Source organism: Heloderma suspectum, chromosome 12 (assembly GCF_057233095.1).
Source record: "Heloderma suspectum isolate Gila_16-S chromosome 12, 16-S_ref, whole genome shotgun sequence".
NCBI lineage: Eukaryota > Metazoa > Chordata > Lepidosauria > Squamata > Helodermatidae > Heloderma > Heloderma suspectum.
The window spans coordinates 27,506,410-27,650,588 of record NC_139469.1 but is presented as its reverse complement, the minus strand read 5'-3'; positions in this window follow the sequence as shown (position 1 = coordinate 27,650,588).

The window sequence follows — 144,179 nt, the reverse complement described above, 5'->3', positions numbered from 1 at the left end:
CATCCCTGCCCTGCCCATCGTCTGCTCTCACCTCTGACATGGTCACATCAGGACACATGGGATTAAAGGACAATGCAGACATATAATGCTGCTTCACGACATGTGGGGAAAGACAAGTCTAGGGAGAATCACACAGCTTCTCTTTCTCCAGCAATATATCCGGGCAACTGCCTCAAAAGCATATCCGACCACGCAACCTGCAAGCATAACTCAGATGTTTTTTTTTTCTCCATTTTTTAAATAGCAAATGCAATGAACTGCTTGTGAATAATGTACACACCTCAAATTATTCAGAGCAGATTTGAATAATGAATGTGTTTGAGAAAATTGTACATTGTTCATAGACAATTCATGGAGAGAAAGACAAGCAAACATCCATCACTTTCTCAATGCTGCCCGCTCACTCATTACACTCTGCACATCACAGCGGGCTGAGTCTATGGGAGGGTCTGATGCATATGTTCTGGTAGAAAGAGAGCATTAAGCCCATGATTAGATTGCCAATTTTTCTTTAAAAAACACAGCCCCAGACATGCAGACAGAAGGAAGAGGATGGGGAGAGAAAGAAAGAGATCTTCACAGAACCAGGGGAAACTTAGAGAAGGCTGGCTCCTTAGCTGCTCAAACCAAAGAAGTAGGCATGATCCGAGCGCTGTGATATGAGTCGCTGTGCCTGGTCACATGACCTTCTCTGACCTATTAGTACTCAGGCTGTTGCGGGTCTGACCGTTCTTTTTGCAGGTTCTTCCTTTGAGCAGAACTCTTGACTCAATTCTCATTTATTTCTTTAAAGCATTTTTACCTATACCTTTTCCAAATGTGCACATGCTGTCAAACGCTTTCTTTTTCATTTTGCAGAATACATCTCAAGCTCAGAAATGTACACATTTACAACCACAAAACTACATTCAGTTCTGTGTTCAGTTCCAAGAGGTACAGACCAGGTTGTTGTTGTTGTTCAGTCGTTCAGTCGTGTCCTGTACAGAAATGTACAGACCAGGTACATTTATACAAAACAAACAAACCCTCAACAGAGTGAATTCCTCACCCATCTGTAATCAACAGTGGTGTTGCTGCCACTGTCTATTCTTGTAATGCTTGCAATCATGGAGGAACAGAGCTCCAGGGAATTATTCAGGGACAGTACCAAAGGAAAGATTAGTACGTTGCCCAAAGTCAGGGAGTTCCAGAGAAAAGCTAGCTTATGGAAATACAAGGCTGGAGGGAGCTAGGGATGTTAGAGAATTCCGCCACGGATCCCAGGGAGGCCGAATTCCAGTGAATTCTGCCCCCCAGAATCCATGGCGGAACAGAACAACCCGCCCCACCACCCTGCGAAAGCCCCGCGAAACGGAACCTACCTGGCAGCGGCTCCAGTGGCGGCTCCGGCGGCAGCAGCAGCAGCAGCTCTAGCGGCTCCAGCCACTGCCGGCCGCCATTTGCATCCCTGGCAAGCTGTAATAGGCTACATAAGTATCTACATAGCCTATCACGGCTCAGAGCAGGGATGCAAATGGCATAGCAGCCGCCATTTGCGTCCCCACTTTTGCCGTGATAGGCTACGTAAATATTTACATTGCCTATCATGGCTCAGTGAAGGGATTATTATTTCATTTCTACACTACCCAATATCCGAAGCTCTCTGGGCAGTTCAGAACCATTCACAAGATAAAATACAGCTTAAAAATTTAAATATACCAAATGTAAAAACAATTTAAACAGCTATGAACAATTTCAATCATTATTGGTCTACTTTTACTCATGAGGAGTCTTCATTCTTCAGGTGGACCCTTCAGCATCTGGCAACCCTGTGATGTTTGGCTTGGGGGACTCCTGGTCATCATCTGAGCAGGAGTCCTCCAGAGGGGGCATGACATCTCTCAACATCTGTGCTGTACATAGGGAAGAAGGCCCAAAACCTATGGTGGGGGAGACTTTGGATAGCACCACACTAAGAGCAAACAAAACCTAGAATTGACCTTGCTTTTGCTCTGAAAGCCACATGAAAGCAGCAAGCACATAATTTCCTTAAGAATAGCATCTCCATGGTACCACACAAGCTGTGGAATACCAGCCTGACACATTTCAGTTCTGAACTTGCTGCAGGTTTGTGTTCTGACTCTGAAGAGTTCCGTTACTTTACTATTTTAGTTTTTTGGGAGGTAGGTGGTAGGGAGGTAGAGAAGTTGACGAATGTAGCAACCGAGTGCCTTATGCCAATGATGTATCTCATCAATGCATTAACCAAACCAGGTGTTGTTCTAACAATACGTTAGAAGCTTGTCAGGCTTTAATGATGGATTATTCAATCTTGGTGTCACATCAGGGAACACTGTCAGATTTTCATAAAAGATAACTCAGTAAGCACGGACAGAGTCCTACCATATATCGATCTCTTATGAGCATTACTCGAAAGCAACAGGAAAGCAGGCTGCATGCTACTGTTAGAATTCATCAGTGTAATTATGCTTCATGATTTATTAAGAGTGTAAATAGGGAAACAAATAGTCTGGTGCTTCTATGTTTCCAGATTAACTCTGGGTTGAATGTTGAATCACACATCCAATTATTGCATGGACAGCTGGCGTCAGGCCGTATAGCTAGGCTGGAGACAGATGAGAGGTTTGGCAGAAAGTTGAAGGTTAGCAGTTGGGAACTTTTGGCCTTCCAGATGTTTTGGCTTACAACTCCTATCATCCCTCACCATTGGCTATGCTGGCTATGGATTATTGGAGTAGGAAGTGGGCTGTCCCTGCTGAAGGTGATACAATAGAGGTATCATTGTTTGTGCTGTGAATGCTCATCCCATCACTGTTGCTGTTTTAAGAGAGATGACAGTGGAACAAGGCCGGACTAAAACATTTTGGGGCCCGATGCTAGCACCCTGTCTCATTCCATGTACAAAAGTTGACTAGACTGGCAGTTTGATCTTTTTTCAGCACTGGCAACGCAATGGGATACCAGTCCCCACTGCACTTGAAGGCAGAAGGCCAACTTAGGGGGCTCAGGGAAGGTTGAGTGGCATGCAACTCTCTCCTCCAGCACCTTGCTGCTGCCTCCCAGTATCTGCTACCTGAGGCAGCTGCCTCACTCTGCCTAACGGTGGGGCCAGCCCCTGCAATGGAACAAAAGAAGGGGCAGAATTACTGTCTTTCTTTTCGTTTGGACATTCTATGTAGGACAAACCCCCAGCTTGCTTGATTTATTGCTGTCTGGACAACTGGATGAGCCTTGTCCACCAGAGGGCACCATCAGTAGGAACAGAGAAATCAATTTGGAGTCTTAGTCCTTGTCTATTTTGTATGTGTTCATTTGAAAGTGCATTCCATCCTGTTTCCACATCAATCCCAATTTTTAATTAAAAAAGAACCCGTACAAAATATACATTATTTAATGTATTTTCCACAAAATACACATTTACCTCACAATATGCAGTTTTTATGCATTGTATCCTAAAATACACATTGTGTATGCATTTTTATCCATGCATGTTTTGATACATTTTTTGAGCTGAGAAGCGTATTGCAAAATCTGGAGTAGTGATAAAACTGAAGGATCACGGCGTTCTGATCCAGGTATTAGTCTGGGAAGTGCCAATCAGATTAGTTGCATTAGTTCACTGAAAATTGCAGATGGAATAGAGTCCTCAAGCATCCCCACCCAGGCGGTCACTCAGCCACCACTGCCATCACCCTGATCTTGGGATCAGTTCATACTACCTTTGAGGGGGACTGTTTTGAACTGGGTTGACCTCTTCTTCTATTCAGTAACTGACCACGCAAATCCATTTCCAGGCACTCAGAACTCATATGCAAGAGCGCTCTATCACTGGTGATTAATTTGCTGGTGATCCAGATGGGAAGCTAACCTGTTCAAATGATGAGCCACTGTGTGGCAAGAACATTTAGAGAGTTAATATGTCTTGAAATGATCTTTAAAAACAGACCTGCACAGCTTGTGACGCACCAAGCCAAATGTATCCCATTAGCCATGTATGGTGGCCTACTAGAGACACAGTAAACCTCCGGTTTTGTTTCTTTCCCCAGGAGGGCTGACAAAGTGCCTAGCAGACTGTGATTCTTGACTGGTGATGGCTGCATTTAGCTTGGTAGGTCACATCATTTTCAGGTCTTCTGGAAAGGGTGCATTGACCTATCTAGCAGGTCAGCAATGTGCACATTTTGGGATGAGAGTTTAAAGTTGGGAAGTTAATCTTGCCATTTTCACAGACTACACAGGATTTTCATCTTCAGGCTTCGAAAATGGAATGGTGCCATCCGGTACGTTGTGGGGGATTTGGCATTACTCAGCAATTACATCCCAGGCTCAGCTGACATTAAATACCCCCACACTTGCCAAAGATGCTGTGTGCTGTAATTAAATATCTAACATGGAGTTTGCCTAGCATCTGCAAAGGTGCCTGCCTTTGATGACTTAATCTTTTCCTGCAGCTGAAGCCTGCAAAAGTAGAAATTCCTCCAATAGTTTCCTTCTTTGAGCTCAATTACTTGGCCACAAGATAAATCTAAGTTCTTCTAAGCACATCCCTGTAGATATCAGTTCCAAATGTTTGGTAAGCTGCAGAACAAATTCAAAGCAGTCTTCTCTCCCTCTCCCTCCCCCGCCCCTCTGTGTGTTTGTGTGTGTTTTGAGGAATGAATTTTATATAAGAAGACAATCTTTCAACTTAGGGGGGGGAAACCCAAGTCCTAAGAGAGCCAGTGTGGTGTAGTGGCTAGGGCACTGGACTGGGAGTTGGGAGATACGGGTTCTAGTCCCCACTCAGCCAGGAAAGCAAACTAGGTGACTTTGGGCCAGTCACAGACTCTCTCAGCCCAACCCATCTTGCAGGGTCGTTGTTGTGAGGATAAAATGGAGAGGTGGATGATTATGTATGCTGCTGCCTTGGGTTGCTGAAAGGTGGCACATAAATGTAACAAAATAAATAAATAAATAACAGTCATCTGAATGGTGGGACTACTAATGGAAATGAATGGGTATTGTCAGGAATGGAGCAACAGGATGATGCTTAGCAGTGATGTAGGAGTACCACTGTATCCTATCAGCTTCTAAAGTTCTTTTTTTTAGCCCAACAACACCCAGTGTGTGTGTGTCGGGGGGTGCATTATATGAATTCAGTCAAGGGAGTTTGGGGAAGTGCTTCATTTCTAAAGAGGGACAAGGAATCAGGACTGGGGATTGAGGAGCATTTTTTTTTTCAGTTCAAATTTTAATGTAAACTTATTTTGCACCTTGACACCAATGCATGAACTGAAACTCAGCTATCCTTTCAAATTCACCCTTCTCCAAATGTTGCAATGGAGTTCTCCCATCAAGAAATGTATAGCAAAATGTGCATATGAGGGTGCACACAGAAACATGTATATTGGTGAAAATAACATTCAAATGTGTTAAATTAGGAAACTGTCTTGCAACAATGTGTATATTAGGCAAAACTCCATTCAGAATGCATGTATTGAAAGAAATGCACACAAAAATGCGTACAAATGTTAATGCAAACTTTATTTACTTTCTTGAAAAAGGTCTCAAAGTTTGCAACGAACCAAACTGAAGACTGGAAGAATGAGAAACTGGGACAAACAAAAATTGACAGGTTCATCATCCCCATGCAAAGAGAGATGGGAATTTTGTTTCAGTTTGTTTTTGATAAGAATTTACCTGAATTTGCAAATTTAATCATATTTGTGATCTAAAGATTTTTTTAAAAAAGGAATGTGGTAGAAGGACCTGATACACAACATTTGTCCATCCAGGCAAAAGGTGTAGAATACTCAGCTCCCCAAAGTGTAGGTTTGAATCCCTATATATTCAGCCTAGGGATGTGTGAATCTGAAAAACACAAACTTGCCAAAGAGCTCCAGATTCTGTCTCAAAGCTCATTCTGACTGGAGTGAGTCTGTATCAGATTGAAAGCTTCTCTTTTTTTGCATGAAAATCTGTGCATACTTCTGTGTATATTTTTCCAAATGTGTGCATCCATTGTGCGCACCTTCGAAATGTCCACATTCTTCTACCATCGATTAAAGTGTATTTGTGTGCATTTTTCAAAAGTACTCATTTTTTCATGCATGTTTCTCAAATGTACGCATACTGTCAAACACTTCTTATTTTGGTCTGTAAATCACATTGCAAGTTTGGAAATATATAGACTTTGATTGCAGATCGCATCCAAGTTGGTATTCAGTCTGGAAGGTGTGAACAGGGTTAATCCAGATCAAAAATGAACTGAAACAAATTTCTCATACATCCCTAATTCAGCCATGTTTGTGGTGCTGAATAAGGGTTGTCAATTTTTTTTTTCCCAGACAGGCTATTCATCTTAACAGGTACATGGAAGGCAGATACAACAAGGTCCTCTCTATGCTGGGAATCACTCTACCCATTCAATTTGTCCAGTGCAAATGGATAATTGAATGTTGGTTAATTTTTTATAAGAATTTATCAAATTCACAAATTTCTTCAAATTCAGAATGGAAAGGATGGAACTTGAAATTTTTTTAAGAAATGAAATGCAGAAGAAAGTGAAACTGACAGTTTTATTGATTCCTAGTTGAATGTGGAATACCTCTTTCAGAGACGCACATATTGCAACAACTTGTTCAGACAAAAACTATCTTATTTTCCTGAGTTTTTGATAAACAATTATTTTATTGCTTCTGAATGTTCCATTTTAATTGGTGTGTGCGCGCGCGTGTGCGCACACAATGATTTAATTTGCACATATGCTATTTGCTTCATCTTTTTGGAAACAACCTTCATGATCAAATAGAAGGGTGGGTGGGGCATAACTGTTTAAAAGAAACAAATACATCAGTACCCTGGATCAGCCTCCCCCAACTGGGTGCTCTTCCAGTGTTTTGGACTTCAATTTCCATCATCCTAAGCCAGCATGGCCACTTGTCAGAAATGCTGCAAATCCAAAACATCTGGAGTGTTCCAACTTGAAGATAACTGCCCCAGAATACTACGTGTGTGTGTGTGTGTGCGCGCGCGCGCGCGGGGTGTGTGTGTCAGGCTACAAATGCTCAATGGATTGTTCCCTCACATGATCTAAAATTGTACCTCTGCTAGTTAGGGTCTAGTTAGCTTAGAAAACTGGGAAGAATAATTAGGAGAGGGAACTTGGAAAACATGAGAGAGTTTTATTAAATTAAAAGCAGTACAGAAAGAGTGGACAGAGACAAATTATTCTTTTCCAAAATACCAGAATTTAGGAAGACTCTGTAAAATAGATTGGCACTAGTCCACTGTGGTCAAAAGGGTGGATTTCTTCATGCAGTGTTTGTGGTCAGGATAATTCATTTGTGGAATTCATTGTGATGGGATATTGTGGGGATGCCTCTGCTAAAAAGCTGTAAAGAAGGTTTAAGATCATTTCTGGATGATACATTAATCACTGCAATAGCTAGGAATAAAATCTCCATGGTGAGAGGTGTTTATCGCTCCATCCTAGATCTTGGGGACAAGTAACAGGAGATGACTGTCAACAAGGGATGGACGGGAGCTCCCCCAGGTTCTCTGGGTGCCTGCCCTGTCCCTGCTTGCATTCCCCTGGACCTGCACCCAAGCTCCCTGCCACTTGCTTTGCTGCCCTCACTTACCTGGGCTGGGCCCCATTCTCAAGCTCTGCAGTTTACATTTTTGGGGGGGAAATGGTGATCATGAAAATGTGCATTTTTAGATATATGCAAAATGGGACTGTGAATATCTCATATACACAAGATTACAGACATTTACGCCTGTAATCTTGCGTATATGGGCTATCCATGGCCCCATTTTGTGTATATTTAAATATCCGCATTTTCTCAAACACCATTTGTTCCTCAAAATGGTGAACATGGAGCTTGAGAATGGGGCCCAGGTGAATGTGGGAGGCTCGCTGAGCAGCGGGGGGCAGGTTGCTGAGCAGAGGCAGGGGCTCAACAAGTGTGGCTTAGGGGTGTGGGCAGCAGTGGTGGTGGGGTGTCCCCAGATTCCTGGATGGAATCAGGTGCCCACAACATCCCTACTATCAACAACATGATTTCTTTGTGTGTGAACTCTTCCCTGGAAATATGTGGCTGGACACTTTAGGAGAGGGAACACTGGGCTAGATGTACCCTTATCCTGACTCAGTGTGGCAGTTCTTTGCTTCTTTACATGATGATTACTGGGCACTCTAAATAGGGAAGGGCCATAGGACTGTGGAAGTTCACCTCTTTTCATGTAGCAGGTACTCGGCTCAATCCCCAGCAGCTTCCAATTTCTGTGTTTCCAATGAAGTCCCATTGTATTGTAACTAATGGGCCTTAGGTGCAGGGAAGGGTGGGAAAATAGGGGGTATTCAAATCAGCAAAACTTGAGCTTGCTGAATTTCTCCGAATTCCATCTTGAAGGTCATTCCAACTCAAGTCCATATCAGATTGAGAGCTTCTTTCTTTTTTTTCACATGAAAATTGGGTTTATTTCCACATACATTTTTCAAATGTATACATGCTGTCCAATTTATTGTTTTTCGTCTGTGAACCATATTGCAAGCTCAGAAATGTATGGACTTCAACTGCAGATTGCATCTGAGTCTGTTTTCAGTCCAGAATATGTGAACTGGGTAAAACCTGGTAAAAAAACCCAATGTCTCATGCATCCCTAGGGGAGAATCAGCAAAGCTTGAGCTCATTTTAGTTGTTCAAGTTCCAGCCTCACCGCTCATTCTTCCTCATCATTCCCATTCCCAAATGCAAGCTTTTTTTTCTTGCTATTCAGATGGGGAAAGTGCACATTTAGGTGCAGAATTTTTAAAGCATGTACTCAAATGCATACTTCCCCCATTGATTAAAGCATGAAAATGTCTCCCCACCCCCAACGCACATTTTTAAAGTGCATGTCTCTAATCAATGCATTTTACAAACACAATTGACAGCTCAGGAACATATGAGCTTTGTCTGCAAAATGGACTCACATTCTGCGGTGCAAATCGGGCAAATTCTGATGTTTAACCAACTGCAACTAAATTCTCGTACATTCCTAGTTGCAGGTAACTATGCATAGGGATGCCAGTTCAATGATCATTGAGTTGTCTCTTCTGCGTATCATCTCTCTGATATGAATTCTTCTTACATGATACTTCTGCACAACTGCTTGGTCTTCTAGCTAGTAAATTGTGTTCCATGCAAGAGGCAGTGGTGGTGGCTTCTATGACATTTAAGCAGCTGGCGTGCTGAAGAATTGCAGCTATAAACTTTACAAGAAGCAAACAGACAATATCATAGCTATACCTATTCAAATATGAAAGCAATCTATTTTTTATTTCATGGGGTTGAGAAATCCCATACCCACAAAAACATAGCAATGTTTCAGAACAAGAGAGGCTGGCTTATGGACCAATGATCAGATTGTTGGTCCATCTAGCTCAGTATTGTCTACACTGATTGGCAGCAGCTCTCCAGGGTTTCAGTCCTATCTGGAGATGTTGGGGATTGATCCTGGGGCCTTCTGCATGCAAAGCTGTACCGCTATGTTATGTTCCTTGTCCATGTAATGGAGCCCAAGCCATAATCTTGAGAATTATTTACCAGGCTGTCGTGGTTCCCCTTATGACCTGGACCCCCTGAGCAACTCCTTAAGGCTCTCTTGCCTCCTTAAGAGTCCCGTTGTTGTTCATTCATTCAGTCGCTTCCGACTCTTCATGACTTCATGGACCAGCCCATGCCAGAGCTTCCTGTCGGCCGTTGCCACCCCCAGCTCCCCCAAGCTTGAGTCCATCACCTCCAGAGTTCCACCTTCCTTTGAAAAAAACCTCCCCCTTCCCAATAACACAGGCTTTAGGCTGTAGACATGGGGGGATTGGCATTTCAGACACTTGGGTGTTAACCAAAACTGTTTACTGGTAAATTAAAGCAAAAAAAAATTGCAACTAAGAGTATTTACAGAAAAGAGCTGAGTGATACAAAAGGCATTAAAAGAAAATAAAGGTTGCAAAAATGCAAGTTCCCCTACCTTAGCTGCACTTAGACTTCTCCAGGTTGCTTCTTCCTGCTCTCTCTTCCCACTCTGGTCTTCCTCTCTCTGGTCTGGTCTCTCTCTCACTTGCTCTCTTTCTCTTTATATCCCCTACTTCCCCTGAACTGAAAGTACTGTTTCAAACTTGGAGAAATGAAACCTAACTCAGGAAAATGAAACTACTCCTCTCAAGGATACACCCTCTCAACAACCCCCCTCCCCAGGCCTCTAGGCCTGACCTTTTTATTGTGCCTCTGTAGGCCTCAAACCTTCACACAAGCATTATGTTCATTTCCATTTCTTACAATAATTCTGCAAGGCAGATTCCTATTATTCTCCAGTTCTGCAGATGGAGAACAGGGTGTTGAGCCTGAGAAAAGAATAGCTTGCCTAAGGCTACATTAGTGTATGGCAGAGGCAAGACTTGAACTCTGGACTATCTGCCTTGCAGCTAGGGATTTCAGAGAATTCTGCCCAAATTTTAAATGGGATCGAATTCTGACAAATCCGGTCTGCGGAATCCTCCTCAGAACGGAACGGCCCGGTCGACCCGGACTGGAGCTCATGTGGACCCATTTTTTGTTTGTCCGCCGAATGGCGGATTTTACAAAAATAATTATGAAAAGAAATCCGTGAATCGGAAATGGAGGACGAAGAATGCAAATGGCTTTACCCTTTTTACAAGGCATTTTCCCTGTGACCAGAGGCTTTCTTTTGCTGGGGCTGAGTCTTGAAGTCCACGGAAATCCTCCATCTTTTCTCTTTATTGTCTGTGGAGGTGAGGTCAGGTGAGGTCAGGTCAGGTGGGGTGAGGTCAGGTTACTGGAAGTTACGTGGGGAATCCCCGTGAAGGGCTTTACCCTTTTTACAAAAATAAATAGGCTTATGGAGACCGACGGCAGGCGCGTGACAAGGATTTTTTGGCGGTACTTACAGAATTATTTACATAAGTTTGGGGAGCCAGAAAAAAACTGGGGGAATCCGGGGCATGTGGACGGCGGAATGGGGTGGCCCTCGGCTCTGTGGAATCCTCGTGGAGTGGAGCTGCTCTGTGAGGATCCCGGGAGGCAGAATGGATCACCCCCCCGCAGATTCCCCACCGGAACGGACAGTGGGAATCCGTACATCCCTACATAATGTTCAAATATATGATACAGTAGCTCATGATATAGCAAAACATCCTCTTTGCATACTCATTCAGTTACATAAGCCAGATCCTTGGGGATGAGGATGCTAGTGTGAAATTGGTTAGTGATTACACACAAGTCATCTCCCATCTTCCATCATTTTTGTACTGACAATTTCTAAATAGTCATACTAATTTTGTTTGTGTTAGCATTATGATCATATTTGCTCTTGGCCATTTAGTGTGTATCACTTTATAAATTATGCATGGAGTTTAGTATTTCTCACTCCTCCCCCCACCGTGCCCAATTTTTTATTTGTGTCAATATAGTTATGGTGGATGTTGATAACATGCAAAGTAGTTTTCATTTTATGAGCCTGGGGAGTGGTCATTGATGTTTCTCCGCTACTATGAACAGAACTCAGCATGTGTCTTAAGATCTTTCTCTTTCAGGATTAAACGAATAAGTAAGTAAATGAAACTCTCAAAACATAAGGTAAGTAAATGCAGAATTAATACATGCAAATCCATGCATTTAGAGAATGCCTCCTATTCTCCCGCACTAAGATATTTCTAACAAATGTATTTCAATGATGCTCAAAAGCAGGGACAGTTAATAGGTTCTCAGCACTTGGCATCTTTGGGTGACTGCCAGGGCCCCAGCACTCCAGAAAGGGCCACTGGCACTGGTAACTACTGAATGCCCAGGTGTCAAGCCCAACTTTCTGACATACTCCATCAACCCAACATAGGACACCAATAACAGCAAACTCTTTATTGCAACAGATCAGATTACACAGACCAGCTTTCCAGAGCTTGCAACAAAGCTTAGTGTTTATAGACCCCAATAAATCAAATAGCCTAGGCAGAAGTTATTGGTACATTGCTTGGTTCAAGAGAGAGTTCCAAGGCTAGAATCCACACAGTAAAATTCAGAGTTTTAATGATACAAGATTCAAGGCAGACAAGAGTTCATGATAAGTCCAGGCAAGAAAGTTTGGGCAATTAAGATGTTGTCCCCAGCAAAGGCTCTTCAGTGTCTGAACTGCCTTAAATACAGGAGAGGGGCAGTTAAAGCTCCCCTTCTGGTGATCTATCCTGACAGGGGAATCTGCCCCGTAAGCAACCACTATGTCTAAGAAGGCAGCTCTGTTCTACCATCCTTAGTTGATGCCTTAACCTAGGAGACACCCCCTCCCCTGCAGAATCTTCCTCCTGCTTGGTTCTCACAATCCCAGGCCATAAATCTGAGCCCTCACTCAAGGCTGAATCTTGTAGCTGTGGCTGATAGGGAGTATCACCCTTCTTCGGCCTGCAATCAGGTGGGAAGCTAGGCAGAGCCGAGCTCCAAGGACCCGAGCTTCCCACAACTGGACTGAGTTCTAAATCATCCAGATCTAACTGTGAATCAGACTCTAGCTCCAAAGCCGTAGGGCACCCAGCACTTGGCTCAACACCAGGATTGATTCTATGCCAGGCACTCCAGGACATTGTGGGCAATGTCATATGGGAGTTCATATCCACCACCTCAGTATAAGGCAACTTGTTACAACAGGGCAAAGGGTGTTTTCAGCAGTGGTGTCCCAGCTATGGAATGCCCTCCTGAAGGATATATGCCTAGGGATGTCAGAGAATTCCGCCACGGATCTCGGTGAGGCCGAATGCCAGTGCATTCGGCCCCCCAAAATCTGTGGCGGAATGGCCTGCCCCCCCGCCCCCCACGGATCCCCCCCGGGACGAGACTTACCTGGGGCAGATGTTCCAGGCAGTGGTGGCTCCGGCGGCAGCGGCGGCGGCTGGTCTTCCGACCGGCTGCCACTACCGCCATTTGCAGTCTTGTCTTTTTTTTTTCTTTTTTTTTACAAGATGTGATAGGCTACATAAAGATTTACATAGCCTATCACTGCTGGGTTAAAAAAAAAAATGCGTACGGAAATGGCAGCGGCTACAGCCACTGCCATTTGCGTTCCTTCTTTTTCGCTGTCTTAGTCTATGTAAATATTTACGTAGACTATTACAGCGAAAATAAAGGGGAATGCAAATAGCGTAGCGGGCACTATTTGCGTCTCTTTCTGATTCGCCGTTTTAGCCTACGTAAATATTGAAAATGTAGCCACTGCCATTTGCGTACGCGGTGTTTTTTTGTTTTTGTTTTTATCCAGAGCCCTCCGCGGCCGGATATCCGGCTGCAGACGGCTCTGGCCTGGGCCTGGCCGGCTGCTCTGCGGAGCTGCCGCGGAGCACAGCTGGCCGTCGAGGATTCCGGTGGGGAGGAACGGATCGCCTCCCCCCCCGTCAAGGATTCCGGGGGAAGGGACGGAATGCCTCCCCCCCCCATGAACATAATCCGCGGAAAGGTAAGTGACTTTTGTACATCCCTATATATGCCTGGTGCCAGTTTTGCTGCCTTTGAGGTGCCAGGCAAAATTTTAAAAGAAAATTTTCCCCAGTTGGTTGATAACACTTCTTACTATTTTTTTTACTATCTTCAACTCTCTAATTGTATTTTTACATGCTGGTGGTTATTGTAGCCTTACTTGTTCTTTTAATCTTTGAAAACTGTCTTGGAATGATTGATAGTAGGAATGGGAGAGTCAGTGAGGTTCAAGCTCAGCGACAGTCTCTGAATTCCACCTTGAAGCTTGGTCTCATTCCCAGTTGCAAGCCCCCCCCCCGCCTTTAAGCAGGAAAAGTGAGCATTTTGGGTGCACATTTTTTTTAAAGTGTGTACCCAAATGTATATTTTCCCCCATTGACAAAAGTGTGAAAATGCATATCTGTTCCCCAAATGCACATTTTTAACATGCACATTTTCCTAACAAATCCAAGTCAAGTCTATTCGAGGAGAAGTGTGAATGAAACAAATACTGTTTCAAAACAGCTGGACAACATTTCCTTGTTGGCATCCATGTCTGGCAGTGGATAGTTAAGGGTGGGAGGGAACCAGATTGCATATGAATTACACATTAAGCTGGATGGCAGTAAAAGAAAGGCCAAAGTTATATATCTGATGATGGAACAGATGACTGCATTAAAAGTATATCAGATAATCAAATGCTGGAGCCTTTTGATTATCAGCTACTCCTTGAAAGGATTTTTGCAAATCACAATGAAAAACCTGCAATACCATGGAGATCCCTCCAAGCCTGGGCAGTGTTTAGCAAAGAGAAAGAAGAGTTGCCCGCTAATCCAAAGACAGGATTAAGAAGGAGGCTCTGTGGCATGTACATTACGGATGTATGAGAATTTCATATCTGTTCCCAATCATCAGAATTTGTCCCGTTGTCAACCCTAAACATGAGCAGGTTTTCTGAAAATGCTTATACATTCCTGAGCTTGGCATCACATTTGGAAAATGTGTATTTGTTTTTAAATGGTTGGTTACCTAAAACATACATAAATCACAGGTTGATGCAGAAATGGGATGGAATGGACTGAATACCTACAAAGCTAATAAGGACTGGGAACAGATTGATCCATCCATCCATCCATCCATCCATCCATCCATCCAGATAATCGACTACATAACTATGGATACTGAACTCCAGGTTGTTCTTATGGTGAAACTGACTTCTGTAGCACCCCACTCTCACATCTTCCCCCAATCCATTTACTGTAAACCAGGGGTGTTGAACCTCAGGCCTTTGGGCCAAATGTGGCCCAAATTTTGCCTCGCCCGGCTGCGAAATAAGAAGTTAAAACAACAACAACAACGCCCCCGTGATAGGCTACGTGACGATTAACGTAGCCTATCACGGCTAGATCTCCAAAGTCAGCCGTGATAGGCTACGTAAATCGTCACGTAGCCTATCACGGGTGACTTAAAAAAAAAAAAAAAAGCGCGTACGTAATGGCGGCGCCCATAGGGAGCCGCCATTCGCGTTCCTTATTTGGTCCCTGTAGTCTACGTAAAGATTTACGTAGACTGCGGCGAAAATAAGGGCAATGCAAATAGCCTCCCCCACGGCCTGAATTTCGGCTGGGCGAGGCGGGAAGACCCCCCCCCCTTGCATGAACTTCGGGGGGAGAAGCGAAGCGCCTCCCCCCCACCGTGAAAAAAGCTGCGGGACAAGGTAAGTCCCTTTCGTACATCCCTATTGAGAAGAGAAGATTGAGGGGAGATAGGATAGTGCTGTTCAGGTACTTGAAAGGTTGTCACAGAGAGGAAGGCCAGGATCTCTTCTCCATCATCCCAGAATGCAAGACACAGAATAGTGGGCTCAAGTGACAGGAAGCCAGATTCCAGCTGGACATCAGGAAAAACTTCCTGACTGTCAGAGTAATACGACAATGGAACCAATTATCCAGGGAGGTGGTGGGCTCTCCCACACTGGAAGCGTTCAAGACGAGGCTGGACAGCCATCTGTCAGGGATGCTCTGACTCGGATTCCTGCACTGAGCAGGGGGTTGGACTCGATGGCCTTGTAGGCCCCTTCCCACCCTACTATTCTATGATTCTATGGTTCTATGGTTCTATGGTTCTATGGTTCTATGGTTCTATGATTCTATGGCTATGTGCTACCTCCAGGACCAGAAGCAGTGAGCCTATGTACACCAGTTGCTGGGGAACACGGGTGGGAGGATGCTGTTGCACTTGTGTCCTGCTTGGGGCTTCCTGGTCCACAGCTGGTTGGCCACTGTGTGAACAGAATGCTGGACTAGATGGATCCTTGGTCTGATCCAGCAGGGCTCTTCTTATGTTCTTAGGTTCTTAACTACCAAAATGGTGTATTCTGTTAATAGAGGACAGTTTATATCAGCATGGAACAGTAGCTCCCCAATCATGCTTTGCTGTTTTTTTGCATGGGTGGTGCTGTCACTAGCAGTGGGGCTGGCATTCTGTTTCAAGCTTTCCTCTATTTGCTTAGTCCCAAAATGGGCTAAGCTATACATGGGAATAATTACGGTGCTAAATAAAGGATGTAGGGGAAACTGTGTTTTGGAGCACTGTACTGCTATGACCCATATACCACATTTCCCATTTGGCACACTTGCTTCCCATTTTTACTATGTCTAAAATTTTAAGCCTCTACTAGGATAGTTTCCTGAAATGGAACAGAGGTGAATCTTGGGGGGATGAAAACATAACTTTGCAGTTAATTGCTTTTTAGTTGTGATGCTGGGTTTTGTTTTTAACATCCTTGGTGTCACAGATATCAGAGTTTTGTTTTGTTTTTTCGCTGCGAAGATAATTCCATGCATTACTAATGTGTTCAAACAACTGGAACAATACACTCTAACCAAATGGCTGCCAACAGACAATTAAAACAACATTTTGAGTTGACCAATCTCGCAACTTAAAATTCATTTCAGGGGATTCCCTCTGCATGCTCCAAGGCAATTAAAGACTGCTGCAGATGCTCTTTGGACGTCAACAGGCACTTCCTTTGCCCTAAAATTATGGCTGGCTGGTTGATGGCATTATAATAATGCTTTTAAAGCAGGAAAAATTGATCTTCCAGCCCCATCGTTCTGACTTTGCAACCACTAAATGAGTGGGAAGATAGCAGTCGCAACATTAAAAAAGGATCAAGGTAGAATCAACATTTAGCACACCTCTTGTTTATTTATACCTTATTTACTTTAATTAATCAAAAATATTTCTCATACAGCTGATCATCCGAGCGTTTTATCCTCTCCATTTAGTTTCCCAGCCTCTCCTTCCCTTCAACGTTGCCCTTAAAATGTCAAATTTCCTTCCATAAAAGTTTTTAACTATCCACATCTTTGTAACTTGTCGTGAGTCTTTTATGCTGTCGGCCCCACACATCCTTGCATTCACAGAAGAAAAGCTTCTTTAATGTTCCAGCAGAAGAAATCTAATTCACTTCATAGAGGCCACAGCGCCACCTCCTGCCCCACGCTTTGGTGGGGAGCCCGACTTCATGCCTGGGTGTGGGAAGGAGGATTGCAAGGAACAGCATGAGTGGCAGCCTGGCACTGATGTGCCAATCAGCGGAGGAGGATGGCATTCAGGGGCTGGGTTTCAGGGCAGACCAGAGGAAGAACTCCCTCCTTCTGGTCTGCTCCCTGGCCTTAAATAGAGAACTGGCCCCAGCTCTGGCCATGCAGTCACTGGCTAACTCTCCCATCTTCTAATAGAAGGTTTTCCTTGCTAGGGGAAGGGGGTCACCCAATGGTTAATGGGGCTGTGAAGGAATTTTACCTGCATGTGTAACTGGCTCAGCAGTGCTAGGTTTTCCGTTCCTTACAGCGAGGGACACAGGGTTTATGGTTTGGGGGAAGAGTATTGTATGTGCATTCAGTTCTTGTTACTCTCTGCAGTCCTTTGTTTTTGTCACAGCTTTGCTGGATGGCATTGGAGGCATTTAAAACCCTAAGAGGCTTGGGACCTCAACGTTTGAGGGAGCACCTCCCCCTATATATGCCTGCCTGAGGACTGAGATCTGTTGGAGGGGCCCTCCTCTGCATCCCACCAGTGTGAGACATATACAACAGTGGGACGTGGGAGAGGGCCTTCTCTGCTGTGGCACCCTGGTTGTGGAATGCCCTCCCCTTGGAGGCCCAATTGGCACAGACATTGGTTTTATTCCGCACCAAGTAAAAACATGGCTTTTTACCAAAGCCTTTGAGGGCTAAATCCATTCCCTAAAGTAGCACACAGTTTTAACTGTTTTATTGTTTTAGATTTTAATTGCCATTAGCTTGTTTTATGGTTTATTATGTTTTAGCTGTTTAAATTATTTATTGTTTCATACTGTCTAAATTGATTTTATCTGTATGCTGCCCTGAAATCTGAATATAGTATGCTGCTCTGAGATCTTAATGATATATGGCAGGATGCAAATGTTTTAAATAAATACAAAATAAAATTATACGTTTGGCTGGATCCAGGAAAGCAGGGATGGGCTCCCCACACCACACAAGGGGATCCCCATGAGGCAGGGGTGGGGGACATCTTTCAGCCAAGGGCTGGATTCAATTCGGGAGAGGTTGTTGGAGGCCTCATCCCAGTGGTGGGCAGGACTGAAGGCAAAAGGGGCAGGGCCAAAGACAAATGGGGTGGAGCCAAACATACAAAAAAAGATACCAGCATATTTTAAATTAAAGCTCTGACTGCCAGTAACTCAGGCTTAGGAGAGGCATTTCAACCTTTTAGAATGGGGGATAACTGCACAAAAGTCAGTGGGAAATCACCACTTGATCCATGGTTGGGGGGGAGGGGCAGTGGAAGGGGGATGACTGTTTGGAGAACCCTGGAGGGATGGATTTGGCTGCTAGGCCTGAGGTTGCCCAATCAATCAATCACCCTCCCACCCCGAGCAGTTGCTGCTCTTGTTTCTCTGGATTACTCACACAAACAAAGATCATGTAGTCCAGGGGGAGGCAGGAGGTAGATTGGAATCTACTGGTAGATATTGGGGTGATTTGTAGTAGATCAGCAAGGGAGTCCAACTTGCAAATGGTTGAACAGCAAAACAAGTCCTACAACGGGCTGCTGATATAGGGATGTGTCAGTTTTGGTTTCTTCCACATTCAATATTTGAGATATCTCAAGTTTCTTGCCTCCCAAATATGAAGTATGTTGCAAATTTTGGCAATTTCTTATGAAAAATGAACAGAAATGAAATTTTCACCTATATGCACCAGCCAAATTCAATTGGTACAACTATTATCAGCATGGAGGGGGGGGGGCATGTTGTAACTGCCTGCCATATAGCTGTTAAATATGAGGAGCCTGTCAGAAGAAAGAAGTAACCCCAGTTGAGCACTAACATCATTGAATATACAAGGATTCAAGCCCAGACTTTTAAAAGCTTGGACTGGAAGGTTGGCAATTTTATTTTTCTCTCCCTTCTCCTCATCCCTGACACCTGGAATGCTACTGCAGCAGTGTCCTAGGTGCCAGTGACCCTGGGAAATGTAGGTCCCCCACTGTGCCAGGTGTCCTGGGTATGGACAACTGGTGCCCTGGGACAATTACTTCCCCTGGATCCCTGGCACCGGGGGCACTGCTGTAGCAGCATTCCAGGTGCCAGAGAAAGAGGCTTTGTGCTGGACATCTAACGTTTCCTTTGGAACACATTATTTTTTTGGGGGAAGGGCTAAATTTCATCTATCAATTAGCCTGTATCATTCTCTACACAGCTAAATTTAGGTTTAAAGAATCTCTTACCTAGCAATATGTTTACTTTTTTTCAATAGTATTAGGACAGGGGTTCTTTTTATTGTAAGATAAACAATCTGTTCACAGGGATCATATTAATTTTATGTGGGGTGCTGGTGAATTTTTTAAAGTATTTATACAAGTGTCAGAAATTTATTGACACTGGATGAAACAAAGGAAAGACCTTCTATGTGATAAGGTCCCTTCCTCTTTGGTGGCAAATGTGGCAATTTCCTGATAAAAGTGATTGATCGTGTCTGAGTGTGTTTGCTCTGGACATAGTCTTGAGTGAGACTCAATCAATCATTTTGAATAGGAAATCAGGACTAATGCGCTACAACAATATCTGTGATGCCCTCTGATCATCCATCACAATCTACCATGCAGCAGGAGGGACATTCTTGAGTGTTATGGGATGACAAGATATGTCGGGGTGCAGTCCAAGAGTTGGTTGCGTTTATTTTTTAAAGTTTAAGTTTGAGGGGGCTTTGCATTTTTTACAAGCAAGGCATGAGGTTCTTGGGTCTGGTGGGTCAGACACTGGTTCTGTGCTTGCTGTGCTACCAGGGAACTGCAGGCAGCTGAAGCTGGACACTACGATCTAGTGCTGTGCTGAGAATGTCTCCCACATCTTTTTCAACCATTCTCATTCAATTTGAAATAAATTGCTTTCAGAAAAAAAAAATAATAATTCAGTGGTGAAGAAAACTTTGGAGAAATTATTATGGGTTGGGTTTGGAATACTTGTGCTCACCTTATTGGTCTCTGAGGAATGTGTCCAATGGTTTTTGTTTTTTTGTTTTCATTGTACAATAATCTTTCCAGCAGCCTGTAGACTCCTTGGCCCCCCAGACTTCAGTTAAAGCCATCATGAGGAAGACATCATGAGGTCATTCCTCCCATAGGTCTTTTTCAGATCAGGAAGTGCAGGCAGCCTGGGAGACTGCAGAGCAATGGAGAGATATGTAATTAGGGATGTTGTAGGCACCTGACTGTGTCTGGGAGTCCATCGGCCCTGCCCCGCCCACAACCCCCGGACTGCACCCACATAGCTGCTGTCCTCACCCCTGCTCGTGCCTCGCGCCCCCTGTTTGAGCCGCTGGTGCCCACTGGCACCCTCCCAGACTCACTGTGATCCCAATGTCCAGTGAGTGCCCACCATTTTCCTGCCTTTTTATTCTGGGCAAAAAAAGGGGTTTTGAAAATGCACATATTTAAATTTGTGCAGTTTGGGGCTGGGAAAGCTTAGGAGGGAAAATGGCAGATGCTCACCGGAAGGGATCACGGTGAGTTCAGGAGGGTGCGAGCGGGTGCGAGCATGGGGTGGGGGGGCACTTCAGCGCCTGGCTGTGAAATGCTGGGACTTGTAGGACTTTTTTCTGTCAAAACAGGCATAGGATTGCGCCCTAAACCTTCTTGAAACCACCCCATTGAGCAGGGGGTTGGACTCAATGGCCTTGTAGGCCCCTTCCAACCCTACTGTTCTATGATTCTATGAAAGTCAGCCCCACACAGAGCACATTACAGTAACCCAGCCTGGATCACTGAAGCAAGGTCCGTCCTCTCCAGAGAAGGTCACTTAAGCTAGTAAAAAGCACTCCTGTCCACCACCACCACCAATCTGATCTTTCCCAGTTAGCCCTGAATCTGGGAGAACTCCCAAACTTCAGCAGATGAGGCTCTGGACTCGGAAGACACGTCAGAATGGGAGAGGAATTGCCCTCAGTTCTGATTCATGGTAATCCCATATTCAAAGAAGACCTCCTGCATCAGAAGCCGGTCTCACTACCACCTCCCCTGCTAGAGAAAGTCATGCTGCCATTCTCTGGATCTGAGGACTATGGGCCAGAAGCTCCAATAGAGGCCTAGTTTCCTCTACGCTGTTGGAGTGTCTGCTGAAGCAACCAAGGCCCTTTAAGTGGAAGAGGCTGCTGATTCCAGTGGAAGAGGTTGATTCCAGGACCAACCAGCCAGACGCAGAGCTAACCGCTGGAGTCGAGTGACATTTCAACCTGCTTATATGAATCTCCATCCTGAGCGCCACATGGACCTATCCAGGGTACTACCTGGAACTTGAACTTGGCCTTGCTTGCTTTGCTTGGCATCACTGGAAGCTGAACTTTGCCTTGCTTTGTTTGTCTGGCTTGCCTTGCTTTGTTTGTCTGTCTTGCCTTGCTGGAATCAGAACTCATGCCTTAGGCTGGAAACCCATCTGGCTAAGACCACCACCTTAGACAGAGCAATTAACTGCAGACAAACTTGAAGCACAGGTCTCCCAGGAACTGGGCTGTAGCCACTTCCCCTTGAGCTACTGCATCACTGCTGAAAACTATCTGGGACTCCTGGAGCCCAAATAATGTTGCCAGCTCTCCTCTACGCCTACCAGCGGTGATTGGTTACTGCCTTTCCGCACCTCTCTCTCTATTTCCCCTTTTGTGCAACAAAATACTTATTGTATTTTGTGGTTTTAGTTACTTATTTTATTTATTAAAACATATTACACCTTTCCGTATTCAATGCACAAGGCACCTAAGAAACAGAAAGTCACAGTAAAATTACACTTAAAACTGCAATGAAATAATATATGTCAACAATATAACAATAGCAGGCAGCTAAAACTAAGGATCATCAGCCAATCAAATGATGCATCAAGGCAGAAGAATAGACAACCTGCAGGCCCAAGTCCTGTTGGAAGTATGGAGATCTTCACCAATCAGCAGAAAGACAATGATGTGGGGAGTGGGGACTAGACAGGCTTCCTGGGCACAGGTGGGATAGCCTCACCATCCAATGGCCTACAAAGCCTCTCCAACTCTATGACACCATGAGGACTAGTATCTAGGAAGCCATCTAATCATGTCGATGGCATAAATTAACTTTGGGAACCTTCCTTATACTGAGACAGACCCTGGTCCATCTAGCCCAGTATTGTCAACACTGACTGGCGCAGGCTCTCCAGGGTTTCAGGTAGGATTCTTTCTTAGCCCTACTTAGAGATGCTGGAGATTGAACCTGGGGTCAACTTCATGCAAAGCAGGTGCACTACTCTACCACTGAGCTACAGACCTCCCCCATGAAGTGTACCTGTTTCTCCTCATGAGGAAAGAATAAGACAACCTGTTCAACAGGGGTACACAGCCTCCTGCCATTCATGGCCATACACCTTAAAGTGTGAGTCAGCCTGGTGTCCTCATTCCTAGGAATGATGGGAGTTGCAGTCCAACACATATGGAGGGCAGTAGGTAAGGTATATAACCATGGTGGGCAGGAGGCTGTGTACCCCTGTTGAGCAGTTCATCTTATTCATTCCTCATGAGTAGGGATGTACGAATCCCTTACCTGGCTCCGTGCAGGGGCATCTGCGGTGGGGGGGAGGCGCTCCGTCCCTTCCCCCGGAATCCTCGATGTGGGGGGGAGGCGCTCCGTCCCTCCCCCTGGAATCCTGCCCGGCCGGCTCCGCTCTGCAGCCAAGCTGTGGAGCCGCCGGCCGGCTCCGGCCACCCGCAGCCAGACATCCAGCCGCTGGGCAGCCCTGCAGGGACACAAATGGCGGCTGTCATAGCCGCCGCCATTTGTGTCCCTGTATTGAGCCATGATAGGCTACGTAAATACTTATGTAAATATGTAAAGACGAAGTCCCCGCCACCCCCACCCCATGAAAGGCACGCGAAACGGAGCACTTACCTGCTCCTGTCCGCGCTGCTTTGCGAATGGCAGCCGTCCTGCAGCTGCCATTCGCTTCCTCCTCTTCATAGCTGTGATAGGCTATGTAAATACTTACGTAGACTATCACAGCCTCTGCAAGGATGCAAATGGCATCCCTGCATTAGCCGTGATAGGCTACGTAAGTATTTACATAGCCTATCATGCCTATGAAGAGGAGGAAGCGAATGGCGGCCGCAGGACAGCCGCCATTCGCAGAGCAGCACAGACGGGAGCAGGTAAGTGCTCCGTGTTGCATGCCTTTCGTGGGGTGGGGGGCGGGGGCTTCATTCTGCGATGGATTTCAGGGGGGCGAATGCACCATTCGGCCTCACTGAGATCCGTCGCAGAATTCTCTGACATCCCTACTCATGAGGAGATACAGAGACACTTCATGCCATCACTCAACCTTCCACATTGGAGTGGAAAAAATAATAATTCTGAAATCAGAATTTGATTCTTGATGGAAATGACTCTTTAATTATTATTTGTTTGTTGCCATCTCCATGCAGTTGTCTTACCTTTGACACTTTCTAAGCAGCATGTGAAGTTCATTGATTCAAGGAAATAAATTTGCTTTTGTGAGTAGACTTGGCTATTGCTTTGCATAAAATGGATTGATAAAGCAATATTAATCCACTTTAAAGCTTATGAGCAGCGACAAGGATGAAATAGGAGAATCCATTGGGAGCTGAGAAACTTGCCTTGGTGTGTTTTCCAGTTATCTCTGAAACATGATGCCAAATTCCCATTATTAATTTGACACATCCATGATGGTAGGATCTGAACTTCTCCGCTGATCAGCTGAGGAGACACAGCATGAGCAAAGGCAGGTAAAATAACCTTGCAGTGCATTGCCAACATGCTGTTCTATTTTACTGAAATTTGCACTAGCATCATCCATTTTGTATGGTGCATTCAGCCTTAGATTTGTGCAAAGCAATAAGCTTTCTCTCTTTGCTGAAATCTGCCGTGTTGATTGCCTATAACCTTTGAGATCCTTTCCCCACTCCCCAGTGAATATTTACATAGGACTATCAACTAGAATTGCCACCAAATTTTGCCTAAAATGAAATTTTGTGTTGAATTTGGAGATTCTTGGTTGGCAAAGCCTCCAAAAGAAATACATCACATAATATTCCCAGTAGGGTTTGACTGTGTAATAGCAATTGGCTTTGTATTGTATCTCTACATTCCAAGCAAATTCCTATAAGTTAATTGCTGTTATAAAGCAATGGAATAAGATTGTGTATGATTCTCTTGTCCCTGAAGAAGACATCTAGACAAAATACACTGGGTATAGATTACATACCAGAATAAATTTCTTTCTTCTTTTTCTTTTTTTAGGGTATTGGTAAGGCTTTTGTGTTCTTAGTTTTGTTTTTCTCGTTGTGCAAAACATCTGAGGAAATTTGAGTGGAGCAAGAAAGAAAAGTGGATTGATAAATGAAATATCTCAGTGGAGTTCCAGTTCTGCACCCCCCCCCCAATTTAATTATTAAGCATTAAACATCCTACTGTAATACAAAGAATACAATAGCCAGGTCCTTGCTAAAATGGTTCACAATCTGACATCAGACCAAAGGAAGAAGGGATAATCAAACAAAAGGGAAGTAGAATAGAAGCCAATCCACATAATTCCGGTAAGAACGTAAGAAGAGCCCTGCTGGATCAGACCAAGGTCCGTCTAGTTCAGCATTCTGTTCACACAGTGGCCAACCAGCTGCCACATGCAATAGCACGCTCCCACTCATGTTCCCAGCAACGGGTGTACATAGGCATTTTGTTTCCAATACTGGAGGTAGCATATAGCCATCATATACTCTTGTACTGTAATCTGTATAGAAACTGCAGAGGGAAGCTGATTCTGTCCTTATTAAGTACTCTCCCAGGGCAATTGTCTGAAGACCTGGTGATGTTTGTTTGAAGGATGATTCTTCCTATATCACTGAGAAGGTTGCAAGGTGTGTTTTTTCTTATTTCAGTGCAAATTAGGAGGGAAATTATGTTGGCCCCATTTTAAAATGTATTGTTTTTATCTAACTACTCTTAATCAGTTGTATCTGTCTAGGGAAGGACAAATTGCCCCATGCCCACCCCATGCACTGCTCACTGGACCCCCACCATTTATCTGTCCCTTTTCGGCATGCTGGGCAAGCTGCTGGATGGTGTTCCAGCATGTATCGAGTGACATACAGCATCCCCCCATCCCACGAGCCACCTTTTTGCATAAAAATGGCAGCTTGGCTTACATAAATCATCATTTACATAAAATGGTGGCTGAAAATAGCACCATTTACACAAAATCACAGGTATAAATGGTCTTATTAGACCATTTATGCCTCTAATTTTGTGTAAATGGTGCTGTTTAAGGCCGCCATTTTACATAAATGACAATTTACGTAAACAACCAAGCCACCATTTTCATGCAAAATGGTGGCTCATGGGATGGGGCTGAGCTGGTGAGAAATTGTCGTGCTTGAGCCCCAATTGGGACTCCTGTGACATCCCTATAACTGCATTTTGCCTAAAAAAAACCAAAACCCCACCCTGTATTGCTCTGTGCCTCAGATGAACCACTCATTTGTTCAGCTACCAGGACCAGTAGCTGTTGATAGCCATATCTTCCATGAATTTGTCTAATCCTCTGTTAAAGCCATCCCAAGAGACAGGGGAAAGGGGCTGCCCTGTTGTCCCAGCTGCCAATGTCACATGCACCACCTAACCCCACCCCCAGTGTCAAAACATAGCATGTGGACATTGTAAGAGGGAGAGGAAGTTCCTCCCCTGGGCTCTGATCTAGCTGTTCCAACTCTGATTCAGAACTGGAGCTGTCAGACATATCAAAGGGCTTGGACTCATCCCTGACAGGATGGTAAAATGAATGGTGTCTGACAGTCGATGAACTACACAGATTCCACACACACAAAAACATTAGACGTTCCTAGCAGGTAGTCCCATGGGAAGCCAGTCCGTGGCACTTGCGGTGGAGTGGATCCAGGAAGTGGTAGATTTTATCATCTTCTACTCTCTCATCGTGTTCTGGAATGCCAAAATGATGTCTGCATGACATCCATATTCATTTTCATGCACATTTCTCTTAATATAAGCATTTTGGTACACATTTTTGCCTAACATACACATATTTCCCCAAGCTATTTCCCTGAATATAGTGCATTGTTGTACATTATTTTTAAGAGTCTATGCATTTTTTGTGTTTGCATTTCATAATCATAATATACACATTTTTGTACACATCTCATAATCCAAGAACTGCATTGGAAAAAAAATGGAGATGTGTTGTGAATGCCGAAAGATAACTGTGTTTCAGCTGGTGTTGGTTTAAGTGGTGCAAATTAGGTAAATTCACATTAAAATGTGAAGCAAACAAATTTCTTCCCCATAAATAGCACCACGGCAAGAAGGCAGAGGCGCAAAACCACATCTCTTGGTTTCCTCATAAGGTGTTCCTTTATTTATTTCCATATAACGAGGAGGCACATAGAGGCTGGGGAAACTAGGGCCCCAGTTTTATTAAGGGTGCAATCCTTGGAAGTTTAGACAGAAAGACACCCTACTCCCATCATACTCCAGCCATGTTGGGAGTTGTAGGACTTCTTTCTGTCTAAGCATCCATAGGATTGCACCCTCAATTAACAACAAGACCTAGAATGGAAACAAAGATGATAATTATTATTTATTTCATTTTTTTTACCACCCAATAGCTGAAGCTCTCTGAGTGGCTCACAACAATAACGGTGCAGGCGCTACCCATTCACAAAGAAGGGCAAGTGTGTGACCCAGCCGTGAGCCCGGAGTCAGCCTGTTGACTGTCCCTGCTCACTGGCCACACCTTCAAGTGCTGAAGGGTCACATTTCCTTGATCACATCTTTCTTGATCACATCTCCCCAAGTCCTGAGAGTCTCAGTGTGTGACCCATTCCTGTCCCCAAAGGGGTCCCTTCCCCATCACGGGTAGGCAACCTTTGTGAGCGCATGGCCACATTTGGTAGTCTGAGAGACTGCCATGGGCACCACCACAAAATGGCTGCCATGGGTAGCCAGTTAGTTACAAAGGGCATGACACCTGCCCAAAAGACTGAGTGCAAGGCAGAGGTGGGGTGAGCCCCAATTCACGAAATAACTCATTTGAACCCACACTTTTCAGTACAAACAGAACACTGTTTCATGAGAGGCAAACTCTTTTTCTCCCTGCTGCCCCTGCACATCAACCCTCTGTCACCATTGCCTACCTCGGCCCTAGATAGCCCTCCTTTTTGCCTTAAAAGAACCTCTGATTGCTCACCAATCCCTTGTTTCCTGGGTCCCTGGGACCCATGCTCTTGAATTAACCCATTTAATGGATGACCAGTGGAGGCTGGCGGCTCCAATTTGGGTGGGGCTGTAATTCCATTCTGGGTCTTAGTCAGAACCAGCCAGGACTCCAAAGAAGCTCTCCAAGGTGTTGAACCCTACCCCCAAAATGGATTCAGTACCTTGGATATCTCTTTAGAGTTCTGGACCCAGAATGGAATCCTAGAATGGAATCCTACCCCCACCCATTCCTCCCCCGGAATGGAATCGCAGCCCCACCAAAATGGGAGCCATCAGCCTCCAATTCAGAGCACCATCACCCCTAATAGCCAATAGCATCCCCTGTGAACTCAGTGCAAAGGAGACGACCGCCGCCCCGCTCCTGCTTAAGCTAGCCTGGCAAAAGTGGTAATAAAAACAAGCAACCAGCATTGCTCACGCTGAGCACCAAACAGGGCAGGGGGATGGGTGCCAGCAAACTAGCAAGTGGAGCTGGGCACAGGACAGGATGGCTTATTTGGCCTGGGGCCCCACGCCCACGCTGCATGATGCATGTACACATGTCGATTTACATGGCAGGCTCCCTCTGGGGCCAAAATCCCACCTCCCATTGCAGTTGAAAAGCACAGAGGGACAGCGGAGGCTGGTGGCTCCTATTTCAGTGGGGCAGTGAATCTGCTCTGGGTTTCAGTCAGAACCAGTCAGAACTCTAAAGGAGCTCTCCAAAGGGCTGAACCCTATCCCCAAGGTGGGATCAGCATCTTGGATAGCTCCTTTACAGTTCTGACTGAAACCCTACTGAAATAGGAGCTACCAGCCTCCACTGCAGAGGGAGGAGCTTCCAGAGTGAGGATGGAACCTCCAGATTGGGTATGGAGCTTCCAGAATGGTTATGGAGCTTCCAGAGTGGGTATGGAGCTTCCAGAGTGGGTATGGAACATCCAGACTGGGTATGGAGCCTCCAGAGTGGCTATGGAACCTCCAGAGTGGCTATGGAGCCTCCAGAGTGGATATGGAACCTCCAAAATGGGTATGGAGCCTCCAGAGTGGCTATGGAGCCTCCAGAGTGGCTATGGAATCTCAAGAGTGGCTATGGAGCCTCCAGAGTGGGTATGGAACCTCCAAAATGGGTATGGAGCCTCCAGAGTGGCTATGGAGCCTCCAGAGTGGGTATGGAACCTCCAAAATGGGTATGGAGCCTCCAGAGTGGCTATGGAGCCTCCAGAGTGGGTATGGAACCTCCAAAATGGGTATGGAGCCTCCAGAGTGGGTATGGAGCCTCCAGAGTGGGTATGGAGCTTCCAGACTGGGTATGGAACCTGTCAAAAACTAGCAGGTCTGGTTAGAATGCTCCATAAATGCTTCCAGCCCTGGCAGAAGCCATGGTTCCATCTTAGATTGCAGTGGGGCAGAACTCTCCTCCATGCCTATCATCCATTCTGAGCTCAGGGGCTTTGACAAGCTAAAACTCTGAACGAGTGTCACGGATGGGTTAGTGAATGAACAAACAAAATGAAATCAGTGGGGCATTGGTCCATGTACACATTATAGGATCAGGTGGTAATTCTCCATAAATGCCTCTCCTAAATGGCACCTGCCCTGCCCTGTAATTTAAGTACAACCAATTGGGGGTTTCCTGGGTGTGCGTTTTAGATTGCACAGTAAAACTCTACTGAATGTTCATTGTGCATCAGGTAAATGCACAAATGCTCCGCTGTAAATTCACCAAACAGCATTAGAAGACCAAGAAGATGAAAGGCATTGTTCAACAAATGTCAGCCTATAATTATTAAATGCAACACAGCATTAAAGCAGCCATGGTCCTGTAATCAAGGCAAATATAGTCCAAAATGAGGGAGATGCCTTTATAAAACAAAGAGTGCTGGTGAGCAAGAGCTTAAAATCAATGATGACAGTAAATTATATGAATCTTAATGCCGAAACCGGTATTTTTCTGCCAGTGAGGACAATTGATGTAGCAATATTTCTCTTACCACTTCTGAAATCAGAATTATATAAATGAAGAAAATACCCTGGTTGATTACCTGTTATTAGAGCTTCTCTTACAGCCTTATAGGTCACACAGACAAACAAACAGAAGCATGTGCTTTCTGCCCCTTTTATTTCCATGGATTTTTCTGCTTCCTTGCATGCTGGCATCCCCTATTCCAGACACGTGTCTGCCAAAGTAGGAAGACAATGAATGAAATGGATGCAATGTTTTGGACACTGCATGTGTGTGATTATCCACAATTGGGTTAACAGCATATCATGTTCCCCATTCACAATATAATAGTGTTATGTCATTTATGAAACTAAATTCTGGTGAAAAAAAAATGCTTGGATGGTTGCAGTTACTTAAGGCAAATTTACAGGAACCGTGACCTTGGTGGTTAATATTGCAAATTTTACACTTATGTACAGCAGTTCACCAAACAGCAATAATCATAAGCATCATACCAATCTGAAAATGCATTGTGCATTAAATACAAGAATCAACTGAACTGTACATCATTTTGCACATGCGACAAAGTGATGTGCAGTGGGATGACCCACCCAGGGAGAAAAGACAATAAGGTTTTCAAATCTGTTGCCCATTTGGGAAATTCATCCATAACAGCAAATCTGCAGTTTTTTCACATTCCAAGAAGAAAATCATGTTATCCCTCATAGAAAGACAGGGTCCACCTCAGGTAATTTAGCACTAGTATTGCTTTACTGCTGCCTGTCATTTAGATGATATAGCTAGGGGTTAGGAGGATAGAGAAAGAAAAAGGGCTCACAAGTACCAGACATGAATTGGTGTCCAGGAAGAAGAAGAAAAGCTGAAGCTCCAATATTTTGGCCACCTAATGCGAAGAGAAAACTCCCTGGAAAAGACCCTGATGCTGGGAAAGACTGAAGGCAAAAGGAGAAGGGGACGGCAGAGGATGAGATGGCTAGATAGCATCACGGATGCAACGAATATGAACTTGAGCACGCTCTGGGAGAGAGCGCAGGACAGGAAGGCCTGGCGTGCTATGGTCCATGGGGTCACGAAGAGTCGGACACGACTGAACGACTGAACAACAACAAGAAGAAGAAAAGAGTTTTAAAATATGAATGATTGCATGTTTATTACTAAAATAGGGTCAACATTTATTTGCTAATGCACCTGTGGAAGAGCTGTTATTTTTCTGTGCTTCTTCAGAAATGAGCTGGTTTGTCTGATAAAATATAGATTTTCCTTCCATCCACCAGGTTTGTAGTCATGAATTGCTCTAGAAAACTAGAAGCAAGCAACACACTTAGTATCACTCTGTTAATATTATTTACTCCAAACATTAGCATGCAGTAACTTTGCCCATTCAGCACTTGGAACAAGGCTTCCCCCTGTCCCTCAGATTAATTTGAGCATTATGTCCCTCATCTCCATAACTTTTCCTGCCTTCAAGAACCTGGGGGGGGGGCTTTTTGCATTCATAGATAGCTTCTTCCATTTAATCTACTTGGGGCTATTCATTTCAGAGTGAATTCATTTGCATTTAACCTGTGCTGAAATGGTTGGAGCTACATTGAGAACTCATGGGGCCACCCTCATTTATTCCCTGATCAAAAAATGGACTCGATTTCGATTCCTGTGTGTCTGTCCCTATGTAATTCATCATCCATCTGCAATATGAAGCGGCATCCTATCAGTTTGGCAGCATTTGGCTGAATCTGAGCAGAAAGTATAGCCCTATACACTTCAGAATTCATCCTGCTGCTTTGATCAGCAGTCAGGTCATCAATAAACACCAGTGACCCGGCTCCATTGGCAGCCATGCATGTCCATGCCATAACACTGCCTCCACCATGCTTGACAGATGATGTGGTATGCTTTGGATCATGAGCTGTTCCTTCCCTTCTCCATACTTTTCTCTTCCCATCATTCTGGTACAAGGTAATCTTGGTTTCATCAGTCCAAAGAATCTTATTCCAGAACTGGGCAGGCTTTTTTAGGTGTTTGTTGGCAAAGGCTAATCTGGCCTGTCTGTCCTTGAGCATTACCAGTGGTTTGCACCTTGTTGTGAAGCCTCTATATTTACATTCATCAAGCCATCTCTTGACTGTAGATGTTGACAATGACATGCCTACCTCTGCAAGAGCGTTCTTGACCTGGCTAGATGTTGTGAAAGGGTTCCTCTTCACCATGAGCAGAATTCTGCAGTCATCCACTTTAGTTGTCTTCCACGATCTTCCAGGCCATTTGCTGTTGCTGAGCTTGTCAGTTAATTCCTTCTTTTTCATTGTTCCAAACTGTTGTGTTGGCCACTCCTAATGTTTTTGCTCTCTCTCTGATGGGTTTATGTTGTTTCCTCAGCCTAATGATGGCCTCCTTCACTCTCATGGACACCTCTTTGGACCTCATGTTGGGAGTTCCAGTGAACAGCTACCAAATGAAATGTAACACTCAGAACTCCCTCCAGGCCTTTTATCTGCTTCATTGGTCATGGGGTACCCAGGAAACAGGCCACACCTGGCCATGCCGCTGCTTGTCAGCCATTCATTCCATTACTTATGAGCCCCCAACGATGGGTGTGTGTGCATGCCACTGGCTGTCCTTCCTGAATGGTTAGTGCCCCACTTTTGTCAAGCCCCTTGAATTACAGCTGGAAGTCCTGACTTCACCCCCATCTGGGTGTGTCTCCTTTCAACTTCAATGTGGTGGTGTACAGAGGCCAACTGCCAAAACAGTCATCCTTGTTCCAATATTTCTGGCCCTGACTGTATTTCATGGATTAAGCCAGGCTATGTGGCAATATCTAGCTATTCACTGAAATTGTGGTCAGAAATAGCTGTGCTTTTTGTACCTAGGTGCTGAAGTAGGGAGTTTCCAGTAGACTTGCAGAGCCCATGTAAGTCACATACCAGATAACTATGAAATGATGATGGAAGAAATACATTATCTGAAGTGTGCCTCTTTTGACACTGGAGCACTTGTGCAATCTGTACCTCATCCTGTCCCCTGTACCCAAGAGTGTCTTCTCCAAATATCATTACAGATCTTATCACTGCATTTAATAGGAACTACATGTTCCTAGGGATGTTGGAAGAATCATTCTGGGGGGGTGAAGTTCACTGAGCGTTCGGCAGCTCAGCCCCCCCAGACTCTCTCTCGCTCATCAACCAGCAGGTCAGCTTGCAGATTTTCAGGTTTTGCACAAATTAAGTATATTACTGCTGCAACTTGAAGAAATGGCAGTCCCCCCCCCCCAAAAAAAAAACCTAGAGAAAGTTCCTGGATTTCGGGAAAAAGCCCACAGCTTGACTTTCAAAGCCAAGCCAAGCCAGGGGCTTCGGGGAAATCTGGCATGCCCCCAAATGGCCAGATTTCCCCAAGACAGCCATCTGTACGTGTTCCTTATGTTAGTTTGGAACAAAGTCTTGTAATGTCCCTCGTGTTGGGATGCCTACATACCCATGCATTTCAGTATTATTACTTGGTTTAATCTTCACTCATCAGCACATGCTTCCCAAACAGTGATTATCAGCCATTTTTCCGCACTTTGTCCTAAGAACTCTTGTCCCAGACATTCACTGGACAAATTAGTTTTTGCTGAACAATGAAAAGGGGGAACAAAGGAAATACAGAAAAGTACACACAGACTACATAGGTATGGGCCCTCTTCTGCCTGAACTGTACTTGGGCCAGTAATTATGATCTTCCTTCATGCATGACTGAAAAACTACCGTTCTTTTACTTTCTTTTTAGAACTGTAAATGGGATCTTAATGTTTTGAGGCATGCATGTTCTCACAATGCTCCATAGGAATTAGGAATGAACAAATCTGTCAGTTTCACTTTCTCACACATTTGGTCTTTTTTAAAATCTCAAGTTATTTCTTCCCCGAATATGGAGAACTTGGTGAACTTTGGTAAATGCATGTCAAAAATGTACTGGAACAACACTACAAACTATCCCTGGTGGAATTGCAGTGTAGGGACCAGCAAGCAGCAGCACCTTTCTGAAGGTCCAACACGTTGTTTATTGCTAGTCGCTATGTCTTGGGCCCTTATTGGCTGTGGGATCATGGAAGAGGAAGAGGAGGCATCAGTGATTGTTGTGTCAGCAATGGCAGTCACAGCTTCCAGGCAGTGGGTGACCGCTCCCCTACAGGAGGTGAGTGCCCCAGTGGTGTGCATCTTCCACTCCCAACAAGTTATTTTTGCCCATGTGGAAGTTGGTCCTGATGCTGGTAAGTGACTGGATATGTTTCCTGGTAGAAATGAATACTGTAGAGGGGGCAGTGGGAATGGCATTGGAAAGCCTTCTTTCCCCTTCAGTAATGGGGATACTAAGCCTCGACTCAAATGGAGCTATCATGAAGAAAGGGTTTCAGTCCAAATCAGGGAGAACTCTCAGTGAGCTATCCAAGGTGCTGAACCCTACCCCCAAAATACATTCAGAGCCTTGGATAGCTCCTTTAGACTTCTGTCTGGTTCAGATTGAAACCCAGAATAGATCTTTAGCCCCACCGAAATCTAAGCCACCAGCCTCCACTGGAAGTTGTATTTGGGGCTGAGTAAGAGGTTAAAGTAATCCAGTTTTTGACATAGGGGTCAGTCAATCTGTCAATTTCAGTTTTTCTCAGGTTCTCATTTTCCAGACTTTGAGAATTTTTTCAGTCTTAAAGTTGGTTAATCCAGACCTCTGAGATCTTTTTTAATGTTTGCATGAAAATATGTATACATTTTTGTGTGTGTTTCTTCTAATACATGTATCTTTGTATGCAATTTTGCCTAAAACAATTTTTGGCAAGCCAATCTTCCTACCATCATGCATTTTAACATTATTTTCAGGAATATAGGCATCTTTGTGTACCCTTTCCTCTTATATACCCATTCTTCCAGTTTTTAGAACTCTATTGTTGTAAAACAATATTACAAAACTCTATTACAAAACTTGTAAAAGTGCAAATTTTGAAGGATGTGAAATTAGTTAAATCAAACAAATTAGACAAATGCATACTCTCAGGTATTTGACAGCGTATGGTAATCCCAGGTCCTGGGATTCTTATTGGAGCTATGACAAACAGCCTCTCAGAATTCTCCACCCTGTTTGTGGGCAGAGGACTGTCTGGGGGGGGGGGGATTTCACCAAATTTCTCCAGGGGGAGGAGAAATTCTCCAACAGTTTCTCACAGATAGGGCTCAGCATTGGTAGTGTTTATAGCACAGCTTCTTTATTTTTTCATAAGGTTTTTGGGGGGTGGGGGTGGGGTGAAGTTGCACTGCCACTGCAGGTCTCAACAGTGTCAACTGTGTTGGCAGGATGGCCCCCATTTTGCATCCACCACATTGCAGGTGTGTGTGTGGGGGGGCAATCTTGTGTCCCTCTCCAGGGAAGAGGAGGAGCTAGCACTCTGCCAAAATCCATCCTCCAATTTCCTGGAAGTTTTCTTCCCGCATGGAAGTGGCTTCTATTGTTCTACCTCATTCTCAGTGTTTAATTTTTTTGTGATATTTTTAAGCTTACCTAACCACTCAAGGTGGCCAAAGGTGCTGTGTGTGTGTTTTCTTTCTATTGCACATTTCTCCATTGCTCTGCAGCCTCCCAGGCTGCCTGCACTTCCTGATCTGAAAAGGCCCTAGGGGAGGAATGACCTTGTGCTGTCTTCCTCTGGGCATTAAGTTTGGGAAGCTGAGGAGGCTACAGGCTGCTGGAGAGATGAGTGTACAGTGAAAAACAAGGCACTCATACACACTCCTTGGCCACCTCCTAAGCAAGATAAGCACAAGAAACTCAACCCAACACATGATAATTTCTCCAAAAGTCTCTTCAGAGTTGAGTTTCTTCTCAAAAGCAATTTATTTTCTATCGAACTGAATGAGAATGATTGCAAAAATGTGGGAGAAATGTTCAGTGCAGCACAAGTTTTTATTTATTTATTTATTTATTTATTTATTTATTTATTTATTTATTTTCTTAATCCTCCATCTGGCCTGTCACCTGGCCACTCTGAGCGATGTACAATAATACAACAGTTCAAAACAATAAAATTCCACATTAAAACATCATATTTCTAAAAATACCCTAACCCACCCCAAATGCCTGCCTGAACAACCACGTTTTCAATGCTTGGCAGAAGCTCATTAAAGAGGGTGCATGGCGGAGTTCCCTAGGGAGGGAGTTCCACAGAGTGGGGGCCACCACAGAGAAGGGCCTCTCCCTCATCCTCACCAGCCTATCTGTCCTGGCTGATGGGACAGAGAGAAGGCCATCCGGGGCTGATCTTGTTGAGTGGCCCGTCTGGTGTTGCTGGATGCTCTCCTTGGGATAGTTATGCTGTCATATTGTAGTTTTAGGGTTTTAATCTTTGTAAACTGCCCAGAGAGCTTTGGCTACTGAGTGGCATAGAAATGTAAGAAGCCCTCTTCCCCCACAGATCTTGAGCCACCACCGCCTGAGTCTGGTTGCTGTTGGGGGAAAGACACATGCCTGACTTGGAAGCATCTATAGCCAGGCCAGGTGATGAGGAAGCAATGGAAGGGGAATGGGATTGACAATCATAACTCTTCTTCTACTTTGTAGCCCATGGCTGGGCAACTTTGAGCAGTCCCGGGCCAATTTGCCCTCATTGGACTTCCCATGGGCATGCCTAACCACGATGACATTGAATATCATTAAAAAGCACAGGGTGGGGGAGAGGGAGAGGGAGAGAGAGAGAGAGTTAAAAAAAACCCAAGCTAAATTTGTCCATCCTAAGCCTCCATAGCCACAACAGAGACTTAGAATGGGTAAATTCAGCTTGCTTTCAAACTAAATTTGTCCATTATAATCCTCTGTAGCAGTTTTCTGCCAAATTTCACTGGCATACTGTGACTCCTTCCCAGTTGTTTTTTAAATAGGCAGAGTGGGGGCAACAGGGGTGGCAGGCAGCTCATGTCATGTGGCCTGCAGGCAACCTGTTGTCCACCCCTGTTGTAGCCTGTAGGGGCTCCCTGTGTATTGCGATACAACCTCCATTTTGTTTAGGGACAAAAATGGAAGAATCCAAAGAATATAAGCAAGAAGGTTTTGCACTTTTGACTGTTGTTGTTCTGTTTCCCAAAGATGGAATAGAAACTTTCATGGTATGTCAGTATACATCATTTAGATGAGAAGCAGAGATATGCGTTTCATTCTGGATTTAAAGTAATTAATTATGTACCTAGCTGAACAGGGTTCAGAATCTTTCCTACTTATGCCATAAATCAGTTTCCTTTCTTCCTTTCTCTCTCTCTTTTAAAAAATAAAATAAAAACAGGGAAGTGTGATGAATCATTTCACTTGAACTGGTAGTAAGGGCTCATAACTTTTTTTTATTATGGTCGAATTAATTATTCTCCAGAAACATAACTTGTATATCACAGAATTATTCATATGAGACCTACATCATGCTTATTAAAACTGATAATTCTCAAAGGAGGGAGGGGCATATATATAGGAAATGTTATTTGAGGATGCTTGGTGCCTTATAGGAGTGGGAGGGAGGGCAGAAGAGCTCACTCTGTGAACAGCACTGCATGGGTGGTGGGCCCTTGCTTCTAGGCAAGGTCTTCGTATGGGTGTGCAGCCCCCATTCCTCTCGGACTTCCACGATTCAGTAAGGAAGCAGGCAGGCCGTGACACACTTGCACAAAGGCGTCTGTGACTTAAGGGAATATTTGATTGTCAATCCACTGGCATCCGAAGCCTAGAATAGCTGTGTGGTCACTTGTGGTGAGTTAAGGATGGCATCCAAGTGGCCCGAGGAAGAAAAAGTTTGCCAGGTTATGTTTTTGTTTTACGACCCAGTATAAATGTGTGGGGACATTAGGGCATAACCTTAGGGCTGTTTGTAATTTTATTATTGGCTCCATAATGGGAAAATCAGTAATGGTGGACAAGATCCCCTAGTGATCTTGCCTGCAATGCATAGCTTCAGGGCAGTGTTACATGTGTACTAGGGTGCAATCCTATGGGGTGGGGGGAACAGGCTGCAGAATTGTCTTCAACGTGCAGGCCTTCCGTGTCAGCCATGCAAATCTAGAAAGACGTCCCTAGAAGTAGAAAAATGAAAACTGTTGTCTTAGAATATTTAAAGATATATAGCATGATCACCAGGCCATGATTCGAGCTGCCAGTGAAACTCATTAGGGATATTGCGAGAGTCCATGGGAAGGGGAGGGGAAGTCTGACAGGCTCCCCCCTGCCCGCCCTCCTGGACTCCACGCACGGACCCACTCGGCGAGCACCTGGCAGCTGCCTGTCCACCCTAGCAAGCCGCCATGGTGCGCAACAGTGGCAGCTCGGGTGCTAGGTAACGTTGCATACTTGACAGCCGTTAAGGACCCATTTGCTCAACATTACAGATGTGAATGGAGCATTCACACCTCCAGTGTTGCTAAGATGGCCCCTTTGCAGCCACAGTGTATACAACATTAGTTTTCTGGACAGACCCACGAAGCCACTTTGCATAACAGCTCAGGAAAGGAGCGGGCGGCCCTGCAGTGCTTGCCAGTCACTTGCCAAGCCATCTAGGGGCTCAGGTGATGAGTGGGCAGTGGCTTGGTGAGCGACCAGTGTCCCCGGATGGATGTGAGTTCATCCATCCCTACCTCAGAGTGAGGCAATACGGGGTGGGAGCAAGGGACCCAGCAGGAAGGAGGCAATGGTGGGGGGGAGGGGGGTGTTGGCATATGTCCTCCCTACTTAGGCAGCAGGAGTCTTGTGCTGGCTCTGGAAAGGAAGGAAGTTCCTGGCACACTAGACAACAGGCTGGCAGCCCTTGGGAAATGTAGTTTTTCTAAGAGCTGCTGCAATGTCAAAATCATCACGAGCTTCACAGGGGCTGGGAGCTTTGGCTTATAAATAACCTAAGCTACTTCCCAGTGCTCTTCCTACTGAGGCCCTCCTGGCACCAACACTGCCATCTTTTTGGTGCCAGGTTAGGACTGTCTTCTATGTCCAGGCAGTTAATGGCATATAATTGAGCATTTATCACCAGCTACTATTGTATTGAATTTGTTTTAGCTGTTTAAATAGTTTTTAAATTTTGTATGTTTAATTTTTATGCTGTATTTTATTTTGGAAATTGTTGTGAACCACCCAGAGACCTTCAGCTATTGGGGGGTAGGGATGCTGGAAAAATATGGGATTGACTAAGATGAGTTCAGATTTCTAAGAATCTGACTTGTGGAATCCTCTGCAGACTGGCCTCCTCAACCCATGTGGAGTCCTTGGACTTCTGGATCTCTTAAAAAAAAAAAAAAAACTTTCCCCAAATTTACGCAAATTTATTCATAGGCAAATATGCAAGTTTTTGCTGAGACATATGCCATGCTGGAAAATATACACAGGGAAAAGTCGAATGGAATGCACTAACATAAATTATGTAAATGGTTGAGAACCCTCTTACAGAATTATTTGCATATTTCTCCACAAACCGGGGGAAAAATAATTGAATCTGTCTTTGAACAGACACTGGAATGAATGATACCACACAACCCAAGAAACACATGGATTTCACAAAATCTGGACATCCCTATTGGATGGTAAAGAAATGAAAGACATGAAATGAAATGCTTATTTCTGAGCCAAAGCCAACATGAGCAACGGGTGACTCACCCATCTCTAGACAATAGTTGACAGCTCTTCCTTAGGATACACAACCTCTGTCTTGGAACTGGTTGCCAAGAAGAATTCATGCATAGTCTCTCTCACACACTCATAGAATAGTAGGGTTGGAAGGGGCCTACAAGGCCATCGAGTCCGACCCCCTGCTCAATGCAGGAATCCAAGTCAGAGCAACCCTGACAGATGGCTGTCCAGCCTCACCTTGAATGCCTCCAGTGTGGGAGAGCCCACCACCTCCCTAGGTAATGGGTTCCACTGTTGTATTGCTCTACCAGTCAGGATTTTTTTCCTGATGTTCAGCCGGAATCTGGCTTCCTGTAACTTGAGCCCATTATTCCATGTCCTGCACTCTGGGACGATCGAGAAGAGACCCTGGCCTTCCTCTCTGTGACAACCATATGTTACTGAACACTGAATGAGCAGTTCAGGGACAAATATCACCTGACCAAGTTTCTCCCCCTAAATAGATAGGTTTTGTGCAGCTCTCTCTTCCAATCTCTCTCTAATTATTATTTCTTCTGTTTTTAATGATTAAATATAAAGCTTGGCTAGGGGCAGAAGCAGCTTCAAACTAATACTGAGAGGAGAGCAGACCTTTGCAGTCATATTGAGAAATCAGTGATATATTAAAAGACTTTTTAATTAGACCACTGTGGTCCTGAACTAGCTCTGGGTTACAAAGATTAAATAATTGCTTGTGGCATTCTCATACTGGGACTTCCTCATAGAGGGAGCTTATCGACTCCTCAGTGGAGTTATGAGAGCCGATGAGGGCTTCACTGAAAGAATGTGTGTGAGGGGAAAAATAAAATTCTGAGGCTCTCTAACCTATCTCAAGTAAAAAGAATGGGCATTCTAATTAAGTGCTTCAACAATTATCAAAAAAGACAGATTCTCCTCCAATTGAGAGTCAGTGTGACATAATGTAGTATTTGGGGAGGTTCAGAATCAAATCTCCACTTAGCCACAAAGCTTTCTGGGCCAGCCCCTATACCTTAGTCTGATCTACCCCAGCAGTTTGTTGTGAGCATAAATAGGGTTGATAGACAGTAGTGGGAAAATAAGAGGTATTCAGCTGGTGCAGAGGGCAATAACAGATCTAATGGGCTTTAAAAACCTAGGAGGGTAAATTTTAGTTTAACATCAGGAGAAATGTCTGAGCAGAGCATTGCCGAAGAGCAGTTTGGCAATGGACTTTGAGAATGGAGCCATCTAATTACCTTGAGAGGTGTCGGGCAAGCTTTCTCTTGGTGGAGGTCTTCAAACAGAAGCTCGACAGAGATGTCCTAGCTCTGAATTTTGGGTATGGAGCAGTGTTTTGGACTAGATAGCCTAGAAAGCACGCCTCCAACTCTGGGTTTCTTCACACGGAGCTTTTATCCTGCTATTGAGATTGCTCACTCATGGAGGTTTGCCAGCCCTTTAGATGATGTCATCAACCTCCAGGGCATCTCCTGCACTCAATGACCTTTATTCCATTTTTTAATAGGTTGAAGATAATGAGCTATCAAATTACCCCACTTGGGTTCCACTTGGGTTCCCTCTGTGAAAAAGGAAAAACTGCAAGAAGACTAGCTAGACCAACGAAACATATGGAAATCTCAGATAAGGGGGAGAACGAGTGGGAAAGGGGAGGGGGGAAAGGAAGCACATGTAAAGGGAGTCTGTTGTGATCCATTTAAAATGTGGGATTTTAGGCTGGAGTAGAGATGCTCTCAATCATTCTATGACTCTATGGCAATCTGGATTTGCTCCAAGTAGGATGAAGCTGTAAAATCGGGCTCTGACCTTTCCTAACGATTGATGATACTTTAAACAGTAGCTTAGGTTTCCCCCCGCTCCTGTTCCTTTCCTTGTTCTTACCAGCAAAGATTTGTGAACAGCTAATGCTATGATTCAGTGATTGCCAGAAAATAAAGAAATAAAGAAATGCATTCTTGACAGTTTCATCCATATACGCACCTTTTTCAGAGCCGTGGTTTCAGATTAAGCGTGTAGTACACAATAAGGCTGGCTGAGAGTGGAACATAATGCCTGGAAAGGTTTTTAAAGATACCTCAAGCAGCCAACTCCGCATTTCAAGCCCAGGAAAGCTACATCATTAACTAGAATGCATGGCTCTATGGGTTAATGCATCACCCACCACCTGAGAATCCACGGGCATTCACCTCGCTCTCCAAATTATAGATAAATCTATGTCTACGAATGTGTCTTGATGAAAACCCTGGCTTCCTAGCCCCACACAGCAGGAATGCCTCTCTGCAGTGTTAAAATCTTGTCAGAAAGCAGAAACACAGAGTTAGCGTATGATGCTAACAGTCCGCTTGCTGTTTGGAGATATCAGATGGGTATGGCAGAGACAATTTTTCCTAAATTAAGATTAATAAACTGAACCCACATACAATCTACAAGCTATAATGTCCAGCATACCATGCTGTCTCCAGTGCAATGCTGTTGAGGGGTTTTGTTTCCCATGCAATGTGCTGTTGTAGTGCAAAGGGGCATCTGCAAGGGAACTCCCTCCATATCTACCTTAATTTCATTGTCCCATTAGGGGAAGGAATGGTATAGTGTGGGAGAACCAGCACCACCACCATTCTTGCCCCTATGCAAACTATTTCCCAAGGAAGGAAACAGATTTAAACACCAGAGTTTGTCACCCCCCCCCCACTTTTGCCTGCCGAAACAATTGACTTATAGCAGATGACACAGCTTCTTTTCTTCAAGGGGAAACATTTCTATCTGACATTCATATGATTATGGGTAAAGATGATCCTAAAGAGACAGAAGAGGCCAGTTCAAAGACTTTGTACATAAATACTGTTTAACAAGAGGGAGAGGGAAATTAGTAGAAAGGAGAATGGATGAAAATATAACTGGATGGGGCTGGTAAGCGTTGGACCATCTTGAGGTAGTCAAGTCCAAGTGACAGGGAGTGAGTGATAAAACAGCAAGGGTGAAAACTGAAATGTCATGTCAGGATCAGGGGTTGGGGTGAAGTTCATTTTAAAGCAAACTTACCTAGTTTCACAAACCCCTGTGCAAACCTTACTCCTTCTCTTTTGCCTTTTAACAGCCAGGTAAGTAGAACTTGATAGAGGTTCCTCTGGCACAGAAATAAGTGCTGGGAAAAGCATTGGCTGCTTATTTTTAGGGGTGTATGAAACCCCCTTACCTGGACTCCACAGGGGTCCGCGGGGGGGAGGTGATCCGTCCCTCCCCCCTGGAATCCTCACTGGCCGGCTCCACTCTGCGGTAAGTCTGCTGAGCCGCTGGCTGGCTCTGAAGTGTCAGCGATACGGCCGCCATTGCCATATTGCTGGTGGGCCGGATTGACTGCGGCCACAAATGGTGTCCAAGACGTCATTTGCGGCTGCAGTCAATCCGGCCCACCAGCGATCCAGCAATGGCAGCCGTATCACTGGCACTTCGGAGCCGGCCGGCAGGGAGGATCCTGCTGGCGAGGATTCCTCGTGGAGGCGGAGGTAAGTCTTCTGATCCTCCACGGACTCCAGGGGGCCAGATTCTTTTGAATCCAGCCTCACTGGGGTCTGTGGAGGATTTCTGCCCCATCCCTACTTACTTTTGAATAAGAACAACAGCAAGGCCAGAAATGATTATGATGATGGCATCCTTAGACGTTCATTTCTGTCCTCCCTTTCCTGCATCCCTGGTGTGATGTTAAGGGAAGACAGCACAGCTTTTTTCACATTGCTTTTGCTATACCTACACAAGCATGATTCATTCTTGACGATCATAGGCTTGCTACGACCGGCAGTAAAGGCAATATTTAATGGATTCCATAAATGCAAGCTAGAAGGTGATTATTCCCCAATTATCAGCTGCTTCCTCTACAAATATGGAGATTTGGGCCTTAAGTGGCAGATTAGTCTAGCACCTCATAAACAATTTAACAGCCCTTTGGGGGCTATTTGAGATTCTCCCCTACTATTCAATTTACAGGAAGCCAGATTCCAGCTGGACATCAGGAAAAACTTCCTGACTGTTAGAGCAATACGACAATGGAACCAACTACCTAGGGAGGTGGTGGGCTCTCCCACACTGGAGGCATTCAAGACGAGGCTGGACAGCCATCTGTCAGGGATGCTCTGACTTGGACTCCTGCATTGAGCAGGGGGTTGGACTCGGTGGTCTTGTAGGCCCCTTCCAACCCTACTATTCTATGATTCTATGATTCTGTTCAAGCCATGCAATTTGATAGAATGATGGGGCAGCATAAGAACATATGAAGAGCTGTGCTGGATCGGACCAAAGGCCGATCTAGCTCAGGATTCTGTTTGAATGGTAGAACAACAGATGCCTCTGGAATGCCTAGAATGGGATATGAATACAATAGTACCATCCTGCTTATGTTCCCCAGCAACTGGTATTCAGAGGCATACTGTCTCTGATGTATGTATGCATGTATTTATTTTTAGATGTATATCCCACCTTCCTTCCACTGTGGAACTCTAGGTGGCTACATGTGGTTCCCAGGTGGTCTCCCCTCCCCTCCCAGCACTGACCAGACCCAGACCTGCTTAGCTTCAGCAAGGTGGCTGCCTCACGTGCCTTCAGACTATGCCCTGGGAAGGCAGTATATAGCCATCATGACTAGGAGCCACTTGTAGCCTTATCCACCATGAATTCATGTAATCCCCTTTTAAAGCCATCCCAGTTGGTGGCCATCACTACATCTTGTGGTAGTGAATGCCATAGTTTAATGGCATTAGGGATGTTGGAGAATTCCCCCACGGACTCCAGGATTCTTTAGAATCCGCCCCCCCCCACAGTCCGTGGCAGAATGGGGCAATCCCCCCCGCCACCCTGTGGAATCCCCCTGGGATGGTGCCTACCTGGTGGTGGTGGTGGCTCCAGCAGTGGCGGCGGCAGCTCCGGGTGGTCCCCTGGCCACTGCTGGGCTGCGGCTGCAAATGGCAGCCGCTACGCCGGCCACCATTTGCATCCCTGCCAAGCTGTGATAGGCTACGTGAGTATCTACGTAGCCTATCACAGCTAATACAGGGACGCCATTTGCATCCCTGTCTTTTGCCGTGATAGGCTACATAAATATATACGTAGCCTATCACAGCTAACGCAGGGACACAAATGGCAGCCGCTGTAGCAGACAGAGGTCCGGCTGCGGGTGGCCCCGGCCAGTGGCTCTGCAGAGTCGCTGCGGAGCGGAACCAGCCGGGGAGGATTCCGGGGATTCCCCCCACCGTGGATGGCCCCAGTGGAACCAGGTAAGTGTTTTGTACACCCCTAAATGGCATATTTTGCGAAGAGGCCATTCCTTTTATTTGTCCTGAATCTACACCATGCAGCTTCTTAGGATGACCCCAGATTCTGTTGTTTTGAGAGAGCAACAACAGGCAGGGGCAGTGCTATCGTTAGGCAGAGTGAGGCAATCACCTGAGACAGCCGATGCTGGGATGCAGGGATGTCCATCGCCGAGAAACTCATTTCCTTTCTGGCTCGATGGAGTTCTGTGGCATGCCTGACACACTTTATTTCTGCGAGCTGAGCTGCTGGCTGTTCCCCAAACGCTGGGAACTTTTTGCACTTCTTTTTGTGGAAAGTTCTGCGGTTTGTGCAAATGTCTGAGTGAGTTTCACAAATGGCCAAATTTGCGCAAATTGGTCAGAAATTTGCACAAATTGTGGAACCTACCCCTCCTAAATGCGCAAAAGCCCCAGAAAATCAATGAACAGGCCTGACTCACTGCAGATGGAGTCGGGCACCACAGCGGGAACCAAAATGAAGTCTGGGTAGCCAAGCTTAGGAAAACGCATCAAACTGCACCCCCAAACAGATTTCTCTAACATCCCTACTGGGATGGCAGCAGTAGCAGTCTCCTGGCTGTTCCTCCAGAACCCCTCAGCTGTTCCTGTCTGTTGGAGGGTAGAGCTACGTGTGCCACACAGCTTGTCTTCATCCTCTAAACTGATCTACTGGCCTCAGGTGTGGTGGAGGATGCTATCCCATCATCAGTACTGAAGTAAGGTTTAAGTGGCAGTTATCATGGGCCAGGACCCCAAACTCTCATCCTCAGAAGATCCCAACTCTTGTCCTCAGAAGAAGGGGCTCCTGAGTTAATTGTTCATGGAGAAGACTCATTTACAGAAAGTCAACACAAGAGTTCCACTCTTCAGAACCCAGTTGTTTAGGAAGACCCCCAACTCTGCAATTCTAGAGGAATAAGGCAAATAAGGGCAGATGTGATAAGAGGTGTACAAAATTATGCATGGTGTGGAGAAAGTGGATAAGGAGGCATTTTTCTCCCTCTCTCATAATGCTAGAACCCGGGGTCATCCCATTAAGTTGATTGGTGGGGGATTCAGGACAGATAAAAGGAAGGACTTCTCCACACAACATGTGGTTAAACTATGCAATTCACTTCCACAAGATGTAGTGATGGACATGATTTGGATGGCTGTAAAAGGGGATTGAGGCATATTCATGGAGGATAAGGCTATCAATGACTATGTGCTATGTCCAGTATCAGAGGCAGTATGCTTATGTAAACCAATTGCTGGGGAATTTGGGAAGGATGGTGGTAGTACACTCATGCTCTCTCATGGGTTGACCACTGTGGTAACAGAATGCTGGACTACATGGATCCTTGATCTGATCCAGCATGGCTCTTCTTATGTTCTTAAGTTTCATTGCCATCCTAGGACACTGAGGACTCCAGCCATGAAGACATCAGCATAGCACAGCCACCGTTGAATTGTTGCAGCCTGGAGTTGCTAAAACAAACCAGGCTCCTTGAAGAGAAAAGGCCTTAGGAAGTGGGGTGGAGTTAGCCAGCCTAAAGGAAGCCATACTTAAGGCTCAGTCATGATCTGTTGCATGCTGGAGCAAGATACTAACAAGCTTGTCTAGCTTCCAGCCCCAGCATCACTGAGGGCTCTCCTTTTTCCATTCCTGGGAAACCTGACCTGCTCACAATCCTGTATAGACATGATCCAGAGTGGAGTCCTGTAACCCAATCCTCACCAGCACCTAATGATGCTCACTCTTCACCATGACAGGAGCAGAACAGAACAGAACAGCAGTCCAGTCAGCTTGTATAAGTGGAAGGGGGAGCAGGTGCTTTATTGGGCACCTCAGGCAGTAAAATGTCTTGGACTGGACCTGACAAGAGTCCACTGATCAGTCCCCTTGCACATATCCACAGATACGCTTGCCCCACTGTAACCCATCTGCAGTGTTTCAAGGTTTCTGTTCTATGCCTCCAGTCTTTGGTCATTGTCTACCCTTCTTCGCCTGCCTTAGTGTTTAAGGTTGCTCTTGCTCCCTTTTGTCTGGCTCAGCACCTGTGTTTCCAGCAGTTATGTGAAGGCTGAAATTCAACAGGTGATTTTTGTCACCCTAGCATGGAAGTGTTTGGGGGAAGATAATGGAGGAGTTCAAATGAGTTTATGAATTATGAATAATAGGTGATGACAGCACAAGTCCTTCCACCTACCCCTACCATTTTTTGTCATATTATTCTACCCTCTGTAGCTTTCTAAGAACAGTAGGTAATTTCTCCTCCCCCCTTTAATTTGACCACTGACTGCTTTTGTCTGTTGAAGTAAAATAACTGAGCATTTGTAGAAAGCAAGTGTGATCACACTTGCTTTAAGAGTAAGACCCTATGGCTGCAATCCTAAACACACGTAGGTCCTATTCAGGCATTCAAAAAGGGTTAAAACCAAAAGGTGTTTGCCACCTTCAACATATGGGGAGGGGGGGTGACGGTCTGAAGACAAGTGCCTCCTGCATCCATGGAGCCTCTTCATTCATTCATTCATTCATTCATTCATTCATTTCATTTATAGCCCGCCTTTTTTCCTCCTTAAGGAACCCAAGGCAGCACACATAATCCTCCTCCTCTCCATTTTATCCTCACAACAACAACCCTGTGAGGTGGGTTGGGCTGACAGTCTGGCCCAAAGTCACCCAATGAGCTTCCATGACCTAGTGGGGACTAGAACCCGGATCTCCAGACTCCCTAGCCACTACACCACACTGGCTTATCTTCACACAAGCCAGAACATAGATTCTTCAGATTTGGGGGTTGTGTGGCTATCCCCCACAGATATAGGAGGCTTTTATCTTCAGACCTTCACTCTCCACAGGTTAAGGGCAACAAATGTAACAAGGGATGGGGCACTCCTCATCACACAATGGTTTTTGCATGCCTGAATGGGGCTTTACTGAAGTCTCTTGGACTTAGTCCTGAGCAAATATGCTTCGGATTGCCCTGCAATTGGAATGCCATTAAAGCTAAAATTCTATGCATGCCTATCTGACAGTAAGTCCCCATAATACCTGACCATTGGCCATGCTGGCTGGGGCTCATGGGAGGTACCATCAATTCATCTTAAGAACACCAGACTGATGGATCTCTGGTCTGATCCATCAGGTATCTTCTGTGTTCCTAGGAAGGAACCACAATAAGAAACTAGCTGTCAATATTAGAACTTCAGGAATGGAACAATGTGCACTTCTGGCTTGACATTTATTTATTCCTTCACCCCTTTGAAAAGCTTCACACTAACATCTCTGCAGAATTCATTGGGAATATTGCAACCTATTAGCCATCTTGAATTAAATCGTACAATAATTTAATGTACTGGATAGTACATTTCCTTTCGTGAGTGTCCTGCTTCATCTAGTTTCAGTTCTGTGCTATGGAAAACACAGAGTTGATTACAATAGAGAAGTCAAAAAGCAAAATTCAAGCACAGTTTTAGCAGGGAACCACGGTTTTTCCAGGAAGAAGTCCAAGGAATGGCCAAACATTCAGGATATCAGTCAAGCAGAATCAAAGTGCAGAAGGCAGTGCCAGAAAGAAGAGCCCCACCCAAAGCTCAGCTGCAGAAAATTACACGCCTTGCTCCTGAAGAGTTCCCTCCTCTTCAGGAGTCCTTCTTTGGTGTTGGGTAGTTCTTCTTAAAGGAGCCCTGCTGATTTGCCTCTGAAGGTGACAATACTCTCTGGGATTGGGGGGTTGCTCAGCCTCTCTCTCTGAAGCAGAGCTTCCCTTTTCCTTCCCCTGAGGGCCCAGGGTCTCCTGATATGGGTGGTTCCATGGCATCATCCATCTGCAGAAGCTCTAGCCCCTTGGAGGAGGAGGAGGAATCCTTCAGCAGGGGCATGACGATAAGAGTGGAATCCTAAAGAATTGACTTCCTCCTCCAACTTTTACAATTTCCAGTCCTTTCTCTCCCAGTACCTATTGTGAATTAAATAGGTACAGCTCTTCCCAGCATGGAGGGGACTGTGTTGTACTTGCCTGATGTGTAGCTGTTAAAGATGGCGGGCCTGTCAGAAAAAAAGAGGTAGCAATCCTAACTAAGCACTAACATGTATGAATACTCAGGGATTAAAACTGAGACTTTTAAGAACTAAGCGCTCAAAGTCTTCTGCCTGGATGGATGAATTGGTCAGTTTCAGTTTCTCCCTCTGTGAAGATTTGTGGCCTTCAGAGGCAAGCAAAATGAAAACTGTCAGGCCTGGAGGCCTGGATTGTTTGGGGGGGGGGCAGGTATCTCTGAGAAGAATAGTTTCATTTCCCCAGTTAACTTCAGTTTCATTTCTCCAGCTAAGTTTCATTTCTCCAGTTTGAAACAGTATTTTTGGTTTTGAGGGAAGAGGGTGTAAAAAGAGTCAGAAAAAAGAGCAGTAAGAGCAGGGTCAGGAAGAGCAGAGCCTGAAGAGAGAACAGGAAGAAGCAGCCTGGAAAAGTCTAAGTACAGCTAGGGTAAAGGAACTTGCATGTGTGCAACTTTTATTTTGTCTTAAGGCCTTTTGTATCACTCAGCTATATTGTGTAAATACCTTTATTTCTGGTTTGTTTGCTTGAATTTAGCAGTAAATCGTTGTGGATAAACCCTGTGTCTAGAGTGTCAATCACCCCATGCCTACAGCTTAAACCCCACGTTATTGGAAAGGGTAAGGTAAAAGAAGGAAGGAGGGACTCTTAGGGCGCAATCCTATGCATGTTTAGACAGAGCAAAGGCCGACAACTCCCAGCATTCCTCAGCTGGCATGGCTGACTGGGGAATGCTGGGAGTTGTCGGCCTTTGCTCTGTCTAAACATGCATAGGATTGTGCCTTTAATGACACAAGAGATCCATAAGGGGTTGCTCAGGGGCTCATGGTCATAAGGGGAACCCTGATACCCACCTTCTTTTTTTCTTTTCTTTTTAAAATCTCAAGTTCTTTTTGTCCTGAAAATGGAGAACTTTGAGAATTTTGGTAAATCCTTATCAAAAGAACTGAACTTTGCACCAATCCCTAAGCTGGATAGTCTGCCTCTAAAAATGCCCCCTCAAAGTTTTAGGACTACTCTCATACCCACTCTGAACATAATGTAATGAAACTTTGGGCAGCTTTGGATAGCACAAATCACTGGGAAACATTAAAATATACATGTCATCCTCAGTGGTCAAAAGGGAAAAAGATCTAGGATCTGACTGTGTGTTTTTGCAGATTAAAAATTCATACTATAATGAGCAAAGTATTTTAAAATAATAATTACATGAATTCCAATTAAGTGTTACACAGTAATTATGATGAGTGCGATTAGCAAATTTAAAATGCTGCTTCAGTCTAAATTACTATCATGGAACAGTGCAGTGAGCAGGTGTGTGTAGCCCTCAACAGGTGGAAGAGCAATTACAGGTGCTTACATATTTGATGGGGGAAGAAAAAGAAATAAACAGACTCCATTATTCTGGATGCTAATGGCTGTCTCCAAGCAGGTTGCTCTGCCCTGTGGTAGTTTGTCAAGCCTGAAATGTCCTTGCCTCGCTGCCTGATAGGTACTGTTTATGGGAAAAAGAAGACCCTTTCACAATAAATAGGGCCAGGAGGATAAGCTATAGAACATATATATATATATATATATATATATATATATATATATATATATATGCAGAAACCTGTAGAGCACTAGAACAACACAAAAGCTACGTACAATTTTTGAAAATATTTCAGCAGTGCTGACAAATCCCTTGCCTTTTTGATATTTTTCCCCCCACTTCTTGCATCCCAAATGTCCATTTCCTCATTTACATTGCCTTCACTTACTCTCACTCACCCTTTCCTCATTTACATTGCCTTCACTTACTCTCACTCACCCTTTCCTCATTTACATTGCCTTCACTTACTCTCACTCACCCTTTCCTCATTTACATTGCCTTCACTTACTCTCGCTCACCCTTGCCTCATTTACATTGCCTTCACTTACTCTCGCTCACCCTTGCCTCATTTACATTGCCTTCACTTACTCTCACTCACCCTTTCCTCATTTACATTGCCTTCACTTACTCTCGCTCACCCTTTCCTCATTTACATTGCCTTCACTTACTCTCGCTCACCCTTGCCTCATTTACATTGCCTTCACTTACTCTCGCTCACCCTTTCCTCATTTACATTGCCTTCACTTACTCTCGCTCACCCTTTCCTCATTTACATTGCCTTCACTTACTCTCGCTCACCCTTTCCTCATTTACATTGCCTTCACTTACTCTCACTCACCCTTCGGAATGTCATGATGTAGATGAATCTGATTGACTATGGAGCACTGTGATTAGGACTGCAACTGAGTTAAAGAAATATATGTTACTGTGTATACATTTGTCTATGACTCTTTTGATTAAATTTACATAAATTTGCTTATAAGTAAAAAAACCTTTCTGAAGCAAGAAGCACCTTTTCTTTGCTTTTACATGATGTGCACGTAGGTCATATTAGCCAGGCCTGGAGTCAGCAGGCTGCACGGGTGGACAGTTGCCTTGGACTCAAAGGCTGCCCCTTAGCTGACACCATCCTCTTCCTCGCCCTCCCAGCTGGCCACACTGGAATTGCCACAAGCCCATGCCACCCTATTTTAAAAGGAGAAGAAAACACCTTATAGTTTGAATAGCAGCAATCCGAGCCAACTAGATACTGCCTTTGGGGAGGGACATGGCCAACGAGGAATATCATATGCAATACGTTCGAAAAACTACAATGGACCTAAGAACAAGATTCCAGTTCCATAACCACAAATCTGTGATTCTTCCCCAAAAACTTAGAGTCGCCTGAGGGAAGACATTTTAACTCACCCGCACAAAGGACACTGACATGCTTGACAGAAAGGGAAACGTCTGGATCTACAGACTCAGATTTCTTAGTCCATATGGCCTTAATCTGGAGGACAATTTGTGAGCTTTACACCACTCATACCTCTGTTTTTTCTCCTTAGGAATGTTCATTTCCCAGCATTCCAAACTGCCACTCTTGGTTTCCATTTAACATCATAGCTACTGATGAGGATAGAAGCCAAAATGTTTTGCTCTATTTTTCTTTTTTAAATTACTCTGTTGGTGGCCTATCTCACTCACTCACTCATTTATTCCATTTACATCCCACCTTTTTTCCTCTTGCAAGGAACCCAAGGTGGCTTACATTATCCTCCTCCTGTCTCTCTCTCTCTCACACACACACACACACACACACATTCAATTGAGTCTGCAATCCTAAACTCCTTACCTGGAAAAAAAAATTCAGTCGAATTCAGTGGGACTGACTTTATAGTAGACCCATATAGAATTGCACTACGTGGCTGCAATCCTATGCACACTTATTGTGGAAGTAAGTCTCACTGACATGCATGCACAAGATTATGGTGTACAGGGTTGTTGTTTTTTTAATTGATTCATTTGATCCATTAATTAAATGTTGCAGCCTTAATTCTGATGTAATCTAGTTCACTGCATGGAATTTGTTGGGGTGGGATTACTCATGTGATTTATCCAGGGAGGACGAAAATGGAAAGTCTAGGGGAAAAACTTAAATCATTTTATCCCTCTTTACTTTCCCCTCCTTGTCTTTTTGGGTATTTCGGCCTGAATTTGGTAATTAAAAATTATGTTGTCTCCCCACTTACCCTAACCCTAGACAAGTGATTTGAGAGACCGCTCTACAAAAAGGTAAGTATGCTTAAATGATGACTCTAGAAACATGGCCTTTTTTTCTGTAGATGAGCTACACGCATTTACAAAGTAAACCAGCTTTTCCTGCAAACATTTTGCAGAAAAGTGATCCCATGTTCTCTTTTGTTGCTAACGGCCCTAGGCTATCAGGTTCCTACAATGCTTTGAGTGCAAATCACAAGTCCACAGAGGAGATTATAGCATGACTAAAGTACAGCTAGGAGGGAATCTATAATAGCATGAGTAGTGGTGATACATTTGTGGGATAAGAACTCTACCCGTAGCGCATATATATCCTTCATTTGGTACATATTACCTCCTCCCCAATGCCCACACCTCCACCCCAAGGCTTAAGGACATTGCAGAATATTCCAGTTGAAATGCCCTTGTTAATTCCCTGTGTGTTCAGATTGTTGTTGTTGTTGTTGTTTTAATGAACCTAGAGAGCATTCCTGCCATCCGTGTTTCTTTGGTAGAAGTCTGTGTTAGCTAGTGTCCTTAAACATGCAACTAGTATTGACTGAATTCTGAAAACCCCAAAACCAAAATATCTATGGAATTTTGAAGGAAGCAAAAGATAAAAGGTCAGATTTAGTCTGAATGAAAAGGATTCATAGGAAGATAGAGAGTTGCCTGATACTGCTCAAACCATCTAGCCCAGGGTTGTCTACAGTGCACTGACTGACAGCAGCTCTCCGGGGTTCCAAAATCCAGATGGTCTTCTTTCCTAGCCCTACATGAAGATATTGGAACAGAACCCAGGATCTTCTGCATGAAACACATATGCTCCACCACTGAGCTATGGCCTTCTCCCCATAAATATTCTTGCAAGCTTTGAAAAATGCTCCCCGTTTCTGTTTTTTTTGGGGGGTCACTCCTTGTGTCATCATCATATAACAGGGGAGTAAAAAGTGCATGCCACATGCTGCATGTGGCCCACCACCATTTCTGATGGCCCGCTAGACCCCACTGCATATGCCCGTGTAGCGGCACTTCCTGCCCCTTATCTCTGATCCCTGAGATAATCAGAGATAACCCGCAACCGTGCCAGAGCACTGAGCCACAGAAGGCCACAGCCTTCTCCCTTCCCCAGCAACCCTGGAGTAGGGATGTATGAGAAATGCATTTCAGTTCATTTTTGATCAGGATTTGCCCAGTTTATACCTTCAGAGTCAGACGCAATCTGCAGTCGGAGTCCGTACAGTTGAGCGCTTGCAAAGATATCTGCGGACTCTCCCCCGCCCTGCCCAAATGTGTTCGACAGCATGCATACCTTTGAAAAAGGTACGTGAAAAAAGTGTACATTTCAAAGGCATGCATACATTCGGAAAAATACAGATGAAAATATGGATGGATTTTCGTGCAAAAGGGGGAAAAACAAAACTTGCACTCTGATATAGGCTCGAGTCAGAATGAGCTTCAAGATGGAATTCAGAGAACTTCAGCAAGCTTGCGTTTCGCTGATTCGCACATCCCTACCTTGAAGCACGTGTGTGCATGTTTGTGTGTGTGTCCCTCTTCCCCTGTACATGTGTCTGCCCCCACCCCAGTACATGTGTGTGTGTCTCTCACACTTACTCTGGTACAAGTGTGTGTGTGTGTCTGTGTGTGCCCACACCCCAGTGTGTGAGCATGCACAGACATATGGCCCCTGGAACCACCCCCCAGCAAAATTGGATTTGGCCCTCTGGGCCAAAAACATTCTTCAGCCCTTTCATATAGCATCACAGAGCCAAATCTGATTGGTTATGTCTGTGACAGTGTTGCTTATACCATGGCAGTGAGGGCATCATGGAGGCAATGGGAAGGAGGACCCCCAATGTCAAGTGGTCAATATTCACTTAGGTTCTATTAGATTTCAATGAGTCTCCTCTAAGTATGATGACATCTGGATCCAACCCAGTATCTCTGACATAAATCAAACAACAGAAAAAAAATTGAAAATCACTGTATAGACACTGTTGCTGTAATCTTTAACCTGAGCAGAACATTTGGCAGGGGAATTGCCAAAAATAAGTTATTTGGAAGAAACAAAGGCTGTATCCTAGAGGAGCGGCTTCTAGCTTATAAAGCATGCATAATTTTTTTCCCCTTGACCTTGCCTGGAGCCTGGGACTTTTGCTTGACTCCACATTCCCAAATCTACCCATGCACTTTCCCCACCTCCAAAAGCTCAGGCTAGGAACTTTGCACATGCTCTGAGGCATCTGTTCACAAATGTCAGCATTTTTATAATTCAAAGGTCTGTTGATCCTATCCCCCTGTGGTGTCTTTGTGCCATTCCTGGGTTCTGTACAGCACCTAGCAATGTGATTGGCTCTAAATATGAAGTAGGTAATAGTAGTAGCAATAGTAGTTGGAATTGCAAAGGGGCAAAGGATCCAACTCCTTTCTGTTTCTTTATTGTTTCTCTTATTCACTCTACTCTGTGTTCCACTGATCCTGGATTCTGGCATAACTAGATGAAGTTCTAACATTAATCCTGTAATTGGAGAATATGCATTTCAGGTGTCATATCCTTCAGTTAATTTGCATCCCCCCTCTCTGTTTCTGTCTCTCTGTCTCTCTCTCACATGAAAGGCAAATCCCCCATAGATGCTACTCCAATCCATAGCTCTTCTCCCCACCCCTAATACAAGGCTGTTCTTCCTACACAGCTCTCCTCTTTCATAGCCTCAACCTCTGGGAAATGGCTGACTTCCTGAAGCAGCATGGCATCAGGGTTCCCCCTCTGACCGTAAGCCCCTGAACAACCCCTTAAGGGTCTCTTGTGTCATTAAGGGTGCAATCCTATGCATGTTTAGACAGAGAAAAGGCCTACAACCCTCTCTCTCTCTCTCTCTCTCTCTCTCACACACACACACACACACACACACACACACACAGGGCAAATCCCCCATCGGTGCTACTGCAATCCCTAGCTCTGCTCCCCACCCCCAGTACAAGGCTGTTCTTCCTACATGTCTCTCCTCTTTCATTGCATAGCCTCAACCTCTGGGAAATGGCTGACTTCCTGAAGGAGCATGGTATCAGGGTTCCCCTTCTGACCGTGAGCCCCTGAACAACCCCTTATGGATCTCTTGTGTCATTAAGGGCACAATCCTATGCATGTTTAGACAGAGAAAAGGCCTACAATTCTCTCTCTCTCTCTCTCTCTCTCACACACACACACACACACGCACACACACACTGCTGCCCAAACCAGGCAAGTGAACAAATGAACAGACAAAACAAGCTTGATGTGACTGAATGGAGAGTTGCATCGAGATTGTTTAGTGTGCCATTTTACTGATGCACACATGCACTCTTTAGTGCATAGCTTGGTGACCTTCAGGCTAGATTACCCCAATGTTATCTTTGTGGTGCTGCCCGTAAAGATGGACCTGAAACATCAGTTGGTGCCCAATGTGGCCGCAGCAAGAATGCATGTAGGACTTAGGCATTCCAGTCACATTATACTTTTTCTTCCCTGGTTCAATTAAGGATGTCCAGCATGGGGGAAATCTGGCCCTCTTGGGGCCTGACGCTCGACGGGTTTCCCCAGAGCCCCCAGCTCAGCTTGCATTCATGAGCTGAGCTGGGGCTTCCGGTTAGAACTCATGGATTCTCTAGTCATTGTGCCAAGTCTCCCTTCTCCCTCCTGGGGTGCTGGCAGGGAGAAAGGAGTCTTTTGTGCACAATGACCAGTGCCAGAATTGCCCACCACCTATCATTGTGCACAAGCCTCCTTTCTTCCTCTGGCACTCCAGCACAGAGAAGGGAGACCTTTGCACACAACAACAGGTGGTGGGAAATTTGAGCACCCGTCACTGTGAGCAAAAGTCTCCCTTCTCCCTGCCAGCACTCCACTGTGGGAGGGAGACTTTTGAGCACAATGACTATGTTAGAATTGCCACCACCACTGCTAACGCCCACCAGCCACCCTGCACAACTCTGTTGAGCAAGAGAGTTCTGCAGAGCGGCTGGAAATGGCGATGGAAGCCCATGAGGTGGCCCAACTCGGCGCGGGTCGAGTCGGGCCAGCTCGGAGACAAGTGAGCTGGCATCTGGAGGGCGGAGCAGCCAAATCTTTGATGGGCTTGACTTGCCAGATGAAGTTGCCTCCAATATCCCGAAGTTAAATTGGCTGCATATCTATTTCCCGGCCCACTTTAGGGTGCTGGTTTTAGCCTTTACAGCCCTAAACCAGGAGAAGGGAACCCTTTTGGGGCAGTTTAGTCATATTTGGCCATTTGAGAAACTGTCCTAGGCACCACCACAAAATGGCTGTCATGTAAGGATAGACAAACTCATCTTTGTCTGGGGTGTGGGGCAGGTCAATGAGCCCCCCCCATGTGGCCCGGACTCCCTCGGTGAGCCTCCCTGCTCACCTTGCCCGCCCACCGAGTCACCCTAACCATCCCTCCTCTGTGCACCAAGGACTCCGGCAGCCAAGACCTTGTGCTTCATGTGTCCTCGGCCCTGCATGTGCCCCAAGCACTCTAGCCTGGGGCACCAAGGCCTGTCCTGCTCCCACTGGTTGTCAAGGGCATCCTTGACAGCTGGCGGAGGCAGGATGAGTCCTCAGTGCCACTCCCAGCTGCTTGCCCAGCTCCAAGGCACTCAGTGGCTGGGTCTGTCAGCACCCCACGGCTTGGCGAATGACGTCTGGGAGGCCGGATGGGGGGGGAGTCCATTGGACTACACCCCCTCCTCAGACTCCCCCGCCATCCCTACTCTCATGGGAGGCATAGCAAAGGACAAGTCACCTGCCCCAAAGACTGGGCATAAGGTAGGTATGACCATTGCTGGGAAATCTGGTACTTTTTTTTTTACTTGATGTAAGAACATAGGAAGAGCACTGCTGGATCAGACCAAGGGTCCATCTAGTCCAGCATTCTGTTCACACAGTGGCCAACCAGCTGCCCACGGGAAACCCACGAGCAGGACAGGAGTGCAACAGCACCCTCCTGCCCATGTTTCCCAGCAACTGGTGTACATAAGTATACCACCTCAGATACTGGAAGCAGCATACAGCCATCAGGACTGGTAGCCATTGACAGCCTTCTCCTCCAGGAATTTGTCTAACCCCCTTTCAAAGCCACCCAAAATAGTGGCTGTCACTATGTCTTGTGGTAGGGAATTCCATAGTTTAAGGAATTGTTATTCCTTATACGTTGGTTCCACAACTTCCACTTTGACAATCAGGTAATTCAGAAGTCCAGAGCCTGCAGGGGAATGTGGATGAGGAGCATATACCATCTCTTATGCATTCACATTCTTGCTGATATTGTCTCCTTTAGTCCTGCGAAACAGGAATTGCAGCTGCTAATCAATTGATCTTGTTTATGAGGCTTCCCTCCCCCTGCTTTTTCTTTTTCCAAAATAACAAGTGACAAAGAAGAACAACATCAGAGGAGCACTAAAATCTTTATTAATGAAGCTGCTGAAAGATCCAGTCAATAGAGACACACGTGCTAGGAAAATTATTTCTATTAGCCCGAGCTAGTTGAAAGGAAATGAGAAAAAAAAAGACTCCCATTGGAAGAAAAGTATGTTTTTGCTGTGTGAGCTTCACTAGGGTTCATCTGCAATGCTGTAAGTCACAGATGCTTGTATTCCCTTGTTTGTTAAGCCATAGCTAAGCAACATCACATTGCAGAAATGATGTGCCATTTGAAGAAGAAAAAACCCAGCAGTACCATTATGTAATTATTTAGAGACAGCTTTATTGTCTATACCAGAATGAGAAAGAGACAGAGAGACAGAGAGAGTCAAGTAAGGATGCATGTGTTTGAGTCAAGTAAGGATGCATGTGTTTGAATTGCATATAAAGCAGCATGCCTAGCTCATCCTGACAGCGATATTCACATGGAGGAAGATAAATGCAGGAAGAGGAAATCAAGAACGATGATGAAAATGCTTAGACAGACAAATGCAACTCTGATTGTGCCGTTCCTCACATTTATTGAAATAAATATATATAACAAACTAGAAATATAACCTTTCACTCCTATTTGGAGATGTATATGCTGTCTTACTTGGAGATGTCAGCTTCATCAGCTCATCCAGCTGGCAATCAATTGCCCATGACTGTCAGTTATTTGCACACTGTTCCGATGCTCTTAGCCTTACCGTATCTCACCATTTCAACTGGAAAGAAAAACAATTTGATTCCATTTTGCAACATCGAAGAAAAGCTTCTCCCCTTCCCTCCCCCTTTTGTCTCTCTCAATGACGCTAGCTCTGGTAAGTGGTAATGAGCACTGTCTCTCAGGCCTTCAGCATCACAGGCATGTGAAACAGTCCTCAGAGCTACTTTGCGTTGGACGTTTTGGAATCAATAAACAAATGGAAAGGCAAGAGCATATCTATTCTTTTTTCTTTATATAATCTTGTAGCTATCTTGAGTGTGTGTGTGTAATTAACCTCCTCAAAGTCCAAGGGTATACCCAAGTCTCAATCTTTGGACCTTGAGAACAGGTGAGGAACCAGTGGCCCTCCAGATGTTGTTGGACTACATCTACCATCAACCCCTAACCATTGGGATGGGAGCCGGGGGCCCAGTGGTTCCTCACCTGTGCATTAGAATGTAAAGGGTCTCTGCTTGGTTAGAGTAAAGGTCCACCTAGTCTAGGGGTGATGAGCCTTTTCCATCTTGAGGGTCAAATCCTATTTTGGGGAAGCTCTCAAGGGCCAAATTCAAGTCATGGAAGGGGCCATAGTCAAAGTGGGTGGCGCTCCAGAAATCCCCTCAGTCCCATAGTTACTGATATGTAATAAGAAGCAATTTATAATATGAAGCTAAATGGAGAGGCACAACCAAAAGCCCAGCTCAGTGCTATGCATATCTCCTCAGAAATAAAGCACCACTGAGCCAGGCTATGAATGGAAGAAGTGTCAGCAAACTGGAGCATCTTAAAAAGTAGTTGTAAAATCCAACAGTTACCTCAGTACAGTGCATGCCTACTCCTCCTACGTAAGCATGTCTATCCAAAGGACACATTTTAAGGGACAAACACAGAAAGCAAAGCAGAGCACTTTTTCAAATGCCAGGCATCCAACAGAAGCTCCCCTTTGATCTCTCAATTAAGCAAAATGGAGCAGGTAAGAGTGGTGAAGAAGAGATATCCCACCAACAGAAATACTGTGAAAAAGCAAGGCATTTGTTGCCATCTGATTATCATTCCCCCCTCTCATTTTTCAGCATGTACAGAAGGGCAAACTTCTTTAATGCAGCTGGGATGGGAGAAGATGGAGGAGAGCTCTGTGTGAGCAGTGTAACAGTTCTGGGGAAATGAATGAATGTGCTTTGGAAAGACCTGAGTTCAGCTCAGTGACCTCCCCCCTGCCACCCCATGTTGTCCAGCTTGCTCCCAAGATTTTGAGAACTGTAGGAAGAGTCTGGATGCAGCAATCACGTGAAATGTGTGGCAGAAGGACAGATCACATTCTGCCAAGGTGAAGAAGGGTTTAAACAAATATTTTTAATGGACCAAAAAGAGAGAGGCAAAAATGGAGTATCCAGTGGTTGGTGATAATGACAGAGGATCAAATTGCAGATCAAAGACAAGTGTTGGTGATGTTGGAAAGGGGGCATGATGACTCAAGGATGTGGGCTGGAACCCCTGGAATGGAAATCCTGTTTGGCCAGATTAGGATCTTATGCCAGAGGTTCGCCATCCTTGATCTAGTCCAACATCCTGTTTCCCAATGGGTCCAACCTGATGGTTTGAGGAATCCCAGCATTCAGCACATGAAAGAAATACCTTTTTCTGGTGGCTGCTACTAGAAAATGATATTCTGCTACTAGAAAATGATATGTTACAAAGTGATAGCATGGTGGTCCTCAACCAAGTAGGGGAGCTCTAACTATTTGCCCCACCCTGCTTCATTTCTAATCCAGATCAGGCTGTGATGCCTGGAATTTGCCTTCCCCCCAGAACAATTCATTCTTTTCAATGGATCCTTTTTTGGCAGTGCAAATTGCAGGTGCACATCTGGTCTGGTGCACATTATAGGCAAAAGTTGAAGTAGGGATGGGCAAACTTGCCACAGCTCACCCCACGTGCTGCCCACCCACCCCTGTTCGCTACGTATGATGAGCTGCCAGATGGTCTGCAGGCACTCAGTGAGTGGTGTGAGGTGTCCCTCTGCTCCAGCAGCCACCATTTTGTGCAAAATAGTGGCCTCTGGAGTCCCCATCACCACCTGCTAACCATTCATTCTCTCCTCCATGCAAGGAAGGAGACTGCAAGAGGTTGAGAGGCAGTGTGGGTAGGAGTCCCATCACCGTGAGCCAACCCTTTGTTCTCTCCTAGCAAGGAGACCACGAGGGGTTGGTGGGCCATGGAAAACCTTGAAGTTGTCCAACTCAGTGCATGCAAAGTTGGGCAGGCTCACAGCTCCATGAGCTGGCATCCAGGGGGCTGAGCTGGCGGTGATCCACAGAGCTTTGTGCCCCAACCAGACACCTGTGCCAACCCTAGGTTAAAGACCCCCACCCCTTCTCCCATGTTAGGGCCCCTATCAAGACCAGTGCTCTTCCCTGTGCCGTCAATGTGTTAAAAACACAGATGTCCCACTCCTTACTCAAGGACAACATCATGGCAAGCATGCAGAAGAATTGCTTTTCAGTTTGCAAATCACCAGGACTTGCCCCGTTCTCAACCCTGAATGTGAACAGGAACACAGTTCTTTTCTGAAAAAAAGTTACACATTCCTGAACTCATGCTTGCATTTGAGAAATGCATATATATCTGTGCACTACAATTTGCATTTTTCATTTTTTTTCATTCATTCATATATTACATTGCTATACCTCCCGATGGCCAAAGCTCCATTTTTCAAAACAATATGCAATTTCATGCTTTAACCAAATGGGAGGGAAATGTGCACTTTTGAAAAATACACACAGAAATGTGCAGTGCACTTTCCCATTTGAATGAACTGAAAACAGGAGTGAGCTGCACCAAGTTTCGAAGTGGAGTTTGGAGAATCTCGGTGAACTCAAGCATCCCTGCTTCTACCATCTCTACACTACGCACCTAAGCTAATGTGTAGTTTGTCTTCAGAGACTTGCTGTTGTAAGGCCCCAGGCCTGAACCAAGCTATTAGTAGTTTGAGAGGGGCTTAGATGATTCATAATGCTCTCTGACTTTGGTTCAGAAGGCTGCTGTTTTCCCTAACAGGCCTCTTGATTTACCAGGATGAGTCAACGGGTGATAGGGCAGCTTCAAGCACATTCCATACTAACAAGTGGACTGTCTTATCAGGATGGGCCTGGGAAGTGAGGCTTGTTTACCTCAAAGCTGCAGGTGTCTGTAGTGGAAAGCTCTGACTGTTTCCCTTCTAACTAAGCCCTGCTATGCCTATGCTGAGAACAAATGCTAAAGAACGCTTGCTGTTGTCATGCTGCCTCACTGCTGACATGTATGGTATAAAACCCATTTTACCCCATGGCTTTGCGTTCAGAGAAGCTGTCTGATCCAACCATTGGGTACGCCAATGGTTGTACTCAATAAAGTATCTCCTTGTAAGTAAACCTGGATCTGATTTATCACTATCTTGGCACCTCTAAATTAAGAGTTCGAAGCCTACTGCAGGGGCAATACAATCGTTTACTGCCCCTGCATCTGGGAGTTCCATATATCTATCATGACTAAAATCTGACAGGCCTCTCCAGAAATTCAAGGACAGTGGTTATGCCATGTTGGTCCTGCAATGATATCATGTTGGTCCTGCAATGATATCTGCCAAGAGCTGTCCAGAGAATAATATCTGAACTTTTTACTTTTTGAAGTTACGTAACTCTCCCTCCCACCTTTTTTTTGCTTAAAATGATATCCTTCCATTATTTGGGAGGTATCCCCCCACCTTATAATGTTTAAATAGGCTTTTGAAATTGAAAATGGAGCTTTTAAACATTTTCAAAGGTGTCTTGGGACTCTCTTTGACTCACTATCTTGGATATGCTTCTAAGCAGCAAGTCCTTTCAATCACTTTGAAGCTTTGTTTTAATTTTTTAAAGCTCATTTGAACAGAGTCTACATTCCAATAGAATTTTTGTAATTGAAAAACAAAAAGATTATATAACCTCAAAACCCAGCTACGAAAATGTATTTCTCAAGAGTAAATCCAAAATGGCACCCGTGAGCTTCTGTGATGGGAATCTCAGATAATTAACAAGGCTCCATCAAGCCAAAGTAAGGAGCTTCCTTGTATTCAGTCCAAATTGGAGAGCTTTGTTTCATGGCATGATGTTCCCTGATGCACAAGCAAGAAGCCAATTAAGGTCTTGAACATAAGTTTTGCTTCATGGACAAGGGAAAGCATGCTGCAGACTGAAGATGCGATTAAAAAACCCACAGATGTACAACTGGTTCATTATCTTCCCATCTCACTCCATATATAATTAACTTCTCTTGAAACTTCCAAGTTGAAGCATTTCAGATATTAGTTACAAGCATCAAAAGCCAAGCTTGTTGAGGATCTCTGAATTCCACCTTGAAGCTTGTTCTGACTTGTGTCCTTATGAGACTGTGATATTTAAGTTTCTCATCTGAATATTCGCCCATATTTTTGTGTGCATTTATACACATCAAGTGTGCACATTTTTGAAACACTGCATTCCTCCCATTGATTAAAGTGTTTTTGTGTGCATTTTTCAAAAGTACATCTCTTTCATGCACATTTTTCAAATATTTGCATTTTTGGAAAAAAAAATTTCTGAGAATTGCATTGCAGTATTGGAAATTTATGGCCTCTGACTGCACCTTGTGTTTGGGTCTGAGTTTGGGTCTGGGAGGTGTGAATTGGGTGAATTCTGATCAAAAAACAAAGTGAAATGAATTTCTCATACATCCCTGAGCATGTATAATCAGCATTGATCACTTACATAATGATGTAAGTAGGAATGGGTAAGGATTTGATTGGGTTCACCTTTCAATGCAAACTTACTCAGTTCACACTCCCCAAACAAAATCATGAACCACTACACAGTTGGGACCTGAAATGAACACTTTCCCAAATGAGGACTGGCAATTTAAAATCTGTGCACAAAAATGTGATTATGAGGGAGAAATATGGTTGATGTTGGTTTATCCTATGGGAAAAGAAATGTGTAAGTTTGAAAAAGCACTCAAGAAACTAGCACAGTTGGAAAACACACACAGAATTGCATCTTTTTGCTTGCAGATTTTTTCTTGAATAGTTCACAGATCTATACAGAAATGAGATAGAATAATGTTTAGTGCAGAAATTCTACAATCTGGTTGGAAACACAGCAGAGCAAATTGTACATCCCTAGCTACCAGTGTGTATGGTGTTTTACAGAATAAAAGAGGAAAGATCCTTCTCCCAAGGAGCCTATGGGGTCAGGAAGAGTCAGAACACCATAGTAGGAACCCAAGAATCCCTGGCCATATAGGATGCCCCCATAAGATGCCAATGAGCCTGAGTTGAAGCTAGGAAGCAGGTTGCCTGCCTTGCAAAATTAGGACTTTTGAAGTTTGAACTCCTCTTCTGACCCGCTCCTAGTCTCTGGTTTCCAGCTAGGGATGTATGGACTGTGTAAAATCTGCTCCATCTCTGTTTTGCGGATTGTCAGGTGCCTATTGTTCTGCCATCTGCGCGCAGACAGATGCAAATATCTATTGGGGGGGTCATTTGGAAAAATATGCAAATAATTATGTAAATGCTTATGTAAGTATTAACATAATTATTTACATAATTTACCTCAGTACGTAACATTTAGTGTATTGTCCCCCATTCCATTCAACGTTTCCTCAGCAGAAACATTTTTTTTTCTCTACAGATTTATATGCATCAATTTTGGGAAAGTAAAAAGATCATCCGAATGTCCACGGACTCCACATGGCCTGAGGATGGTGCTCCACAGTAGATTCCGCTGGTCAGATTCTTAGAAATCTAAGGTCATTTTAATCCGCCTTGAGTTTCTCCAGCATCCCTACTTCCAGCTGAACAGCTCCTCTGCTCTCCTGGGGGCAGGTGGGGAGGGAATCAGGATCCTGCTCTGGGTCTTGCTGGACAGTTCCTCTGCTGCATGGACAGGTGTTGAATCCAAGCCTTGCAGCTCTAGTATAAGTGGGAATGGGCACCATCCTAGAGTCCTCAGTTGCATGCACCTTGTGTGCTGCTGATCCCTGCATCTATCTACTTTTAGGACACCAGATCCACTACACCATGGGTGGGCAGAAGGTAGATTTCCAGATGTTTTGGACTTCAACTCCCCAAACCCCCTGCCAGCATGGCCAGTGGTCACGAATACTGGGAGCTGAAGTCCAAAACATCTGGACATCTACTTTCTGCCCTTCTCTTCTTTGCGCAGTCCTATCCCCACCACTGGGCAGTGCACTCTGGCCAGAACTGGGAGGTTTTGCAAGCTCTGCATCTAAGTTCCTCAGTAGCCTGTCACCATTGCCATGGGCATAGCCTTTTCTTTACATCTCACATTTTATTTTGTGTGCATGCTTTTGTGCAAGGCATTCCTATAGAAGTAACAACCATGAGCAGAGATGATGGCCATTGGAGGCAACAGCAGGGAGAAAGAAAGGCCTGGGGTTCATCCACAGTGGAACACATATCTTCCAATATGTTTTAAAGGATAGCAACCAGTTTGCATTTTGGAAAGTCACCTTCACAGTAAAACGTTTTAGCAAGATACTTTTAAGTACATGTAGAACCTCTGCTTAGCCTCGAGACAGCATTTCTGAGTCATGAAACCTGCAGTGTGCTCAGCAGATGGTAAACCTTTTGGCCCTTATAGAACAGAGGTGGAGAAAAGTCATGTCTTTTTCCCCCCTACTTTCAACAAAGCTGCTCCAACAGATGGCTTCTAAAAGGAGTATAATATGCCTGAGACAAAACAGATTTTTAAAAATGCATTTTAATGTGTTCCCAAAAACCAAGGGGAATAGTGTGGGGCTTTTTTCTGATGGCATGGTCTGTTTTACACTGAAGTCAGACCATTATTAGGACAGGAAGGCCTGGCGTGCTATGGTCCATGGGGTCACGAAGAGTCGGACACGACTGAACGACTGAACAACAACAACAACAACAACAACAGACCATTATTCCATCCAGCCTAGTATTGTTTACTCTGGCTTTCAGTGACTCCCCAAGATATCAAAGAAGGTCTGTCAAGATTTTCCTCAACTCCTGGGATTTGATGCCATATGATAGGGCTTCTTAATTTCGTTGCTTTACTGGATCTTGGCACTTTAAATTTTCAGCTGTTTGAAATTGTTCTAACCATCATCACCATCATCCCCCAGCTTTGCTACTGGAGATTTGTTTAACTGCTAATGTCAAAGGTGGAGACCAAGATCTTTTGCATCTTAAATGTGCATTCTACCACTGAGCTATGGCTAGGGATGTATGAGAAATGGGTTTTAGTTTGTTTTTGATCAGGATTTCACCCAGGTTGCACCTACTGGACATGACACAGACTCAGACACAATCTGTGTTCAAAGTCTGCACATTTCTGAGCTTGCCATGTGATACACAGGTAAAAATAAATGCATTCAACAGCATGTGTACCTTTGAAAAATGCACATGCAAAAATGTGTGCTTTTGAAAATTGTGCCAAAACATGCTTTAATCAATGGGAGAAGAATGCATACATTTAAAAAATGTGCACAATGGATGCATGCATTTGGGAAAAAATGGGTTAGATTATGGATGAATTTCCATGCAAAATGGAAAAAAAGAGGAAACATTGCAATCTGTAATGGACTCAAGTCAGAAGAATGAGCTTTGAGATGGAGTTTTGAGAACTTCAGAGAGTTTGACTTTTGCTGCTTCACACATGTAAGCTATGGCCCTTCTTGAAAGCAGAATTGTCCAAAGCTTGAACCCAGGCCCTCAGCATGTAGACCCATATGCTACGAAGTTGATATTTTAAAAGTGTGTATAACCAGTGCATGCAGATACCTGCACTAAGTGGGCATTTCTATATATTGAATTTATTGATTGTTAACATGTTTGTATTCAGCCTTTTGGCTGAAATGCTCCCCTCCACAGCAACATGGCTCCCAACCATAACACAGAAACAAAACAAAACAATAATTCATAAACAATAAAATAAAACAAAGAGATGAAATACATTTTTAAAAAATACAGAACCACATATTAAAAAGTACTCTTGGAATAGTGCAGCATGGGGAACTGACCAAACCAAAATAAAAGAGGTCCTTGCAGTACACCAAGATCACTATAAGCTCATCAGGCCTCCAAGGTAGGAAGTTTCACCACTGGAGTGACAGTCTTGGTACTGTTCCTGACTGGGCATGCTGGTGTTATCAGGGTGATGATAGCTTGCACTGGGATACTTAAGTTTCCTGCTAGGATGGTAACTATGGCAAGATGAAGGTGAAGACTTCTGGGAAATTCAGCAAGTTGAACCTATGGCAAGTTGAACCTATGGCAGGTTGAACCTATGACAAGTTGAACCTATGGCAGGTTGCACCTATGGCAGGTTGAACTTATGGCAGGTTGAACTTATGGCAAGTTGAACCTATGACAAGTTGAACCTATGGCAGGTTGAACTTATGGCAAGTTGAACCTGTGGCATGTTGAACCTATGACAAGTTGAACCTATGGCAGGTTGAACCTATGGCAGGTTGAACTTATGGCAGGTTGAACTTATGGCAAGTTGAATCTATGACAAGTTGAACCTATGACAAGTTGAACCTATGACAAATTGAACCTGTGGCAAGTTGAACCTGTGACAAGTTGAACCTATGGCAAGTTGAACCTATGGCAGGTTGAACCTATGGCAGGTTGAACCTATGGCAGGTTGAACCTATGGCAGGTTGCACCTATGGCAGGTTGAACTTATGGCAAGTTGAACCTGTGGCAAGTTGAACCTATGACAAGTTGAACCTATGGCAGGTTGCACCTATGGCAGGTTGAACTTATGGAAAGTTGAACCTGTGGCATGTTGAACCTATGACAAGTTGAACCTATGGCAGGTTGAACCTATGGCAGGTTGAACTTATGGCAAGTTGAACCTATGACAAGTTGAACCTATGATAAATTGAACCTGTGGCAAGTTGAACCTATGACAAGTTGAACCTATGGCAAGTTGAACCTATGGCAGGTTGAACCTATGACAAGTTGAACCTATGGCAGGTTGCACCTATGGCAGGTTGAACTTATGGAAAGTTGAACCTGTGGCATGTTGAACCTATGACAAGTTGAACCTATGGCAGGTTGAACCTATGGCAGGTTGAACTTATGGCAAGTTGAACCTATGACAAGTTGAACCTATGATAAATTGAACCTGTGGCAAGTTGAACCTATGACAAGTTGAACCTATGGCAAGTTGAACCTATGGCAGGTTGAACCTATGACAAGTTGAACCTATGGCAGGTTGCACCTATGGCAGGTTGAACTTATGGCAAGTTGAACCTGTGGCAAGTTGAACCTATGACAAGTTGAACCTATGGCAGGTTGAACCTATGGCAGGTTGAACTTATGGCAGGTTGAACTTATGGCAAGTTGAACCTATGACAAGTTGAACCTATGGCAGGTTGCACCTATGGCAGGTTGAACTTATGGCAAGTTGAACCTGTGGCAAGTTGAACCTATGACAAGTTGAACCTATGGCAGGTTGAACCTGTGGCAAGTTGAACCTATGACAAGTTGAACCTATGGCAGGTTGAACCTGTGGCAAGTTGAACCTATGACAAGTTGAACCTATGACAAGTTGAACCTATGACAAATTGAACCTGTGGCAAGTTGAACCTATGACAAGTTGAACCTATGGCAAGTTGAACCTATGGCAGGTTGAACCTATGGCAGGTTGAACCTATGACAAGTTGAACCTATGGCAGGTTGAAATTATGGCAGGTTGAACTTATGGCAAGTTGAACCTATGACAAGTTGAACCTATGACAAATTGAACCTGTGGCAAGTTGAACCTATGACAAGTTGAACCTATGGCAAGTTGAACCTATGGCAGGTTGAACCTATGACAAGTTGAACCTATGGCAGGTTGCACCTATGGCAGGTTGAACTTATGGCAAGTTGAACCTGTGGCAAGTTGAACCTATGACAAGTTGAACCTATGGCAGGTTGAACCTATGGCAGGTTGAACTTATGGCAGGTTGAACTTATGGCAAGTTGAACCTATGACAAGTTGAACCTATGGCAGGTTGCACCTATGGCAGGTTGAACTTATGGCAAGTTGAACCTGTGGCAAGTTGAACCTATGACAAGTTGAACCTATGGCAGGTTGAACCTGTGGCAAGTTGAACCTATGACAAGTTGAACCTATGACAAATTGAACCTGTGGCAAGTTGAACCTGTGGCAAGTTGAACCTGTGGCAAGTTGAACCTATGGCAAGTTGAACCTATGGCAGGTTGAACCTATGGCAGGTTGAACCTATGACAAGTTGAACCTATGGCAGGTTGCACCTATGGCAGGTTGAACTTATGGCAAGTTGAACCTGTGGCAAGTTGAACCTATGACAAGTTGAACCTATGGCAGGTTGAACCTATGGCAGGTTGAACCTATGACAAGTTGAACCTATGGCAGGTTGCACCTATGGCAGGTTGAACTTATGGCAAGTTGAACCTGTGGCAAGTTGAACCTATGACAAGTTGAACCTATGGCAGGTTGAACTTATGGCAAGTTGAACCTGTGGCATGTTGAACCTATGACAAGTTGAACCTATGGCAGGTTGAACCTATGGCAGGTTGAACTTATGGCAGGTTGAACTTATGGCAAGTTGAACCTATGACAAGTTGAACCTATGACAAATTGAACCTGTGGCAAGTTGAACCTATGACAAATTGAACCTGTGGCAAGTTGAACCTATGACAAGTTGAACCTATGACAAGTTGAACCTATGGCAGGTTGCACCTATGACAAGTTGAACTTATGGCAAGTTGAACCTGTGGCAAGTTGAACCTATGACAAGTTGAACCTATGGCAGGTTGAACCTATGGCAGGTTGAACTTATGGCAAGTTGAACCTATGACAAGTTGAACTTATGGCAAGTTGAACCTATGCCAAGTTGAACCTGTGGCAGGTTGCACCTATGGCAAGTTGAACCTGTGGCAAGTTGAACCTATGACAAGTTGAACCTATGGCAGGTTGAACCTGTGGCAAGTTGAACCTATGACAAGTTGAACCTATGGCAAGTTGAACCTATGGCAGGTTGAAGGTGCTTTTGGGGAGCACCAGGTTGGGAAGGGATGATCTAGACAGACAGTGCTACTCTCTACAGGAGCATTGGTTCCTTATTATCAAACAGCATCTACTTGGGGGCCTCCTATGTGCACGACATTCCCAACTACATTTTTTCCTCTGTGTGTGTGTGTATTTATGACGTGTGTCTTAGCTTAGTGGTCACCAGCCCATCAATGTTTGTGGAAGAAATAGCTCCTATCCATCAAAAGCCATTAAGCAAGTATATTCAGCTAGCTCACAAAACATTGAGTGACGATCAACCCTTCTAGGCAGGCAATCAAACCAAAGATGGCCATTTCCATTTGAAACAGCAGCTTTTTCAGTACAGTGTTTTTCACAGTGCTTGCAGATTTGCAGGTAAGAAAATCTATGTCTCCCCTACAATCCACAGATTACATTGTAAAGTTTATCCTTTACTTTGCTAAAATGCCACAGTATCTACATGCTGAAAAACAGTGTATCAGTTTTTGTAAAAGGTCAGGCTGATTTTTCATGCTTAAAGGTACATGCTTCTCGGTTTTCAGATAAATAGGGAACAATAGGAACAAGGCAGATCTTACAATGCAAACCTACGTAAGTTTACTCAGAATTAAGATGCAGTGAGTTCAATGGGCCTTACTCCCAGGTAAGTGCACATAGGATTCTCACCCTGATCCAATTGCCCAGGTTCCAGCTCTGAACTTCGCCTCAGTTGTGGGTGACTAGGGATGCTGGATAAATTTGACACAGGCTAACATGAGCTCAGATTTCTAAGAATATGATCTGTGGAATTCGCTGTAGAGTGAACCCCCTGCAGGCTGTGCAGAGTCCATGGACTTTCAGATTATTTTTAACTTTCCTGACATTTACACCTATTTATTTGCAGGAAGATATGCAAGTTTCTGCTGAAGAGAAGTTGAATGGAATGGGGGATAATAATACATTAAATGTTACACACTAAGGTAAATTATGTAAATTCTTATGAAAGTTCTTACATAATTATTTGCGTATTTTTCCGCATGACAGAAAAAAAATCACATCTGTATGTGAGTGGATGATGGGACAAAAGGCACCTGACAATCTGCGAAACAAAGATGGAGTGGATTATACACAGTCTGTATATCCATATGGGTGACAACGTTGATCTGCACTCAAGTTGTATTTGGGTTCCTGAGCTTTACTGGATTATTGTCCTCTTTTGAAGGCTGCCTGACCTATTGGGAACAAGTCACTCTCTGATGAAAGATTTCATCTGTATTTGCACCAAGACCAGTGTGGCACAGAGTGGTTGAGAGCTACTAGGGATGGGCAAATGAGCGACGTTTGAGCTCATGAAGATTGTCTGAACATCAGCTTGTCTTTCACTGATTTGACCTTGTCTTTGTAATCACTATTCATTTCATGTGAAGGGGGAAATTGCGCAAAACAAATGGCTATTTTACATCAAAGTTATTATTATTATTTATTAAATTTATTAATCGCCCATCTGGCTGGTCACCCAGCCACTCTGGGCGATGTACAACACACCATAAAACAATAAAATTCTACCATAATTTTTTTTTAAATACCCTAACCCACCCCAAATGCCTGCCTGAACAACCACATTTTTAATGCATGATGGAAGCTCATTAAAGAGGGGGCACAACGGAGTTCCCTAGGGAGGGAGTTCCACAGAGTGGGGGCCACCACAGAAAAGGCACTCTCCCTTGTCCCCACCAGTCTAGCTGTCCTGGCTGATGGGACAGAGAGAAGGCCATCCGAGGCTGATCTTGTTAAGCGGCCTGTCTGGTGTTGCTGGAGGCGCTCCTTAAGATAGGCTGGGCCGGAACCATATAGGGTTTTAAAGGTCAAAAACAACACCTTGAATTTGGCCCGGAAAACAACTGGTAACCAGTGCAACTCCTTCAGCACTGGAGTGATGTGATCTCGCCGGCGGCTGCCTTTAATCAGACGAGCCGCCGCGTTCTGTACCAGCTGCAGCTTCTGAACCGTCTTCAAGGGTAACCCCACATAGAGCGCATTACAGTAGTCTAAACGAGAGGAGACCAGGGCATGTACTACCGATGGGAGCAGATGGTCGGGAAGGAAGGGGCGCAGCGGCCGTATCAGATGGAGTTGATACAGCGCTGTCCAGCTCACAGCTGACACCTGAGCCTCCATGGACAGCTGGGAGTCCAAAATGACCCCCAGGCTGCGGACCTGGTCTTTCAAGGGTAGCCGTACCCCATTCAACACCAGGTCAACATCCCCCAGCCTCCTCTTGTCTCCCACCAAAAGTACCTCGGTCTTGTCAGGGTTCAGCTTCAGCTTATTCCTCCCCATCCAGCCACTCACCGTCTCCAGACATTTGGACAGGGATTCTACGGCCCACCTTGGTGAAGATTTGAACGAGAGGTAGAGCTGCGTGTCATCCGCATATTGATGACACTGCACCCCAAACCTCCTGATGATAGCCCCCAGTGGCTTCACATAGATGTTAAATAGCATCGGGGAGAGGATGGAACCCTGTGGCACCCCACAAGTAAGTGGCCACGGGTCCGAAACCTCCTCTCCCAGTGCTACCCTCTGGTACCTGCCGGAGAGGAAGGACCGGAACCACCACAATACAGTGTCTCCAATGCCCAACCCCTCCAGGCGGTCCAGGAGGATACCGTGGTCAACGGTATCAAAAGCCTCTGAGAGGTCGAGGAGAACAAGGAAGGAGCATTCACCCCTATCCAGAGCCCTCCTCATATCATCCACCAAGGCGACCAAGGCCGTTTCTGTCCCATGCCCAGGCCTGAAGCCCGACTGAAATGGGTCTAGATAATCAGTTTCTTCCAAGTGTGCCTTCAACTGCACCGCCACCACCCGCTCAATCATCTTGCCCAAAAATGGCAGATTTGAGACTGGGCGAAAGTTGTTCAGAACTTGAGGATCCAAGGAGGGCTTCTTTAAGAGCGGTCTTATCACTGCCTCCTTGAGGGCTGATGGCATCACTCCCTCCTCAAGGGAGGCGTTCACCACCGCCTTGATCCCCTCACCCAGTCTCTCTCTGCAGCTCATAATGAGCCAAGATGGGCAAGGATCAAGTAAGCAGGTGGTCGGCCTTACAGATGAAAGTACCTTGTCCACTTCATCAGGAGGAAGAAGCTGGAACTGATCCCACAAAACCGGTTTGCCACAGGCCGCCTCTTGCTCACTAACTGTATCCACAGTGTGCAGAGTAACACACCTAATCTGATCAATTTTATCTGCAAAGTGCCTTGCCAAAGCCTCACAGGAGGCCTTAGAATGCTCCAGTGGTTCCGGAGCCACAGGACCGACCAGGCTCCGGACCACTTGGAACAGCCTCCTGGGACAGCACTCTGCAGACGCGATGGAGGCAGCATAATATTCCTTTTTTGCTGCCTTCACCGCCACGTGATAGGCTGAAGATACAGCTCTAGCCTGTGTCTGATTGTCTTTGGAGCGAGACTTCCGCCACCGGCGCTCTAGCCGTCTCACCTCCTGTTTCAGAGCTCGTAACCGCAGATTGAACCATGGTGCAGTCCGAGCCCTGTTCAGGGGGAGAGGGTGTTTCAGAGCCACCCGATCTAATGCCCCAGTGATTGCGGCATTCCAGCCACCCACCAGGGTCTCGACCGAGTGGCCGTTGGCATGCCCCAGAGAATCCCCAAGCGCGTTCAGGAATCCATTTGGATCCATAAGACGCCTGGGGCGGACCATTTTAATGGGTCCTCCACCCCTGCGGAGGGGTTGTGGAACCGAGAAGTCCAACATCACCAGATAGTGATCTGACCATGACAAGGGGGTGGTGGATATACCCCCGACTTCCAGATCACTCCCCGCTTCTCCAGAAACAAACACAAGGTCTAGTGCATGACCGGCTACATGGGTGGGCCCAGTTAGAATATGGTGCAGCTCCCAGGAGGCCATGGTCTCCATGAAATCCCGAGGTGCTCCTGTGAGGATAGCCTCCGAATGTACGTTGAACTCCCCCAACACCAGTAAGTTAGGGGACTGTACATGCACATCAGAGACCACCTCAAGCACCTCGGCCAGGGAGTCAGTCATGCAGCGGGGTGGACGGTACACGAGCAGAATCCCCAGATTGCCCAACCTCCAGTACATGCACTCAGCAACCTTGGTCTCCCAGAGAGGGGGTCTGGTGAAGACCAAGGACTCTCGGTAGATAACAGCCACTCCCCCTCCCCGATCCCCAGCCCTCGGCTGCTGTGCATACGAAAAACCGGCTGGACACATGGCTGCAAGGGTTGGAGCAGCAGCCTCGGCCAGCCAGGTCTCCGTAATACATGCCAGGTCTGCACCCTCATCCAGGATCATGTCATGGACGAGGGAGGTTTTCTGGGTAACAGACCTGGCATTGCAGAGCAGCAAACGAAGGCCAGAAGATGGGGTCACGCCTCCCCCAGCCATCCTTTGGCTCTGGACAGGCCCGGAGCAGGGGACAGATACTACACATCTCTCCCTTGTTCCCCTTACCTGGCATGGCCTGCCCCTAGCGCTCCGCCAGCGCCTGCCGCCCAGCCTCGATATGTTCTGGCCCCCAACACTCCCCCCACTGCCTCCATCAGGTGGACACATGCCCCCTCGCTCCCACCTATCAGGCAGGCTACCCACCCCTAAAAACACAACAAAATCCCCCCCAACAAAATACAAAAAAGTTGTGCAAAAAAGCCCTTTTTTTTAAATTTCCCCCAAAGACTAATGAGTGGACGATTTAAAAGTTGCACATTTTGAGAAAGTTGCACATTTTTGAAGTACACATTTCACAAATGCAAGTTCAGGAATGTGCCAACATTTTCAGAGAAAATGCACTTTCATTTGTGTTCACATTTGGGATTGTGAATGGGCATTTTCGAGTAATTTGTGAACTCAAATGAAATTCTCATACATCACTACTGCTGTAGCATGAACTTTAATATATATATGGACCTACACTGACCCATCAAGACTAGGCCATAAGCACAAATACATATGGCACACCCCACCACCAGCAGGGCAAAACGCACATCACAAGTCACTTGTGAACAGTTGCAAAATATTATGTGATGTGGAAAAGAAATGAGTGAAAAGGAGCAAGATGCTGTTCTGAGGCCGCATTTGTAGATAATGATGTTAATGATGTTCCCCGTCTGTTATAATGTCTCATTGTCTGGCTGACTACATGAAGTCAATTTCAAAGGTTGTCAGCTTCCAAGAACATTGAACTCTATTATAAATGTTGTCTCTCTCCATCTCTCTCACAGAAAGAGAGAGCCTCGGGTACAGTCCCTGAAGATCCATCCATGATGAAACTGTGGCATACTTAAGAAAATGATTTATGACTACAGAGCCCATTTTTGGAAATAAGATAGCTTCCACTCGTAGCCTTATTAGAGGGACCTTCTGCTGATCTTTTCAAGGAGGAAAATAAGTTACTAGGCAAGTGCATGAAACGGCCTCACTCACTGCAGCTGCCATCTTTTTGTTATTCTGGAGAAGTGGAGCAACAGACTTTTATTTATTTGTCACATGCTAATAGAAAAAAATGCTACTGATCATAGGGATGTACAAATCCCTTACCTGGCTCCGCGCAGGGGCATCCGCGGTGGGGGGGAGGCGCTCCATCCCTCCCCCTGGAATCCTCGACGGGGGGGGGAACTCCGTCCCTTGCCCCGGAATCCTGCCCGGCCGGCTCCGCTCCACGACCAAGCCACGGAGCCGCCGGCCGGCTCCTGCCACCCGCAGCCCTGGGCAGCCCTGCAGGGATGCAAATGGCAGCTGTTGTAGCCGCCGCCATTTGCATCCCTGTAGTGAGCCGTGATAGGCTACGTAAATATTTACGTAGCCTATCACAGCAGGGGGAAAAACCCCAACGTACGCAAATGGCGGTAGCTGCTGCCATTTGCGTACACTGGGTTTTTTCCCCCCTGCCGTGATAAGCTACGTAAATAAGTATGTAGCCTATCACGGCAGGGGGGAAAACCCTAGCGTATGCAAATGGCGGTAGCCGCCGCCATTTGCGTATGCTGGGGTTCCCCCCCCCCGCCATGATAGGCTACGTAAATACTTATGTAGCCTATCATGGCCTCCGCAGGGACGCAAATGGCATCCTTGCATTAGCCATGATAGGCTACGTAAGTATTTATGTAGCCTATCATGGCTAGGAAGAGGAGGAAGCGAATGGCGGCCAGGACGGCCGCCATTCGCAAAGCAGTGTGGACGGGAGCAGGTAAGTGCTCCATTTCGTGCACCTTTCATGGGGTGGGGGTGACAGGGACTTCATCCCACGTGCCTTTTGTGGGGTGGGGGGCAGGGGCTTCATTCCGCGATGGATTTCGGGGGGCCGAATGCCCTGGCATTCGGCCTCACTGAGATCTGTCGCGGAATTCTCTGACATCCCTATCTGATCAAAGATCTGGGGTTCATGCAAGTTCAGTATACCTTTCCGTTTTGAAGGTAATCAGCTGTGTTTTTGTTGCATGTAATGACAGTGGCATGGTTCAGACCTAACACTAAACTGTAGGTAATCACTAGGGCTGTGCACCGCCTTGTTACAAAGCCCAAATAACGAGGTGAAGTGGGCTTATTTGGAGCAATATCCTTGTGATACGAGGCGGGTCAGGGCAGTACTGAGGCACCCCGGGGTGAAGCGCGCCCCCCGCCATGAAGCGCCTCCTCTGCCTCGTATATTCATAGCTCTCCTTACTTAATGCCTGAGCAGTCCAGACAGTCTGTCTCCAAAATAATGTATCAATTTCTGAACACTCATGTGGAGGGGCATGAGAAGGAGGAGGGTGAAGGCAAGTAGATGCGGGAAGGCGGGGGGAGGCGGGGAGGCGAGCACAGGAGGAGGAGGGAGTGTGCTTTGGCGAGTAGGAACTCATGGCCAGAACCAACACCAGCAGTCTCCAATCAAAGAGAGATGGAAGAAAGTGGTATATATACTTCGGTGAAAGGCTGCATTCAGTTATTGCACTAGCTGTGTCTTTGGGAGAGGGCTGGTGTGGGTAGATGATTGTGTGTGTGTGTGTGTACGTGGCGTGCATGTGTGTGCATTCCTAGGAGTTGCTCCTTCAGTTCATTTGATTTTGATCACCATTAGGCTTTCCTCAAAATTTAACTTAAAAAGAAACAGATTGCTCTGTCCAGGACTACCAGCAAACGAATCCGTCCCCTTTTTAATGTGGTGGTTTAATTTTTTTAAAAAAAGGCTGAGGAAAAGTTTAGAAATAATGGATAATTAATTAACTCCTTTCATGCTGTATTGTTCACTTACCTCTCTGATTGATTGGAGACTGTGAAAACTGAGGAGAGACTGACCCATGAATATCTGCCACTTCCTTTTAGAATTTCCGCTTTGTCATTCTCGTCACCTCATCTATGGTGAACTTTAAAACTCTCTACTGAAAATAACGATTTGGCAGGAGATTTGGAGTCCTGATTGAACATAAATGATTAGACCTGACCTTTTGAGTGTAATTCACTTGACACAAATATGATTTTCTCCCTCCTTCTCTCTGTCTCTCTTTCTGGAAACAATAATAACTATCTGCATAAATACGGACTGAACAGTGATGGTGTAATTTCCAAGGTTTCCTTAAACAAAATGAACCAGTTTATTTCAAGCCAGCTTGGGATGTTGCCTGAGTTGCTACAGAGCATTTGGAGAGTCATTTTACACAATGTTCTGCTATATCATAGTCCTGATTGCTTATTCCTGCGATCGTCTAGGAAAAGCGATGCAATCTCAGCTGTGCTTCTTTCTGGCTAATCTGGAAAATGACCCAGGTCAACTGTGTCCATTGAAGATGATGACTCAGAATTTGAAAAATTTCACAGCACTCTGTATTTGGAAACTTGGTCCTTTATCACTTCTTTGTCTCTAAAGCCAACTAATATTTAGGAGAGGGGATATTTTTAAATGAGCAAGGACTGGATGGCGAATGTGGATAGGGCTATTTTACCCCTACCTTTCCCATAATGCCAGAATTTGGGGGGTACCCTATGGAACTAAATGGCATTAGATTCAGGGAAGACAAAATAAAGTACTTCTTCACACAATAGCCATATTCAGCCCCCCCCCCTTCATAATTACCACTGCATGCAGGGAACAGCAGGGATGAACCATTGGTCCTGTCCCCTTCCACACATTCCCGTCACCATTCTTGCAGCCCCCCATACGTGGGAGGCTGAATTTTCTGCTGTGGAGTCTTTTCTTCATAAATGGGCCTTCCCTTATGGTTTGGAAGACTGATCTCTCAAGCTTTGAAGTGTGTGTGTGTGTGTGTGTGTGTGTATACAGATGGGAAGGCCTGGAAGAAGAAAAATGAGGGCAGCAGAAACATTCAGAATCCCACCCCTGGGTTGTTGTTTTTTCCCGCCTGGGATTTGGGACAATTTGAAAAACACACACACCATGTTTTCCATTTTCCCCCTTGTTTTTCCCCAAGCCTTCTCATCCCTAAGATACAAAATGCTCTGTCCTGCAGATGTTCAGTCCCAACACATGGAACAAATCAGGAATGGGGACATGATGGAGAAGGGGGACCAATGGCTTCATCCCAGCTTTCCCTTTCATGTGATAGTAATTGCAATTAATTTAAGGACTTTACTGCCATAAGATGTGGTAATGGATGGGGATGTATAAGAATTGTGTTTCTGCTCACAAAACATGCAAGCATGCCCTGTTTGAAGCCCTGAATGCAAGCACGGGCATGTGTCCACCAAACATGTTCGTAAATTGTCAGACATGTGTTTGCCATTTGTCTCGTTCCCAATTCCCAGTTTGATCATGCAAATTTCCTAATTTGCTCAAATTTCCTCAGTAGACTGAATCAGTCCTACTTTAGTCTGTGGAAGAAATTTGCGCAAATTTGGGGAGCTTTGTGCAAATCTCCCATTTCATCTCTGCTCAGTTTGCGCAAGTTCACTGTTTGCACAGAGCAAGCAGAAATCATAAACATGAAGACGAATTGGGCACAGGGTTAGCGGCAAGACAATGTTTGGAGAGCCCTAGTGATCTGAAACATTGCTCGTTTGCCCATTCCTATCAGGTTAGATGACTTTAAAAGGGGATTATAAAACTTATGGAGGAGGAGAGTTATATCAAGATGATTTATTTATTTATTACATTTATATCCCACCTTCCTTTCATTGTGGAACTCAAGGTGGCTACACGTGGTTCCCAGGTGGTCTCCCTTCCAAGCACTGACCAGACCTGGACCTGCTAGCTTCAGCAAGGTGGCTGCCTCACGTGCCTTCAGACTATGCCCCGGGACATTGTATTAGTCATCATGGCAATACAGAACCTCCACATTCAGAGGCAGTATGGTATTTGATATCAGTTGCTGGGGAACAATGATGGGAGCAGCCTGTTGCCTTCAAGCCCTGCTCATGGGTGTACTGGGGCATAAGTCCTGCTAACTGTGGGAAATAGAATGCTAGATCAGCTGAACCTTTGGTCTGGTCCACAAGGATTCTTCTTGCGTTCTGGAGCAATATTGGCCCGACCCACTGAGCCACTCCCAAGTCATAGGCCACCCAGTTCTGACAAAGAGGGAGAAAAACATTGTTGTCATTTGTTGATTTCCAGTGATAGTCAAAGGGAGGCATGAAGGTTCGGGTTTCCAAATCAAGATTTAGATTCAGACCTGTGCTGAAGCAGGCAAGAATTGAACTGGTCTGAGTCAAATCAAGGCATTTCCTGAATCACCAAATTAGAGTCTGAACCAAATCTTGTGATGGTTGCATGCCCCTACTGTCCATGCTCTTACCCAATTTTCAGCCTTTGTTTCTCATTCTATCTCATAATCACCACCACCCATTCCACCATTGTCAGTCAACCAAATCATATAATTTTAGGGTTGGAAGGAACCTTGGAAGCTCTGACGTTCCTTCTCAGGGTTATTCTCTCTCCAGTTCCCACCTGTTGTCGAAACTGAAAAAAACCAACCAACCCAGGATGTCTGCCTCAGCCTTGGCCAGCTGTCCTCACTGAATCCCAAAGCTTCAGCCCTTTTACTTTGTGTCAGGGAGAAACCCAACTGGTTTCCTTTAACCAATACAGGAGTAGTAACTGGAAAAATAGACTTTTCTATTTAGTAGCATTAATCCATCAAACCAACATGTGGGAATATAAAACAACTAAAATTTCATTAAATACAAGAAGAGTTATATAGGACATAGGATTTAATCACCCTATAGGACGATTAAATCCTATAAATTTATAGGATTTAATCACCCTATAATTATTCCTAATCTACCTACCTACCCCTTCTAAACCCTTCACCAAAAACCCCACTCACTAAACATACATTCACTGAATCCCTAAAAACTATCCAACCATTAAACTGTCAGATCCCTCCTTTTAAAATTCAGAATTCTCTCACTCACAAGCCCGTCCCACTTTTCACTCACACATCTGCATTCTATTAACTCTAATTGACCTGGAGAACTTTTTACAATTCAAACACAAACATCTACATTATCATGCATATGTTACAGAAGCCATCTAGTCAAAGCCCAGCTCAGTGCAGGAATGCTGTAGTTGTTGCAGCTACAGCATCCCTGACCAATAGCTTTCCAGCTTCCTCCAGGTAAGTGGACACCCACCCACCCCGACAGTCTGTACCACTGTCAAACACCTCTTTCCCTTAGGATGTTTCTCCTAATGGTCACCCAGAATATTTACTCCAAATCTGCTTGCCTTTCCAATCACTGGTTCTAGTCGCGTGCTCTCTGCAGCAACTAAGAACAGGTCCTTCTTCTGCCTGAAAGGCCTTTAGATGTTGGAAATCACTGGCCATTTCTCCCCTTAATCTTCTTTTCTCCAAGCTGAAGTTCTCCTTCTCCCCTAAACAACTCTGCCCACTCTCCATAGTCGCTTGCTTTGTGTGGGACTGTCTCCTGGACATGTGCACGGTGCCACCTCTCTTTCTTCCCTCAAATCCCTCATCAGTCCTCATCTCTACTGAGTAGGGTTGTCAAAGAAATCTGAAACAGATTCGAATGGCTTCTGTGAATCCAACTTGTGGATTCACTGACCGGCATCTTCCAAGTCACTCTGACTTGTGGACCATTTTTTAATTTCCAGAACTGTATGCAAATTTAGTCATAAAAAGGTAAAGGCAAAGGTGTCCCCAACCAGTCGTGTCCGACTCTAGGGTGCGGTGCTCATCCCCGTTTCTAAGCCGAAGAGCCAGCGCTGTCCGAAGACACTTCCGTGGTCATGTGGCCGGCATGACTGAACACCAAGGTGCACGGAACGCTGTTACCTTTCCCGCCAAAGCAGTACCTATTTCTCTACTTGCAATTTCTTGCTTTCGAACTGCTAGGTTGGCAGGAAAATTTAGTCATAAAAACCATTAAAACACACACATACACACACACACACACACACACAAAACTTTCTTTGTGCCTCTGATCTCTCTTTAGCCTCTGCTGTGTGACATTCTTTGCCTGTGCCCTCTGCTCATTGATTGTACACTGACTCTGAGCTAAGAAAAAGACGCGAAAAGTTACGTGCCAGTGAAAGTTATGTGAATTGTGGCAGACTCTTTTTGCTTACTTTTCTGGAGGTGGGGGGAATCACCTTCCGTCAGTGAAAACACGATGGAACGAAAGGGGCCTGACAATCCCCAAAACACAGACAGGGCGGGGGCAGATAACTTGACTTATTTCTGAGCCACTCCCACAGGTCTGGCCCTACCATTAGGCAGGGAGAGGTGATGGCATCAGGCAGCAGGTGGCAGCAGATGGAAATCAGAAACAAGAAGTTGGAGGACCAAGCTGTGTGCCAGCCTTCTCCCTTCACTAATGTTGAAGCTGGGGACGGAAGGATCCGTTTATTTCCAGTCCATGTCAGTTTTGCATGTGTTCAGTAATAAGTAATTCTCTGCCCCATTTTCTGCATTTTTTTAAAAAAAATAAAATGCATGTAAATTTGCACATAAATTTTATGTCTATTTAAATTATTTCTCAGTTGCCTTTAAACTAAAGGCGGAACCCTCTTAAGGCTGAGTACAAGATAATAACCACACAAACTGGGTGCAATTTAAAGAATATATAAAAACATGTTTCAATGAAATCCATAAACACAGAGATTGCCAATTAAATAAAAACAAAACTTACCAATAAAACTTACCAATAAAAAAAATCAGAGTTAAGGGAAGGCCAGCAAAAACAGGTGGCTCTTCAGAGCTTTCCTGAAGACCTGCAAAGAAGGGGCCTGTCAAACCCCTTCTGGAAGCTGATTCCAGAGGTGTGGCGCCACCACTGATAAGGCCCCCTCTGTTTTACTTGCCAGCCTAACCACCCTTGGTGGAGGGCAGGTGAGAAGGGCCTCTGGTGATGACCTCAGAGTGTGGGCAGGTTGTATTGGAGAAGGTGGTCATGGTCATTCAAGTAGCTTGGGGCCAAGCCATTTAAGGCTTTAAAGGTTAAATTGGGCTCAGAAATGTACTGGCAACTAAACCAAACTAGACATTTTTGCATGCATTTCCCCCTAAAATGTGCATGTTTGAACATATTTTTGAGGCAAGGACTTGATTGCAAAAATTGGGGAAAAAATAACTGTTCTGATCTGAATATTAGTTTGGGAGGTGCATATTAGGTTGGTTCACTTAAAAATGCAGACAAAGTGAAATTTTCCCACATCTGTAGTTGAAGTAACATTCATCGCCCAGTCCAGTTACTTTCTGAGCATGAAATGAGGGGCTGCCATCTGATGCCCAAGTCAGCTGCTTCACCCTGCTAATGATAGGGCTGGCCCTGCATCTGGATGCACTTTTTTAAAGTGCACACCCATATGCATACTTTCCCCCTGGACTGAAGCATGAGAATGTACATTCTCCCCAATGCACATTTTTCTAAACTATGCTTTTTGCAAATGAGCATCACAAACTTGGGAACGGATGAGCTTCGATGCTAAATGCACTTGCATTCACATTCATGTTTGGGTGTGTGAATGGGGCAAGTTGTTCTGGTCTCAAATGAATGAAAGCAAAAATCTTATACATCCTTATTGACTTAACCCACTCTAAACTAGGGATAGACCAACTCACCTCCATCTGTGAAGCCAGGTGCTTGCTGCCCCTGTTTGGCCCATTGGCCCTTTATGGATGCCACAACGTTATTTTTTTACAGAAAAACCTGAGCCACCATTTTTTCACAAAATGGTGACTTGGCGAGGGAATGGGCAGTCACTGGGTTGCTTGCTGACCATGCGGTGGCTTGGCAAATGGGGTCCAGGAGGTTGAGCAGGGGGTGGGGAGTCTGCCAGACTCCACCCCCCTCTCAGACTCCCTTGACATCCCTACTCTAAAGTTGCCAGAAAACCATTCCAAAATTCCCCTCTCCTCTATTTCAGAAGACATTAGGATGGTCCTTTTAAGACCCAACTGGTAATCATGCTCATTATCTACATTCTGCCCAGCAAGCACAAAATATCATTTTGACATGATATAAACTAGTAATAATAGCACTTGATATGATTAATACAAAGACATGTTCCATTTTCTGTTTAAGCAGCTTTTGACAAATATTAATAAATTACTTGCACTGAGCAAATAAGTTGCAATGAATAATTTAGCCCAGCTGTGTGTGGAATATCAGGAGAACAAGGTTTCCTTGAATATCTCTCTCTATCAATCTGTGTGTGTGTGTGTGTGTGTGTGTGTGTGTGTGTATGCGTGCATGCACACACATGTGTTATGCAAAAGTATCTAGTAGTTTCAATGCTTTCTGTCATAATGAACCTGTTTTCTAATTTCCAGGGAAACAAATGCAGAGAAATGGATTTGAGTTCTAATTTGCAAACATGAATGATACGATGTGAACATTTTGCAAAAAAACCCCCCATTTTTCATAGAGACATGAATTTCATGTCTACTAAAAAAAAACAGCTAAGAAAGATCAAGTAAATTGAGCTCTTACTAAGGATGCAATTCTATACTAATTTATCTGGAAGTAAATCCCACTGAAATCATTGGGGCTTACTTCTCAGTAGACCTGTACAGGATTGTACTGTTAGGCTGCATTCCTGAGCACACTTAGCAGGAGTCACTGAACAGAATGGGGCTTGATTCTGTATTAACATGGACAATGGATTGTAAGAGCAATGATGTAAGATTGTAAGAACAATGAAACAAGACATGTGGCCCAATCTATCTTACTCAGAAGTAGGGATGGAAGGATCCCCCCCCCATCCAGGTTCATTGGATGCCCACCCAGCCACTACCCCCACTGGCACACCCCTGTTCCTGTTCACTTGTCCCCCCGCCCTCTGTGCTGAGCTGCAGAAACTTACCCAGAGCTGTTCCTGAGCACCCGTTGTTCCTATGGTCACCATCTCCCCCCGCCACAAAATGGTGACTCCCAGGCTCAGCCGAGCGCCTGCACCATCTGCACCTACTCAGAAATAAGTCTCACTGTATTTGGACTTACTTTCTAGTAAATGTGTTGAGTCATGCCCAGCTGAGTCAGTTCATAGCCAGCAGGAAAAATCCCATCAATAGGCTTAAGTGCATTGAATCCTGTGCTGAATTGTGGTAGTATTTTTTATTTTATTTACCCAGAGATAACAACAACCACAATCACAACCACCACCACCACATTTCTTGTCCACAATCATCAGATGACTAAACATGTGGGATTGACGTTTTTTTCTACTGCTGCTACTACAAAATAACGACGATGACGATGACAACAACATAGTTAAGTTTACTCATAATTGTTCAAAAATTTCAACTTAGGCCATGCATCAATTCAGTCCCCACTGCTCCAATTTCACTCTTTCTAAAAGAAAAAACAACAACAACCCTGAATACTTTTAAAATAAAACTCCAAGGGATGTATTTAAATTGCTGCATTGACTTCAAATCCCTGCCAAGCAAATGAGACATAATGGCAATTTATCTATACTGATTTGGTTATCATGCTAGACACCTGTCCTCAGATGGTCTGAATATCCTCAGGTCTGTTACTCTGTGTACAACATCAGCAGGGTAAGGTGATTTTTGAGAGAGAGAAAAGTTTCTAAATGGATGTTTCCAATTTTCCATTCACAAACTGCTCCTCCTCTAAAAGTCCTATTCTCTCCAAACCAGCTAGGAGTATATGCATGGGGATGATGTATGCGTGATCCTTCAAGTCCACTCCATCAGCCAAGGTTGCACACATGTGACCCTTCTTTTCAAATAAATGCTGAAAACCTGCCAGTCAGCTTTCTGAACTGGGGACAAGAGACTGGATTTGGTCCCTCAATTCATTCTTCCCTTCCAAACTGTTCATTGACAGGACTCTGGTTTGTTTTTATGCGTGTCCACACAGAGCAGCCCCAGATGCTCCACACATGTTCTGTTGGATTTGTTGAAAGCTGGTGGCTCCAATTTCACAGCCCCACTGAAATCAGAGCTGCCCTCCTCCACTGGTTGGATCAGGGGTCCTGACATCCTATGTACTAATAGCTAACTCATTCTCCAAGTGCCACTTTTGTAGCCAAAATGGCACCATCCATGTGCAAGAGGGAGATATCAGCAGGTTCAGGGGAACCCCATGATTTACAGAAGTACAAAATCTTTTTTAGAAAAGAATCCCTAAGGGAGTACCCCACTCCATGAAGACTGAACATGCTCAGTGGGCATGGAAATGTAACAGTGTGTGTGTCTGGGGGGGCGGGGTTCATAAACCAGGATGTGCTCATGGAATGGAGTACCTGGAAAAGGACATGGCTGGCTGGCACACTTAACAATGTTTGGATGGAGGGAGGGAGGGAGGGAGGGATGGAGGGATGGATGGATATCCCTCTTTTCTGTGAAAGAATGATGCTCAAGGCAGGTAACAATAAAATCTGCATTTTTAAAAAAAATCATAATTAAAATATGGAATAAAAGCAAATAAATTAAAAACACAATTAAAAATGCCCCAAAGAAATAAGCAGCACCAGCTAATTAAAAACAACAACAACAACCCTTTAGCAGTAGACCCACTTATATGCCAAAGGTCTGTCCAAATAATTTTTTTAAAAAATGTGTTTGCCTGCTGGTGGAAGGACAACAGAGAGGAGCCAACCTAGCCTCCCTTGGCATAGAGTTCCACAGTTCCGTATGTATAACAAGCCCTGACTCAGTCTCTGATCCACCAAAATTCTAATATTTAAGTATTAAAATCAAGATCTATTACAAGTTAATGTATTTTTTCAGTACCTTCACCTGTCATGGCCAAACAGTTAAACTCTGCTAGACTGCCAGGACCAGGGAAATGATGGGAATGCCAACTGCAAGGAGCTGTAACACATGCTGCCCATTGTTGAACAGGAAACATTGTGCAGCGTGGATCCCTCCTGTATCTCCCTCTCTGCTTCCTCAGTTTGTAAACAAAGCACATCTGATAGCAGCCAATCATAGCAGGATGTATCATGATGACAGCTGCCCATCGGACTCCCTGCCTGAGCTGACGGAGGTGGTCTCGGACTTGGTGTTGAGGACCCCTAGGATGATGGTCCTGGGGGATCTCAACTTCCATGCCGAGGCCGCTGTATCCGGGGCGGCTCAGGACTTCATGGCCGCCATGACAACCATGGGGCTGTCCCAACATGTCATCGGCCCAACGCATACAAAAGGACACACACTTGATCTGGTTTTCTCGACTGGGCAGGAGGATGGTGATCTGAAAGTGGAGGAATTAACATCTGTCCCTTTGTCATGGTCAGATCACTTCCTGCTGAGGTTTAGACTCCTGGCGGCCTTTCCCCTCTGCAAGGGTGGGGGACCTATTAAAATGGTCCGCCCCCGGAGATTAATGGATTCCAATGGATTCCAGAGGGCTCTGGGGGATTTTCCTGCTGGTATGGCTGGTGCTCCTGTCGAAGCCCAGGTCGCTCTGTGGAATGCAGAGATGACTCGGGCGGTTGACACGATCGCGCCCAAGCGCCCTCTCCCTCTGAGCAGAGCCCGGCCAGCTCCTTGGTATACACCTGAGCTGAGGGCAATGAAGCAAGAGGGGAGACGGCTAGAACGCAGGTGGAGGAAAACTTGTGCTGAGTCTGACCGAACACAGGTAAGAGCCCACTATCGAGCCTACTCTGTGGCGGTGAGGGTGGCAAAGAGGCAGTTCTTTTCCACCAGCATTGCATCTTCTCAGTGTTGTCCGGCGGAGCTTTTCCGAGTGGTTTGCGGCCTCTTACATTCTGGGCCAGGGAGAGAGATGGTGGAACCCTCGGTAGCACGCTGTGACGAGTTTGCGCAGCACTTTGAGGATAAAGTCGCTCAGATTCGTCATGAATTGGACACCACCATTAATGCAGTTCCATTGGTAGAGGCGTTCAGAGCACCGTCTGGTCCAGTTTTATTGGATGAGTTTCAGTTACTGAGGCCTGAGGATGCGGACAAGGTGCTTGGCCAAGTCCGATCGACCACTTGTGTGCTTGACCCTTGCCCTTTGTGGCTTATTAAATCAAACAAGGAGGGGTTGTCCGGCTGGGTCCAGGAGGTTGTAAATTCCTCCTTGAGAGAGGGAGTGGTGCCTGCTGCTTTAAAAGAGGCAGTAATTAGACCACTCCTGAAAAAGCCTAACCTGGACCCAGAGGATGTTAACAATTATAGGCCAGTGGCCAACATCCCCTTCCTGGGCAAGGTGCTTGAGCGGGTGGTTGTAGGACAGCTCCAGGCACTCTTGAATGAAACGGATTATCTAGATCCATTTCAATCGGGCTTCAGGCCTGGTTTTGGAACGGAAACTGCCTTGGTCGCCCTGTGGGATGACCTCTGCCGGGAGAGGGACAGGGGGAGTGTGACCCTGTTGATTCTCCTGGACCTCTCAGCGGCTTTCGATACCATCGACCATGGTATCCTTCTGGATAGGTTGTCTGGGTTAGGAGTTGGAGGCACTGCACTACAGTGGTTCCGCTCCTACTTGGATGGCCGATTCCAGAAGGTGGTGCTGGGGGATTATTGCTCTGTGCCATGGCAATTGTGCCATGGGGTTCCACAGGGCTCTATTTTATCCCCCATGCTGTTTAACATCTACATGAAACCACTGGGGGAGGTTATCCAGAGGTGTGGGCTGAGGTGCCATCAATATGCGGATGACACCCAGCTCTACCTCTCTTTCTCATCAAAACCAGGTGAGGCAGTGGCTGTTCTGAACCAGTGCCTGGGCACGGTAATGGACTGGATGAGTGCTAATAAACTGAAACTCAATCCAGACAAGACGGAGGTACTGTTAGTGGGTGGTCCGTCTGCCCGGCTAGGTGATATTCAACCTGTTCTGGAGGGGGTTGCACTCCCCCTAAAGGATCAGGTTCGTAGTTTGGGGGTGCTCTTGGATCCAGAACTGTCACTTGAGGCACAGGTGAACTCAGTGGCATGGAGCACTTTTTATCAGCTTAGGCTGGTATACCAACTACGCCCTTACCTGGACAGAGATAGCCTAGCTACAGTTATCCATGCTCTGATAACTTCTCGTCTGGATTACTGCAATGCGTTATACATGGGGCTGCCTTTGAAAACGGTCCGGAAACTTCAGCTGGTCCAAAATAGGGCAGCAAGATTGTTAACAGGGACTGGCCTGCGAGCTCATATTACGCCAGTACTTTTCCAGCTTCACTGGCTGCCAGTCCATTTCCGGGCCCGATTCAAAGTGCTGGTGTTAACACTCAAAGCCCTTAACAGCTTGGGGCCAGGTTACCTGAAGGATCGCCTCGTCCCATATGTGCCTGCCCGGACCTTAAGATCATCATCAGCGGCCCTTCTCCGTGAGCCTCTGCCAAAGGAAGTGAGGCGGGTGGCTACTAGGAGGAGGGCTTTTTCTGTTGTGGCACCCCGGCTCTGGAATGAGCTCCCTAGTGAGGTTCGCCTGGCGCCTACATTGTACTCCTTTCGGCGCCAGGTGAAGACCTTTTTATTTTCCCAGGCATTTTAGCTTTCTAAATTTTTATCTTTGCTGTTTTAAATCTGTATTTTAAACTCCTGTACTGCTGCTAGGTTTTATTGTGGTTGTATTGTTATATTGTGGTTTTAATGTTCTATATATTTTAAATTGTTTTATTGTGTGTTGTTTGGTTTTAGTTTTTGTGAACCGCCCAGAGAGCTTCGGCTATTGGGCGGTATAGAAATGAAATAAATAAATAAATAAAATAAATGACACAGAGGGGTGGAAAAAGAATGTAACACTATGCACACACACACCACATTCTGAAAATGCCCCCCAGTGATGCAAATGTGCTAAAATTCGACAATGTTTTGAAAGCCCAGAATACAGAAGAGCTTTCATTAAAATGTATAACCATGAACTAGGGTAGAACAAATAAGATCTCTGGCTCTGAATCACAATGGGGTCAGTTCCCCCTTCAGTCGCTGAGTTCTTGGAAGGGCAGAGTCAAAGAAGAGTATTTTTTTTTTAAAAAAATGTCTCTATTGGTAAACAAAAATAAACAAAAACTGTTCTACTCTTCGGGGGGGGGGAGGAGAAACCTACCCATATTTAAGTATAGAAGACATTCCTTCTTGAAGTGATCTGCACAGATTTTGAACAATTAGTTTTTTGGCCCAATGCAAAAGGCTGGTTTTGAGCTATATTACCTCATCCTGAAAGAGGGGGCAAGTACATATTCTCTTTCCTTCACTAGCTGCCCAAGCCTCAAAAGACATGCATGGGCATACCAAGAAATATAGAAGCGCCACAACTCAGGGGTTTTAATTACAAGCTTTCTTTTCAGCATTTCTATGCTCAACTATCACTGAGACATAGCATTGTTTTCTTCTCTCATTTGATGACATCTGACACCTGCCAAGTGCTAATATGTGGTTTTATGGAGCAATCCCATGGAACTAGATGCCACTGGAAGGAAACATGAAGCACCGATTAGTTCTGTGCTGAAAATTTTCCCCAATTATTTTTCAACCATTCTCATTCAATTTGACAGAAAAGAAATGGCTTTCAAAAAGAAATTCAAAGGAAGAGAATTTCAGAGAAATTCTCATGGGTTGGGTATGGGGTTCTTGCGCTTACCGTACTTGTGAGGTGGCTGAGCAGTGTGCATGAGTGTTCTGTCTGTCATGTACAGTAATCTCTGTGACAGCCTGCCTGTAGCCTCCTCAGCTTTACCTAAAGCTATCATGTGGAAGGCATCCTGAGGCAATTCCTCCCATGGGGCTTTTTCAGTTCAGAAGACGCAGGTGGCCTGGGAGGCTGCACAGCAATGGAAAGATGTGTAATAGAGAGAGAAAACACACACAGCCCGCTCGGCCACCTCACAGGGATTAGGTACAGTCAAAAATACCACAAAAAGAAATCTGAAATTCTGCCTCAGAAAAGTGGACTCGTGAACACAGTTGATGCTGTTCATAGAATCATAGAATAGTAGGGTTGGAAGGGGCCTACAAGACCATCAAGTCCAATCCCCTGCTCAATGAAGGAATCAAAGTCAGAGCATCCTCGACAGATGGCTGTCCAGCCTCATCTTGAACGCCTCAAGTGTGGGAGAGCCCACTACCTCCCTAGGGAATTGGTTCCATTGTCACATTGCTGTAACAGTCAGGAAGTTTTTCCTGATGTTCAGCTGGAATCTGGCTTCCTGTAACTTGAGTCCATTCTGTGTCCTGCATTCTGGGATGATCGAGAAGAGATGCTGGCCTTCCTCTCTGTGACAACCTTTCAAGTACTTGAAGAGCGCTATCCTATCTCCCCTCAGTCTTCTCTTCTCAGGGCTAAACATGCCCAGTTCTTCCAGTCTCTCCTCATAGGGCTTTGTTTCCAGTCCCCTGATCATCTTTGTTGTCCTCCTCTGAACCCTCTCCAGCTTGTCTGCATCCTTCTTCAAGTGCGGTGCCCAGAACTGGACACAGTACTCCAGATGAGGCCTAACCAGTTGCCTGTTGCCACTTCCGGAAGCCATGCAATAAATCAAAAACCCTTAGGAAACTGTGCTACAACCCCTGTTGATAGTGAGCCCTATCTGCGAGAAACTGTAGGATAATTTTTCTTCCCCTTAGGGAAATTCAGTGAAATTGCCCCACCCCCTTTCTCTGCCCACAGATAGGCTGGAGAATTTTGAGAGGCCATTTGTGTACAGCCCTAGCACAAATGCTTAGTTTCTGACTTTTTTTGTATTCTAGCTCCATAGACTAGCTGGGGGGGGGGGGCAGGGGGACACCTTCTTGGTAGTTCATGTGCCAGGTTCGATCTTGGAAGGACCTCTGTAACAAGGCTGGAAACATGAGACCTGGAGAGAAACTGCCAGCCAGAATACAGAGCACTGAGCTAGATGGAACAATTGATCTGCTTCTACATGTTTATCCCACTCTTCCTCCAAGAAGCTCAGGGAAGCATTCTCCTTTTTACCCTCACAAGGATCCTGTGATGTATTCTAGGCTGAATGAATTATCATCATAGACATTATGAGATAGATACTGTTTTCACTTGTTTGTATGTATCCAGCTTAATTATTTTGGTTCAACAGGGCTAGAAAAGCCACATGAGAGGTAGCTTCTGTGCAGCTTTAAGTCTTAGATCCTATGGATCCTAAGTATCCTATCCATATTTAGGGTGGACCTATTGAAATCAATGGGATGTAACTTAGTTAAGTTCAATGGGTCTACCCTAGGTATGAATACATATGGATCTAATCCATAAGATATAAAAATAAAAGCTGCACAGAAGCTACCTCTCATGTGGCTTTTCTAGCGCTGTTGAACTGAAAAATTAAGGTGGATAGATACAATCATCACAGGTGGATATTTCTTATTTATGGATGCGGCATCTTGTATCTGACAAAGGAAGCAACATGCACCTATTCCAATGTCCCTTTGAGCCCTTTTTAACAGATTACATTGTAATGATGCCACTGTTTTTATAAATGTGCATTATTTTAGATTGTGTTTGCATTTTATAAATCATGTTAACCACTGTGAGCACTTAAAAAAAAAAAAAGATAAACCAAGATAAATATATCTGGAAATCAATTAAAAATCTCTGTTGTCTGCCTTTCTTCACCACCTTCATCTTGGTGATTATCAGATTTCTGCTAAGGATGGATGGGTCAGTCTAGCTGTGGTCCATGTAAGTTTCCCATGTGTTGATTCATAAGTCTGTTCCATTCCATTTCCACATTAATCTGAGATTTCTTTTTCTTTCTTTCTTTTGAAAAGAAAAGAATCTGCACAAAATTCCTATTTATATACATTTTCAAACATACTTTCTCATAAAATGGGTGAGCAGGTGTATGAGACAGGGTCTTTTCCATAGTGGCCCCATACCTCTGAAAAGTGTTGCCATCAGGGGCCTGTCAGACCCTATCACTGCCTTCAGGCCTCCCCTGATTATGTTTTATTGGACTGTTCTGAGTTGTAGCTGCAATTCCAATTGTGTTGGAGGTTTTGTCAGATGGTGGTGTTTATTGTTTTTATGAACTCTATTACCATATCATTTTTATTCTATGAGTTTTATTGCCGTAAGCTGCCTTGGGAGGGCTCCTGCTGTCCTCAAAGGCACCCTAAAACTATTTTAAATAAATAAACAAAATACGCATTTCTAAATGCACTCTTTCCATCCTAAAATAAGCATTTTTATACACCTTTGGGTATTTTTTCTGAGCTGAAAATCACATCACAACATTGAGAGAATGTAAAATCTGAATTCCAACCCACACATTGGTCCAGAAAGTGCAGATCAGGTTGGTTTGCTGCTTTGAAGTACAGACTGAATGAAATCCTCAGTAACCCTATGCCCAACTGAGTTGCATCTGGGTCTCCAGACTATTAGCCCTGGCCCACAGTTGTGGTTTTATCACTCCTCAGCTTTAAAACAAGAACAACATACGTGCCACAACCTTTCACCCGAGGAGTGGTGTGAGATAGTTTTACTCATAAGCTAGCATTTAGGATACCATTCAAGAGCAATTGATGGTCATTTATTTGGGGTGCAATCCTATACATGTTTCAACAGAAAAAAAGTCCTACAACTCCCAGCATTACCCAGCTGGCTGGGGAATACTGGGATCTGTGGGACTGTTTTTCTGTCTAAACATGCATAGGATTGCACCTTTGGTGTGGTAAAGCGTTTAAAATGAAAACAAAAGCTCTTGCCATTAATGTGCAACAGGAGTAGCTCATTATTAAACAGAAGAAGCAAACTAAAACTCAACAACATGCAGGAAAAAGAAAATACCCAGACCTTTCAATCTCTTATTCTGTGCCTCCCTTCCTCTCCCCTCTCCTGCCGTGATATTTGTCGCATGTTTTATTTAATTGTTTCCCTTTTGGCACATAGCACCAGCATTTCCAAAGCTTCCCCTGCCCATATCAATGACCCTGTTTCTTGATGAGGAAACTTAAATGGCTTGCTGCTCAGGATCCACTAGAAAGAAAGGGACTTTTTTCCCCTGCTGCCAAATTGCAAAACACGCCAGAAAACAATGATATAAAAAGCGGCCATGAAGTGCATACATCAAAGTCAAGGGAAATCTTTGTATTCTGCCAGAAATGCTTACAAGGTAAAGTGGCATGCAGATTTCTTATTTAATAAATTCCCACTGAAAATTAGTTTTTCACAGTGGGAAGGATTTCGAGGCTTGCTGAGATGAACAGGCAGGATCTAATCAGTGTTCAGGCTTTGTAGATACACCAGGGCTTGGAGATATTTGAATGATCCAATTATTCTGTTGAGGCACAATAACCTTACCTGCATACTAATCAAGCAATATGCGAACAGGAATCAAGTCGGGCTTCTCACGAAGGCCAACACACAGAAGGATCCCCGGCTGACCTTCTGCCAATCACATTAATTTCAATTCTATTAGCTCATCGTTTGCCCAAAGGTGACATATGTACAGATCTATAGCAGGATGGAAAAAATGCCTAAATCAACTTGCTACTAGATGACTGCTTGGCTTGCTGACTTGAATACAAGACATTAGATCCCAAAGTGGATGCAATTGTACAGTAAATAAGAGTGAATTTCCCTGACAAGACAGCTCTCTAGAATACCTAAGGAGGCACCAGTCCATGAAACTCTCTTGATTTTGGCTGCTACAGGAAGTCAATCGGTTCTTTTAAGTGTTTTTTTCTGGCAAAAAACAAACATATACACTGTATGTCTGAATGCTTACACCCAGACTCTCCAAATTTTAAGCAGTCACCTGTAAGAAAATAAAACTGGCTCTGCCCCCTTCCAGCAGGTTTTTTTTTTTTTTTTTTTACAAATGAGTCACACAGGAGCCACCCATAATGAAGGAAATCTTGGTTGTAGGGATATATGAGGATTTCATTCATTTATGTTCGCAAATGATGTGAGCATGTCCTGTTTGCCACCCTGAACGTGAACACAAGCCAGAGAGGATGTTCTCCAAAAACTGTGTATTGTCAAACTTGTTTTTTTTTAAAAAGTCCATTTTTGAAAATGCACGCTTTCAAAAGTGCACATTTTGGCGAAACACACAGATTTTCATGCTTTAGGGTGCAATCCTATAACTTCCGCACTAGGGTTGTCCGTTGTGGGGAAATTCAGCCCTTTTTAGGCCCGACAAATCCTGGTGATGGACTCGGCTTGGCCTATATATAGGTGAGCTGAGCCATGGTAAAGTTCCTGAAACTTGGGAACTTTACTGAGGGTTTTTTTGGTAAAATGGTGGTGGGTGGCGGTGGCAGGACTCCCTGCCACCACCGACCACCATTTTGGGCAAAAAAACTCTGCTGCCGTGTACAACAGGCTCCTTCTCTCCCTCCCGGCTCCCGGGGAGAAGGAGCTCATTCTGCATGGTGGAGGGTGTGCCGCTCCCCCTTGTCCTCCATTTTGTGCACAGCAAGGTGCGCTATATGTGCAAGTCTTTTGTTCTGCCTCCTGACCCTGGGAGGGAGAAGGTAGGACTTGCAAACAGTGACACTGCTGTGCTGAAAATGGAGGATGAGAGAGGAGTGATACCCCTCTCCCATCCTCCTCCTGTCCTGCCACTGCCAGCGGGAATGGAAGGAAAAGGGTGTGGCACTCCCTCCTCCTCCTTCTCCTCCTCCATTTCGGGCTACCGTGGTGGCAGCAGCACAGCAGAACAGCAGGAGGACGGGGGGGGGGCTTCCCTCTCACCCTCCTCCTGTCCCGCCGCTGCCTCCATGGTATCTGGAGTAGGAAGAGGGGAGTGGTGATCCCTTCTCCTCCTTCCCTCCCCACTACCGTGGCAGCAGTGGCGGTGGCACTGGCAGGACAGGAGAAGAATGAGACAGAATGCACTCCCCCCATCCTCTTCCTGTTTTGCCACCGTGGTGGCAGCATGACAGCTCCCCTCTCACTAATGCCCTTGCTGTTGTGCGGCTGGAAAATCTGCCAGCTTGCCCAACTCAGCGGGGGCCAAGTCAAGCCAGCTGGCAGGTAGCTGGGCCGGAGTCCCGGGGGCTGAACTGGTGAAAGTTCACTGAGCTCCACCCTGCAAATGGATTCCTCCGACACCCCTATTCCACCCTTGTTGATTGTAAGCCTCCAAACCCGGAAGCTTATGATCATTCCAATGCAGAGTGGGAGGTGCAGTGGAGGTGCTATTCGCCTCCCTGTCCTCCTGCCCTGCATTTGAGCTAGGCAGGCTTTCCCCCATCTAGCTGGGGTGTTCTGGAGGGGGAGGGAAGGAGGCTGGAGAGGCCTTGGGATAGGCCTTGGCATTCCGGCCTCTCCAGTCACCTCCCCTCCCCACCCACCAGAACGCCCCCTCTATTCCTGCTCCGAGGTCGCTTTTCTGAGGTTCTCTCTGTGCTGGCTGTGAGGGGGAGTGGGCAGGGGCAGGGATCATGGTTTCCTGGCTCCAAATTTGGAGCACTGTCTTCAACCTCAGATCTGGAAATCCAAAGTATCCCTCTCCCCCACCCCGATGCTGTCTAGGGGCCATAGGATCAATCTCTTATTTTATGGGAGGAAAGTGTGCATTTTGGTGCACTTTTAAAAAAATGTACATTTCCCTGTTCAAAATGCATACCTCCATGTTCAAATGAAATGAAAAAAAGAAGAAGAGTGCAATCAAACACAGGAAAGGAGGTGAGCTGAGCTTCAAGGTGATGTTCGGAGAATCTTGGCAGTCCTGACAATCACTTGTTTGCTCATCCATACTTGGCTGATAAATCGTATGAGATTAAGCTGATTAAAGAATGGATTAAATGAACATAGGTCCACATGTGGGAATGGCCAATGGTTTTAAAGTAAAAACAAACACCCGTCTTTTGGGTTGCATCCAAGATCTGCCTCTGCATTTCACATGCAGAAGGTTCCTCTGCCCATTTTTTTTTTGGGGGGGATCTTCTTCATCCCCATACACCACAACTCACTACATTCAACAGGGTCTCTGGACTCTGTGTGTGTATGTGGGGGGTGGGGGTGGGACTGCCATGGGATGGGTTGTGTGGAAGTCCACTTCCACAAGCACAGCATAAGTCTGAATCCAACCACTTGATTCTAGATGATCAGCTGTTAAGTCACAACAGGCATCACCTTAGAAAAGGCATTCCAATTTTAATTATAAGAGGCATTCCAATTTTAATTTTAATGAGAAGAGGCATTTCACCTTAGAAAAGGCATTCCAATTTTAATTAGAAGAGGCATTCCAATTTTAATTTTAATTAGAAGAGGCATTTCACCTTAGAAAAGGCATTCCAATTTTAATTTTAATTAGAAGAGGCATTCCACCTTAGAAAAGGCTTTCCAATTTTAATTAGAAGAGGCATTCCAATTTTAATCCAGAAAAGACCCAGTCCCCAGTATGAGAAACATTAATCTAGCATCATCTATTAACACGGTGTGTTACTGAGTAACAACAACAGAAGCCAAAAAAATGGTGTGGGAAGCCTGGTTAAAGAGGATTCCAGTTTGCATGGCAGAGCCCCTATGTGTGTTTTTGGATTCTTCACATTTAAGATGAACATGCAGCTGTTGGGATGTGCAATGTGTGGATCCTTGAGTGAACAGACCCCCATGGTGTTGGTTGCATCCAGTGAATCCTTCCTCCCTTGTGATGCTCAGTAGTTGAGCACATGCTCAAAATACATAAAGTCCCAGGTTCAATCCCTTGTATCTCTAGGTCAAGCTGAGATGGGAAAGACACTTGTCTGAGTCTCTGGAGAGGCAATGCCAGTCCAGTCAATGGACACAACAGCTAGACAGACCAATGATCTGACTGTGTAATAGGCAGATTCCATGTTCTTCTGCTCTTGCTGTTCATACAGTGGCAGAGAAAAGAACCATTAATGGTGTTGCACAGGGCATCTCTATTTTGAGGGGCCGTGAAAGGTGGACGGATCATGGTATAACTTTTCAAGATACTCTTCAACCCCACTTGTGGGTGACAGTGACCTGAGACATAGCTTGGGAATCACTACACTGTGTTGTGGTGGTTATGCACAAAATTCATAACGATCACAATACAGCATCGAAATATGTCTGACACATATTATTGATGCCAATCTTTTTTTAAAGGAAAAACAGAATGAGGAAGGAAGGAAGGAAGGAAGGAAGGAAGGAAGGAAGGAAGGAAGGAAAACAACAACCAACCATTTTGCGCAAGAAACGTGAGCTATTTCAGGATTGAGGAAGAAACGGGGGAACATTCAACCTCATCACGAGCTGTGTGTGATCTTGAGAGGCACAGTGATTTGTTTTTTTGCCCCGCAAGTGTCTTAATAAGACAAAAACAAATCACTCCTTTATAAATATTGCTGGTGCAGAATGACAATGAGCAAAGGATCACCGGGTGCCCACCCCAGCAAGGAATGGATCTGTTAAAAATATTCATCATTTTTCCTCCTCTTCCTTCTTCTAAACTTGACTCATTACAAATCAGCATCTTTGATGAATTTCCTTTGAGAGTTTGAAGAGTGAGAAAAATTTAAAGTTCCCTTATGCATATTTCACTGGAATAAGTATCTTTTCAGAGTTGGGGGGGCGTGTTCAGGAGGGATATAATTGTTTTCCCAGCTGTGTGCTGCCATCGTAACATGAAAAGCAGGTATAATTCCTCTCCATCTACTTACAAAATTGAAGCTTATTGCAGCTCATTGGGGGTGGGGGGAGAGAAAAACACCCATGCATTGCCAAACAAATAGATTTAGAATATACACAAAGAAATGGTGGCTGTGTCTGCATCCCTCCCTTGTATGTCTCCAAATCAGAGATCCGATCAGTTAGATCCAGCACAATTGGACCAAAGGTTACACAGGGCAGAGCAAAAGTTGGCAGTTCTGCATGGTATAGTCTAATTTTAGGGGAGGAGAGAGATTATTGGCATAGGGAATAGCTTGTATTTATGGAAGACTGTCAGAAAGGAAGGGGGGGGATCCAGTTTAATCCCGCTGCTTGCCTGTTTATATTAAAATCAAAGCCCTATGTTTTATTTATTTGCCTGCAGAGTAACTACAGTGAGGGATAGATGAAAAAACACACACCTGGAACTGAGGTGAGGGAGATAGTGGGGAAGGGAACAACAAAAGCCTACCAACAAGTTAAAATGAATATGAGCAGGACAACACCATAGAGTAGGCTATGGTTTTCTAAGGAAGCCAGAAAGGAAGGAAGGGAGAAAGGAACAATTGTGTTCAATAAACAACAGCATGGTTTTAAAACGGTGCAAGCCCCCAGCACAAAACGCTCTTCATGTGAAATTTGTTCATTGCATTTACATCACACCTAATGTAAATAAGCTCAAGGCAACATACATATCCCCCACCCCCTTTTATCCTCACAATAACCCTGTGAGGAAGGTTAGGGTGAGAAATAGGGACAGGCTCAGCAACACCCAGTGAGATTCATCGTTAAAAGGGCATTTCAACTTGGGTATCCATAGTCTTAGTACAACATTCTAACTACTATGCCCCACTGTCTGTCTCTGATCAAACTGGTTAACCTGCCCTCCTCACAAGGGTGGGAAAATCTGCCTAGTACTTGAAGGCAGGAGGGATGCCCCAGGAAGGAATTCTAGGAAAGACACCCAAGGGTGTCAGTAAAAATGACAGAGTCTCATGGCATCTTAATGACTAATGAATACATTGTGGCTAGGATGGGCAGAGGAATCCATCCGGGGGTGGGGGGGGGTGGGGTGAGGTTTGCTAGGCTTTCAGCAGCTGCCCCCCACCCTGGACTCTGGCACGCTAACTCATGAGCTGGCCCAACTTGATCCGTATGAGTCAGGCCACCTCATGGATTTCCACCCCCACCTAGGGATGTACGAAACCCACTCACCAGTCCTCTGGGGGGTCCGTGGGGGGGGAGATGATCTGTCCCTCCCCCTGAAATCCTCCCTGGCTGGCTCCACTCTGCAGCGAGTCCATGGAGCTGCTGGCTGGGTCCATCCGCAGCTGGACTTCCGTCTGCTGCTGGTCTGCGGATTCAAATGGCATCCAGTGTAGCGGATGCCATTTGCATCCCTTCTCTTTGCTGTGATAGGCTACGTAAATCTTTACATAGCCTATCACAGCAAAAAGCAGGGACACAAATGGCGTCTGCTACACTGAACGCCATTTGCTTCTGCAGACCGGCAGCGGACAGCAGCGGATGGACTGGACCCGGCTGGTGGCAGGTAGGATCTGTTCCGGGGAAACTTCAAGGGGTGGTGGAGGTGAGTGGTCCATTCCGCCATGGACTCCGAGGGGCCGGATTCTAAAGAATCTGCTCACTGGAGTCTGTGGCGGAATTCTCTAACATTCCTACCCCCACCCCCTTAAATCAGAATTTATGCAAATTACACCCGCAATTTGCATACATGGCAATTTGGGGGGTGGGGGTGAGAAATATCCTGGATTATGGGGAAAAACCCACAGCTCATCTCCTAAATGCAAGCCAGTCCAGGGGCTCTAGGGAAATTTGCCATGCCTGTGATGGCCTTCCCTAATTGTGGCATAATATTTTAGGGACAGAGGTCCACCATGATATGTATGCAGTGTTCTCCTCAGAAGGCCCCTCTATACCACTGGGTGCAGAGAGGGAATATCTAAACAGTGATGCTAGATGGCCATTAAATTCAAAAGATACAATCCATGTCGATTATGTGAAAGCTTAAATATATGCAAAATAGGCACAGTGACCATTCACAATAGCAGTTATGGGGTAGTATCCTATTGTGGCTCTGCACTTGTGGAACCAACCACTTGCAAAAGGGGGCCTTTGAGGTTCTAAAAATAACCTGAAACAAGTGGAAATTTTCATTTCTGGAATTTCTGCTGACCTGTCCTGATCTGGAAAGGAATGTTTCCACTCATTGGGGGGGGGGGAGTGATGTTTAGAACTGCAGAAGCCCTGCTGCACAAGTGGTGAGTCCCACGAGCACAACAGAACCAGCAGAGGTGAAGCGGCCCCTTGGATAGTACCCATGGTTGCTAATGTTACTGCTGCCATATCATTGTGAAATTAATTGTGATGACCTATAGTGGGACAAGAAACCTTGGTCATGCTTGAAACCAGAGGTGATAGAATTGAATTTCTGGACGAGTTGTAATTCAACAGTTTCAGACTTGAGTCTCTCTTCCACGTCCCTTTCTGATCAACAATGGCCACAGGCAGATCAGCAAGAAAATGTCTTGTGAGGTCGAAATGTTCTCCCACTGGTCTGCTTGTTATGGTCTGCTGGTTGTTGTTTTGAGCATCCCAATCCACCCTGCAAGAAAGGCATGTTTCAGGAAAATATTATTTGATGATGTTTGCCATTGTTGTCGTTGCTGTTGTTGTGGTTGTTGTTGTTTAAATTTAAGTGGCCATTAAAACGTTAATTTATTTAAAAATACAAGAAGGTAAGAATTGCCTTGCTGGATCGTACTAATGGTTCATCTACTCCAGCACTGTCTTTCCAACAGAGACCAACCAGAAGCCTCAAAGAAGCCCACAAGAAGAAGGTGAAAGCAAGAGATCTCTCCTGTCACTTGTCCCCAGTATCTCCTAACTGACATACGCTGCCTCTGAACACAGCAGTTCCATTTTACTGTCACAGCTAACAGTGACAGACCTAGGCTTCATGCATGTGTACTCCAGCACTGTCTTTCCAACAGAGACCAACCAGAAGCCTCAAAGAAGCCCACAAGAAGAAGGTGAAAGCAAGAGATCTCTCCTGTCACTTGTCCCCAGTATCTCCTAACTGACCTACACTGCCTCTGAACACAGCAGTTCCATTTTACTGTCACAGCTAACAGTGACAGACCTAGGCTTCATGCATGTGTACTCCAGCACTGTCTTTCCAACAGAGACCAACCAGAAGCCTCAAAGAAGCCCACAAGAAGAAGGTGAAAGCAAGAGATCTCTCCTGTCACTTGTCCCCAGTATCTCCTAACTGACATACGCTGCCTCTGAACACAGCAGTTCCATTTTACTGTCACAGCTAACAGTGACAGACCTAGGCTTCATGCATGTGTATGATCTTTTATTACAACCATCTAATTAGTGGCAGGCAGATATATGATTCATTCCTTAAGACAAATTATTTCTCCCACTTATAAATTCCTGCATACCCGTTTTATTCATTGATTTGTCTATTTTAAGCATTTTTATCATGTTCTTCTATTGAAAGCCTCCCAGAGAAACATACATACAATCAATAAAACAACATAATCCCTGCCTATAGGCTTAGAAATTAAAAGCCATAGCAGAAAAGGGAAAAAAAGGATGGAAAAGGTAGAGGACAAAAATAAACCCAAGCACCAGTTTTAAATAGTTGTTCTTATTTCTTAACATGACAAGCTGGAATGGAAACAGTTCAGGGAGAGGAGAAGCCAGATGATCTCTTAGCAGAGGTGTGGCTCTGTTTCCCCTTTCTCCCTCTGCTGCAGCCTGATGGAATGGCTGCTGCTGGGTAGGGATGTTAAAGAATTCCACCACGGATTCCAGGGGGGCCGAATTCCAGTGAATTCAGCCCCCCGGAATCCGTGGTGGAATGGAGCCCCTGCCCCACCACCCCACGAAAGCCCCACGAAATGGAGCCTACCTGGCTGCGGCTGCGGCTCCGGCAGTGGCGGTGGTGGTGGCTCCGGCCGCTGCCGGGCTGCTGCAGCTGCAAATGGTAGCCATCGTAGCGGCTGCCATTTGCGTCCCTACACCAGCCCGTGATAGGCTATGTATATATTTACGTACCTCTTCATGGATCACTGCCTTGTTGTGGCGAAGGGGCTTGCGTAACTCAGTGAAGCCATAAGCTATGCCGTGCAGGGCCACCCAAAACGGACAGGTCATGGCGAAGAGTTCTGACAAAAAGTGGTCCACTGGAGAAGGAAATGGCAACCCACTCCAGTATTCTTGCCAAGAAAACTCCATGGAACGTATCACAAGGCTAAAAGTTATGACACTGGAAGATGAGCCCCTCAGGTCAGAAGGTGTCCAATATACTACTGGGGAAGAGCAGAGGGTATTTTTCCAAGTAGCATCAGAACGAGTGAAGCGGCTGGGCCAAAGCCGAAAGGACACTCGGCTGTGGATGTGTCTGGTGGTGAAAAGAAAGTCCGATGCTGTAAAGAACAATATTGTTTAGGAACCTGGAATGTCAGATCAATGAATCAAGGCAAGCTGGAGGTGGTCAAACATGAGATGGCAAGACTGAACATCGACATCTTGGGAATCAGCGAACTAAAATGGACAAGCATGGGTGAATTTAATTCCAGTGACCATCGTATCTACTACTGTGGGCAAGAATCCCTTAGAAGAAATGGAGTAGCACCCATAGTCAATAAAAGGGTGGGAAAAGCAGTCCTGGGGTACAATCTCAAAAACGACAGAATGATCTCAGTACAAATCCAAGGCAAACCATTCAACATCACAGTAATTCAAGTCTATGCCCCAACCTCTGAGGCCGAAGAAGCTAAGGTTGATCGGTTCTATGAAGACCCAACACCTTCTAGAACTAACACCAAAAAAAGATGTCCTCTTCATCATAGGGGACTGGAATGCTAAAGTAGGAAGTCAAGAAATCACTGGGATAACAGGCAAGCATGGCCTTGATGTACAAAATGAAGCAGGACAAAGGCTAATAGAGTTTTGCCAAGAGAACACGCTGATCATAGCAAACACTCTTTTCCAACAGCACAAGAGGCGACTCTACACATGGACATCACCAGATGGTCAATATTGTGTTGTTTGGTTTTAATTTTTGTGAACCACCCAGAGAGCTTCGGCTATTGGGCAGTATAGAAATGAAATAAATGAAATAAAATAAATAAATAAATAAATAAATAAATAAATAATAAAAAAATATTGAAATCAGATTGATTATGTCCTTTGCAGCCAAAGGTGGAGAAGCTCCATACAGTCAGTAAAAACAAGACCTGGAGCTGACTGTGGCTCAGATCAAGAGCTGCTTCTTGCAAAATTTCAGCTTAAATTGAAGAATGTAGGGGAAACCACTAAACCATTCAGGTATGATCTAAATCATATTCCTTATGAATATGCAGTGGAGTTGAGGAATAGATTTAAGGGATTAGACCTGATAGACAGAGTGCCTGAGGAACTATGGAAGGAGGTCCATAACATTGTTCAGGAGGTAGCAACTAACTCCATCCCAAAGAAAAAGAAATGCAAGAAAGCAAAGTGGCTGTCTGATGAGGCTTTACAGGTAGCTGAGGAAAGAAGGGAAGCGAAAAGCAAGGGAGAAAGGGGAAGATATATTCAACTCAATGCAGAGTTCCAGAAAATAGCAAGGAGAGACAAGAAAGCCTTCTTAAATGAACAATGCAAAGAAATCGAGGAAAACAACAGAATGGGAAAGACTAGAGATCTCTTCAAGAAAATCGGAGCGTTTTGTGCAAAGATGGGCATGATAAAGGACAAAGAAGACAGGGACATAACAGAAGGAGATGAGGTTAAGAAGAGGTGGAAAGAATACACAGAATAACTACACAGGAAAGATCCTAATGTCCCCGATAGCCACGATAGTGTAGTCACTGAACTTGAGCCAGACATCCTAGAGAGTGAAGTCAAGTGGGCCTTAGGAAGCATTACTAACAACAAAGCTAGTGGAGATGACAGTATTCCAGCTGAGCTATTTAAAATCCAAAAAGATGATGCTGTTAAAGTGCTGCACTCAATATGCCAACAAATTTGGAACATTTAACAGTGGCCACAAGACTGGAAAAGGTCAGTTTACATTCCAAATCCAAAGAAGGGCAATGCCAAAGAGTGGTCAAACTACCGTACAATTGCGCTCATTTCACATGCCAGCAAGGTTATGCTACTACAAGCTAGGCTTCAGCGGTATGAGAACCGAGAACTACCGGAAGTACAAGCTGGGTTTCGAAGAGGCAGAGGAACTAGAGATCAAATCGCCAACATTCGCTGGATCATGGAGAAAGCAAGAGAATTCCAGAAAAATGTCTATTTCTGCTTCATTGACTACGCTAAAGCCTTTGACTGTGTGGATCACAACAAACTGTGGCAAATTCTTAAAGTGATGGGAGTACCAGACCACCTTACCTGTCTCCTGAGAAACCTGTTGAGGGTCAAGAAGCAGCAGTAAGAACCGGACATGGAGCAACCGATTGGTTCAAAATTGGGAAAGGAGTAGGGATGTACGAAAGTCCCTTACCTTTGATGAAAGTTGATTCACGGTGGGGGGGAGGCGCTCCGTCCCTCCCCCTGAAATTCTGGCTGGGGGGGAGGTGCCCCATCCCTCCCCCCCGAAATTCTGGCTGGGGGGGAGGCGCCCCGCCCGTCCTGCCACGAATCCTGTTCTGCCGGGACTGCAAATTTCGGTGGCCATAGCCGCCACCGTTTGCGTCCCTGCAGTCAGCCGTGATAAGCTACGTAAATGTTTACATAGCCTATCACGGCTGAGTGAAAAAAAAAAAGCGTGTATGCAAATGCACGTGTATGCAAATTTTGGCACGTGTAGTCTACGTAAACATTTACGTAGACTACGGGGAAAATAAGGGGAACACTATTTGCGTTCCCCTTATTTTCGCCATAGTCTACGTAAATGTTTACGTAGACTACACATGCTAAAATAAGGAACGCAAATGGCAGCGCCCATGGGCGCCGCCATTTGCGTATACACGGTTTTTTCTTTCTTTCACTCAGCCGTGATAGGCTACGTAAACATTTATGTAGCCTATCACGGTATTTTTTAAAAATCCAGCCGTGATAGGCTACGTAAATGTTTACGTGGCCTGTCACGTTTTTTTTTTACTGGAAATGGCGGCGGTGGCAGCCGGTCGGAAGACCGGCCACCGCAGCCGCAGCTGCCGAACCGCCGCCGGAGCCGCTGCTGCCAGGGACATTCGCACAAGGTAAGTCCCATTCTGGGGGGGCAGACTGTTTCACCACCGATTTCGGGGGGCCGAATGTGCTGGCATTCGGCCTCCCCGAGATTCATGGCGAAATTCTCTAACATACCTAGGAAGCAGTATGACAAGACTGTATATTGTCGCCCTGCTTATTTAATTTATATGCAGAGTATATCATGAGAAACTCCAGGATGGACGAATCCCAGGTTGGAATTAAGATTGCCGGGAGAATTATCAACAACCTCCGATATGCAGACGATACCACCCTAATGTCAGAAAGCGAAGAGGATCTAAAGAGCCTCTTGTTGAGGGTGAAAGAGGAGAGTGCAAAAGCTGGTTTGAAACTCAACATTAAAAAAACTAGTGATGGGGGAGAATTTCTCCCCGAAACTTCGGGGGGCTGAGTGCCAACGCATTCGGCCCCCCGAAATCGGCGGTGAAATTCTCCGCTACCCCCCTGCCACCCCCCCGTGATGGGACTTATCTTTCACGAATGTCCCTCCCGGCGGTGATCCCGGCGGTGGTTCGTCGGGTCTTCGTCAGGGGCGGGGGCGGCAGCCGGTCTTTTGACCGGCTGCTGCCGCCGCCATTACAAGGAAAGTAAAAAAACCCACAAAACCCTGTGATAGGCTACGTAACGATTAACGTAGCCTATCACGTCTAGATCTCCAAAGTCAGCCGTGATAGGCTACGTTAATCGTCACGTAGCCTATCACGGGTGACTTTGAAAAAAAAAAAAAGCGTGTACACAAATGGCGGCCCCCATAGGGAGCCGCCATTTGCGTTCCTTATTTGGTCCGTGTAGTCTACGTAAAGATTTACGTAGACTACGGCGAAAATAAGGGCAACGCAAATAGCCCTTATTTTATAATGGCTATTATATATTATTTTATAAATGGCTATTATTATTATAACGCCGCCATTTGCGTACGCGCGTTTGTTTTTGTTTTTTAAGTCAGCCGTGATTGGCTACATAAACATTTACGTAGCCTATCGCAGCTGACTGCAGGAACACACATGGCGGCTCCCTATGGGGGCCGCCATTTGCGTATACGCTTTTTTTTTTTTCAAAGTCACCCGTGTTAGGCTACGTGACGATTAACGTAGCCTATCATGGCTGACTTTGCAAATCTAGCCATGATAGGCTACGTTAATCGTTACGTAGCTTATCACGGAGGTTTTTTTTTTTTTTCGCGGCCGGGTAGACGGGGTGCTTCTACCTGGCCTGACTTTCGCCGGCGAGGAATGGGGCGCCTCCCGCCCGGCCTGAATTTCGGCCGGGCGAGGTGGGGAGCCTCCCTCCCTCGCATGAACTTCAGGGGGAGAAGCAAAGCGCCTCCCCCCCACCGTGAAAAAAGCTGCAGGACAAGGTAAGTCCCCTTCGTACATCCCTAAAAAAACCGAAGATCATGGCATCTGGCCCCCTCACTTCCTGGCATATAGAAGGGGAAGAAATGGAAGCAGTGACAGATTTTACTTTCTTGGGCTCCAAGATCACCGCAGATGGTGACTGTAGCCATGAAATTAAAAGATGCTTGCTCCTTGGGAGGAAAGCTATGGCAAACCTAGACAGCATAGTAAGAAGCAGAGACATCACATTGCCGACAAAGATTCGTATAATCAAAGCTATGGTTTTCCCCGTAGCAAGGTATGGCTGTAAGAGCTGGACTATAAGTAGGGACATACGAAAGTCACTTACCTTTTCAACGGGGTGATTCGTGGTGGGGGGGAGGCACGTCCCCCCGAAATCCTAATCCAGCCAGCACCTCCCCCTGAAATCCTAATTCGGCCGGCTCTGCTCCACGGAGATTCCGCAGAGCCGCCGGCCAGGGCCACCCGCAGCTGGACATCCAGCCGCTAGGCAGCCTCCCGGAAAAAACAACAACAGCGTACACAAGTGGCGGCGGCTATGGCGGCCGCCATTTGCGTTCCCTTTTTTTTTGCTGTTTTAGCCTACGTAAATATTTATGTAAGCTATTATGGAGAAAAAAAGGGGAACGCAAATAGCGCCCACTACGCTATTTCCTTAGCTACGCTAAGACCCTGATGCTGGGAAAGGTTGAAGGCAAAAGGAGAAGGGGACGGCAGAGGATGAGCTGGCTAGATAACATCACTGATGCAATGAATATGAACTTGAGTACACTCCGGGAGAAAGCGGAGGACTAGGGATGTCAGAGAATTCCGCCACGGATCTCGGGGAGGCCGAATGCCAGAGCATTCGGCTCCCCAAAGTCGGTGGCGGAACGGTCTGCCCCCCCGCCCCCCCGGGATGAGACTTACCTGGGGCGGATCTTCCTGGTGGCGGTGGCTCCGGTGGTGGCGGCGGCTGCGGCAGCCTGTCTTCTGACCAGCTGCCGCTGCCGCCATTTCCAGTTAAAAAAACCAAACAAAACGTGATAGGCTACGTAAAGCTTTACGTAGGCTATTACGGCTAAGTTTTTTTTAAAAAAGTGATAGGCTGATTAAATGTTTACGTAGCCTATCACGGCTGACTTAGAAAACAACAACAACAATGCGCTTACGCATTTGCATTCCTTATTTTGGCACGTCTTAGTCTATGTCAAGATTTACGTAGACTAAAACGGCGAAAATAAGGGGAACGCAAATAGCATAGCGTCCACTACGCTATTTGTGTTCCCCTTATTTTTGCCGTCTTAGTCTACATAAATCTTGACGTAGACTAAGACGTGCCAAAATAATAAACGCAAATGGCGGCCGCCGTGGCCGCCGCCATTTGCGTACGCGCGTTTGTTTTTGTTTTTTAAGTCAGCCGTGATAGGCTACGTAAACATTTACGTCGCCTATCACAGCTGACTGCAGGGACGCAAACGGCGGCGGCTACAGCTGCCGCCATTTGCGTACGCACGTTTGTTTTTGTTTTTTAAGTCAGCCGTGATAGGCTACGTAAACATTTACGTCGCCTATCACAGCTGACTGCAGGGACGCAAACGGCGGCGGCTACAGCTGCCGCCATTTGCGTCCCTTCTAGCCAGAGGCCGGATGTCCGGCTGCTGGCGGAGCCCCCCGGCAGCTCTGCAGAATCCCTGTGGAGCACAGCCAGCCGGCCAGGATTCCGGGGGGGGGGGGAGGAATGGAGCACCTCCCCCCCATCCAGGATTCCGGGGGGAGGGACGGAGCGCCTCCCCCCCTTCCATCAACATAATCCACGAAAGGTAAGTGCCTTTCGTACATCCCTACAGAGGACAGGAAGGCCTGGCGTGCTATGGTCCATGGGGTCACGAAGAGTTGGACATGACTTAATGACTGAACAACAACATATTTACGTAGCCTATCACAACTAAAGAAGGGACGCAAATGGCGTCCTCTACGCCATTTGCATTGGGATGTCAGAGGAATTCTTGCCACAGATCCCCGAAATCCATGGCGGAATGGCCTGCCACCCCCACGGATCCCCCCCGGGATGAGACTTACCTGGGATGGATGTTCTGGATGATGGCGGCGTTCCAGAGGCGGCTTTGGCGGCGGCGGCAGCTGGTCTTCCAACCGGCTGCCACCGCCGCCATTTGCAGTCTGGTCGCTTCTGATTTTTTTTTTTTTTTACATAGATGTGATAGGCTGCGTAAAGACTTATGCAGCCTATCATGTCTGTTTTTTTAAAAAAAAATGCTTATGCAAATGGCAGCGGCTACGGCGGCCGCCATTTGCATTCATTATTTTTGGCCGTCTTAGTCTACGTAAATATTTACGTAGACTAAGACAGTGGAAATAAAGGGGAACGCAAATAGCGTCCACTATGCTATTTGCATTCCCCCTTATTTTCACCATCTTAGTCTACGTAAATATTTACGTAGACTAAGATAACCAAAAATAAGGAATGCAAATGGCGGTGGCCATAGCCTCCGCCATTTGCGTACGCGTTTTTTTTTTTAAAAAAACCCAGATGTGATAGGCTACGTAAGTCTTTACGTAGCCTATCACAGCTGAATACAGGGACACAAACGGTGGTGGCTACGGCAGCCGTCTTTTGTGTCCCTGCTAGCCAGCGGCCGGATGTCCGGCTGCTGGCGGAGCCGGCCGGCGGCTCCGCGGAATCCCTGCAGAGCGGAGCCAGCCGTCGAGGATTCCTGGGGGGACGGACGGAGCACCTCCCCCTTGTCGAGGATTCCGGGGGGAGGGATGGGGCACCTCCCCCCCTTTCGTGAAAGATTCCGCGAAACGGTAAGTGACTTCCGTACATCCCTACATTTATGTTCCCGCTTTAGCTGTGATAGGCTACGTAAATATTTACGTAGCCTATCACGGGCTTGCATAAGGACACAAATGGCGTCCCCTATGCAGGACGCCATTTCTGTCTGCAGCAGCCCAGCAGCGGCTGGAGGCCCCTCTGCGGGTTGGCCTGGCCGGCGGCCTCACAGCCTGACCGTGGAGCAGAGCCAGCCGGGCACGATTCCAGGGGGAGGAACGGATCGCCTCCCCTGACCTGCGGAACCCGACAGAGCCAGGTAAGTGGGGTTTCGTCCACCCCTACTGCTGGGTGACAGGTGAGGAAGAGGATGAGCCCAAGTCAGCTGGTGTCTCAGCAGAGCTGATGGAATGGCCCTGCTTCCCGTCTCCTTCTGCTGCAGCCTGATGGAATGGCTGCTCCTGGGACCTACCCCACCTGCTCTTCTATTATACTCTATTTTAGGATACAAAAGCACAGAGAATGAAAGATAGAAACAGACCTTCCCAGGTGCTCTTGAAGCAACCCAAAATAGCTTCAGCTTTCTGAAGATGTCATTAGTATTAAAACAGGACAGCTCATATTTTCACACTGAACATGTCCTTTGCCATGGGAAGGCATTCTAAATGGGGTTGACGTCTGAGCAAGTCCTGTCTGAACTGCGAAGTGCAGATGAGCCCAGCTTGCAATGAGCATTATAATAAATAATATCTGCACCTCAAAGATAGATCTGAGATTAGCTGTGACTAGATTGAGCTGTATATAGATTCATTCCAATATGCTACTATCTTTTTTCTTATTTTAAAAAAAATCATTCAGAAGGACGAAGTTAGAAAAGTAGGACTGTGCAGTTCAAGGTGCTTCAAAGGAAGATATATGCATGCAGGAAATGGAGTGAAACAGAGAAATGCTGGAATGGATTTAGCACTGGGGGTGGCTGGATGTTTGCTGTGCTATGCTAAACCTTCACCCATGCATTTTATCACTTGATGAGTGCAACATCTAATGATGACCGACATACGTGAGGGACCTGTCATGGTAGCCCTATGCTGCTCACATGAGGACTAAATTGGGGATAGGATACTCAACTTTTCAGGAGGTTTGAAGGAGGTCTCTGTCATGGTCTCAGGTGTTATCTCACCACTGGAGTCATCTTCAGAGGAGGAGTCAGAGCCTTCAGAGCCAGTTGACCCCTCAGAAGACCCTGGAGATACCTTTAGATATGCCTCCTGGAGAGGCAGAGAGCTCACTTCTGAGGTGGAGGGGGATGCTGGGCCATCAATGAGCCCCTGAGCACCTTAAGATCCCCATGGGCACCTTAACATCCATGATAGGATGGTGGCCAGGCAAAGCCCACTTACTGAAGAGGACTACTCATGAATTGGGCCCTCCTCATGAGGAGGACATCTGACAACACTGAACATTCGGTGAATTTCTAGTAGCACTAGCTATATCAGCTCTCTCTTGTCACTTGAGAGCCATTGGAAACAATGTTTGAACTTCAGCTCTAGTTTCTGTCTCCTCTTTTCTCCCTGACCTTGTCATGTGTTTGGACTTCAGTGCTACTGACCCCTGGACTTCTACCTGATTCTGCTTTTGGACTGTGTTGTTCTGGGATGTATGAAAGGGACTTACCTAGTCCCGCAGCTTTTTTCGCAGTGGGGGGGAGGCGCTTCGCTTCTCCCCCCGAAGTTCAGGCGAGGGGGGGGAGGCGTCCCGCCTCGCCCGGCCGAAATTCAGGCCGGGGGGGGAGGCACCCCACCTCGCCCGGCCGAAATTCAGGCCAGGGAGAAGCATCCCGTCTCCCTGGCCGTGAAACAAAAAGTGAAAAAAACAAACAAAAAAACCCCATGATAGGCTACATAACGATTAACGTAGCCTATCACGGCTAGATTTCCAAAGTCAGCCGTGACAGGCTACGTTAATCGTCACGTAGCCTATCACGGGTGACTTGGGGAAAAAAAAAAGCACGTATGCAAATGGTGGTGGCCCATGGGCGCCGCCATTTGCGTTCCTTAGTTTGGCATGTCTAGTCTACGTAAAGATTTACGTAGACTACGGCGAAAATAAGGGAACACTATTTGCGTTGCCCTTATTTTCTCCATAGTCTACGTAAATCTTTATGTAGACTACCCGGGGCCAAATAAGGAATGCAAATGGCGGCACCCATGGGCCGCCACCATTTGCGTACGCGCTTTTTTCCCCCCAAAGTTACCCGTGATAGGCTACGTGACGATTAACGTAGCCTATCACGGCTGACTTTGGAAATCTAGCCTCATCTGGAGTACTGTGTCCAGTTCTGGGCACCACACTTTAAGAAGGATGCAGACAAACTGGAGAGGGTTCAGAGGAGGGCAACAAAGATGATCAGGGGACTGGAAACAAAGCCCTGTGAGGAGAGACTGAAAGAACTGGGCATGTTTAGCCTTGAGAAGAGAAGACTGAGGGGAGATATGATAGTGCTCTTCAAGTACTTGAAAGGTTGTCACAGAAGGCCAGGATCTCTTCTCGACCATCCCAGAGTGCAGGACATGGAATAATGTGCTCAAGTTACAGGAAGCCAGATTCCGGCTGAACATCAGGAAAAACTTCCTGACTGTTAGAGCAATGTGACAATAGAACCAATGACCTAGGGAGGTACTGGGCTCTCCCACACTGGAGGCATTCAAGACGAGGCTGGACAGCCATCTGTCAGGAATGCTCTGACTTGGATTCCTGCATTGAGCAGGGGGTTGGACTCAATGGCCTTGTAGTAGGCCCCTTCCAACCCTACTATTCTATGATTCTATGATTTACACAACCTATATTTGTAAAGGAGGGGTATTGGATGCATGGACCAGAAAGGTGGCAAAATGTATGCTGGGAGAGGTCATGTGGTGTTTTCTGCATACCAGTCCCCTTTCTAAGAACTAGGTTTCCCATATGAAAATGCAGCACTGTAGAAAACAGCCTAGGGTCTCCAAAAGTTTTGCAAGACCTGAAACTCCATTGCTAGTTGAGAGAACTTTGCTGAACCTGAGTTGCTAGGTAGTTCGGATCTAAGAATTTGCAAGCATTCAAAAAGTGCATGTGAGGCTTGGAATCCCAATGAGAAAGCTCTGTTATATATGTACACATCAGAAATATGTGTAGACACCACCAGTGCAGGCATTCATATAGACTGAAGGGAGTGTTATCTTCAGATATTTGAAACAGATTTATGTCTGTATGTCTCTCTCAATCTCAATCTCAGTCTCAGTCTCAGTCTCAGTCTCACTCTCTCTCTAATACTGCCCAATAGTCAAAGCTCTCTGGGTGGTTCACAAAAATTAAAACCACAAAGTGCAGCATAAAGCAATATAAAATATGAAAGCTTAAAACTGCCATATAACAGTACAACCAGAATAAAACCTCGCAGCAATGCAGAGATGTAAAAGACAGATTTAAAACACCAGAACCAAAACATTAGGAGGCTAAAATGCTAAAATACTGGGAGAATAAAAAGGTGCCAGAAGGAGTACAATGTAGGTGCCAGGTGAACCTCTCTAGGGAGTTCATTCCACAGCTGGGGTGCCACAGCAGAAAAGGCCCTCTTTATGTAAACTCACTGTTCATTCCCCCCCCCCAACTTCTGAAAATAAAACTTTGCCTACTAAATGTAATCTGTCCTCTGGTGCTGTGTAAGGCTTCCTTGCCTAGAAAGTGCCATGGTATTCACCAATGTCTCTTTGGATTAGCTTGCAAACACTGGCTGGGAGAGGTTGTCTCAGATCCATTGCCTGCACAAAATTTTGGCTGACAGCTCTGTTCCCTTCGTGCACCAGGGTTTACTCTTCCATTTTGTTCCTTTTGCAAATCAGTTTAAGAATCAACTTGGAAGGAAAAGGAAGTTGTTGTTTCCTTGGCATTATGACTGGATCAATTATTTGATCTATTTTAAAACAGCATTCAACGTTTCCATAGAAATTATTTTAGTATGTGCTAAAGAATTACAATGTGTTTTTTTTAATGGAATGAAGTAACCAAGGATGCCCGAGGAATACATTATTTGCAAATTATGATACTCACCTACTTCCCAGACAAGCATGGTGATTAAAACTTAGACAAAGGAAGGCAATATATATTGCAGGCATTGTGACCACATTGGGGGAACCTGGAAAGCCCCCTAACCCCTATGCTAGGGTCCTCATCTGGATTGGGGCCCTGCAATTACTCTAGAGTAAAAGAGATCAACAACAACAGAGCCAGTGTGGTGTAGTGGCAAGAGTGTTGGACTAGGAGCTGGGAGATCCGGGTTCTAGTCCCCATTCGGCCATGGAAGCTCACTGGGTGACTTTGGGCCAGTCACATGCTCTCAGCCCAACCCACCTCACAGGGTTGTTGTTGTGAGGATAAAATGGAGAGGAGGAGGATAATGTAAGCTGCCTTGGGTTCCTTGCAAGAGGGAAGAAGGTGGGGTATAAAGTAATTAATTAATTAAATAAATAAATAAATAAATAAATAAAAAAAACTGTTAGCTACATCTTTAGCATAACGTGTGCTTTGTGTCTAAGTTATCCAGTGGATTTACTTATCATTTATTTATTAAATGTCTAGCTAGGGATGTTGTGACACTGACCACCTGATATGGGGGTGGAGTCTGACAGATTCCCCCCGCCCCTCAGCCCCCCAGACCCCAGTTTGCACACCATGCGGAATTTACTGGACCCGAGTGGTCTGTGAAGGGGGGTTAGCCTCCAGCTCCTTCCATGAGCCACCATTGTTGCATAGATGGCTCCTTCCTTTGTGGCCATAATCTACACAAGATTAGTTTTCTGGAGAGACCCTCGATGCCTCTTTGTGTAACAATGGTGTCTTGGAGAAGGAGTGGGCAAGTCTGCAGCACTCTCCGGACACTCACCAAGCCGTCTAGGGGTTCACATGACATGACGAGTCGGTGTGGGCAGTGGTGGCTCTGCAAGTGACAGGCATCCCCGGATGGAGGGGGCTACGTGCATCCCTATGTATAGCCTGCCTTTCCACCAGAAATGGTGCTCAAGGCTGCTCATTTGTCCTTCGTTGAATGTTCTGATGCAGTTTTCATCTCACAACAGGTATCGGAATGCATTTTGCGAGAATGCAGGTTTAGAAATGTATATTTTGAAAATATGAATTCAAATGCATATTGAAATACTTATTGAAATGCAAATTCTCATGTGGATTAAACAAAAAATTGGAGAAACATGCAGAGATGGAACAGAAGAGGCCTATGAGTGAATGCATGTGAAAGTGAAATGGATTGGAAATAGACCAATTTGCCCATTCTTAGAAACATCTGGAACCATCTGGATGTTTTTGGACTCCATGGCCTTGTAGGCCCCTTCCAACCCTACTATTTTATGATCTTTGGAAAGTGAAATAGATTTGTGCAGACGAAAACGTCATGAAGAGCTCAGGACAACAGGGCACTGCTACTCTATTTTACTGGCATATCTGTGTTAGGGGTACAATAATGCATCCTGTGAATTCTTCATGGGTTCAGTGGGGTGCCCAGCTCAGTATAGTGGGGAAAAATGATTGCTCTTAGGTGTTGTATTCAGCCATGATGCTCACTAGGTGACACTCTCAGCTTAACTTACTGCTCAGGGTTGTTGTCAGGATAAAACAGGAGGGAGGAGAAGGGAGCCAGGTACGCTATCCTAAACTTCTTGGAAGAACAGTGAGCTAAAAATGTAATAAGCAGGGTGGGAAACGAGGCCAACTTTACAATATTATTTCATTACTTATTTATTTAAATTATTTCTGAATTGCCCCTCAGTTCAATGAGTGTTTGAGGTCATTGGCATTAAAACCATAAACACAATGAAATGCAATCATGTCAAACAAAACTGATAAAACAGGTAGCAATAAAACAAGGGAAGCCTCCTAGAATCAAAGAGCGCCTTTAATCAGTAAAAGCGCAGTGGAAATGTATGGTTTCTGCCAACTATCCAAACGCCAATAGAAAGGGAGTGAGCCAAGCTCCCTGGGAGGGGAGTTCTGAAACTGGGGTGCTGCTACATAGAGGGCCCTGTCTCAGGTCTCCCCCCACACACACCCCTCACCTCTCCAGGAGATGGGGCATAAAGCAGGGCCTCAGATGAAGAACGCAGGCTCTGGGCAGGTCTATACAGGAGGATATCTTGGCCCCAAACCATCACTTCTTGCAGAGTTTTCTGGGACTTTGGATATTGAAAAACATCACATGGCTATCCATTTGCAGGCATGTCCTTGGAAGTACCCTGAAAGCAGTCCTGCAGTCTTTGAAGTCATGCTGCCTTCCCTGGCACAACAAAGTTGAAAGTAGGAATGGGTGGATCACTCCATTTCCAATCTGTGTCAGTTTCACACGTGTTCATTCATAACTCCATTCTGTCCCACTGCTGCTGCTGCTGCAAAAAAAATCCCTGTAGTTTTGGAGGAGGGTGGACTACACAAACAATTGCATTATTTTGGAAAGCAAGCATTTTTTATGGATTACAAGTTTTTTGTATGCTTGTTGCCATAAATATGCATTTTTGCGCACATTTTTTATCTAAAGAGCCAGTGTGGTGTAGTGGCAAGAGTGTTGGACTAGGAGCTGGGAGATCCAGGTTCTAGTCCCCACTCAGCCATGGAAGCTCACTGGATGACTTTGGGCCAAAGACTCTCAGCCCATCCCACCTCACAGGGTTGTTGTTGTGAGGATAAAATGGAGAGGAGGATAATGTAAGCCGCCTTGGGTTCCTTGCAAGAGGAAAAAAGGCGGGGTATAAATGCAATAAATAAATAAATAAATAAATAAAGCACATTTTTGAATGCATTAACCTAAAATACACATTTATATACACATTTCAATATTTTTTTGAGCCAAGAACTGAATTCAATTCAAAGAAGTTGGGGTGGGGGCGGGGCTGGGATTCTGATCTGATCCATGCATCAGTCCCGGAAGAGTAATTCCGGTCAGTCGCTTAAAAATGCAGACTGACTGAAATCCTTGAGCATCCCTGGCTGTGAATGGTGATGGTGCTGAATTTCATAATTAGTTGGTTCATTGTTCAGAAGTCCTCCATTCATAATGCTCACCTTTGTAGTGAGCCCAGATCAATGTATGAATTTGCTATTAAGTTTGGAATTGATTGTGAGCTTCAGGGCATGTGCAGTCTGAATCTGAATAATACTATTTCTGTGCACGTCCTGAGTTGGTTGGTTTAGCCCTTGAATAATCTGGTGCGTCCACTGCTGTTGACACTGCTTCATCATGGCTCCACGAGGAGGAAGAAAACTCTGTGGGTCCATCTTCTTCTTTCCTCCATACACCGACAATTGTGATGGCGAGTAAGCATCACATCGCACAGGCAGGCCATGTGAAAACGACTTAACAGGAAAGGTGTTTGTAACATGGTAACACATGACATCATGCCGCAATATGCAATTCCAGTCTACCAAGGCACACTTTGATGTGGCACATCTGCAAAAACTCATGTACACAGAATGAGAGTTTGTATAAAAGAACTTTCATCTGAGCTAACATGTGTGAATTAGTTACTTTCTGAGTCTGTTGGACTCCCCCCACCCTTGTAAGGGAAAAACTGGAGGGTAAAAGTTCAGGGTCCCTGGTATTCGGCACCTACTTCATACCTACTTCAAACAGCCTGAGTTTGGTCCTGATGTGGTAGGCATAGTTCCTTTGGGGGCTGAGACCAGTGTGTTCACATTCACCCAGATGTACTTAAATTATATGAATAAGGATTAAAACAAGGACATAAGCGAAATATTAAAGAAAGATAAAGAACAGTTTAACAAGCACACAAACCTTCCACACAGCAATAAAACAAAGATATGGCATACCCACAAAGTGCTACTTTACCATGAAGAATGAAGGGACTCTCTCCCACTCTGTCTGAACCCTGGCTTCAACCATGGCCTAATAGACCACAGTGCAGCAGGCTTGGCCCAGAGTAAAGAAAGAAGATCTCTTCTCTGTACCCTATTACATACCCCCTCAAAGTTGGTGTCCTCCCCTCTAATACATATTCCAAAATCTTTACAACTATTGGTCTGTGTAATCCTAAATGTCTCATCTTATGACACATTTCCCAAATATTCCCTCCTACCTCTTTGTTTACTGTAAAACAGGTCTACGTTCTCCTTTTATGTGGTCAACAGCTCCTTTTTTCTTCCCTTTATTTCCAGAAAGGGGAATCCCAAACCACAACGTAGTCTGTGGGGTCCGTAGTCCGTAGTTTAGGGGTGAACGAAAGTCACTTACCTTTTCTCGCAGCTTTTTTGCGGTGGGGGGGAGCGCTTCGCTGCTCCCCCCGCGAAGTTCAGGCCGGGGGGGGGGAGGCTTCCCGCCTCGCCCGGCCGAAATTCAGGCCGGGGGGGGAGGCTTCCCGCCTCGCCCGGCCGAAATTCAGGCCGGGGAGGAGGATTCCCGCCTCGCCCGGCCGCGAACACGAAAGTAACAAAAAAAAAAAAAACGTCCCCTGATAGGCTACGTGACGATTCACGTAGCCTATCACGGCTAGATCTGGAAAGTCAGCCATGATAGGCTACGTGAATCGTCACGTAGCCTATCACGGGTGACTTTAAAAAAAAAAAAAAAGCGCGTATGCGAATGGCGGCCCCCATAGGGAGCCGCCATTCGCGTTCCTTATTTAGTTGCTGTAGTCTACGTCAATGTTTACGTAGACTACGGCGAAAATAAGGGCAACGCAAATAGCGTTGCCCTTATTTTCGCCGTAGTCTATGTAAACATTGACATAGACTACAGCGACCAAATAAGGAACGCGAATGGCAGCTCCCTATGGGGGCTGCCATTATCCGTACACACTTTTTTTTTTTTTTAAGTCACCCGTGATAGGCTACGTGACGATTCACATAGCCTATCACGGCTGACTTTGCAAATCTTGCCGTGATAGGCTACGTTAATCGTCACGTAGCCTATTAGGGGACTTTTTTTTTTTTTCTTTCATTGCAATGGCGGGGGCGGCAGCCGGTCGAAAGACCGGCTGCCGCTCCCGCCCCGCTCTAACACCGGACGAACCGCCAGCCGGACCTGCCGCCGGGAGGGACATTCAGGGAAGGTAAGTCCCGTCCCGGGGGGGGGCGGGGGGCGGGGGGGGCGGAGGATTTCTCCCCGAAACTTGTTCGGGGGGCCGAACACGTTGGCGCTCAGCCCCCCGAAGTTTCGGGGAGAAATTCTCCGCCATCCCTACCGTAGTTTGGGGGTACTCATAGAACCATCATTGTCACTGGAGGCCCAAGTGGTCACGGCGGCTCCGAGTGCCTTTTACCAGCTTCGGCTGGTTCACCAGCTACGGTCTCTCCTGGACAGGGATAGCTTGACCACGGTGGTACAGGCATTAGTAACCTCAAGACTGGATTACTGCAATGCACTCTATGTGGGGCTGCCCTTAAGGCTGGTCCAGAAGCTGGAGCTAGTGCAGATTGCAGCAGCTTGGCTGTTGTCAGGAGCTACCCCTTTTCAGCGTGTAACTCCTTTGCTGAGGGAACTGCACTGGCTGCCTATTTGCTACCAGGCCAGGTTTAAGGTATTAGTACTAGTGTACACAGTCCTAAACAACTTGGGACCAGGATACCCGAGAAAGCGCCTGCTTCCCTACCAAACTGCCTGGTCACTGAGGTCATCAGAGGGCATGTTCCTGGTGGTTCCACATGGATCTATGGCCCGGTTGGAGTCCACCAGAAGAGCCTTTAGTGTGGTGGCCCCCTTCCTGTGGAATTCCCTGCCTTTAGAGGTCAGGCAGGCGCCAACATTGTGTTCTTTCCGGCACCTCCTGAAGACATTGTTCTATCAAGAGGCCTTCCTTGCATGGCCAGCCGTGGTTTGTTGAACTCCACTTTGTTGGGATTTGTCTTTTTTTAAAAATCTTTTAACTCTTTTAACCATTGTTTTATTATTTTATCATGTTGTTCACCACTCCAAAATCTTCTGGTGAGGAGCGGTATATACATATTGTAAATAAAATAAATAAATAAAAACCATGTTCTTATCTATGACCCCTTAGTTTTTACCCAGTTTCCTTATAAGGAAGACACAGTCAATAAGGATGGAAGGTTATCAAACCATCTTTTATCAGCATCAGCATCTAGCATGCTTTTAATACAGTGGATCTTACTCCCCTACTTGCCCCACTGCCCATTAGCTTTAACCCCTTCCCCATATTGTACTCAAATGTAACTTGCAAGGCCCAAGAAAAATTCCTCACACCCCTACCCCACGGACTCTCTGCTCACCCGCCCTCCCAGACCCCGCTTACCAAATCACTCCCATTCTCTGCTTGCCAAACCTCAGCGGGTGCCCCATGGCTCAGCAAGGGCCCAGCAACTGCCCTGTCCTCCTAGCAAGACGCCATTGTGTACAACACCACTTCCAGGTAGGTAATGTTGGGTAATTGGCAGCCCCTAAAGGACTCCAGCCCCGGCCCCCCGGCCCCGAAATTTGGACTTTTTTGTTTTAATGTTTCAAAATGTGCACACTGTGTATGCATCCATTGCTAAAGCTTGTTTGTACACATTTCTGAAATGTACACATTTCCCCGTGTGTACTGTTTAAATCCATGCATGTTTTCAAACACCTGTTGTTTTCGTTTGCGAAATGCATCTTGGACTCGGAAATCTACTGATTTGATTTCCAACAGCAAATTGTCTGCATTCCATTCTCTTAGGTGTAAATTGAGCGATCTCAATTTAAAATGCAAGCCCAATGAATTTATCATCCATCCCTACATATGGCCTTGGGGTGGGTATTTCTGTTCTTGTGCTGCATGCTTAGGCATGTACAAAACTCAACTTACATGGCTCTGCTGGGGTCTGCAGGTGGGTGGAGGAGATCCGTTCCTCCCCCACCCCGGAATCCTGCCCAGCCAGCCGCTCCGTGGCCAGTCCATGGAGCCGCCGGCTGGGACAACCTGCAGTGGGGCCTCCAGCCGCTGCCAGGCTGCTGCGGTAGCCATGTCAGAGAATTTCTCCATGAATCTCCAGGGGGCCGAATGCCAACGCTTTCGGCCCCCCAAAATTGATGGAGAAACGGTCTGCCCCCCCGCCCCCCCCGGGATGGGACTTACCTTTGGTGAATGTCCCTCGCTGCGGTGGCTTCCGGCAGCGGTTTGGCGGCGTTGCGGCGGCGGCGGACGGTCTTCCAACCAGCTGCCGCCGCCATTTCCAAGTGAAAAAAAACAACAACCCAACAAACGTGATAGGCTACGTAAAGATTTACATAGCCTATCATGGCTAGATTTTCAAACAGCACCATGATAGGCTACGTAAAAGTTTACGTAGCCTATCACGGCTGACTTTGGGGGAAAAAAAAAGCGCGTACGCAAACGGCGGCACCCATGAGCACCGCCATGTGTGTACATGCTTTTTTTTTTCTTTCAGTCAGCCGTGATAGGCTACGTAAATCTTTACATAGCCTATCACTTTTTTTTTTTTTTACTTCTTCCCGGCGGAAGAACTTTCGCGGCCGGAGAGGTGGGGCTCTCCCCCCTGGCCAGAATTTCAGCGGGGAGGGATGGGGCGCCTCCCCCCCGGCCAGAATTTTGGCGGGGAGGGACGGGGCGCCTCCCCTCACCGCGAAGCAAGCGTCGGGATCAGGTAAGTGACTTTCGTCCATCCCTATGCTGCGGACGCCATTTGTTTAGGGGACGCCATTTGTGTCCCTATGCTAGCCTGTGATAGGCTACGTAAATATTTATATAGCCTATCACGGCTAAAGCAGGAATGCAAATGGCGTAGGGGACGCCATTTGCGTCCCTGCTTTAGCCAGGATAGGCTATGTAAATATATACGTAGCTTATCACAGGCTAGTGTGGGGACGCAAATGGCGGCTGCTCCGATGGCCTCCATTTGTGGCCACAGCAGCGCCGCCAGAGCGGCTGCCACCACATCCACCACCAGGTAGGTCCGTCCTGGGGGGATTCTGTGTGGTGGCGGGGGGGAGGCTGTTCCACCATGGACTCAAAGTGAAAAAAATCCTGCCTAGAATGATATGTGGCCTTGGAGGTAGGCAGGATAATCTCCAGTTGTGGCTTGCCTTGGCCCTCCCTGCTTTATGTAGTTATCACTAACTGTGAAATTGGAGGTACCATTCTTTTGAGGGAAAAGAGAAGACTATACCTGGCCGCTCATGGGCAGAGATGCTTCTGCTGGTCAGTTCCTTGCATTTTGTGTAGGGCTGAGAAGTTGATGTTTCCTGGAGTGTCTCCCCACTGGAGGGGTCTTCTCCTTGGGGTAAAGGGCTAGTTTTACTTAGCACCAGATCCTACGAGGGATGCTGGAGAAATTCAAGATGGACTAAAATGAGCTCAGATTACTAAGAAGCCAACCTGTGGAATATGCTGGGGAGTGACCCCCCTCCCCAGGCTGTGCGGAGTCCGTGGACTTTCAGATGTGTGTGTGAGAGAGAGAGACTTTCCTGAAATTTATGCATATTTATTCATAGGAAAATATGTATCTTTCTGCAGAGGAAAAGTTGAATGGAATGGAGGACAATACGCTAAATATTACGTGCTAAGGTAAATTGTTACGAAACCTCCTACATAATTGTTTATGTATTTTTCCACATGATGAAAGAAAACCACATCTGCCTGTGAGTGGATGACAGAACAAAAGGTGCCTGACAATCCATGAAACACAGACGGAGTGGACTTTACATGGTCCCTGCATCCTTAGCTCCTAAAGCACCTGCTACAGACACCCTGGGCTCTAAGAGGCAGCAGAAGAACTAGGGATGGGGGAGAATTTTGCTTCAAGGGTTTTTAATTGGATTTACCATATTCATGCCTCCTGAGCCTTTCAGTGAACTGAGACAGCATTGTGTACTGAAATTCGCATTTTTGCACGTGTTCCAATGTCGCTCATCTTTGGAAAATGTGCATATAAGAAAAGAGTGAGCACCAAATATGACTATGGAGAAGGGGAGTAAAATTGCTTCTCAACAATGTAAGGTATGGGGGTGGTGGAGTGTGTACATTTTAAAAAAATGCACACTAAAATGTCTATATTAGGGAAAATGTGCACAAGAAACTGTATTGATTTCCATACTACTACTACTACTAAAAAAAAAAAAAGCTCAGGCAGAAAAGGGATAAAATGAGCTTGAACTTTAAAAAAATTGACAATCTGAGCAAGACCAAGATGAACAGACCAGTCCATCACCTGGAAGAGCTGGTTTGTGCAGCTCTTTCTCTTTCCCATTCCGCTGCCTCATTCCAAGCTCCCATCCATTTCCTTTCATACCTGACCTGGTTTCTGTTTAAAGGGACTGGCTTGGGCAGTCAGGCACCCATCTTCCACCTATGGTGAGCTCTCAATCCACCGTCCTTGCCATGCCATATCCTGGTCAGAATGGGGAGACTGTAGCCATCACATAGGCCCACCATCAGCTGCTGTTCATCCCATTAGCCTGTGCTGGCCTAATCTCACTGGCCCTTTTGTCAAGACTATCAGACCAGACCATACGAATTCACAATGACCATACGGGAGCACAATATCTCATCAATGGTTTTCCCTTGGTCGCTGCTGCAATACAAGTAAGTTCCCTTCCATTTCTTCAGCAAAATGGCCAGCACAAAATACCAACTCCAACAATCTATATTTCAAACTGGGGGGGGGAGGGGTTGACGGACGCAAAGACGGTGCACTTTATAAAGCCAATTAAACCAAATCCCCATACATATTTTGCAGTGACGATACGCCAATAGCATGTCTGTACATTCCTGTATTAAAGCAGAAAATCTGCTAATAAGTGACTCATGAGGGATATAAGCAGCACACACTAAGATAAGCATGCATTTTCACCCTTCACTGTGAAGAGAGTGGAATGAAAAAGCAATTACTTGAGGTTAGGCAGAGGAATAATCTCAACAATTTCAGAAGTAGAGTTTTAACCTCATTGTCCTTGAAAGAAACAGAATACCCATGTGGCCTCTGCTTTAATGTTGGTAATGTCATTTCTGTGTGCACGGTAGTGTCCCAAACCATCTTAAACCATTTTGACTGTGAATGTGCAACATGTATGATTTGCACTCAGTAATCTCTCTTCATGTTCTTATTTTTGAATTTTGTAACACTTATAAAACTTGTATTTTGTGTGTGTAGCTTTTAATGTCTATTCTGATACACAGAATGCACCAGCTTTATTATTAGCTCACCTTCCTCTGCACCCCGTTTTTGGGGGCAAGAATGAAACATTCTCCAGGAGGCTGTGCTGAGCCCCTCCCTTTTAAAATAGGAATGGGGAAATTGTGGCCTTCCAGATGTTGCTAGAATACAAATCCCATCACCCCTGGCTGACTGGGGCTGATGGGAGTTGGAATCAAACAACCTCTGGAAGACAAGAGGTTTCCAACTCCTATTTTAAAAATTCAGTGCATGCACACACTATCACAGACTGGCGACACCCTATTTTGTTGGGTGGAAGGGAAAACAAGCAAAAAATAGTGTGTCCCCAATTCTTTTTTGCCCGTCCCTCCCTGTGGCCTTTTCTGCTGCCACCAGGTGGAAAGCTTTGTTACTCTGGCTGCCTCCACCAAACCAGCCTTAAAGCTAAGGATGTACAGATGTTGGTAAATCTGTTCTGTCTCCAAAAATCTCCATGTTATGGTTTTCAGGCATCTTTTGTTCCATCATCTGCTCATTGATGGAATCAGATTTTTTTTTTTTTTAACCAGAATTTTGTTCTACTTGCACTAGGGTGCATTAGTGGAAATCCCCCCAAAAGTGAAAAAAAGAAAATGGTCCTCAAGTCTGCGGAATCCATGTGACTTTGAAAAAGCCCTTCCATTGTGGAACTTCAGCTATTGAGCAGTTTAGACATGTAATGAATAAATAAACTCACAAGTGAGATTCATAGAAATTTGAACTCATTTGAATCCATTGTGGGTTTCTCTGACAGCCCTAGTTGGAATTTGGTCTCTGCATCTCAGATATCTGCTTTCGATAAGCATGGGGGCTGGCTATTAGATGTGGTGTTGACATCCCAAAACAAAAGGAACCACAAAGTTTCAAATAGCAATGATTAACATTTTAATGAAGAAAAATGTCAATAGGAAAAATGCACATAAAACACACACCAATATGAGCAACAGGGTAATAAAACAACCAGAGATGTTTGGCTCATTTTTCATAAGAATTTACCAAAATTTGCACGTTTCTTCTTATATGGGAGCTTAAGATTTTTTAAAAATCGAATACATGAGAAAATTAAACTGACATATTCATCTATCTCTGTCAGGGATCCCCAGTTGGGTGAAACACATTTGTAGCTGAACGCACCTAGGATCTGCATGTTTTGCTGAATGCACAAAATATCATAGGCAGATCAGAGAGTACACTGAGTTCAGGGTGAGGGACATGATCCCACTCCCCTTTAATGTGTATGCTATATGGGTGGAGGAATTACTTGTGATTAGTGATGCCACTGGATTTTGTAATTAATCATTATGGTGGTCGAAACTCATCTGTTTGTAATGCTCACCTTTGTAGCAAGCCTACCACCTCACCCCCTTCCCAAACATACGTGAAGTAGTTTCCTTAGCTGCTTCTTGCCTTATCACCACTGTCACCACAGCTCTGCCTCTACAAGGAGAAAGAAAAACTCTTCATACCGGCAATTGATGACAGCCAGGAAACATCACATGACATGCCATCATCACACAGGTAGGCCACATGAAAAAAAACTAATCAGAAAGGGGGCATAATGTGCCCCATGACGTATGACACTATGCCACACTACATAATTCTAAACTACATCTCCCAAGATGCACCTTGACATTGTGCATACCCACAAACTTGTATACATGGAATGAGAATTTGTATTGAAGGAGAACTCTCATCTGATCTCACATGGACAAATGTGTTACTTCCCAAGTTCATAATGAGGTCATTAATTCCTGAGATACATTCACCCATCACTACTTGTGATTAAAGATGTAGGGATTGTGTAAAATCTGTTCTTTATACAGAGTGGCCCAAAAGTAGGTATACAGTATAGTTTATTTGCATTTTATTACAGTGTTTATTCCATTTACATTTGTTTAACACTGTTTAATCTCGTAAGTGTTCAAAATGTATTCCATCAACATTGCAACGTTCCTCGAACCTGTCCAGAACACTGTGACACACAGACAGTATGACACAAATTCTGGTCCGCATCAATGTCCATAAATGTATTCCATCTCTCCCCCTCCCATTGACATTCTAAACAACTGTATACCTACTTTTGGGCCACCTGGTATGTTTTGTGGATTTTCAGGCACCTTTTGTTCCATTGTCCACTCATCAATGGAATTGGATTTTTTTTTTTTTTTAGTTTCTTCATTTGTGCAGATTCACAAATACACCCCCCACCCCCCCACACACATATTCCCCCCAAATGAGCATTTTTGTGCTTTAGCCTATGGGAACAATCTGAGGGAAATCTAATCATTCAAAATGTGCATATACAGATGCATGCTGAAAATACCGTGAACTGATCGAGAAACACATGAGGACGTACTATGCAGAGTAAACAAACAAACAGAATTAGTAAAGACCATCAAAAGAAGAAAGTTACAGTACCTTGGTCATATTGTCCGAGGCAAAAAATATGTCACATCTCAACTCATTATACAAGGGAAAAGGAAGGAAAAGATCAGTGGGAAGAAGATGAACATCATGGTTAAAGAATCTGAGGGAATGGTTCACCTGTACTTCTATACAACTATTCAGAGCATGAAAAAAAATATAGCTGTAATGATAGCTAACCTCTGATAGGAAATGGCACCTTAAGAAGAAGCCTATGGGGGAAATGTGCGTTTTGGCCATTTTTAATCCCCCTCCCATAGTTTTGTATTACTAAATTTGCGCAAAATTCTGGAAAGTTACAAAAATGGTGTGCAAGTCCAGGGAATCTGCCCAACTGGGGAAATTCCAGTCTGCTGTGGAATCTGCAGGTCAGATTCACAAAAATCCAAACTGATTGTGGATTTCTCCGACATCCCTACTTGTGGTCAGCCCGAATATCTTCAAAGCACTGAAGATACATTCTAATGTTTCTTGGCTTGGAGATATAAAGAAATATTATTAACTTGGTCACCCTTCATTTGAAATTAGCCAGAGGTATGAATTGCTAGAGCTGAGTCACAACTATTTCACATTTTCTTTCCAGCATTTCATATCTTCACAGCCATAACATGGTCATCTTAAAATAATGTGCAGCTGTTAGACATCATTCCCAATGCCTAATAGTGCTAGAAAGAAGAATACCTTCTTTACTGTGCAAGCACAGTCAATCTCTCCATACCTGGGAGTAGGGATGGAGGGTTTCTGGGTCAGAATATGTACCTTTCAAACTGGTCTGAGCTAGGGACTGGAGAATCAGCAAGGTTCCACCTTGAAGCTCAGTCCGCTTGGTCCCATCACCGAATGCAAGCTGTGTGTGTGTGTTTGAATGGGAAAAGTATGCATTTAGGTGCACATTTTTAAGTGCACACCCAAAGGCTCACTTTCCCCCATGGTCTAAAGCATGGAAATGCATTTTTTTTTGTCAACACGTGCATTTTTAAAGGGTGAATTTTTCTAATGAATGCATTTTGTGGATGCAATCACAAGCTTGGAAATATGAGAACTTTACTCCTAACACGTGCTCACGTTGGCATTCAGGGGTGCAAACGGGGCAAGTTCTGATGTCTAATGAATTGAAACACAGTTCTTGTACATCCCTAGTCTGAATCTTGCCATCGAACACTTTAAGCACTGGGATCTAAAGAACTGAGCACTGGGCTTTCACAATAAATTTCCCAGAAGGAAGAGTAGAAATTCAAAAGGCATGCCTCTAGTTTTCAACACTCATCAAGAGGAACAATTCTAAGCTCCAGACACAGTGCTACTTTCTAGGGGTTGGATCCAGTCATTAGATCCATTGAAATAAATGGGACTCAAGTTACTCATGACTAACTTCAGTCGCAGTGATTCCAGTGGGTCCACTCTTAGTATATAATTAACTTTGGATCCCACCCTAAGTTGAGTTTGTGCTAGAGCTGTATTCAAATAACCACCTGAAAGTCCCCAACATATGTGTGGGTAGATAAGTGTGTGTGTGTGTGTGTGTGTGTGTATGGACTCATCCACGCCCAGCTTCAGAGGCTCCTCATTGAGCTGTTGTCCGCCCCTCCTCGTGAGGCTGCTGGACCATGTGTCCCTGTTGCGAGCTGCCCTCCTGAAGCCCTATCATGAGCCCTCCCCCCGTCTTGGTCTCTTTCCTTGCAACGCTCAGTCCTTGCAAAGAAAGCATGAAGGGGACTTTGCTGGGCACCAGAAGGGGGAGGCTTGGTGGCGCCGGCGCCGGCAGCAACAGCTTCTCGTGATTTTATGATTATGTAAAATTGGCTTTTATGGAAAAGGCCCCTTGATATAGGGATGGACGAGCCCATCTCTATCCGGGACCTGGGAGCTTGACAAACTGTCACCCCCACCCCAGCAGCTTGTGCAGCCCGGGCCTGCTCAGCAAGCTTCCTTGCTCGCTCTGCCTGCATGCGAGCTGCACCTCTCCCTCACGCTGGCTGTTAAGGGCTGGCGTGGGGAAGGAGGGCCTTGGCGCAGCCACCCCAAGACACTTGCCCTGGCCTCCAGCAGGTGAGGGTGGGGGAGAAGAGGAAAGGTGCCTCCTTCTTCCCTCCACCCCTATTTGCCAGAGCAGCAGCAGCAAGGAGCAAGCTGGTCATTTTCCGCAATGCCAGGAAAACTTACAGGCAACAACCGGCCTGTCCCATGCCACTGCTGCTTTGGCAAGGATGGGGGAAGGAGGAAAGGCACTACCTTCTTCCCCTCTCCTTGCTGAGGGAGTGGGTGCCTGAACTCTTCCCTGACTCAGTACACCCCGAGTCAGGCAAGAGCTCAGGTCTGTGAACTGGTATCTGGGGGGCTGAACCGGCAACTTGTTGCCAGGCTTTGAGCCCCAACCGGACGCTCGCAACATCCCTACCGCTTGATGCTCTCCTTGCAAGGCCAAGCCAAGCAACCCCAACCAGCTCTGAAGCCGTCAAGGTCTCCTTCCTTGCAAAGAGTTTTGTGTGTTGCAATGGGGACTCCAGCGGCTGCTCACCAGGCCTGGGGTGTTTGTCAACTGGGTCTGGAGTGCCTTGCAGCTCAGCGAGCAGGGTCTGGGGGGGCAGATGAAGGGGAGTCCACTGGACTCCTGGACACAGGCAAGACACACAATCCCCAGTTCAATCCCCAACATCTCCAGGTAGGGCAGGGAAAGATCCAGTCTGACGCAGCTCTGGAGAATCAGACAGTGTAGACCCAACCGAACTAGGTGGGCAAAGGCTCTGATTCTTTCCTCTTTTTTAAAAAAATACTTTTTATTCTATTTTTTATCTTTATAAATGAAATAAACAATACCAACAACCTAATCAATAACTACAATTTCCCAACAATACAGTATTCTTAGGAAGACACAGCAATAACGAAAGAAAAAAAGGGAAAAAAAGAAGGAAAAAAAGAAAACACAAGAAGGAGAAGGAAAAAAAAAACATGGAAAAAATATAAAAAGTTATTTAAAAGAATTAAATTTAAATTCCATTACACAGAAACTTCATATCCCATTCTACTTAAAAATTATACCTATACCATTGGCAATATTACAATTCAATACAGCATAAATAATCAGCCTTACATTTCAATATCATATCATCAGTCTTATAGCAAGGAAGCAGGCCTACAATTAATTTCCAGTAACCATATATTACCCTTCATCTAAGATATAATAGTAAAGCTTAATGATTCAACCAGGAAAAAATCTTACTAACCAATAATGATAGTAATAATAATAAAAAATAAAAAGGAAGATTTAAAATGATAAATAATAATAATAATAACAAATCACTAATAAATTTTATAATGTTATATAATAAAATCAACATCACAACAATCACTAATATATTTTGTACTAGATATATAAATGAGTGTGCACATTTCTATGCACCCTCAGACAGTAAATTTAAATACAGTATGTCATATCCATTTTAAAAGGAAGGGATTTAAACCAATGCTCTGATTCAAAACAAAGGCAGCTTCCTAAGGAGGGAAATCCACAGTTTTATACATTTCAAACAGTTTGGTAAACAATTTAAAAAGTATTAAATATCTGCAAACTTCACTTGATAAAAGAGAAACATGGTGTTGCAAAAGGGGGAAATATAATGTTTGCCCCTCAATTTATAGTGTGGTGGGAAATTCCTGGGCTCTGCCCACAGCACACCGTTTCCTTTGGATGAGAGAAATTACTGGATGCTCATGCTTTCTTTGTAATATTTACTTTATACACACAGAGCATAAGAGGTGGTAAATAATGCACACTCCTACAAAACAGCAATTCTGTTTCCCTCCATTAGATGTCCAGGGGGCATCTTGAAGACCTTCACCCCCTTTTTGTTAGTGCCAGGGAGAAAACCCTGAGCTTTACATTTCTGGTTTAAGTCTTAAGATCACTGATCTGTTCCAAAATTTTAAAGAGCATCTGGGTAGGGGTCAGACCACACACTTCCCATGCAGACAATCCACAGGTCAGTCCCCAACATCTCCAGGTAGGGCAGGGAAAGAATCCAATCTGATGCAGCTCTGGAGAGCTGCATCAGTGTTGATGCAGACAGTGTAGACCCTACCAAGCTAAGTGAGCCAAAGCTCTGTTTCAAAATAAAGGCATCTTCCCAAGGAGGGAAATCCATTGGGAACGTTCATTTCGAACAAGTTGGCAAACATAAATCTCTGCAAAACTTCACTTGATAAAAGAGAAACATGGTGTTGCAAAGGGGAAAATGTGGTGTTTCTATGCCCCTTACTTCCTAGTGGTGGGACGTTCCTGGGCTCTGCCCACAGAACACCGTTTCCTTTGGATTAGAGAACTTACTGAATGCTCATGTTTTTTTGTAATTATTTGTTTTATTTATTTAAAAATACACAAGCAGAGCATAAGAGGTGGTAAACAACGCACACTCCTACAAAACAGCAGATCTCCCTACATCAGATGTTCAGGGGGCATCTTGAAGATCTTCACCCCCTTTCTGTTAGTGCCATGTAGAAAACCCTGAGCTCTACATTTCTCTCTACTGCTGCCTGTTCATACTGCCAGTTACTGCTTTTCTCACACGTTCATCTTTGGAGCACTAGTTACGAGTTACAACTCCCCTCCACAGCCCTTCAGGTGAATTGTCCATTTGGGAAATAGCCACAATGATGAAAGGCATATTAAGGTTCTTTCGTTAGATCCCTGAATCCCATCAGGTGAAAGTTTAGGCAAAATTGTAATGATGGACTTCATCCATGGAAAGCAAGGCAGCAGAAATTTGCAACAGTATTATTTTCCGAGCTGGTTTGCCACCATTTGTTCATGTTTGAGCCTCACTGGAGTTCAGTATTCATCAAAAGCGACAACTGCCATGATGAGAAATATTGAGAAACTACAAACCCTATGATTTCCACCACACTTTACCCTTTCATGTGACATTTCATCACACAATCTGTGATCATTGTTTGACTTACTTCATTTGAATCATTTCTCAGCACAGAAACAACAAGTCCCATAATGTCTTGCCCTTTTCTGCAAAAAAAAGATGTAACTAGAAGGTTTCAAAAGTATGTTTGGCTTGCTTGAGGCTCACCACAAAACTACAGTACCCATCATGCTTGGTCCTTGGGCTTACATTGGTGCTGAATCTCATAATTGGGAGGGGGGTCAAACTTTCCTATGTGCTCACTCTGAGCCAAGCCCCCTCCCCTCCCCCCCGCACACACCACACTTCAGGCCCAACTCAGAATATACTTGACTTAGCACCATTACAACTGATCTTTCCCATTTAAAGGAATGGCACTGGGGTAGCCTTGCAGCAGTGGCATTCTCAGTCTTAAACCCTTTGTTGCTGCCAGGATGCCTGGGGATTGTAGTTACAATAGCATTTTGTTTTTATGAAATCTTGATTAACTTAGATCCCAATCAAACTTGATTTGTGGGTGCTAAAGTGAGTGCATTGTTCTCAACCTTATACAGCCTTTTCTCATATTCTTGAAGGTTCTTGAAGCATCCCTGCCTGGGAAATTAATTGCCTTAGGAGTGGAAGCTTCCCCTCTCATGGGTGAGACAAGACACTACTCCCTATCGCAAATGGGTGAGGTAACTAGGCATATGTACAGTTTTTGCTGCACTGGCTGGATACACATCAAAGCTATATGAGAGGCTCATCTAGGGAATGAAGCCTACTTTTCTTAGCTAAAGCCTTCTAAAATCTACTAACTGTGTTAGGCTACACAGATCTCCATGACAAATCTTTATGCATTCAGCACACTGTACAGGACACAACTCTGGGAGCTCACTAAGACCCCTTGCCAGCTCTTCCAGTACCAAATCCACTACACATAGCAATAAAAGATCTCAGAATTACTGCTTCTGGAAAGCTGAGAACTAGCTCTCCATGTTGCTGGTTTCCCTGCCCCACCCCCAACACACTTTTGCAAGGTACATTTGGGATCACAGACTGTAGGGAACTACATAGACTGGTGAGGAACTCCCATTGGTGTGTTTTTTCTGAAATCTCTTGGAGTATCATGATGGGCGTTCGTATAATCAAAGCTATGGTTTTCCCAGTAGTAACGTATGGCTGTGAGAGCTGGACTATAAGGAAGACTGAGTGCCGAAGAATTGATGCTTTCGAACTGGGGTGCTGGAGAAGACTCTTACGAGTCCCCTGGACTGCAAGGAGGTCAAATCAGTCAGTCCTAAAGGAAATCAACCCTGACTGCTCATTGGAAGGACAGATACTGAAGTTGAAGCACAAATATTTTGGCCACTTAATGCAGAGAGAAAAGTCACTGGAAAAGACCCTGATGCTGGGAAAGACTGAAGGCAAAAGGAGAAGGGGATGGCAGAGGATGAGATGGCTAGATAGCATCACCGATGCAATGAACATGAACTTGAGCACACTCTGGGAGGGAGCGGAGGACAGGAAGGCCTGGCATGCTATGGTCCATGGGGTCACGAAGAGTTAGACATGACTTAATGACACTGAACAACAACAACATCATGATGGGATGGGGAGCAACCTACTTTTTTCTGAGGATTCTCAGATATCTCAAAAACATCGAGCCCATTATGAACTGAGCTGGGCGTTGGATTAACTAATAAATATTATTAAAATGAAATGGGCAAGGGGAGTCATCACTGGAACCATTATTCATCTACTACTATAAAAACAAATAACCATATTTTCCATTACAGACACAGGGCAGAATCCAAGGAGGCACTTAGACCCCCATTCTTTTCTGCCCCACCAATTCCCTTCTGCAAGTGGTGGCCCTGCTAATTCTGTTGTGTGTGACCCATCGTGTATGGAAGGCAGATATAGCATTTCCTAAGGGAAGCTGCAAAATGAGTGGAAACACTCGTTTCTGGAAGGTGGCAGGCTGGCGGACCTTCCTTGTGCGAGCTCTGCTAGCCTGCCTCCTTCCTGAAATGAGCGTTTCCATTCCTTTTGTGTTGGAAACTTCCCCAGAAGTCCTAAACTTCCCTGGAAGTACTAAATCGAACCAGTGCAAATGGTGGGGGCTACTTGCACAATGCAATCAGTGGGATGGAGGAGAATTGGCAGGGTCATAAGCTCCCTGTTGCATTCTGCCCATGGTTAACAGGGCTGACACTACCATTAGGCAGAGTGAGGCGACAAATGCATATAGCAGATATTCAGTAATAACTAGGGATGGACGGTCTCACCTCCATCTGCAACGCTGTGTGCTCACTGAGCTGCTGCTGTCCGTTCATCCACCCCTGTTTGGCTCGCTGGACAAGCTGCTGCGCAGTCTGCAGGTGCCCGGTGAGTTCCTGGCAGCTGCCTGAACCCTCAGCAAGGTGCCATTTTGCGAAAAATGGCAGCTTGGGATTTCCCATAAATGTAATGTTGCATACATGGTGGCAGTAAAGTAACATTACATAACATTACATTTACGTGATGCATTTCCTTAAATGTATGTAACATTACGAAGCAGTGAGAGATTTTATTTTCTTGGGCTCCAAGATCACCGCAGACGGTGAGTGTAGCCATGAAATTAAAAGACACTTGCTCCTTGGGAGGAAAGCTATGGCAAACCTAGGCAGCATAGTAAGAAGCAGAGACATCACCTTGCCGACAAAGGTCCATCTAATCAAAGCTATGGTTTTCCCAGTAGCAACGTATGGCTGTGAGAGCTGGACTATAAGGAAGGCTGAGCGCCGAAGAATTGATGCTTTCAAACTGTGGTGCTGGAGAAGACTCTTACGAGTCCCCTGGACTGCAAGGAGGTCAAATCAGTCCATTCTAGAGGAAATCAACCCTGACTGCTCATTGGAAGGACAAATACTGAAGCTGAAGCACAAATATTTTGGCCACCTAATGTGAAGAGAAAACTCCCTGGAAAAGACCCTGATGCTGGGAAAAATTGAAGGCAAAAGGAGAAGGGGACGGCAGAGGATGAGATGGCTAGATAGCATCACCGATGCAATGAATATGAACTTGAGCGCACTCCGGGAGAGAGCGGAGGACAGGAAGGCCTGGCGTGCTATGGTCTGTGGGGTCACGAAGAGTCGGACACGACTGAATGACTGAACAACAACAATGTAACATTACATTTCTGTAACATTACATTTGCAGAAAAAAATGAGCCACCACTTTTTCGCAAGATTGCGGCTCACTGAGGGGTTGGGCGGCTGCTGAATGCTAGCGGACTGTGTCGCGGTTTGGTGAGTGGGGTTGGTAAGGGTGGTGGCTTAGCAAATGAGGTCTGGGAAGCTGAGTGGGAGAGGGGATTCCGCCAGACTCCTCTCCCCCTCTCAGACTCCTGCAACATCCCTAGTAATAACAGTGGCAGCACCCAACCGTTCCTTTACAGCCATTCCCTTCTCTTGGAAGGTAGCCCACACCCCCTAAACTAGTCTTCTGTGCTCAAGTATGATTGTGTATGCTGTCCTGTTTCCAGTGTAGAAATAGGAATCAACTGCTATTCCTGTCAGCTTCTGGATGTCAAATGGAGGCAGGGGATAGGGAGGGGAGAATCTTTCAGTTTCACTGTCTCCTGCATTGGATTTCTTTTAAAAAATCAGAAGTTATTTCTCTCCCAGGTTTGCATAACATTTGCATATGTATTCATGCAAATTTAGAAATAATGGCTATAATTTGCCACGAGCACCATTTCTGGTGGAAAGGTGGAACATCATTAGGGATGGCGGAGAAATCTGCTGCGGACTCAAATAAAGCTGGATTCTCAAGAATCCGATCTGTGAAGTCCGCAACGGAACCGACCCCATTCACCTCCCGGTCCCTTGGATTTCCCTCAGGGTGGCTCTCCTCCATTTTCAATGGTGTGATCGGCTAATGGCGGCCTCCATTAGCCAATTGCAGGAAAAATATGGCTGTAAATTGCATAGTTTAGGGCAACTGCAGCCGTAAAGCACTTTCTTCTATGTAAATTGCGGCATAAATGGCCACAATTTACATGGAGGGGGAAAGGAAAACACCCCTGTGCTATTTCAAGTTTAAGCTCATTGCACCCCCCAAAACATTTTGCTCCTCTCCTTTTATTGATTGATTGATTGCATTTATATCCCACCGTTTTTCCTCTTGCGAGGAACCCGAGGCGGCTTACATTATCCTCATCCTCTCCATTTTATCCTGACATTTTACCTCAACCCTGTGAGGTAGCTTGGGCTGAGAGTCTGTCACTGGCCTGAAGTCACCCAGTAAGCTTCCATGGCTGAGTGGGGACTAGAACCCAGATCTCCCAGCTTTTAGTCTAGCACTCTCACCACTACATCACGCTGGCTCTTTTACAAGTTTTTTGTTGCTGTTGTTTAAAATGCCCCCTCAATTCAAGCAAAAATCCCCAAGATAAAGGAAAGGAGACCAGTCCTTGCTTGCATGTGGATAGTTCTCCATGTCCAATTCTTGACCTTTGTGTAGATTCCTGTAGCCTGCTTAGTTTGTTCGTGCGCCTGTGATGTCTACACCGGATGAGCTGAAATGTCGCTGCATCCCTTCCCTGCCCATTGTCTGCTCTCACCTCTGAAATGCTCAGATCAGGACATACAGGATGGAGGGCAAAATCCTATGGCTGCTAGCCAGTGGCTAGATGGCCATAGGATATGTGATTTTCCGGGAACTGACCTCGGAGCCCATGCTTTGAGGTCAGTTCCCGGAGAACCTACCATGCCCCCTCCCTTGCTGCCTTGAGGCAGCATGGAATGCCTCCATGCTCCGCACTCGGAAGAGGAACACGGAGCAGCCAAAATGGGGCATTCTGGGTGTGTTCTGGGGCAGAGAAGGTGGAAATGCTGGTACGACACATCCTATGTGTGGTCTGGCAGCCTCCTCCCCCGCTTCACCTGAAATCGGCTGTCTAGCTGCAAATACAGGGAGGCTGAAGCGCGGAGGGGACAATCCCCTCCATGCTTCTCCTGCCCTGCATTGGAGAGGTGGTCACCTCTGAGTTTGGAGGAGGCTGACTATCTCCATAGGATTGCGCCCTAAAGGACAGTGCAGACATAATGCTGCTTCATGAGATGTGGGGAAAGACAAGTCTAGGGAACTTTGCAAACAAACTGAAATAGAATTCTCATCCATCTGCACCAGCCAATTTCAAAAGGCACAGCTATTCCCAGCATCTACAGGACCATGATCTACCTGCCTATTATAATGTGGAGCTTGTCAGAAAAAAGAGGTGGCAACCCAAATTAAGCACTTATATGACTGGATACGCAGGGACTCGTTCCCAGAAGAATCTGTCAGTTTCCATTTCTGCCACATTCCATTTCTTTTGTTTTAAATATCAAGTTCTTTTAGTTCTGAATATGAAGAACTTCATGAATTCTGATAAATTCTTATCAAAACTGAACAGAAACAAAATTCTCATCTGTAGGAGGTGTGCACCATTTTATCCTTTTATTGGGGAACAAATTCTCTCGGGCTGGCCCTGATTGTAAACACGGTTTAATACTTTTGGCTGCCTGTTTCTGTCTTATTGTGCAATATGAGTATTATTATTTTTGGAAGAAGTGGCAATTGATTTTACACTAAGCCACTGTGGATTCATCAGCTTTTAGCATTAACCCTATAACCGTCAGTGTTGTGTGTATGTGTGTGTGTGTGTGTGTGTTGGGGCGGGGGATGACTGGAAATAATGTTCAAGGTTTCTCCAGCAAGAAGTGATTAAGTGCCTTTGCAAAGTGAGGACATCCGTTCCCAAGCCACCTAACATCAATTAAAGGAGGCCAAATTAAATCGATGTTCTAATTCCACAAAATTAATGGTAACTTTTTTTAATAGATGTTACAACATTTCCCTTAGGTCCTGTAATAAATTCTTATCACAGCAACTCACATAAGAAGTAAACAGTTACACCTTTTGCAGCTTTTCTTTAAAAAAAAAAATGGCTAAGTAACAGCCATATTGAAAGGATGTAAGCCAAAGACAAACAATGAAATCTAACAGAACTGGGAAATATTTTCTTCAACTGAGAGCCTAGTAAGAGAGAAACTACCTAATCACCTAATTCTTGAGCTGATGTTGGAATCAGGGTTGGCACAGGAGCCTGAAAAGGGGGTGGAGTCTGACAAACTCTACCCCCCCCATCAGGCCTCCTGGACCCCCCTCACCGAGCCCTGGGGCACTGATGGACCTGGCCATTGAGCATCCCGGAGCTCGGCAAGTGGCTGGGAGAATCACAGCACCCCAGTGTTCTCTGCCAGCTGTCAAGACCTTCCTTAACAGCTGGTGTGGGAAGGAAGGGCCTCGGTGGCACCCCAGAACTCTTGCCCTGTCCTCTTGAGGAGGCCAGAGTGAGATCACTGGGGACTGGCCATGCTGAGTACTTGGCAGTCAAGTCCTTGTGCACATCAAGCACAAGGGCTTGACTGCTGGAGTACTTGGCGTGGAGAGGAGGAGTGGCTCGTGCAGCCCTGTGGGTGGGCAGGGTGAACAGGCAGACTCACTGAGCATGTCTGGGCCATGTAACCTGGGTGGCAGCTCACTGAGCTCCCCCATGCCCTGGACGGAGATGGGTCCATCCATCCCTAGTTGGACTAGAAGGCCAAAGAAGTATGAGAAGGCGTTTCTTTCCCTTAAGGGTATTTAGGGTGCAATCCTATGCATGTTTAGATGAAAAAAGTCTTACAACAGCTGGCTGGGGCATCCTGGGAGTTGTAAAACATTTTTTTCTGTCTATACCTGAATAGGATTGCAACTTTAATGTTTATGCTAGATTGGGGTATAGCAACAGCATTTAAGCATTTATATTCTGCTCAGCCACGGTGGCTTAGTGGTTAAGACGCTGAACTGGAGACCGGAAGGTTGGCAGGACAGCAGTTCGAGACCCGAGTGCTGTGTGTCATGGAGTGAGCTCCCGTCTTCAGTCCCAGCTTCTGCCAACCTAGCAGTTCGAAAGTAAGAAATTGCAAGTAGATAAATAGGTACCGCTTCAGTGGGAAAGGTAACAGCGTTCCGTGCACCTTGGTGTTCAGTCATGCTGGCCACATGACCATGGAAGCGTCTTCGGACAGCGCTGGCTCTTCGGCTTAGAAATGGAGATGAGCACCACACCCTAGAGTCGGACACGACTGGTTGGGGACACCTTTACCTTTACAGCCTAATGTTAGGCTCTCAAAGTGGGTTATGGCTATATAAATTGATCTGTATGTTCTAGCTAGGGATGTTGTGAGAGTCCAGGAAGGGGGCAGAGTCCAGCAGACTCCCCGTACCTGCTCACCCTGGACTGGCTCGTAGAGACTCTGTGCACACCCGGACTCACTCGCTGAGCAGCCCCATGCCATGCCTGGCAAGCGGGTCCAGCAGGTTCTTCCCTTCTTGCAAGGAGCAGAGAACAAGGGGTTAATGCAGCCTGGCCAGCCTTGAGATGTGGAGGAGGCAGGAGCTGCTCTTAAACCCTTCTTCCCCCCTACTTGCAAGAGTAGAGATTCTTCCCTCCTTGAAAGGAGTGGAGAATGATTACTAGGCATGACTGCTGCCCCTCCCACGTGACAAGCCTTGAGAGGTGGAGGAGACAGGAGTTGCCCTTAACCCCTTGTTTTCCCCAGAAGGGACTCCCACAGCAATCATTGTGCACAGCAACTCCGGATCCAGAACATCTGTATTTTTAATGTTGGGTATATGGTGCCTTTATGGCCACCAATGATGCAACATTAAAAATATGGGAGTTCTGCAGCTGCCACTGTTGTGCACAATGGTGGCTCGCCATGAGGGCGGCTGGCCTTGTGGCTTCTTTGGATGCTTGCCGGGGCTGTTTAGAACCTTGCACAGCTTTGCAAACAGGGGAGGGTGGTGGCAGTGGCTTGACAAGCACCTGAGGAAGCCGGGCACTGGGAAGTCCATCCATCCCTAGTTCTAGCTCAGGTCCGCAGGCCAAATTTGGCACACCCGAGATCCAACCTGGCTCTCTGGGGGTTGCCCTGATGGTCATACTCCATTCCCATCCACCCTGACTGCTGATTGTTGGGTGGCTTTCTGGCTTTTGCACATTTCCCCCTATAGGGATGTACGAAAATCACTTACCTGTTCTCGGATTATGTTTATGGGGGGGGAGGCGTTCCGTCCCTCCCCCCAGAATCCTGGACGGGGGGGAGGCGCTCCGTTCCTCCCCCCCGGAATCCTCCTTGGCCAGCTGTGCTCTGCGGCAGCTCCATGGAGCAGCCGGCCAGGCCCAGCCAGGCCAGAGCCGTCCGCAGCTGGATTTCTGGCCATGGAGGGCTCGGGGGGGGGGAAAGGCATACGCAAATGGCGGTGGCTACAGCCGCCGCCATTTGCATTCCTTATTTTTGACGTCTTAATCTACGTAAATATTTACATAGACTAAGACGGCGAAAATAAGGGGAACGCAAATAGCGTAGCAGACGCTATTTGCATTCCCTGTATTTTTGCTGTCTTAGTCTACATAATTATTTACGTAGACTAAGACGGCCCAAAATAAGGAACGCAAATGGGGTATGCCTTTTTTTTTTTTACCTAGTCGTTTTAGGCTATGTAAAAACTTACGTAGCCTATCACGTGGGTGTAAAAAAACCCACAAAAACCTGTAAAAGGCAGTGGCTAGGGATGGACGAAAGTCCCTTACCTGGTCCCGCAGCTTTTTTCGGTGTGGGGGGGAGGCTCTTCGTTTCTCCCCCTGAAATTCTTGGTGGGTGGGGAGGCGCCCCGTCCCTCCCTGGCAAAATTCTGGCTGGGGGGGAGGCACCCCGTCCCTCCCCACCAAAATTCTGGTCTGAGGGGAGCGCCCCGCTTCTCCGGCCGTGAAAGAAAAAACTAAAGTAAAAAAAAAAAGTGATAGGCTACGTAAAGATTTATGTAGCCTATCACGGCTAGATTTTCAAAGTCAGCTGTGATAGGCTACGTAAATCTTTACGTAGCCTATCACAGCTGACTTTGGAAAAAAAGAAAGCGCATACGCACATGGTGGTGCTGATGGGCACTGCCATTTGCGTTCCTTATTTGGGCACGGGTAGTCTACGTAAAGATTTACGTAGACAACGGCAAAAATAAGGGCAACGCTATTTGCGTTGCCCTTATTTTCGCTAGGGATGGATGAAAGTCCCTTACCTGTTCTCGAAGCTTGCTTCGCGGTGGGGGGGAGGCGCTTTGGTTCTCCCCCCGAAGTTCAGGCGAGGGGGGGGAGGCACCCCACCTCGCCCGGCCAAAATTCAGGCTGGGGGGGGCGCCCCATCCCTCGCCGGTGAAATTCAGGCCGGGTAGAAGCGCCCTGTCTACCCGGCCGCGAAAAAAAAAGTAAACACACACACACACACACACACCCATGATAGACTACGTAAGGATTTACGTAGCCTATCACAGCTAGATTTCCAAAGTCAGCTGTGATAGGCTACGTAAATCGTCACGTAGCCTATCACGGGTGACTTCGGAAAAAAAAAGCGCGTAAGCAAATGGCGGCGGCCCATGGGCGCCGCCATTTGCGTTCCTTATTTTGGCATGTCTAGCCTACGTAAAGATTTACGTAGACTACGGCGAAAATAAGGGAACGCTATTTGCATTGCCCTTATTTTCGCCGTAGTCTACGTAAATCTTTACGTAGACTAGATGTGTCAAAATAAGGAACGCAAATGGCGGTCCCCATGGGAGCCGCCATTTGCGTACGCACTTTTTTTTTTCCCCCAAAGTCACCCGTGATGGGCTACGTGACGATTTACATAGCCTATCATGGCTGACTTTGGGAATCTAGCCATGATAGGCTACGTAAATCGTTACATAGCCTATCACGGGTGTGTGTGTGTGTTTTTTTTTACTTTCCTTTTTTTTTTCGCGGCCAGGTAGGGATGGGGGAGAATTTCTCCCCAAAACTTCAGGGGGCCGAGTGCCAATGCATTCGGTCCCCCGAAATCGGCAGTGAAATTCTCCGCCCCCCCCGCCCCCCCCGGGATGGGACTTACCTTTCACGAATGTCCCTCCTGGCGGCGGGTCCCGGCGCCGGTTCGTTGGGTCTTCGTTAGGGGCGGGGGCGGCAGCCAGTGTTTCGACTGGCTGCCGCTGCCACCATTACAAGTGCAGTAAAAAAAACACAACAACTCCGTGATAGGCTACGTAACGATTAATGTAGCCTATCACGGCTAGATCTCCAAAGTCAGCCGTGATAGGCTATGTGACGATTTACGTAGCCTATCATGGCTGACTTTGGAAATCTAGCTATCACAGGGGTGGTTTTTTTTTTTTTCACGGCCAGGTAGACGGGGCGCTTCTACCCGGCCTGAATTTCGCCGGTGAGGGATGGGGCGTCTCCTGCCCGGCCTGAATTTCGGCCGGGCGAGGTGGGGCACCTCCCCCCCTCGCATGAACTTTGGGGGGAGAAGCGAAGCACCTCCCCCCCACCGTGAAGCAAGCTTCGAGGACAGGTAAGGGACTTTCGTCCATCCCTATCAGGATGATGGAGAAATCTGCAATGGATTCTGATGAGTTTGGATTGCTACAAATGTGACCAGTGGCTTCCATAGCAGACTGTATTTTGGGGGTGGGGGATCATGTGGATTCCGCTTTTTTTTTTTTTACTGGGGGGGGATTTCTGCTTATTTGCCTTAGTGCAAGTGTGCATTAGCACACGTAGAACAGAAGTTTTTTTTTTAAAAAAAACTGACTCTGTCTATGAATGGACGATGGAATGAAAGACACCTGACAATCCATGGAACACAGCTGGAACAGATCTAACAAAACCTGTACATCCCTAGCTTAGATGCATCTGGACACTTGGAAAACTTGTGACATCAGGGTTCCAAAGGCATGGAGGCTTCTAAGCATGTTCAGCTGAATGCATTTAGAAAGTCCATTGAGGCCATTGAGCTGAAAGCACAAAGGTCTGATGCTCACTTTGCAGAGATGTTAATGCTGGTGGTGGAGCTAATGCACACTGCCCTGCTGCCTTCTTCACACATTTATTGTGAGGGGAGTCCTGAGTAATGCCACAGTTAGGGATGCTGGAGAAATTTGCAATGGACTAAAATGAACTTGGACTTCGAAGAATCCCACCTGCAGAATCCACCTACCTCCTCTGGCCACGTGAAGTCCATGGACTTTCAGATCTTGTGTTTTGTTTTGTTTTTTTACTTCCCTGACATTTAGGTATATTTATTTGTAGGCAAATATGCAAGTTTCTGTTGCAACTGGTAAATATACATGGAGAAAAGTTGAGCGGAATGGAAGATAATAGGTTAAATGTTAAGTACTAAAGCAAATTTTACAAACTGTCATGAACCTCTTACAGAATTATTTGCATATTTTTCCACATAATAACAACAACAACAACAACAACAACAACAACACAGATCGAATCTGTCTGTGAACGGATGATGGAGCAAAAGGCACCTGACCATATGCAAAACACAGACAGAGCAGATTTTACACAATCCATACATCCCTAATCACAACTGTGAATGTATGTGGGGCTTTGAGAAATCTTTTCCTACCCAGGTGAGAATTGAGGTAAAGATAGAAAGGAAAGGCTGTTGAGAGCTGATACAAAGGCTGCCACATGTGAGAGGTGTGGTCGCCAACCAACCTGTCTAGGTTAATTGTGGCAATCCTAGGGATGGGTGAGAATTTTCTTTTAATCTACCAAAATCCACAAATTTCACCATAACTGGGATAGAGAAAAATGACAATAAAAAAAAATGTGTGAGGGAGAAATGAAACTGATAGATTCATCCATCCAGGCACAGGGCTTTGAGTGCTTAGCTCTTCCAAGTCTGGGTTTGAATACCTGTGTATTCAACCATGTTTATGGTATAGAATTGGGGTTGCTACCTTTTGTTTCCTGGAAGGCAGGTAAAGGCTTCTCAACTGTAACAGCTATAGGGCAGGCAGGTACAGTATGGTCATCTCCACCAGCCATACACTTTGGCTAGTGCAGATGGGTGAGAAACTCATTATGGTTCATGGTTGATAAGGATTTGCCAAAATTCGGCAAGTTCTTCATATTTGGGAGAGAAAGAACTTGAGATGTATTAATTTTTTTAAAAAACTGAATGCAGGAGAAAGCATAACTGACAAATTTGTCCATCCCTTGTAGAGCCCCAAGTTGTCTTTGTGGAATGGAAAACTCTTTTGGCCATGTATGTGGTGTATTCCTTTCGCTGTGTTAGGCCTTATTCTGACTCTTCTTTAGTTTCAAGTTGGGTTAAGCCAGTTTATTTACATTGTTTTATAGAAAGTAGTATGGATTAATATTTTAGTTCTGAATTTACTTATTGAGACTCTGATTATTTGTAATTGCCCCTGTTGGGCAGTATCCAACGGAGTACAAATGGTAACGGAAATTATGTCCACTAGCATAAACTACTCAAGCAGAATGACAATAATGTTAGCTCACACACAGATTTACTCAGGAAACTCAGCATGTCAGCTAATACTGATAGTGTTGTGCTAGAGTAGTTGTGCCATGTTGGATATTGCCCAGTATATATATTTTTAATTGTTAATATAATTGTTATTTTGGGGCTTGAATTTCACTGCCCCTTGAAATCTCAGGTGAGAGTGCTCCTATGAGAACTTTTATTTCAGCCCTAATGTACATGCATGTACAAGGGAGGTGCTTCAAGATTTTAGAGCCCCGGGGTGGGGGTGGGGGCACTGTAACCTGAATAATAGCAATGCCACCAAATGCACACACATTTTTTTTTAAAATACCTTGCAATATGATTTTGCATGGTTAATCAGAAGGAATATGGATTTACTTCTTTATCGACTGAGACTAGCGCCTATTGGACAATATCCAATGGGGCACAAATGCTAATGTAAATTACATTGTGCTAGTGTAAATTTCTCTAGCAGAATGCCGATAGCGTTAGATGGCACACTGATTTCCCCAGAGAAATCAGCACGCCAGCTAATGTTATTGGTGTTGCACTAGAGTAGTTTATGATAGCGCAACGTAATGTTTGTTCACAGTTAAGCAGTTGCACCCTGTTGGATAATGCCCATTATATATACTTTTTTTGAATCCTTAATGTGATTGCTATGTCAGGGTCTTGAATTTCACTGCCCCTTGAAATCTCAGGTGAGAGTGCTCCTATGAGAACTATGAGAGTTCAGCCCTAATGTACATGCATGCACAGTAGGGTCACTGTGGAACTTGCAACGTGATCCTTTGCATGGGTAATCAGAAGGAACGTGAATGCACTTCTGGATTAAGTGAGATTTGCACTTATTGGCGGCCGGTATCCAATGCGGCACAACTGCTAACATGAATGATGATGTGCTAGCATAAGCTGTTCTAGCAGAATGCCAGTGGAATTAGCATAGGTTTGCAACCTTAGATTCAGATGTATTTCAGTTTCAGACGTATTTCCATTTCCACTACTTCCCCAGCCTTTAAAAAAAAATCTCAAATGGGAGTAAATTGATGAATTACATTGACATAGGGCCTGTATGTTTGATTCAATTAAAAAAAGAAGTCATCTGCATGGCGGCATGCATATAATTTCCCCAGACTTATTAAGGTATGGTGTGCATATGCTTTGCCTAATCAGTCTGTTGCTGTAAATTATTTAGTTCTCAATGAGAAATTAGACTCCACAATGGAAATAGGCTCCAAATTGCTATGATTTGCATAGCAATGGTTGAAATGGATGGCCCCCACTGGTAGCAGTACATTGTTGAACATCAAGAGAATCTGCATGACAATATATCATTTGCTGGCATGGCATTTAATAAGCTACCAGGCTGTTTTTGATTAGACCATTGACATTCTGCACAACTGCTGATAGTTGGGCTGTATTTGGGGGTTGTTGCTGAAATGAAATCCTGAGTATTAGTCTTAGTATTTTATTATTATCGGAGTAGTTTTGGAGGAAAAGAGACCTGTATATTGCAGGGGCACAGAGTAGGGTGTAATGTGACTCTGAGCATCATGCACTGCATACCCCAGTGGGGTCCCTGTTAGGGCGGGTGGGTAAGTCTTTTGTCCCCACTACAACTTCTTCCCTAAGTCTAGTACCACCTTACTTTTTCTCTAGAGATGCTTGAGAAATTAGATCTTTGGAAATTGAACCGACCTAATTCATACTTCCTGGACTAATTAGCAGATTGAAATTTTAGTTCCGTTCACTTCAGAGTAGACATGCTATTTGAAAGTGCTGCAGAGTGATGCTGTCCTGCTTACTTCTGAGTACACGTGCTCATCCTGGTTATTTTGAGTAGACATGCTTCCTACTATAAATGGATAGTAATTGAATTTGAGGGAGGGTG